The sequence below is a fragment of the Cyrtonyx montezumae genome, unplaced genomic scaffold (assembly GCF_038088225.1).
Source record: "Cyrtonyx montezumae isolate F1298 unplaced genomic scaffold, pur_monq_1.0 scaffold_5, whole genome shotgun sequence".
Lineage (NCBI taxonomy): Eukaryota > Metazoa > Chordata > Aves > Galliformes > Odontophoridae > Cyrtonyx > Cyrtonyx montezumae.
This window is the reverse complement of record NW_027072056.1, coordinates 22,192,826-22,337,004: the sequence shown is the minus strand read 5'-3', so window position 1 is coordinate 22,337,004 and position 144,179 is coordinate 22,192,826. Positions and strand designations below refer to the sequence as shown.

At 44.1% G+C, this 144,179-nt stretch overlaps 3 protein-coding genes across 3 annotated transcripts; 1 reads left to right on the top strand and 2 right to left on the bottom strand.

The window, feature by feature from the left end:
* The first annotated feature begins 29,566 nt into the window (after window positions 1–29,566).
* On the top strand, window positions 29,567–60,766 carry ARHGEF26 (Rho guanine nucleotide exchange factor 26). The gene is made up of 14 exons (XM_065748265.1): window positions 29,567–30,424; window positions 31,329–31,368; window positions 33,118–33,263; window positions 36,797–36,853; window positions 40,236–40,396; window positions 48,864–49,016; window positions 49,500–49,629; window positions 50,083–50,157; window positions 51,646–51,735; window positions 52,611–52,765; window positions 56,255–56,464; window positions 59,383–59,450; window positions 59,919–60,023; window positions 60,389–60,766. The coding sequence occupies exons 1-14, from the start codon at window positions 29,600–29,602 to the stop codon at window positions 60,529–60,531; spliced, it is 2,358 nt and encodes a 785-aa protein (XP_065604337.1). The 5' UTR covers window positions 29,567–29,599; the 3' UTR covers window positions 60,532–60,766.
* A 2,091-nt stretch (window positions 60,767–62,857) lies between these two features.
* Window positions 62,858–79,395, bottom strand: DHX36 (DEAH-box helicase 36). Its single transcript, XM_065748264.1, has 25 exons — window positions 79,123–79,395; window positions 78,882–79,003; window positions 77,413–77,623; window positions 76,702–76,740; window positions 76,196–76,366; window positions 75,295–75,374; window positions 74,227–74,301; window positions 73,935–74,101; window positions 73,292–73,373; window positions 72,636–72,776; window positions 71,414–71,516; window positions 70,461–70,548; window positions 69,835–69,890; window positions 69,661–69,725; window positions 69,072–69,215; window positions 68,306–68,423; window positions 67,626–67,724; window positions 66,632–66,805; window positions 66,237–66,323; window positions 65,512–65,595; window positions 65,309–65,408; window positions 65,135–65,225; window positions 64,643–64,763; window positions 63,959–64,111; window positions 62,858–63,085 (listed from the first exon to the last, which is right to left on the bottom strand). Exons 1-25 carry the CDS (start codon window positions 79,330–79,332, stop codon window positions 62,900–62,902), a joined length of 2,967 nt encoding a protein of 988 aa, XP_065604336.1. The 5' UTR covers window positions 79,333–79,395; the 3' UTR covers window positions 62,858–62,899.
* Window positions 79,396–84,720: 5,325 nt separating this feature from the next.
* Window positions 84,721–103,234, bottom strand: GPR149 (G protein-coupled receptor 149). Its single transcript, XM_065748275.1, has 4 exons — window positions 102,269–103,234; window positions 101,021–101,213; window positions 99,172–99,530; window positions 84,721–85,293 (listed from the first exon to the last, which is right to left on the bottom strand). Exons 1-4 carry the CDS (start codon window positions 103,232–103,234, stop codon window positions 84,721–84,723), a joined length of 2,091 nt encoding a protein of 696 aa, XP_065604347.1.
* Between the last annotated feature and the right edge of the window lie 40,945 nt (window positions 103,235–144,179).

The following is a 144,179-nucleotide window of genomic DNA, read 5'->3' as shown; positions in this document are numbered from 1 at the left end:
GGGAAATGTTTCCATCGCCTCATCACTGACCTGGGAGGATGTTATCCCAAAAGCCTCCACTGCAGATCTGGGAAAGAAACAGGGAAGCATGTTGTGTTTTGTATCATTGCTGTGCTCACAATGTACTGGATTTTTTTGAAGCCTGAATTTAGTATATTGCTCTGTGAATCGTGCTAGCATTAAAGCTGACAACAGCTACTGATGCAGGTAATAATAATAATAATATAATAATAATAATAATAATAATAATCTTAAAGTCTGAGCCATTTGCCTTACCAAATCAGTGTATACCAAACACCTGGAGTGACATGAAGGGCTCTGCTGATTCATGTGAAGTGTGGAGACCAAGTGGAGAAGTGTTCAACTGGTTTTGTTGACTTTTTTGGTTCCCTGTTGGGAATCGATGTCTAAAAGGATTTTCAGGGTTAAACATATGCATGGAACATAGAACAGCTTGGGTTGGAAGGGACCTCGGAGATCATCCACTTCCAATCCTTGTGCCATGAGCAGTGTTGCAACCACTGAATCTGGCCCCAGGTCGGGCTGCCCAGGGCCCCATCCAGCCCAGCCTGCAGGTGAGCTCAGCCAGTACCAGATCCCGTGCTGTGGAGCTGCATCCTGCCTGCGAGCACCAGCGTCAGCTTGTCCAGACATGTGGGGATGGGAGGCAGAGCCGTGCACTGTGTGCTGAGTGCAGAGGTTGCTCCCCGATGTGTGGATGCAGAGCACTGCAGGACCCCTTTCCTGCTGAGGTTATGTTGTGCCCAGAAGCAGTGTGACATTCAGAGCTGATATTTAATGTTGTTGGTTTTTTTCCCTGAAAACAGAGTCTTCTCAAAGAGTTTATAACAGTAAGTTTGTGTGTGTCAGTGCTGCAGAACTTCCACAGTGGGGAGCTTTGGGAAAAGCACAGGACTGTGTGTACACCAGAAAGGAAATAACATCTTCAGTTAAGCTTCTGTCTTGGCTGCGTTAATACTGAATGGCTGCAGGTCTGTGCATTTTGCAATCCTGTTGTTTGAATGCTGTTCAGTGGCACTTTGAAGGTGAAGGCCTTGAGCTCTGCAGCAGTCACTGGAGGAGACGTGCAAGGTTGGGTGCTGTGCACTGAACAGGAGTGGGGGGATGTGTGAGAGAGCAGACTATGTCCCTTTCCAAGATAAATGGAGCAGTTCTATTCGGTTTGAATTCAGCCTGCATCTTTCATTCTTTATAATGACCTTGCATCTGAGATCAGATAAACCAGATCTAAGTACAAGCAGTGCTACGGCCTTCCCATAGCACAGTTGTGCCTAGAGCAACCCAGGTGTGACCAAGGGAGTGCACTCCCACCTGAAACAAACAGATCATGGACCTCAGCAGGAAACTACTGGGGCCTGGCAGCAGAGCTGCTTGATGCAGCTATTATTTCTGTGGTTTTACTTTTTAGCATGTGTACTGTTAATAGATACATTACTATTCCCAAGTGGCACGTGTTCAGTAAGATGTTACTGACTCATTCAGCATTAGATAAAAGCAGTGAATGTGGTTATAAAAGTTTTTCATTCATTGTACATACAAAGTAAGAAGTTCAGGAAACTGGTATCAGTAAGTACTCGGTCCCTTTCCCAGCATGATTTTAGCTGAAGGTGGATGCCTTTTTCTGCAGCTAGGTCTCTTAGGAATTCTCTGGGCATGAGTAAGCACAGGCAGCGTGGCAGAAGTTTGGTCTGGGTGGAAATAGAAGCAGTAGTGCCCGGATCTCTCTGTTGCTTTTGCCTGCACAGAAGCCTGCCTCACCGCTGCTCGTTCCCCTTCTCCTCTCTGTGCTGGTGGCCGTCTCTGGTGTGGTTTGCTTCTTCCATGCAGGCAATGTTTCTTGAAGTTGTGCCTAATTATACGTGATAATGCTGTATTCATGAGAAACGGGAGCCCAAAGCAGTCTTCTTTATTTCAACTGCTCAGAGCAGTATAAGATGCAACCTGAATTTTACAGGCTCGTACTAAAATCAAAGGGCATTTGGCCATTTTTATTCTGTTGACAGCAGAGTTCTCATAGGCTGGGCCCCATCTACTTATACCCCAGTGCAGCTCAGAAGATGCTGATATTGGTCTGGGAGCAGTCTTTAGGCACAGATGTGACCATTTATGATGGGAGGGAGCACTAGGGAGCTTGGAGCCCATGCATGGCAACCCCATGTGCATCCTGGCCTTCCTGCTCAGCATGGCTGTGTACAGCAGAAGGATGAGATCCTGCTTCTGGCATGCTCAACAGCAGTCTCATCATGCAGGCTGCTGCAGCTGCTGTGCCTGCTGTGGCCTGGTATTGGCAGACTGTTTTCATTAGGCCCTGATAATTTCTGTGGAAGCGTGTTAATGTTGTTAGTGCTTGTTTTGCTAATAGAGGGGCTGAAAGGCTCGCTGCTTGCTGTGTGCTCATTGATTACTGGCATTTTTGATTTGTTCAGAGGATTAATTTGTAACCTCTCAGTTATATTAATCTCTGTTATATTACAGCCAAAACGCTGCCAACCAGAGAGGGCTGAACAGGCTCTTCCTGCATGGAGATGCACGTGTCCCACCACTTGGCCTTCAGTTCTCCTTTCAGGCTGTGCTGCAGGCTGCAGGGATCACATTTCTGTACGGCCACCCCACAGGCTGCTCCTGCTCCATACTCAGAGCACAGTCTTCAGCTGCTTCCCAGTGTGTTTGAAGGAGGGGTGGGGTCTTCCCAGACCCCTACCCTCCTTGACCACCACAATGGCTTTGGTTTGGCTGAAATCTGGGTGTGCTCTCATCACAGTAGTGCTCAGGTGGCTGCTGCACGTGTCACAGCACTGAAAGCAGAGTGCTCTTTAGCTCTGCTCACACATCTGCTGCCTTTCCCCTTAGTGTGGCTGCAGAGTCCAGAGCTGTCAGATCACCTGCTGCAGCTTTCCAGGGGTGTCATCCTGGCTGTGCTGGAGTCAGTGGGAGTTTTGCTTCTGAGTCTTTTCTTTGTGACGGCAGAGGTCTGGTTGTTTTAAAAGGGGTAGGAGTTTATTGATGACTCTCTAGTCACTTTCCACATGAACATGAAGTTGAGAAGTCTTTCTTGTCTAATCATCACACCGTTAACAAATCATAGGGATTTGATTTCTTGTGGCTAATGTTCACATTAGTGAAGGGTTGAGATATGACTGAAACACGTGAGAGTGAAGGCAGGTGAGTGATGCAGCCACTGCCCTCGTGGGACCTGATTGCTATGATTGTCCCAGCAAACTGGGGCAGCTCTGCCTGTGGACCTCATCTCTCCCAAACTGAACAAACAGCAGAGAATGACAACCCAGTAAGTTATAATGAGGCTGGAAATAGGAACAGCTGGTTTGACTTGATTTTTTTTTTTTTATGTGTTTCCTCTGGTTAGAGGGAATTCAGCAAAGCGAGGTCATGGAGCTCAATAGTGCGCTTCCTAGCAGAAAGCCACTGGCTGTTTCTCTTTGTCCATTTTTCCACTTCTTTCTTCAATGTGTTGTAGCAACCCCTCCCAGCTTCCTTCTCTTGGAAACAGAGGAACCATCTCTTCCTTTTCTGCAGTCTGGCAGTTAGGGGAGAACACAGTGAGGGTTCTGGCTCAGCTGCTGGGTGCAGCTCTATACAGCATGGCTCAGGCTGTGCCCCACTGCTCTGCAGGGCTCTGTCCACTCTGTCCATCAGTGCTGAGCTCAGGGGCTTGCACACCCCAACCTGCTGCTTTTGGGATGCTTCAGTGCTGCTGCAGGCAGCAACAGTTCTGATCGTGTTAAAAAAAACAAAAAACAAACAAACAAAAGCTTTAAGTGGTACAAATTTTGCTTGGCCCGATGCTTTTGCCTCAGAGCATCGCTGCATGGCACCTCCCTGCTCCCGTGCAGCCCAGATGTGCAGCGAAGCACCGTGCCTGCAGAGCAGGCTGCTCCCATGGGCAGTGTGCTTCCCTCTGTGCTCTGCACGGTCCCTGCTGGGGTGTGGAGAACAGGAGCATGCTGAACTTGAGGAAGGACCTGCCTTCACAGTGACAAACATCATGTACTGAGCATTGTTGTATTTAATGTTCATCCCATGGGCTTACAGGAGAAGCCTGCTGGTTGCTTGTGTCTTTTTGAAGCAGTAGAATTGCATTTTTCTAATGGCTGTAATTGTTATTTTGTTGGGATTGGGTTTTTTTTTGTTTGTTTGTTTCTTGTGGCAAACCAGCATGTATTTAATTGTGGTTCACAGCTCATATGGACCCTCCCCCATCTGAGTTCTGTCTGTGTGCTGCCTCCATAGGATCCCAGCAGTTTGCAAGGACTTGAGCATGCTTTATGAAGTAACAGACAGACACAGCTGGCTGAGTGTTTCCTCTCTGCAGCTTGGGAACCGCTGCTTTAAAAAATGATTTATCCATGAAACAGCAGGTTACTGTCTCCTAAAAGTAAGTTACTGTCAAGAAGGATAACAAGGTGTCAGCAGTCACGGAAACATTGTCTTCGTCTGAAGCATCGTTCAGGACCACCCGTTCTGGCTTCAGTGGGGGTGTGCTGCCGACCTGCTGCAGAGTGCACAGCCACAGCACTTGGGATAGCTCTTTTTCCTGGGGCCCGTCCAGTCAGTGCATCAGTTACTACGTGAGTAAGATGAAACTGCATTTTTCCAGCTTAGCAATAGGCAGAGGAATGAAATAAAGTCACCGGTGCATACATGCAAGGTGAGGCAGCAGAAGTGCAGTGAGCCGGGATCCCAGCGTTCCCTGTGCAGCCCAGCAGGGTGTGCAGCTCTGCCCGGAGATGCTCAGCGTGGAGCAGCCCCGGGGAGATCCACAGCAGGGCAGCACGGGGCTGCTGCCGACCAAACCCACGTTTCCTAGGGAAAGCAGCCGCGGTGTCACCACAGTGTATCTGCGAGAATGCACTGCTGCGTTTCTCTGCTACTGTTGACAATGAAGTCAATTAATATCAGCAGATAATCTGGTTGGGCTGGGCAGGGCTGAGCGAGCAGCTCTGAGCAGAGCAGCTGCAGGGCTGCTGGAGGGTTAGAGGTCCTACCAAAGACCTCGTGGATTTCCTGACCCAGAAATGTGGAGTGTGCAGAACGACAGCTGCTTGTGTTTCTGAAGGGCCATTGTTTCTTCTGTCCTGACAAAGAATCGTGAAGAATGCACGTTGTTTGTGCTTTCTGAACACTACAGCTCAACAATATCGTTTCTTACGGCTCGTTTGAATGGCCAGGAACATCCATTCACACAAATCCCTCTCTGATCACGTGGGAATTCAGAGGAAAATCTGTCCTGTTTCAATATTTACAAAGATATCTGCTGAAAACCAAGAATTGCAGTGACCAGAGGCATTGATGAAAATGGTTGGAAACCAAAGATTGGTTCCTCTGTCTGATTTTCATTTGCTTTTGCTTTTTTGCTCCCAGTACTGGCTGAGAGTGGTGGCACATGCTGCAAGCCTTACAGAGCTTTGGAAGCATTGAAATGTTGGAGTTACATTCATGGGAGCACTCATGAAGAGACTCCAGGGATGTGCATCGCCAGTGCTTTCCTCTGCAGAGTGCTTCAGCCAGCCCCAGGGACAGCAGCTGTGACACGACAGGGAGTTACCTCCTGCTACCAACAAAGCTCTGAACAAGCAGGTGGTCCTTAGTCCTCTCCAACCATTATCGGGACTGGGGGTGTTTTGTAAGATGGGAGATTTTCTTTGGAGAAAATTGAAAAGGGTGGAGGTGTAAGAGAAGCTTTATAGAGCTACTGAGCTGCGTGTGGGCTGTGTCGGTGGAGCAGAATGAGCACGACGACACAAGGAGTCATGAGATGGCATGTGTCCAAGCAGAGCGGAGATGTAAGGAGTTCAGCTTGCTCTGAGCGATGGCAGTTTTAGGTTGTGATGGTGTTCTGGTGCTTTGTGATGCTGCTTCTGAGCTTTCTGGCATTGCCAGGACGAGGTGGAGCCCGGGGCAGTTCCCTTGGAGGCACAGTCTCGTGCCTGCCCTGCTGGGATGGCTGCAGTGTGGCAGAGCTTCAAACTGAGGCCAGGGGAGTGACAACACTGTGTAATCCAGATTAACTGTGTTATTTTAATGTCCTTTTCAAGTGTGTGTAAATGTTATTTCAGTACTGTCCCTGAGTTACACAACAGGATTTTTTGTCACTTCAAATAATTGGTAATTGAAAAATCTTCCCCATCTGCTGATAATGAAAGACATCTGTTCAACATCTGCAAAAAATAAAAGCAGCCTTTGGAGGGGGGTGGTCCGTGTGCCCAGGAGCAGGCACTGCTGGGCCAGGAGCTGCCCAGTGCCCCCACTCTGTGCAGTGGGAAACCACAGGGACAGGGCTGGGAGGGGCTGAACCTCAACCCAACGTAGAAAATCCTTCTCCAGCCACTGTGCAGCTCCTTATGGCAGCTCCTGGTGTGTAACTTGCAGGCAGAGCCTCTGATCGCCCGTGCTCCCAGCAGTGTGCCTGCAGGCACTGCCCCGGGAGCTGAGCTCCGCGCACAGAGCGGGATCCGGGCTTCCTTCCCTAATGGCATTACACACAAATTAACACATGAAGCTTTTCTGAGCAGATTGGGCTTTGTTAGCAGGTAGTGCGGACACAATGAGAACAGCTTGGAGGAAGTAACTGCGGAATAATGATCCTTTGGTTTGGTTTTAGAGCAGCAGCTCTCTGAAGTGCCTCCATTCATGACACCGAAGCATGAAAATTCAGCTTCTGCTGGTGGTGAAGCTGATGCTGCTCTTAAGTGGATACTGCACAAAGCAGTGGCAGCTCCTGCAAGGCTGCATAACACAGGGCTACAGGCATCACGTTCAGGAAATAATGAGTTTGAGTAAAGTTAAATTCTACTTTTTTTTTTTTTTTTTAATCCAGCTCTAAATATGCTGTAAATTCTATTTACATTTGACTTATTCCATTTACACCAGTATAGAATATTGTGTCCCAGCTTGGGGCACACAGAAGTGGGCCCTGGGTGCATTTGCTCACCTGGCTGTTGTGTTTTAAGGAGCTTGTCCCTTTCTGACAGAAACATTTCTATCTACCCCCATGATCAGTGTACTGTAACTTTCTTTCTGCCCTGACAAAAAACAAGTTTTCATTCCTCCTGTTTAGTGACGGCATACAGGTATAAACTGATGAGCAAAGCAAGAAATAAAGTACCCTTTTTTCATTAACAAGAGAGAACAGTAAGTGAAACCTACTTCATTTCCACCCTGTGCTTTTTATCCCAGGGGGACCATCTCAGGTGCCCTTCTTTCTGAAAGTTTCATTTTAAATGCTCATAAAATGTTTACAGCTTTTGAAAATAGCACCCATAAATAGTAAACCACTTGGCTCATTCTCTTCATTTTTTCTGGTTCATATTTGTGTTCTGTGCCTTTGTTCCTGTGGCTTTATCCATGTCTCACCCTGCCCATCTCTGCAGCACGTGCCCCACAGTGCCCACTGCACGCAGGGAGCTCCTCGGCCCTCAGGAAGAGATGAACACCATGGGAGAGGAGGACTGTGGGCACATCGTGTTTCCCTTTCAACGTGCAGGGAGCCAATTACAGGACGTCCGTTTTCTGAGTATACATTATTCTTAACCATAAGTTGTGTCGCTGCCATATGGTGTCTGCGTGGCATTGCTCCAGCACCAGCACGGCCTTCCTGCCCCAGCTGGCTCCGAGCAGCCGCTCCCTCCGTGTCAGTGCTTAAAGGTGTGGGTGTGAACCCTGAGCCTTGGTTCTGTACTCAACAGCACGTGGTTAAGGTACGGCAGCACTCACACGGGCTCATGCTGTTAGGGTTCCCTTTAAGGCTCACTGCAGGCTGTGCGTAACAGCTTCACGCTATCGGGAGTGATATTTGGATGAGAGATCTGTCGTCAGCTGAAATTAACCTGCACATGGCTCAAGTGAAGAAGAGGAGCATTTAAATATGCCAGCTGGAAAGCATTTGATGTTTCCTTTTATTCCCCCTCAAACACAGAAAATCCCATAACACGTATCTGTGTAGGTCTCAGCACTCCGAGGGAGGGCAGGCATCGGGGCACCAAGCCCTGCAGCCAGCCCTGCTGTACTCCTTGGGGTGTCCAACCTCTCTCAAGGTGTTGCTCAGCTTTCAGCACTTTGGCCTCCTCAGTGGGGTTTGCTTGAGGTTCACAGTGGCTCTATGGAAGGCACTGACAGGAAGGGAAATGCTTTTGTGAAGAACACATCTAACCTCAGCTGCAAATCAGAGTAGCACATCCCAGGACCTGCTTTAATCCCTGGGTCTGGAAAGGTGAATGTATGGGAACTGTTGAATCACGGCCTGAACCACTGATGGATCACCTGAGGTGAGCACTGAGTCAGCCACAGGAGCACAGGTGCAGGCAATGTACCTGTGTGAGCAGAAGGGGGTGGAGTCTGACTCCACCTTTCCCAGACCCCATTTAAGGGCTGACCACCACTGGGGAAGGTTCTCTTGTTGGAGATCCCTCCCCTGTGGAGTTTTGGGCAAGCATCAACCATCTGCAAAAGGTGAGCCTTTCTATATTTACTGGTTGTCTTTATCCCACCCAGATAAGCCACACAAAATATACCATCCACCTCGTTATTTTCTGTGGGTACTATTCTTTTGGGTTATTCACCCTACAGTAAGGCGTTCCTGAGACCCCTGAAGGATGGCCTCGTGCAGTTTGGTGTGTTTTGGGGAGTGTGGTGGGCAGTGACAATGACAGTCTGCTGAAGGAGGGCAGTCTGAGTGGCTCCCATTAACGTCCTGGTGCAACCAAAGGCTGAACATGTCTGTGATTGCTGTAAGCTGGCACAGGGCTGCAGCTGAAGCGTTACTAGGAGTCAAGTTAGATGGCAAGTGTCTGTTCTCAGTGGCTGTGCTGCTCTGGCACTTCTGCTCTGACCGTGAGTCAGTGTAAGCACCAGGCTGTGGATAAGATGGGCCTGGGCAGGGGGGTTTAACCAGGTGAGGAGCAGGTTGGCAGGGAAGGTGTCCCTACAAGGCACCTTGGGTGGGTTGATTGCACTGTCATTGCTTTGTCACATGCTGGTAATGCCTTGCTGCAGGGTCAGGTGTGTTCTGACCCAACTGATTCAAGTCGAGGAAAACCTGAGAAGTAAATTGAGTTCACTGTGAAAGAGCTTGTTTGTTAAAGGTAATGAAAATCACTTGTTTTCAGTATTCTTTCGCTGTATCCACTGTGTGTGTGCCAGTAAGATACCAGGTACGAGAGGAGCACAGGAAGAGCTCTGCTTTGGTCACAGAAGAGGTCTGTGTACTGAATGCTGACTGTCTGTGGGCAGAACTGTTCCTTGCAAGTATCTGCAATGTGTGTTTGTCAGTAGGGATCAGCAGGCCTCTGCAGAGCCTGGGTGAAGTCACAAATGCTGCTCGTGCAGTGTGATACCTGCTCCAAGCTTGTTTTGTTGTAATTGTTATGAGTCAGTAAGCTATTTCAGGCCTTGCCTGCACAAGAACAACCCATACAAGACTAGATGGGAAGAACAGCACAAACATTATTGTAGATAAGATTGTACCTCTGCAATGTTCACCAAGAAAAATGTTCCACTCCTTTCCCGTTCATCAGTGGAGTCCCAAACATGGGGGTTATAGAACAAAGTGTTTAAAAGGTGAGGATGCAGCAGCCGTGGATGGGGACTGTGGGGCTCCTCCTGCACAGCCCTACAGCTGCAGGGTCTGCACACAACCATTGGTCCCTAGGGGATGCCAGGGGCCCACTGTGGCAAGCTGGGAGATGGGATGCAGCTCTCCTGTAGGTTGGCTGGCTTTCCCTCATGCCAGTGCCTACAGCAGGACAGTGGCTTTGCCTTGCCCAGGTGCTCCAGGCAGGCAGCTCCAGCTGCAGGATGGGGCAGGGTTGGCGGTGCTGGGAACTAGGGGCAGCAAATCATACAAAAGCAGATCTTAGTTGTGAGGGAGGTACCTGCAGGATGATGCAGGAGGGCATGTGCCAGTAATGCTTCTTTCCTTCCTTCACAGGGAAGGAGCTGGAAGTGCTCCTGCTGCAGGGGAGCATGCTGAAGTTGATGGTGTGCTCAGATGTGGCAATGACAGAACTTAGCAGGGAGGTTTGTATCTTTGGGTAGGTGTGTATGAGCAGAGAGAGAGGGACAGAGGTTTAAAATAGGATTCTTCACCTGCCCTTGGATCTTTTTGTAAGCAGGTAAAACTTTGAATGGGTGAACTGAAGGAGAATGCATGTGTTGTCCTCTCCTTAGTATACACTGGAAGTGCTAAGTAATGTTGGGCAGAAAGCAGCAAGCTTCGGTATAGAAAGCTTGCTAACATCATTGGAAATCTGGAAAGGGTTTCAATGGGCCCAAAGCATTACATCTTCACAGAAGGAAAGTGCATTAGACTTTGGAGGACCCACTGCCCTGGTTTTTCTCCTCTTCCACTGGTCAGGAACTGGTTACTCCTCTGGGTTGAATTCCTGCTGAAGTGAATGTGTCATTTTACTTCTCAGTATTTCAGGTTAGCGTAGTGTTTGAAAAAGAAAGGGGCTGAGCAAAAAGTATGGCAAGGTGTTTTGGTTTGTTGTTGTTTTGGGTTTTTTTTTTCCATATAAAAACTGCATGGAAACTCCTATCTGATGCATTCTTAACAGAGTGAGCCCTCTGCAGGGTTATTACAGCTCGAGCAGAGGGTACTGAGTGGTGACCCAGGGCAGAAAAACCACCGTGCAGCTGTCACAGGACGGCTCCCCTCTGCCTGAAATGAATGCTAATTGTTGTAGTGCCACGTGGTGGTGGAACAAGGTAAACATCAATTTCTTCTGTGCTGTGTTCCCATCAGTGAGCCGTTCTGTCACACGCTGCAGCAGGTGGCAGTGAGGCCACTGAGCCACTTCAGGAGGCTCCTACAGCACTGAAAGGAATTGCTTGCCAGTTGAATTTTACAGGTTTTTTCAGCCCGCTCAGGCTGACAATGCAAGCAGCAGCTAGGGCTGGTGAGGATGATTAAAGTGTGTTAAAGAACGGTGATCAGTACTTGAATTATTCAGGTGTTTAAAAGCAGTTCCCCATCCGTGCCCTGTGCCAGTGGTGTAAGTGGAACAAGCATGAACTAAACTCAGTGGAATCAGTTCTCTCCATTTTTTTCTGAATGAAAGCTGTTTATAACAACACTTCCAGGTGCCCCAGTCTGTTGTTGTGATGAACACTGTGATTTAACCACACCCTTGCCACATGTTTCCCACCTGCCTCATTTAATTCCTTACCCAAAGGGAATTAAAGCTAGCAAACTATTGAATCATAGAATCACCAAGGTTGGAAAAGACCTACAAGATCATCCAGTCCAGCTGTCCATCAAATGTGATGCTCCAATTGCACCAGAACTGCTGCCACGTGCAATGCTTCAAATGAGCAGAGGAGGCATTTTCTTTAGCAAATCCAGGATTGTGTGGGAATGATGGGAAGAGCATTGTGTGAGTTTGTCAGGGTGAAGCAGTGTAGTGAGTCCAGCCATGCTGGTCACCTGGGCACGACAGCCTGTGCAGGGCCTCAGGACATCACCGAGCTCCTGTTTGCTGGCAAAGCAGTGACACTGGAGTGGGAACAATGCAGGGAGGTATCTGTTGGCCAGGAGCGTGGCCGTGATAACTGTTGTGGCTTTTATTTTTGGTCTGAAGCTCCATCCAGTTTATTGTTTAAAAGCTGTTCTGTGGGGTCAGGTTGTTTAAAAATACTTTCAGGATGCAGGATGTTGAGGAAAGTTAAGTAAGACCTGTGTTAGTTTCTTGTGTTCAAATGGTTATAAAGAGCCAGCAAAAACAAGTTAGTTCTTTGCTGACTTGTCATTTACACTCTACAAAAAGGCCAGGAACACATCGAGGTTTTGGGTTTCTTCATTTATTTGCCTGCTGGTATGAGCAACTGAGAGCATTCACCACTAAGATGCAAACCATGAAATACTTGCCCTCCCAGCAGCTAACAAGAAGCTGTGAGCTTGAAGTGTTGAGCTGTTGCTAGGGAAACGTTGACCATCTCACAGCTGATCAAACCATCAGAAAAATCAGTCATATACTTCATAATAGCCTAGGTCTTGGCCAACGTAACTACTGAACTCTGATCCTCTCAGTTAATCAGTGCTGACTTTATCCCACATTAATTACCCATGCACCAAATTCCCAGATGCTTTCTTTATTCCCTTCTCATGGCAAAGCTCTGCCTTCAGTGCTTCATCTCCCATTCAAATGAAATCTGTCTTTGAGAGCAATTATCATGTGGGTGGTTCCTCACTTTATTACGTTGCCTTCTTCTGAAGGCATTTGCATATTGTGTTGGGTGGATTCAAGATGTCAGTAAGAAAAGTTCAACACGTTGCCCTGTTTTCATGCTGATCTATTGCAAGAAATCTGGATCTTTTTATCTTCTCTCCTGCTGAGTGATAGATGACAGGAAGCCAGCAGGTATGGGTACTTGGCAGCTGGATTGCCAAAGAGGAGTGGCATAATTCGAGCCTTCCTTGATTGCTGGTCTGGAACTAAGCACCCAAGGTTAATCATCAAAGGACAGCAATTCCAAACCATAAGGACTGAGGCTGTTCAAAGTGATCATTTAACTTTATTGCTTGCCAGAGGCTATGGAAACATCTAGAGAGGCTGCTTCCCCATACCAGTGTTTCAAGAGTATCAAATCTTGGGCTGGTCTCAGTGCTGGGGGCATCTATCTCATCAGCTTGGTGCTGTGGTGAATAGATGAGCACAGAGATGCCCAGAATGCACTGAAGAATGCAGAGAGGGCAAAAGCACCAGAGGAGAAGCAGGAGGCTGTTAGCTGTAGGCAGTAGTGACTGAATTTCGTGTGGTTACAAATTTGTTTTATCTTCAGAAATACAAGAATTTCCCAACAGTTTTATGGTGTAGATGTGACTGATGGTATCTTGGTGCTGCAGCTAAGCAGAAGAGCACAGAATTTGAGGAGAGCCCACGTGCATACCCTGCACAGAGGGGTGCCCAGTTCTTAACTGGCAAATTTGCACCAGCACATCAGGAACTGAAAAATCCTCAGTCCTGTTTTTTTCTGAGTCCTGGGTCCCAAGGATCTCTTGTGCAATTAATTGTTCCTGACAAACTTCAGTGGGAGATTTAGGTTTTTGTTCACTGTTCTGTGCTACTTCACATGCTGGGCAAACCTTGACCTGGAGTAAACTGCAGTGTTTCACTAAAGACAGTTTCACAGGAGGTATTCGTATTACCAGTGAGATTTTGTTGCTGTGACTGACTTCATCAAATACACGTATCATCTTAATGCAAAATAAACCCTACAAGCCAATGCAGTGCTAAGCCAGGCCACAGACACATGCCTGTGCAGTGCTCAGAGTTTGAGTGATTTAAATAGTTCAGTTTTGCTAGTAATTTAAACTCTTTCTGAGTTTCTGTAGTACATCCCTGTCACTGAAATGCAGGGGCTTGAAGCTCGTGTTCTGCCGTGAGATCTATCAGTACTGCGTTTCAGAGAAGCAGGATTGGGCACACAAGGGAGCAGTGCCTGACACAGCTCTGTTGTGCTGTCTCAGAGTGACCTAGCTAGAACAAGGGGGAACATTGCTTCCCCAGTCAGCATGCAAGGGAATGTTTGTTTATGCTCCACTCTGATCAGACTTTATAAAACAGATCATCCTCTATTTTGAGTTAAGTTGCTGAGGATTGTGCCAGACCGGTTTAGTTCTTACACTTGAGTTATTGTTGTAAGTGATGATCATAAGCAACTTTTCTGTTTTGACTTTTTTGGGGGGGCAGTATTAAAGCCAGAATATCCAAAATCAAGGTTTTCCTTGAAGTTTATGGGATCTGAAGCCTTGAGTGTATGTTAAAGTAAATAAATTAATTCCATTCAGATTGAAAGATCTCACTTTCATTCCAAGGTCATATTTCCAAGTGTATTTTACAGAACATTTTATGTGCAAATGGTTTAGGCTGCTGCAGGCAGAGCATGGCCAAACACAGGGCACTCCGTGCCTGTTCTGTTCAGTGCAGGAGGACCCCCAGCTCAGGCTCTTTACTTCGCTTTGTCTCACCTGAGATTACTGCTGAGCCACGTGTCAGTGTGGTAGGAGGATAAGTAGGGCAGCAGCCTGGGTTTGACTGAAATTTGAAATAGAAACGCCATCACAAACTTGGTCTTTCAAAAGCCCCACACAATTTTACACTGGTTGTTGATAGTAGGAGTGAGCTGATGTTAGCATCAGTATGTTATACTGATCTGATGTATAAAGCTGTGCCTTTGGAAACACACTGCTGTTTCAGAGTCCTAAGGGGTAATGAATTGGAACTTCTGGTAATGCTGACAGCAACCTTCTTTATTCTCCACGTGGCCTCCATGAGAGCTCTGTCCCGCAGGAGCTGGCTGCTCCTTCACAGCTGTCTTAAGTCTCAGTCCCAACACGAAACCAGTGCTTGGAGCTACAGCTGCAGGAATTCCACAGATTCCTGCTCTGGGTTGCCTGCAGTGTAAACCAGGGTAAGCCCTCTGCAGCCAGTGCTGGTGCTGCTCTCTGCTTCATCTCAAAGTGCTCACTCCTCATTAAAGGCGATGTGTTTCACCCTAAATTGATCACAGAAACCACTTAACTGGATCAATTGCATGGTTCCACAGATGCCAACTGGCATTTAATTAAATGGGTTAACTTCTATGTTATGTGATGGGAGGAAGTGCTACATTGGGATGAGTGTTGGAGCACACAGATCCTCAGATCCAGAGATTTGTTCCCTACCTGGAAAGGAAACATCGGAGGAGGGACAGTGTTCAATGGGCATGGTGAGGGTGGGTGGATGGTTGGATTGATGCTCTTAGGGGTGTTTTCTGGCCTCAGTGATTCTCTTGAGTCTGATATTTTGCAGTGTGAGGCAGAGCCCATGTGCTGCTGCCTGCACAGCTCTTGCAGCCCTGTGCTGCTGACTGGAGGGGGCTGCAACAAACCCTGCTCGTGTCTTAGCACACTCATAAATGTTTCTGAGGGTTTAAAAACAAGACAAACAGCTCTGTCTAGTGGCAATTTCAATAACTACATCAGAAGGACATTACTGCAGAATTCAGCTTGTGTGTGTTGAATCGAGGGGTCGGCTTGCTTCTCCACATGGCAGATGAGCCAAGTCCTGCAGTGACCCTGGTTTGATGCACGGGGCCATTCTGCCATTAGTTTTCTCCCACTTCTCAGTGTCTGCCCCCAAACTCAACATGCAGCCTTGATGCCAGGGCACTGAGCCACACCTGGTGCTGGGCAGTGCCTCGCCAGGTGGGGGATGGTTGTGAGGTGGGCAGGGCTGGGCTGGGCTGTGCTGTCAGAAGGGAGGCTGAGGCTGGGAGGAGATGGCCAAAGGTTGCACGGGATCACAGCAGGAGCTGTTATCTGCAGGCAGTGTGATGTGCAGTGAGCAGTATGGGTGTGTGTCCTTTGTGACAGCCTGCCAGACAGCACGCTGTGGTCTGTGGGGGATTATGAAGCAATGGAGAAGTTCCAAATCACTTCCTATCTCCAAAATAGCACTAAAAGGTGTCACTCATATGGCATTATAAAGAATTTCATTTAGCCTCGTGGTTGTGGTGCTGTTTAAACCCTCTGCTGACAGCACTGTGCTCTGCAGGGATGCGTGGTGAGTTTGTGGCAGGGCTGTGGGGCAGCCAAGAGCCCTACCTGCATGAGAGCTGGTGCAGGAGGACCTCCAAGAGAGCTGCAGGGTGCCTGAAAACTGAGAGCAGAGGGCTGTCTGCAGGTAGCCAGGAGATCCCAGGGCTCTGGATGTGAGCACAAATAGCGCTTTGAGGTTCACTTAAAGAAATCTCTGAGCTGATGTGGACCAGGCTGTTTGCCAGCCCCCAGTCTATGCCTAGAGTGGAACACATTGTGCAGATGCTCTGCTCTGTGTCCTTAGCAATTCCCAGGCACTGCCTCTGGTCTGTGGAGTTTTAGCAGCCTGACACTGACACCCACGACTTGGTCTTGCTTTTCTTGTTCTTGCTCTGCCACATTCACTTGTGTGCTCTCCAAGATAAGAGATTCCTGGAACCCATTGACAGAACACAGCCCCTCCTCATACCCAGCCCTCTGTGCTGGTTGCTCTCTGGTTGGTTCTTGGAGAACATTTCAAAGCATACACTTTTTTTTTTTTTACTATGCTGATTCTAATAAACAAACAAACACAAGGAACAGCCTTTTTATCCAAAGGGAAAGTTGTAGTGAAGGGAGAAGTTGGTGAAATTGTTGGAATCATAATTGATTTGTGTACTTGTGTGTATTCATACACATCTGTGTGTAGTACAGCCTAGATCTGAGACTCCAACTGCCTGCAATTGATTGTGGTAAACAAAAATATGCAAGCACAAATAGTAGAGAAAGTTAAAGACTCAGTGTGTTGTCATTGTCTGATGATGCTGGTGTACAAAGGCTCGAGAGTCAGATCCCAGGGCTGGAGGCTGCTCGGGACCTAGGGTGAGGTGCACATCCACAATGCAGAGCAGTGTGCCTGCTGCAGCCCGGGCTTAGCTCTGCAGAGTTGGTACTCTGTAGACTGTGAAGCAAATAGCATGGGGCTTCGATTTGTAAAGCTCACTTGAAGCAAGAACTCTGCTTCCTCTAGGCAGGCAGGCTTTAATTCTTAATCTCATGGCAAGCAGGTAGAGACAGAAGTGAAACTGTGGCTTGCTGTGAGTTGTGAACAGCAAGCTTTAATGTGAAGTTTGATCTTGCATGTTGGAAAACTCCCATGGAGCCAACAGAATTTTATAAACGGAATGCATTCTTGTTAAATCTGTCTCCTCCCTTGCAACACCTCCAGTTGGCAGTAATGTTGCCTGCAGCCCTGGCTCCCTTTTTGCATCAGCAAACGCTAAAGATAAGGAGAGAAAAGCAGTAATAGAAACCTGCATTCTGCAGATTGCCCTGCCCAGGGAGAGTGCAGGACTTTGATTCAGCTGCTGTCTCTGCACTGTTGCTTTATCTGAGTCCTTTGTGAGTGCTTCTCACTGTGTTCCATCACTTTGTGTTGTTTGCCTTTCTCATGGATTGAACCTGGTCAATTAGGTTTCTCAATTATTCTTGTCCAGCATTTTTTAAGCTACAAGTCCTGGGTTGCATCTCCCTTCTCTCATTCTCCTCTTGTGCTGGATTCTCTTTCTTACACACATTTTGTAAGTTCTGACTCATTCTCTCCTGTCATCTCCCATCATGCCAATCCCTTCCAGTCCCCGTGTCATCTCCATGCAGTGTGTTTCTTCGCTGCCTCACCATTTTCAGACTCCACACTCCCAGGTTTCTAGGATCCGCTCTCTTGAGATTGTTTCCCTACTTTATTTCCTCTCCTTTTATAATATTTCAAACCATTTCTCCTTTAGCACTGGGTTGAGCTCTGTAGGCACAGGGAAATCCAGGAAGCTGTGTACGGTGGCTTGGAGCATGCTGAGCTGGGCAGTGTGGCACAGAGCCTTCACAATGTGCTCCCAAAGGCCTCATTCACAGCAGAAGGGTCCCAGCTGCCCCTGGAGGGCAAGGTCTGTGCATGACCCAAAATACAAAGTTTTAATGTGCTCCAAAGAACAACGTATGCCAAAGCTTCTGTTTGTTAGCAGACTCAGGGAAGGCAGGAGGGAATGGGAAGGTTTACTCTGGTAGCATTACGTTGTTCTTCTATTTGCCCTGAAGGGTGTTCCCCACAAACACGCGTGTAACATCAAGTTAGAAGAGCTAGCTAATATTCAGGGCAGAAAAAATAATGCAGTTGTTTTTTCTTTGACAGCATTTTGTGAAGCACTGCAAACTTGAAACAAGAATGCCAGTTAAAATGTTCCCATCTGGCTCTTTTCTCTTTAAACGTAGCTGTACATCAGGCAGCTTCTCTTGCAAACACATTCCTGAGTCTTGCTGGAAGTTGCTTGCTGTTTTGATATTCTATTGCTGTTTTTGCAGCTCCATTTAGGACCAAATGGCTATTTTGCCTGCTTGCTTTATATAGCAGTGCATGTGTCAGTAAGATGCGATAAAAACTTCCATGTCTTAACATGAAATTGATGCAGTCATCCTCTCATGCTCTTCCTTTGTCCCTGTTCTGTGGGAAGCAGGCGCAGAAAGAGACACATGTCACAGAACTTGCCAGCTTGCATGTGACCTGCTCTAGTCCTCGTGACAAGTCTGTATCAGACTTAGCAGGAGGACAGAAATCTGTTCCAGGCTTGTCTTTAACCTAGTATTGAGGCCATAACTCCATAGCTTATGTTGTCCATCAGTGATAGTATGATAATCAGTAATGACTTATACCAGCAGAGAACTGCCTTCTCTCCCTTAGGCGAGGATGTTGTGTAATTCACTACCCCATTTATATGTTTGTATAAATGGGATGTATGGATCTGTTCCTCGTTATCCCTTTGTTTCTGTGTAGTCAGTCAGCCTTGACTTCTGGACACTTTGAATAACCTTATGTGCCAGACTCCAAAACTCGGCTGAACAATTTTAGGATTTTTCTTTATACATACACATGGTATGGATATATCTGTATGCAAATCTCTCTGCTTTTGGTGTTTTTGTTTCTTTTTGCATAGAAATTTTATCATGTCACAGTACATGAATGATCATGTAAATCATATATTACTTTCACTTCTCCTACTCTATCAGATATCTCTCAACCCTTCTGTAGTAACATTACCCTCATCGTAGCTCCTCGGTGGGGATGTCTGTGTACGTGCTTGTATACACATGTGACGTGTGTGTGTTTGTATATGCAAAGACAAACTTCATTCTGCAGACGTGGTCCGTGTGTGTGTGCTGGAGGTGTGGTGGGGCAGGGATGGGCAGCAGGCCCACACTGCATCCGTCCCTCACACGCACACACACACACACACACACACACACACACTGTGTTTTGCAGTTTGTTTATCTTTGCCTTAGGGCTCATATAAACCAGAGCTGCGGTGATAAACTGTGCAGGTTTCTCTGTTACAGACCCTTGAATTCTCCTTTTATTACTTAGTGTACTTATAAATGACATCCTTTTACTTATTTTATGAATTAGAATTGAAAGCACTGGGGCTCCTGTTCAATTGCATCGTGTTTCTTACTACTGCCAGACTAGTTCATCGCAGCTGGAAGCACTGCAATGAGTACCAAAGGAATTAAGGCCTAAGTAGAGTCTGAAACATAAATGGTTTTACCTCTCCGAAGGTTTGTGTGAACTCTGCTGTACATTTGCTCCTTCAGTTCTGGTGTTGAACATGTCCTGATCTGTAAGTGCTGTTAAGTGACAGCACTGCCACCTGAAGCACTCCTAAGGCCCCAAGGCTGGCTGCTCTTCACCACAGTCAGGTGAAAAGAGCATCCAGAATGTCTTGGAAGCACAGGCTGAGTTTGGCTGAAGGATAAACCTGAAGGAGCTGCCAACTTTGTGTTGGGGTCTACGTGTGTGTGTTCCCCAGGAGGGGTTGGCGGTAAGTGGATGATAACAGCTGTGGTGTGCACAGTGAGAATCAGGAAAAAGCTGTTCCTGTGTCTCCTCTGGGGTAGGAATGGTGATAAGGGAATGTGGGGCAGCAGTATGAGATGGAAGGCTGCAGTAGATCAGGGCAGGGTGCAGCAGTGGGAGAAAAAGCAGTGCCTGCCTGGAGCTCAGGGCCACTTGGGGTGTTTGCAGATAACACGTGTGGCTTGTTGAGACTGCTCAGAACAGTGTCTCCTACAAACTGATATTTGCCAGTGATGTAATTGCTGGTTTGCGACTGAATGTGAATCACTGCTTAAACTGTTGCTTGTATTTATCTTCCTCGATTATCCAGCATTAATTCTGGGGTAATAGGATTGTCAAGCTACCATGTAGATTATTCTGATCTGTAAATGAAAGTAACTATTAGTTAATGTCCAATAGAGTTCATCAGCTAGATGTCTTGGCTGCAATTCTGTTTTATGTGGGCAGAATTTAAATGGAATTGGGGTCAGCAGTAATTCAGCCTGATTAAGGATGTGGGGTTTGGTTATTGCTGAGCTGTGTGTAGATTAGAAAAGAACGGTCAGGGAACTTGGATGGCTGTTAATGAAAACAAACATTGATCCGTATCTCCATGCTTTAATCATCACATTGGATGAGGATTGTGCTTCTGGAGCAAGCAGGCAAAGAAAAGTAGCAGATTTCTCTCAAGATTTTTTGTATCTTTGATCGTTTATCTTACCTTATCTTCTACCTTTCCAGTCAGTTGTGGAAAATGGGATGAAGTATTTCCTGTGCCAGGGTGGGTATCCCTGTGCCTGCTGACCTCCTCTGCCTACACTAGGCATGGTGGGCGGCACATGGAACAGCCTCACAAACTTCCTCTCGAATCATGAAAGCAAAACAGAGACCTGATTTCTTAAAATGATTAAGTCATTCCTTCATTGTTGTGATGGTTTTGGCATGCAAATATAGGATCTAGAACTGCCTGCTCTCCACTTGTTTTTCCATGTAGAAGGCATTCTAACTCTGGTGGTGCTTTGTTCCACATGCATCCCAATGCCCATAAAAGCACGGTATCTGCTGAGCAGCTGCTTTATGTGGGAAACCAATCACCAAGACAGGACACTCGTGCATCTTGTCTTAGCTTTATAGCACAGGTATGCATGAAATAAATCCGAAGTCATATAACAATCAGTGACTGACTCCGCTTTACATGTTTTCCTATTGTTTCAAGAGACTTGACTACTACTTTTGTTTTTTATTGAGAGAACACTCAAGTCTGCCCCATGCAGATTCTCAGAACAGTTTTCTCACTTCTTTCTCTGAAGAAAACAAGGCAGGACAAAATGTGAAGCATGTGTGAGTGAACTGATGGTGAACAGCTCAGTGGAAAGAGGAGGTCATTTCAGATAAGGAAAAAAACTCTTGAACAAATCTCTGCCTTAATGGTTTCGGAAGTTGCCTGCTTGCTTGCTTGTTAATGTGGGTCTATTGTAACTGCTAGCTCAGCTGCCAGTTTGCCTCTGTGAAGTGCCTTCTATACTGCACTTTTCCAATACAGAACTAAAACCATGCTGAGCTTTTCTTCTGCCCTGACAAGAGCTTTTATGTATGTGCAGTGGCTGCCTTCCATTTGCTGTCTCATTCTTCAGTTCTGAGCAAGCTGTGGATGTGTTAGGGGCAGGCAGCCCCTCTGCTTATCTGGGAGCAGCACTGCTCTGCCTCTGGGAGGAGTGACCTGTGTTGTGGTTCATTGCTTGCTTGTCCTTCTCTTACTTCAATGGCAGAATATCTTCTTCCTTTGAGAAGCATAGGGAGAATGGAAAATAATACCCTTCTTGATAAAGAGACCTCACACTCTTTGTCCAGGGCAAGTCAGTTGTGAATATGGATTTCCCCAAACAAATGTGCCCTATATGTACGTGCTGACAGTCTGTTAAACATCCTTGGCCTCGACTGCTCTATCCAGCGGGTTTGGAGGTATGTGAGGCACGCAGAGCATCTTCTTGCAGGTACTGGCAATGATGGGTTGAGGATAATAACAGAAGAAGTAATCACAGAGTCTCTAAGTATTTTTTAAGGATACATATGAATGCACATAGGCACAGAACTGATGAAAAGAACTTGCTTCAGCATTAACTTGCTAGGCAACGTGCTTGGCATCGCTCAGTGCCTCTCTTCTCAGTCTCACCCAGGCTGCTGGGTGCAGAGCCAGCACTGCCTTTCATCCCATAGGGCCCCGTCGGCCTTCCCAGAACTGCACCCCTGCTCCCAGGGCCCTGGGGCTGTCATGCACCCTGGGCAGTGTCACAGAGGGCTCAGTGACAGTCATCCTTCAGCCGTCCCTGGCCCTGTGCCTTCCTTGGAGCCCTAGCCTTGCTGCCTGGAGCAGAAGGAACCTTGGCTGAGTGCGTGCCTGGGAAAGGCAGGCAGCTGTTACAGAGCCAGTGCTCACAGAGTAAAAACTGATCTCATGGTTTTAGTGGATCGAGTCCATATTTCTGCTGTGCTCTCCTTCTAGGAATAAAAGAACCAGAGCATTACTCGAAGCAGAAGAGGTGACGGGTGGGAGCTGAGGCTGCTCAGTGACACAGGTTATCTTCTGGAGCAGATGTCATCCAGTACAGGGAGCAGAGCAGCTGCATGCTCTGATTTTCTGAAGCCTTGTGCAGTTAGCTGAAGTGTGGTGGAAAAGAAAATAGTTTGTATTGGGCAATATGGAGCTGAGGTCATGTAGGGTTAAAACACATGAAACTGGAATGAAATATTTTTGTTATCATTACTTTTTCCCTTTCCATATTTATTTCCTATTTATACAGAACTTCACGTAACAAATGCAGCTTTTTTTAACTGAAGGTTTTGTTTCCTTCCTGTGTTTGAACTGTATATACAGTGATGCACAATAGGGAAGAGCTGAGAAACCTTTTCTTGTCTTTCCTCACAAAAGAGTTTGATTCAAAATGTAAACAAAAGTATAATGAGGAATATATTTGTATTTAAATTACTTCCAGGTTCAGAAACGCCAAGAGTTAATTAAAGCAGGTACGGCACGCTGAAAGCTATTTCCTTTCTGAGATCATAACCATGAATTAAACCAAATGGATAATTAGGAATTGGAGTTCAACTATGCAGCCAAAAGGCAAAGAAAGGTTTCTAACTATCCTGTAATTTAAGTACATCTTTCATTCAAAGAAAGGCTGTGAGAAGGGCTGTTTGTAGACTGAAATTTAGCAGAGCAGTGTGCCCCTAATGAATCTGTCCTGTGGTAATGCAGTGCACCCATAATGAATGTGTCCTCCTGTGCTGTGGGGCTTTCAGGTGCAGCTTGCTGTTGCTGTGTTTCTCCCCGTCCTGGAAGCAGCGGTGTCCTGAACTTCAGTTTTGGGTGGCCTGGAAATGGTGCTTTTAGTCCAAGAATATCAGTGTGGTTTTTATCATTGTGACTGGACTCTGCTGTGAGTGGTGTACTTAAAACAGGGACAGAAACTGGCTGTGGTGCTGGCTGGTGGGCTGAGCTATCTGCAGTATTTCAAGTACTTCTAGGCTTTCACTGACAAGGATAAGAACATCTGTAGTTGCCTATCCTTAATGCTGCCTGCTCCTGGCTCAGCTATTCCTCTTGGAATCCCAGGGTACTTGGGAATGCTGGCATTGAGGGCATGCAGTGATGCTGTCATTGGCTATTTCAGTCCTCGTAATAGGAGGTACTGCGGTGAATGTTATCTGTAATAGAAATAAAGTTAAACTTCAACACAAAGAAATGAGAATCAGGGTACGGGAAGACTGCGTTTCATTACAGGATGTGCATATCTTTGTTCTGCAGGAACTTCTCATCCCTTTGTTCAGTGCTTCAGTGTATTCTGAGGACCATTAGTTTTTCTAAGACACTGGTTTTATTCCACTAAGAAAGCTGCAGTTAAGGCTGCCCTATGCTTTGCAGAAGATCTCAGTTGATTCTCACTGTGCTGCCTCTCTGGATGGTTTAAGATCATTGTGGAAGGAGCTGCAGAACTCCTCTCTGAGTCCCAGTCCTACACGTGAGTGTAGTTTTGTTGTATCCCCATTGGATGCACTTAAGTCTGCTGAAACATGGCATATATCAGTTGAGCTCAAGAATGAATTCTAAATCATTAAACTCCTTTATGAGCGTTTAGAAGGGAGTTTGGACAGGCTGAGCTGATCGGGTCATAAAGGATTGCTGCTGGGGAGGTGTGGGCTGTGCCGGGGCTCAGGCTGTAATATAAGACCACATTCCTTTCCTGTGAGCTTTACTGTATGACTGCTGCCAAGTCACAAGAGCCCATAAAGGCACTCACGAGCTGATAGACAGTTAAATCCATGGAGAGCATCTGGAAGGGGGAGCAGGCTGTGTGATGGAAAGGAGCATTCTCTCCTTTCAGCATGGGACAGTCCATCATTTGCAATTGTTCGTGTCCGGTATTGAACATCCCTGAGCTAGGTCTTGAAAATAACTGCTCTTTTCAAAACGCCCATATATAACCCACAGTGAGGTGACAAAGATCGTTTATTTTGGTTGTTTTCCAAACATAATTATTATACGGAGCAAGCAGATATCAAGCTAATCTGGCTTGTAACACTTGTTCTTCTGTTTTCTCACAGAGAAAGAGAGTTCTTCTGTATTTCATTCTATTTTCTGGCTTTTCAGCACGGAAAGCCCCAGAGCAGCCTGCACCAAAGCAGTGCTGGGAGCAGCACCTCTTGTGCTGAGCTCCTGCCTGTGGCAGCCTGCAGGCCCAGCACAGGCAGCCCTGCTCAGCCTCCCCTTCTCCTCTTTGTCCTGGCTGTTGAGGGAGAAGGAGCACACAGAAGTAAGAACAGGAGCAGTTTCTGGAATCACAAATTGTTGCTTGCAATTCTCTTTGTACATTTTCCATCTAATGACAGAAATATTCCATTTTTCTTCTCTTGCTTTCAGACTGCAATTTCAGCTACTCTGTCTTTCCTGGGAAGATTTCAATGAAGATGTAAATGATACATAACCTCATTGACACCACACATGAGTCCAGAAGTGTATATTTAATAGCACTCCCTAAAGCAGCTGAGAAGCAGCTGTGCTCCTGCAGGTTCTGTACAGCTCATCTTTGTCTCCATGGCCATCCAGTGAGTGCTGTGCTGACTCCAGGTTCAGCTGCTTGTAAGGCCTTTGCAAAGTTAGGGCTGCCTCTGGGCAGGGCTGTTCCCTGCTTGGTACAGCACACGAGCTGGGACCGCCCATCCCATTAGTGTTAGATGCTCAGCAGCATGAGATGCTCGACCTGCGGCAGGGACAGCCCCACCACTCTGCAGCACGTTTTTTCCTGAGTAACTTGAAAAGTATTTAAACTCATTACCAACGTCCATAATACAGCTTGATTCCCGCAGCAGAGCTGTGCTGGGCAAAGTTTCTGCTTTGGATCAGGAATCACTTCTCTGGAAGAATGCCTTTCTCAAGGTCACAGTCACCTTTAGTTTGATTTCTATATAAAAGCACTCTGATTTTGAAGCCAGCTGAAAAGCAATAATAATATTTTGTCTAAGGGGACTCGTGTCAAAGATAAAAATAATCTCAGAAGGACAGATCTACTGCTTAGGCTGAGTGCCTTAGCTGTTCTCCTTCAGACAGAGGCCTTTTGCAAAACATCACTACGTGTGTCCGTATCTTTCCCCCCGCCTTCTGAGTACAGATTTTTTCTCTTCTGGGATTTGTTTCCTGGCTTGGGAAGTGTCTCTCTATCCTCTTCTGTTTTCTCATTAGTCAGGTAAAAGCACTGTATGAATTCTCACACGTCTCACTCTGAAGGTCTTCCTTTACTTTCTTGTAATACTGCCTTCTACAATACCCCTTTCTCCTTTTCTCTTCCTCACACCTTCACCTAGTTCTTGAATTCCAGTTTCCAGAACATCCATTTGCAGACTGTGCCATAAATGTGCTTTGAAAGCTTTCTTTGTGCCATGCTTTGCAGTCCTTTGCACACGCACACGTCTGTCTCAGCGTGCTGGGGTTGAGGCATGCTCCTGTACTGCAGGAGGAAGCACTCTGGGGTGTTCCTGTAGGAGACCCTCACACATTGCTTGGAGAACTTCTCGTGCATAGTGCAACACCATGGAGGATTGGTGAAATGAGAGCAGCTTCATGTAGCAGCTCCGAGCATTCAGTCCAACTCAATCAGGTGCAATTAGTCATGGATGGTCAAAATCACGGCCTTCTAAGTCAGTAATACAACTCCCATGGCCTCACATGGAGCCAGGACCTCACGTGTGTTGATGCATAGTTTCCACTGAAGAAACTTCAGCCAGGAGCTCATTGGAGTGTGCAGTTTGAATGTAGAGTACAAATGGCAAACTCGAATTTAAGGAGGAAAGGTGTTCGTTGTCAGCTCGTTAGAGAGAACAGACAGAAGCTCGTACTCCACATCTCCTCCTTTTCTGATTCTGTTGCTATGGTACTCAAAGAATTCCAGCGTTTCTCATGCAGCAGAGAGTGGTGCACCTGGGCTAATAGCTGAGTGCCTGAATCGGCTCCAGCACTTCTGACAATCAGCCCAGTTTAGGGAAGCCAGTAAGTAGGGCTTCGGTGGTGAGCGTGAGATGCAGGTTCAAAACCTCAGCCTCTGTGTAGGGCAGCGTGGGGAGCTGTGCTGCTGCTGGCAGGGACAGCACGAGGGGCTCTGCTCCTGCTTACTGGTGGTTGCTAAGGAACATGGCCAGAAACATAGTGATTCTCCAGACGGTTTTTCAGTATTGTTATTGATAGGAACGGAACGTTCACTCCTCCTTTTTTTGCTTCTTTTTTATTAACAAGGAAATAGTGTTAGCTCTTTGGAAATGTGCCCATAGGGCTGACTGCCTCTTCCCTGTCACTTATTCAGGCGTTTTCTGGGCAACGTGCAAGAAAAGAGGGGAAAAAAGAGGAAAATAGCATCCTGCAGCTTCAGTGGTGTGGCTGTGCAGGCTCCCAAGCTTTCTTCAGTTTCTAATAGCAACCACAAAATGTCTTCAGCTGTGGCAAGCATTGCTTCTGTCTTTTAGTTTGGTAGTGTTTGAAGCACCTTATCTTCCTGCTAGACTCCTGAAATGGCAGCATCTTTCCAACTATTTGTCATCAGTTGGAAGAGCTTGTCTGCATTTTTCAGGGCCTGTTCTCTATGGAAATGTCACTGTTGGTGGTAATTGAGGTGAAATTCACTCTCAGGCATGTAAATGGAACCTTAACACTGGAAAAGTACTGAACAGAAATGAGTTGGAGATGAGAGGACTCAATTTGCAGTTTCACAGTTCTCTTTTAAAAATTCTTTTCTAAATTTCGGATTCCCTGCACCATGTTTGAACAAAACTTACAGGTAGGTGTGAATTTTGTAAGTTTGATAGCCTTCTGTGGATGTAGGCTACTGAGCAGCTGCAGGCCTCATCACCCAGGACCTCACTGTCTCCACTGAGGTCCATGCAAGCTTTACTGGTGAAAATATTATAGCTACAGAACTTGTTGGAAAACTGAAAGTAGCAAGGAAGGAGGCCAGATAATTCCATCAAGGTAAGACATCCAGTTACTGTTGTGTCCCGCTGACTTAAGGTGATGCTGTATCTGAAGGACCCCAAGGCACATTGATGGCATTGCAGCCACTCACAGTCTGTTGCTTTTATACAGTGTGCACAACTGGGTGTTACTGGGAGCTGCTGTGAGGCAGGGAGAGGCAAGGGGACAGAAGACATGTGCAGTGAAACTTCTTTTTCATACGTAGTGACTAAAACACAGGCAAACAGAATGCCAGTGTTAACAGATCCTTTATTCCTACTGTGCAACCTGCTTTTCCTCCTGAAAGCTATTTATTTAATGCTGCAAAGCATCAAATTTTGCTATTTTGTTATTGTAACAACAGCAAAAACAACTGAGAGGAAAGTGGGAGGAAGTGAGGAGCATACTTTCTGCTGATTGATTTGTGGCTACAATTTAGTTGGGCGTTGTTCAGAATAAAACCTCTGTAGTTGTACTGAAAAGAAAGGGCAGTGAGGGGCAGATGGGTAAGGCTGTGTCCCGTCCTGGAGGCAGTGAGCACAGATCCCTGTGCTGCTGGAGCAGCCCCTCCAGCACAGTCCTCCTGCTGGTGGGCACTGCTCCCTTGGTTGGGTTCCTGTCCCTGCCAGACGAGGAAAACAATAGCAGAAGTATCTCAGCAGTGGCCGGGCTGCACGCAGTGCTTTGTGACTGCGCTGTCCTCTGTCCCTGCTGCTGTTGTGTGGCAGTGAGAGCCATATTCACATTCACATGTGCTCACTGCCATAGGGACTAGAACAGCTGTCTCTTTTTCAGCTCGCTGTGAGCAGGCTGCCCGAAGCCACGAGAAGAGCCTGAAAGGAATGTTGTTGGTATTGATGTTTCCTATCTGCCAGTTAAAGCAGCAGTGTACGGCTGAGAGCAGATGACAGAGCAGCCCTGGAGCCGGGCACAGTGATGAGGTGGGGCTGCACACACACCAGGCTGCTCGTGCAGGAGGACGGGACCCCCAGCAGCCCAACTCCTGCTGCTGCAGGCGGTGTCTGTGGGCAAAGCTTCCTCCTTCACATCTCCTCGTACCCAGAAACAACTGGGTGGGAGAACTGATAAAGGTGCAGTGTAACATGCAAAATGTGCTGAGTGAGAAGCAAACCATCCACATGTGGCACCGGAAGAATACGGGGAGTAAGAACAACGTGGCAGCAGCTTTGAGCACTGTGCTGTGGTCGGTAGCACAGAACCAGCCCATAAAGGGTCCAATCGCTCCCAGACATTTGGATGTATGTACCTTTAAGCCTACAGATACGTGTGAGTACCGAGCACAGGGAAGGGCCGGCCCCTCTGCTCTGACCATGTGCACGAGCCATCCCAGCTCGCTCCGTTAGAGGTGCACTGGGATCCGTGGAAGAGATGGTGATGCTCAAAGGCATGCCCTCACTTGGAGTGTGGGGAGGGATGAGTAAGCTTTCATTTTCCTCGATATATTCTCATACATTACTCTCTATATTATGTATAATAACCACATTCACTGCTGAGCGTATGTGTGCATGTCTTGTACCCATCTGTGCAGTGATGCTAAGCAGTATTCTGGAGATTATTGCACCTTGGTGGCAGCCACGTCCAGAAATGCCTCCTGACCTGGTGCAGGTACACTGCAGCAGCTTGGGGATGGACTTAGTTTTCACCAGATGTTCACAGCTGCAGTACCACGGTGACCTTACTTCGTATGAGGTGTTAATAACTGTGTTTCTGTCCCTTCTTTTAAATTATACAGTCGATTCTACTTCTATTACAGCTTCAGCTTTATTGTAAGAGCCTATTTCTTGAACGCTGTGTATGAAATCAAGCATTGAGGTGGCCTTTCAGAAACAAGAATTACCCTTGGAGTTGCATCATGTTTAATAAATGCGCACAGCAGAGTAATCTTGTAAAAGCTGATTACCCCAATTATTAGCAATTAGAACTTATGAATTCAGTAATAAGCTGCAACTACATCCAATTTCTTGCAATTCCACGTGGAAAGCGTAGGGACACTTGGAGAAATCACGGTGTGAATTTTCTTCACAGTCACTGCGTAAAGCTGTGAAATCCGAGGTGAGCGCTTTAGGGTACGCGTCGTGAGCTCAGCAGCGAGACGCACACATCCGGCAGCTTCAACGTGCGTTGTTCTCACGAAGATCCTGCTTAAACGTACTCACAGAGCAGCAGCTCCCGGCGGCTGTGCGGAGGCCCCGGGCGGTGGCGGGGAGGGATGCTCGACGTGACGGGGTCTGAGCCGCCCCGACCCGCCCGCAGATTCCCGAAGCTTGGAGGTGAAAGCCGAGGGCGGTGAAGGCGGCGCGGACGGCCGCAGGTGCGCTCCGCACGTTGTTCGGTGCCGCGTCTACCGGAGCCCCGGGCCCGGCCCCAGCGACCTCACGCGATGGGGCTGCTCCTGCGGGGCAGGTGCTGCAGGGACGGCCCGCGGCTGGCGGGCAGAGCACGGGGAGCTTGCACGGAGCCAGCCGGTACCTGCGGGCGGGGCGGGACGCGCTCGGGCCCCGACGGCGCCGCGCGGAGGTGAGGCCGCGGGCTGCGGGCGAACCGGGGCGGCCCCTCCTCTTACACCTCCTCCTCCCCTTCCCCCTCCCCGTCCCGGCGCGGGGTTGCGGCGCTCGGAGGGCCGATCCGCGGGGCGGGACGCGGCGCTTCCGCCTCGGGGGAAGCGGCGATGGACGCGGGCGGAGGGGCGGCGGGGAGGAGGAGAGGCACGGCGCGGCCGCGCGGCAAGCCCCGGCCGCAGTCCTACCAGAGCCCCGGCGGGCTGCTCGTCACCGACTTCCCGGTGGAGGACAGGTGCGCCTTCACCCTCGCGCAGCCCGCGGCCGTCGTGGGCGCCGCGCCCCGCGGGGGTTCCCCGCGCCTCCCCGCCCGCGTGGGCTCCGCGCCGCGCCCCGAGCCGCCCCCGGGGCCGCCCGCCGGGCTCCTGGCGCTGCTCTCCAGCGCGTCCCTCGGCTTCGTCGCCAACGGCGCCTTCCCCGTGTCCGGCGCTCCTCCGCCCCCGGGGGCGCCCGGAGGGGCCGAGCGGCGGCCGGCGGGGTCCGACGGCGTCTCCCGGGCCATGTCCCCGGAGCGAGGCGTCCCCCCCCCGGGCCCGCTCGCCGAGCAGCCCGCCGTCACGCTGAGCACCCACAGCCCCGCCGCGCGCAAGGTGGGCACGCAGCAGATGATCCCCCGCGGCCTGGCGTCCGACAGCAAGGTGAGCCACAAGGGCGGCGGGCACGGCGCGGACGCCGGCCGCAGGATGCTGAAGGCACGCAGCATGGTGGAGAGCCCCGGCGTGCCGCTGGGCGCTGACGACGAAGCTGAGGGCGAAGCGGACAGCCCGGGCGTGCTGCGGCGCGGCCTGCGCTCCACCTCCTACCGCCGCGCCGTGGTGAGCGGCATCGACCTCGACGGCTCCGCCAACTTCAAGAAGAAAAACAGAATGTCTCAGCCCATCCTGAAGGCCGTGGTTGAAGATAAAGAGAAGTTTTCCAGCCTGGGGAGGACAAAGGTAATTGCGGCGCGCTGCGGTGCGTTGCTTCGGGTGCTGCGGGTTGCGTGCCGGCGCTGTTTATCACTTCCACTTTTTCTGTAAGTGCTCCTTTATATCCAGTTTCCTTTTTGCTACCGAAGCTCCTTTGCAGTCGCTGGGAAGTACCGCAAATGGCTTTAAGTGCTGCTTCCAGGGCGGTGTCGGGGATGCTCCGGGCAGCTCCCGCTGCGTGCTGGGCAGCCCCGGAGCTTCTGTGGCACTGGTGCTTCAGAACCTGCACCCGAAAAGCAATAAACAGGAAAAATGAGGCCTGCTGGTTTTGTTATGTTCTGACCGCTAGAATAAATAAACTGACAGGGAAATAAACTCCCACCCTGCTCGGAGACGCTGCTTTAAAAGCATTTGAGAAATGTGTGCCGGGCCGGGAGCTGCGGGGCGGGATGCTGTGACATCGCGCCGACTTCACTTGTTGCCAGTAGCACTCCTAAAGAAACTGAGTAACCTCACAGCACCGGCACAGCTGCTGTGCTTCACGGCTTTGTTTTGGTTCTCGAAATTTTTGTTTGTGAAACTCTTAATGTGGCTCTGACGGGAACCTCACGTCTCCCAGGGAAGCCCTGAGACAACGAGATGAGTTACGAGCTCACTGAGCTCCTCTGTTAATACACGCAGTGCTTTTGGAAGCATAAGGACAAATATATGTATATACACAGTATGTCAGAGTAGAAAAGTCCACAGCAGACCTTTGCTTTCTCTGATGAAACAGTTATATTCATGAACTGTCATGAACATGACAGAAGAGGTTTGTGGATTAGGTCCTGCAAGTTGGTGCTTAAGTACGAAGTTCTTGTTGCTGTTGGTTATTTTGCTTTCTTCTAACTTGTTTGTTTTTAACTTGTCTCTTTCCTATTCAAATGATTAGAAGAAAACGCTGAAAGGACAAGGGACATTTGATGGGGAAGGTAAGCCTTTTTCTGTTCGTTGTGAAGTGCTTCATCACAAGCCAAATGAACCTGTACATCGTTTTGTGCAGTTCCTTATCACTTGATTACCCACTAAGTACCTTGTTTGTCAGCACTATAACCTGCAGCCCGCTTGCTTTAAGGGATGCTTAAAGGACATGAAACATGATGTTAGAAATGCCTTTTTGTGTGAAGAATTTCTTCTCACCTTACAGTCCTGTTCCTCTTAAAGATGTAGTGCCTGGTGTGTGTGTCCCAGCCCCACAGACCTGCAGGGGTGCAGGTGAGGCTGCCGGGCCCTGAGCGCTGCCAGGTGGCAGACAGCTCCCATGGGTCAGCCGTGGGGTCGGCACTTGCAACCAATGCCTGGAGTACTATTCTGAAGCTTAATGCAGCTTTTCCCCCTTTTTCTTACAAGCAGAATGCTGTTTCTGCTGTGCTGAATCCTTTGGCTTTGTAAATCCTTGACTTTTTTTGCTGCCTGGGCTTCAAATTTCAGTGTCAGAGAAGATCTGCCCTCTCACATCACTCGTTAGTTCAGAGCTTTGTCGACTTTGCTGCTTTTCCCATTATTTAACACAAATAACCCATTGCCCGGCAGCAAGTCTGTGGATGTCACAGTGAAACTGCTCACACAACTGCTGCTGCTTCTCTTGGCCCTGCTTAATGCCCCCGGAGGACATCTCAGCTGCTGCATCACCTTCCCTTTCCTCTTGCTTCTGTCTTCAAAACCTTACTCTGTGTCCTGTTTGCATCTCTCTGTCTGTTTCTTATTTTCATCTTTTCATGCATTGTCTTTTAATTACTTTCCCTAGATCGTGCAGCTTCTCTCCGAGTACAGTCATTGTCAGACGTTTCCTGTCTTTAGAGTATACACATTACATAGACGCCTTCCGAGGATGGAGCACAGGAGGCTGAGCCCGGTGTGGGGCAGAGTGCCTCCCCGGGGTGGGAGGGGTGAGCTGGGGGCTGGGAGCTGGGAGCCCATCCCGGCCTCGGGGCTGCGTGCCCTTCCCGGCCGTCCCCCTGCTCGCCGTCCTGTGGTGCCCTGTCTCTGGACGTTACTCGAGTCCTAAAGGTCTCTGTCCTTTTCTGAGTACTTTTGGAAAAGCAACCAAGGATGCTGGGAAAGGGAAAGGGCGTGCTCCCCATTGCCCTTGTTACTGATGGGCAGTGCTGGGACAGATAAGAAGTGCTGTGCTTTAAAAGTCATAGGCTTTATTCAGGCAACCTTTGAAGTGTCTGTTTGGAGCGGTTCTGACTTGAGATTTCTGAAGCCTGGATCATTTCCTTCTCTTGGTGAAGTGGGAAGGTGGTGTTTAAAGCTGATAGGGTAAAAGTGGAAATGGATATCGGTTTTACAACAGCCTTTCTGACGGAAATAGCTGGACCCTTGGATTCGGGACTGCTCCACTGACAGCTTGTTCCATCCTCAAATTGCTGCCTAATTATGAAATGTCATACAGCAAACCAAGGAAGAAAAAATTGTTTTCTGTTTTTGTCTTGACAAAGGACACATCTGCTGTTTCATTCAGTCAGCGTGGATCCTTTTGGTAGCATTACAGTGATCCATTGTTACTGTACTGCACCATTGTCCATCCTCAGTAAGATGCAATCTTTGTCTTCTGGAGTTTGTGAACAGCACATTGACACTTTCATTCCTTTCATTGTTAAAGCGTTCTTAATTTTTTATGAAAAGAAATAAAATAACTTTATATCAATTAATGGTATGTTGTTATTGTTTCATAGAAAATGCTGTATTGTATCAGAACTATAAAGAAAAAGCTCTGGACATAGATTCTGATGAAGAGTCGGAGCCCCGCGAGCAGAAATCAGATGAGAAGATTGTTTTTCCCTGTAAGCCCCTGAGGTCAACATGGAGTCAGCTATCAGTGGTGAGTATTTAATCACTGCACAGCCACACAAAGGCCGTCTGAGTCGCTCAGAATGCACTGAAGCAAATCTTGTGCTTGCTCCTGGCTTTTCAGCTGAGCTTTAGCATCATCCTTCTTTTCCCCTTCCACAGTATAAAGTTTCTGTGGGTGCCCCTGTCTACAAATCTGTAACTGCTTTAACTGTTACTAATCCAGGTCGTGAGTTTAGATGTTATTTGGCTTCAGAAAGCACCAGTGATGCTCTGTCCGTCGGTTTCAGGAGGCTGAGGCTCACAGTGCTGCCAGAATGGTTTCCCGTGGTGCCCCCTCCCTTTGTCATTCGCTGGCACAAGTGTCTGTAGGCACACACGGGTGGAGGATCTGATTTGAAATGACCAAGAAACAAGTCTCCGTTCAGTTTAAAATGAAATTAAACAGAGCTTAGAAATGCAGAGGACTTTGAGTTTCACAATCTTACACTTTAAGATGCGTTTCTTTTTGAATGTATGCTGGACAAAAGAAATCAAGCATTCCTCTTCTCTTGGTGTATTTAGTGTGAGATCTTTTGCTTTTGCTTACTCCAGAGGTGGCTCAGCCCTGCGTGCCCGTGCTGTTGGCAGTGCAGGTCCTTAGGAAAGCTGTGACTGTGGGTGGGGATGTTCAGAGCTGGGCACTGTCTGGTGGCCTGGGTTGAGATTGGGCTCCTAATGGTGTACCATGGCATGAAGCAAACCTTAAGTTGCTTTTAGTTCCTTCTTTTTCCTTTTTATTTTTTTTTTATTTTTCTAAAATAAACTTTGTTTTTCATTTCATGAGAAGAACTTGGAGGTCCTGATCAGTTATTGGTCTTTGTTTCACGTTGCCAGCATCCCTGTGGGCAAGCTGAGAGGCCAGGGATGCCTATGGCTGTCCCAGCGAGTGTCATTCTGAGGCCAAGCAGTGAACACAGAGCCAATGTTTCTGTTGTTACTTTCACCTTTTGATTTTTCCGTGACTTCAGGGGTTTATCCATAAAATTAAGTGTCGTTTTTGTTTTATTTTTCTAACTTGTAAAATCTCATCTCTGTATTTGCCACAGGGAAGGGTTATTATCATACCACACAGCGACAGAGAGCATTTGACAGTTGGGACGGCTAGCTGTGCTTACCCTAATAGTTATTAATGCTGAGTCAGATCTGCTCAGTCTGCTCAGGAGAACTGCCTTGCAGGTGTGGGCGACCTTGTGGTTCAGGGTGTTGAAAAATGAAACGTCTCTCCAAGTGGTTAGTTATAAAGAAGCCAAGGCAATGTGGTTTTGCAAAGATCTGCTTTGCATTTTCTTTCAACAAATTGAGTGCTTAAAATGTAGTTCATTTTGCTTAATACTGCAGAAACACTGTTCCTAATGAGGACAAATTTGTTTTCTTTTGCCTCCTAGGCAAACTAGCAGTTAAGTAACAGTTAACTAACAGCTGAGGTATGTCAGAAGGGATGATACTCAGTAATAATGATTGCAAAAATGCTGATTTGTCTTGAGACCAAAGTAGAATTGTCTGGGTAAGAACCAGTGGTGTGTTGTGCTTACAGTTACATAAACCCAACTCGTTCTTCACCATTTCCAACACGGCAGACTTGTTTGGTGTCTGGACTTGATTTACATGGCTTGAAGTGGGAAGTACATGGGAAGAGGTGATCTGTGAAAATCATCTGTGGGAACTGTGAATCTCACAACGTCCCCGTTTGCAACTCTGGAAAAAGTTTATGTTGTCATTTTGTGTTAAAAAGAGTAAGTGTGAAGGAAGTCAGCTGGGAAGTGCTGAGGTATTGTGTTTCAGCATGCATTGGGAAGGGCAGAGTGCAGTAGGTGTCCGGTGCTTGTTAGCAGTGAGTGTGCTAGGAGATGGGGAAGGACCACAGAACAAATCTGTTGTCTCTGCAAGACGTGGGGGCCTGACAGCTGATGTAGTCCCGGCTTTCTGCTTTTGGAGGGTGAAATCTTAGTGTATTGAATTGTTAAAGACTTTAGACTGTGATAAAAAAAGTGCTGCTATCCTCTTGCGTCATCTACACGCAGTTGGAAGTAAGAGGGACTTTTCAAAGAGCTTCTGAAGCCCCTGAAGTGGGATGATATTTAAATGCAGCTCCTTCCAAACGTTGCTCCTCTGAGCCACCATCACCATGGCCTTCCCACTGCTGCCTCTTCCCTCTGGCATTGAGCAGCAGCTGCCTGGATCAGGACTGATCTCTGTGTTAGTTCCTTTCAGAATCAGAAGGGTTGTATTCCTTTTGGTCCATGGTGTAGCCACCATTTCTCAAGGAAATATTTGGTGTGAGTTCTTTTTCTCCCTGTGTAGATATTTCTTTAGGGGAGCTTCCTGTAGCTAAGTGCAGAGTTAACCCCTCTCTCTCCTCCATTCCTCCTGCTGCTGTCTGGTGAGGTCAGTCACAGCTGAGCTGTGGGCAGGATGCTGCACAGTACTGGGGGGGCACAGCAAGTGGTGGCAGTAGTGCTGTCCCTCGTAGCTTTCTTGTTATCTTCTTAGCCTCCATTGAGCCTTGTGGATGGCATTGCATCACAAACATGTTTTTTAGAGTCTTCAAGCTAAAATGTTTTGGGCACCACACAAATAGGAATGGTATTTTTTTCACAGAGCACGCCAAAATTGGTCTCTGTCTTTGCAGCTCTTTCTTTTTGGAAGCTTTGCCACTGATTAATTAGGAGCTCGAGTCGTTTGCTTCTACAGCTGATTTGTGTGTGCTCTTTGGTACATGCAGACCCATGCTTGTGTTTTGTGATTGTTGTTTTGGCAGCCTACGTTTTTGGAACGTGAGGTTAGCAGTTGCTGCATTGTCCTCGCTGGAAATTTACAGTTGCTCCATTAACAGGAAGCATTGTAATCTCTTGAATATCTTCACAGGTATTTCCTGTGTCAGCATATTTTTAGAAAAGCCCTCCATAACATCCAAAAAATGCTCATTTTATATCCTGGTGAGCACTTCTAAGCTTTCCTGCAGTTGATAGAGAGGTGCTTCAGTCAGCTATAGCTGGTTCTTACCTGGTGCTCGAAGCGTGTGCTTGTGGTGATGTATTCAGAAGAGCAGTTACTCAGATATGCTGGAGTATTTCTATTTTCTTTGTAACTTTTCTTCTGAATGCGTTTCAGGCCAGCACAGAGAAGGCACCTTGTGGCATTAGGTGTCCCAGCTGACACATGCACTTGAGAGAGAGAGGAATTCTCATGGCTCAGTGTGTGTATGGAACCCAGGGGCAGTGGTTCAGCAGTGGGCACTTCTGCTGGAGTCCTTCTGTGGGAGTGCTGTGGTGGCTTTTAATTACTTCTTTTTATTCTTTGGAGAAATCAGATGTTATACATTGTCTTTTATACACTTGTTTCTGATGGTTCATTGTTGTCTTTCTCAAGTAGAGTTGAATACATATGAGTTGTTAGTGCAGTACTTAACTGTCATTTCTTAGTGCCGTGCTCTAATAGTTCTGCATATTTGAGTTTTGTTTTCTTTTTTACAGAGTGCATTAATGAATTAATTGTTGGGGTTCTTTTTTTTTTTTTTTTAAGGTGAAAAAGAATGGATTATCAGAAACGATCAGCCAGGAAGAAAGAAAGAGACAAGAGGTACTCTTCTAAAGAAACATACTATTTTATGTTGATAACTTAGGGCTGCACTGTGGGTCTGTTTTAAGGCTCTGTGTTGGTCCCTAAGGAGAGGAGCCCAGCACCCTGCTCCCTCCCCAAAAGGATCTGTGATGCATCTGGAGTGCTCCCTGCAGTGGGGCACTGATGTGTAACATTAACCCCGTGTTCAGAGGTGGGAGGTGGCACACGAAGGGACACTTCTTGCAGCGCCCTTCAGTTGTAACTCGCCTCGTGAGCTCTGTGCCCCTGGTGTTCCTAATGGGTTTCCTTTTGCACTGAGATGAGCTGGGAGCATCCATGCTGTCAGCAGTACAGGAAGCAGCAGCAATCACTGATGCAGTTATCTTTTCTCTCTGTCCCTTTCTGTCTCTGTCCCTCCGTTTCTCTCCTTTTTTGCTCCTTTTTTTCTCTTTATCTGCTTTCCCCTCTCTCCTTACTTACAGGGGCTATGTCAGAAAGAATGAGAGGTGTTGAAAAGAATAGCCTGACCTAGCCAGCTATTATATCCCTGCAGTTCTTGAGGTATGTCCTTCCACAGAAAAAAAAAAAAAAAAAAGTGATGTTCTATCTTTTGGTTTGTTTTGGGGTGGGTTTTTTGTTTTGTTTTTGGAGTAGCAGCGCTGCATAATTACCTGCCATGGTAATTTGCTCCTAAATCATCATTTTGCTTCAGGACATACCTCGGTGAGCACAGCTGGGTGAGATCTGAGTGGGGCTCCGTGCTGCTCTCAGGTGTGTGCAGCAAGCCTCAAACCCTGATGCAGCAGCGACCAACATCTGTGGTGTTCACATATGAATACAGAAGTCTTCTATGGCATGTGCACAATGTAGACCATGGAGGTTTGGTTTTTGTTTTCCATAATTCTGCATTTCCTTGGCTATCTTCTTTTGCTTTTTTGGGCTAAGACTGCGAGCAGTTGAGATTGTGTGTTCTGCTCTTCTGTCCCCTTCTGCTCAGAAGCTCTGAGTTATGGGGCCTCTATTTCAGACCTCGTGTCCTTCAGGAGCCTGTGGTCTGTATCTCCTGGAGCCGTGTTTGCTTCCCCTCAAAGACAACGAGATCTTTGGATGTCTTTTAAATAAAAAGTCTAAGACATAAGCAAAATAGTTTCAGCTTGAGGGTTTTTATTGGAATATTGGAGACCTATCTTTTCAGAGCAAAACTAAGGAGTATTCTTATGATGTAGTGGTAATGTCATGTTATTTCTTTAAAATTGCCTTTTATCCATTAGTTTATTATATCTTCAAATCACTTCTTAGAGTCTGGTTACATTATTTTTGCCATCATAGTACACTGTCACTGCAAAAAATGTCATTTATTTTGTTGTTTGGGAGAGTGAAAATTGGAAATGTAATGGTAGGCAAAGGCCCCAGTGCCCTTCTTAGGCTCCTTTCTGCCCATGGTCAGCCCTGGGAGCTGGCAGATCTGCTGCCAGGGTGGGTGTATGTCTGTGTTCTCCCAGCTGCTGAGATGAGTGCTCTTGGTGGGCAACTTCACATGATTGTAAGCATTGCCTTTGCATGTATTCTTGCACAGTAGTGTTTGCTCTCATGAATCACGTAGGGTGCTGCAGCTGTTGCCTCTCTGCTGCTGCATCTCTGCCTGCATCCCAGCAGCCATTGAAGTAGGCAGGAGGACAGCATGATGCTGCTGAGCAGTGTTGGCTGGGCTCCCTTGCTTGTGTGGGCACTGTAGGTTTTCTGTGAAGCTGACAAATCTTAAAGGCTTGAGCCCAACCTGGTAAACCTTCAGGGCTTGAGGTAAAACAGCTGCTTTTTTTTTGAAGAAGACTTTTTTAGAAGGATAGGAAGCATTTTGAAGCTGCAGTGTGGGAACACTGAATCTCAGGTTATCCAAGAGCAATTGAATTTGATCCAAAGCTTACCATAGTGACACCAGCAGAATTCTCTAGACTTAAACTCACACAAACTCTTTAAGAGAATGTCCCCAGTGGGATTTTTTAGTTTTGTTCTTTCCCAGTGCTGTGTGTCTCAGCTGGAGGCTGGGATTGTTCAGCAGGGCTGCCTTCAGCATGCCTGCAGTCTGTTTTGGTTCTATATCTGATTGTGGAAGAGCAGATCCTCTGTAGAGCGCATGCACCAGACCACTTAAGTGAACACCTACTGTGGGCTGTCACTCATAGACTCTTCCTCTTTCTCTCTTTCTCTCTCTCTTTCTGTTCATGGAGCCATGGTCATCATCCTTTCTAAATACTCAGGTCTGCAGTATTGCATTTAAAATTGGGATCTCTCCTGTCATTTAAGGATGCTTGGAGAAGTTAATTGCAAGCAATTAATGAAGTGATACGTGAAAGTATGAGCAGCAGTTATATTGAGAACAGAATTGTGTTAGCTCTGCTGATAGTATTATCCTGTGTTAGCTGTGCATGGGGAGTTGCACTGGTGACCAGTGCAATTTGGTGAAGCTTGTGACAGAAGTGTCCTCGAAAATTTTTCCATTATTTTTCTACACTGCATGTGTTTAAAAACTGTACTTGACAGCCAATAAAGCCTAGAGAGGTAAGAGATGTCTAAAAGCTGGATCAGTTTCCCTATCAGAGATGAACATGTCCTGTGGAACGAGGATTTCAAAGTCCAGGAGTCCACTGGAGGTTTGCTGTGGGTGGCAGCCAGAAGGGGAGGTTCTGTGCCTGTCCCTGGGGCAGTAGGATTGGCAGCACAGAGCTGTGAGAGGCAATGGGCACTGGAGGCCACTGCCTGAGGTCTGGATGCTGATGGCAGAGGAAGCAGGCTGCCATGCTCCTGCCTGCCCAGCCCTGGGCTTGGCCCTGCTGCAGGCATCCCAGCTCCTAACTGGGTGTTTTAAAAGTGGCCAAGGCATCAGTGTTGGTACATGTCTAAACCCTGAATTTTGTGGATGGTTTTGCTTTCTGCAGATTCTTGGTTAATCAGAGTTGTTAGCCAAGAATGCTTCTAATCAAGTAACTTATCAGTTTCTCTTGAAAGAAGGCAGCAGCTGAGTCTGGCTGGTGAACAGCTGTGTTACTGATTTTAAGTTTCCAGTCAGAACACAGAAAGGGGCATGTGTTTTTAAATCAAAAACAAACAAACAGACAGAAAAACCTCTTCTAAGTATGAACAGAGAGTGATCACCGTTGGTGTTAAGTTTCTGCCTTCAAACACCATTTGCAGTTGTATTTAAAAGTCTTAATACAGCTTTTTGTCCCAGTGTGAAATCATTATTTCCAAGGGTAAATGATACAGATCTCATGGAAATGAAAATTTGTGTTGCTGTTCTTAGCTTGCGTCCAATTCCTTCTCTTTGCATCCCTCCACAAAAAAAAAAAGGGACCCAGCCTGATCAGTAGTAACCCTTCTCTTTTGCCCCTCCACTTTGCAGGCCATATTTGAAGTGATATCTTCTGAGCATTCTTACTTGCTGAGCTTGGAGATTCTGATCCGGATGTTTAAGAACTCCCGAGAGCTGAGCCTCACGATGACCAAAACAGAGAGCCACCACCTATTCTCCAATATTACAGATGTTTATGAAGCAAGTAAAAAGTAAGTGTGCAAATGTAACTATTTTTTAATTGTACCTGGGGGTGACTGCCTATAGTCAAAATGTCTTTCAAGCAAGGAATGAAATGTAGTATACGAAATAGTGTCTTCACTGTTACCACAAAATGGAGCAACAGCCAGAAGGGTGAAGCTTGTGCAGGAAGTTTAGGCCTAAGGTGTAAGAATGTGCAGTCAAATGTTGCATTTGTTGTAAAATAGTGATTGAATTGCACGGGCTTTGGTTCTGTCTGCACCAGAGTGTATGTACTCTGCAGTGCTGAAGGTTTGCCTGAGCATAATGCAAAAGCTGAGGTGTTGATTTTACCAACTGCAGGTTCTGTTTTTGTGATACAACCAAAGCTCTGTTTATTTGGATTGTATTTTCCTGCTATGCCTGGCAGGCAGTTCCTTGGGTAGCAGAGCTGTGATCAGTACTGCTCACGACACGTGGCAGTATTCTCAGGCTGTGCCTTACCTCCACCTCTTCTGAGAGGCAGCTTGCTCTTGTTTGGAAAAATCAAATCATTTCTTGCTGAAATTCCTCTATTTTTAAAGTTTTTGCTCCTGTGTTTGAGCTCATGTTTTGTGGAATAGAGGTATTAATTTATCTAAAACACAGAAGAGGCATAAATAATGTGTTGTATTTCAGTAGGAGTAAGCATCATTCTGAGCAGCTCCTGGCTGAATCTTGGTACACTGAGCAGTCATGTTTAGTTTTGCAGTCTATCACATTAAACTTACGTAGCCCCAATTAAACTGTTAAAAGTTGGGCAAGAGTTCAATACTTGTCCTTAGGAGCTGCCTCTTTCCAGTGTTGTCCTAAATGAGTTGAATGTGTGTTTACTTTCTGCTTGGTACTCAATGTGCAGCACGCTGTGCAGCTCTGCAATCCTCTATGTAAACAGCACAGGCACTGCCTGGCTGGGAGCAGCACTGCACATCCAGAGCACCTGGCAGCAGAGGCTCCTCTCAGATCCTTCTCCTTTCTTTTGGTCCCTTTTCTTTTTGTCCCTTTGCTTCCTTCTTGTAGAAGTGGTGTTTTTCTGAATTCTTTTTCACCCAGCCTTTGTTTCCCTTTGTAGAACTTCTCAAGTTTCATGGTCTAAGCCCTGGTGGCATCCTTTCTTGGCTCCCATTTCTCTGAAGCCACACAGAGTGGGGATTTTTAAATCGGTTGTGTAGAAATTTGAATTCATGTCTTCTGAAGTTTGTGCAGTAATAGGATTTTATTCCATGGAGCATATATTGTGGAGGGTCTCAGGTGTTGTGCCAGGTGAATACCTAAGGCAAGAGCTGTGTCATAGGCATACATTTGAACTTAACTGAGTTATGTTCCAGCATCTCCCTGTTGCTTTTTGCTCATCTCCTTTCCCTGCACTCGAGGTCTTTAGATAGAAGCTGGCTGTTCTTGGAATCCACTGCAGGGAGGAGAGTTGTCTGGCAGCACTGTGGTCAGAGGTGCAGGTTATCCAAGCCCTTATTTTCTAGGAATAGTGCTTTTAAAAGGCTTCTGCTTGTCTGAAATGTGACTATAAAAGCAGAATACCACGAGCTGATTTTTTGCTAGACTTTGCAGAAACGACATCTGTTAGTGGGTAACTGCTATCTTTTGTAGGAAGCTTAATAGAAATCAAAGGTGAATGACCCTGGAGGCTTGGCTGCTGCTTGGGCTGGTTCTGTAAGGAGCAGCTGAACACGGCAGTCCAGCTAAGCTTTGATTGTTTTTCCTGTTCTCAGTGTTTGAGTCTTCAAAACCATTACATCAATCCGCTTCTGAATTTCTCAGTTAAAATGTTTGAAGTGAGGTGGGGATAGCAGTATATTTAGGGGAATTTTTTAAAACCCTTCTGGCTAATGGTCCTCGAAGTGGGTGGGGAAAACAAAAAGAATGGAAAACCCCACACTGCCTTAAAATTGTATTTTTATTCTTTTTGGTCTGGAAAGTGTAATGGCTTAAGAACTTGATTTAGTACTACTTGGAGTAAAGTCAGAATTCATAACCTCTCTTTAAACTTAAACGAAAGCATATTTTGTTTCCCGAGTTATGCAATGCTGTTAAACTGTAACACAATGTGCTCGCTTTCTGCAGCCTCATTTGTGTAAATAATGCAAACAAGCATTAAAAAACCTCTCTGTCAGTACACCAACTGCCACTCTCCATTTCCAAGGTCTTCCACGGGCACAAAACCCATTCTTTTGTTATAAAAATGTTTTATGATCAGGCATCTGTGCCACTGGCTGTGCTCTGTTTTAGGCTGTCTTTAGTTTTCTCAAAAAGACAAAGTAAATGTGAGTGTATGGGTGCTGTTATCAGTGCTTTGGCTCACTCAGACAGAAGTTTGGAGAGGTTAAAAGTGATGGAAGTGGTATCTTCAGTCAGAATTGCTTGGCAGTTGGAACGTGCTTCGTGGGAGCTCTCCAGGATGCCTGGATTGGCCCCTGTGTGTGATGGGGCTGTTGTGACTGAACAACACTGCCTTTGTTGGAACATGAATGCAGACAGGAAAGATGGATTCTGCTCTTGGGAGGTCACTGATGTGCTCCTAACAAAAAAGAGTTGGTCTGAGCTATACATGCGGCATACTTGGTGAAATGAACACTTACATCTTGTATGTGGCTTCAGAAGGCCTAACTCCCGAGTGGGGTATTTGCTGTGTATGTAATGTGATTGCTCCGAGCTGGTAGGGCACAAAATCACACGAGTTGCATCCAGGGCCAGTGAGAGCTGTTATGCTGAGATGTAACCTGATGGGCGTGCCATGGCTCAGCTTATTTGGAAATAAAAGCTTCTGTAACTTGAGAATGCTACACAATCAATCTTAGCAGGCAGAAATCCCTCCAGCCTTAATACATGGTGCAGGGAGGTCAGGGTCCCAGGAAGGGGCTCCTGGGAAAGAAGAGCTACTGGGAATGATGAGGGAAACATCTCTAGTAACGGTTGCTCTGAAGGTCAAACCCATACCTCTAGAGCAGGTGGAGAGCTTTGGTGTGTTTCTTCCTCTGCCATTAGGGCAGCAAAAGGCTTACAAGCATCCGAAGGTTCTGCGTGTTGGCTTCAGTAGAGAAGGCTGTGTGGGTTGTGAGATAGCTCAACATCTTATCTGGGTACCTGAATTAAGTTCTAATGGGAGAATATATCCTCGGATCCTGGTAAACTTTTTGTAATCGCTTTTCTATAAATCAGATCGACGCTTCATCTTTTTCCAGGATCATAACACCCTCCCCCAGGATTTGGGTGCTGATGGTGAGTACTGTGCAGGCACTGACCCACAGCAGCTGCTGCTGCTCACCAGGCTCTGGGAGGCTCTGTTCTGAAAGCATGGAGCACTGCTGAGTTTATTGTTTGTGATTTCTGCCTTTTTTTTTCCCTTTTTTGATTTTTATTCTATGGTTTACTGCTGATGGGACCACTTTTGATTGTCAGGAAACTGCAGGGACCCCAGAGAGCACAAATAGCACTTTTTTTTCTCTAAATTTTAGGTGCTGACAGAACACATTCAGGCGTTTGTGTCACACTGATGACTTGGGGCAGTGAGTTTGTGTTGTTGTTTCATCAGCTTTCCTCCTTCGTGGCTTCTTTGCACATCAGCACTAATTGTTGAACTCTTCAGCTCTGATGTTTGAGGGATTATTTGTTTGGAGAGTTCTTTCAGCAGCTGAGAAAACTCAGTGGGCCAACCTGACCGTGTGTCTCTGCAGATGACTTGCAGCACTGGAAGACAGTAATTAGAGAAGTAATACCCAGCTGGTACGCAGATTCCTGAGCTGGTGACTCGTGTTGGAGAAGTTAGCTTCCTCATTTGAGGTGAGATTAGAGGTAGGACTTCACAGTTCAGGAAATGGCATTTCTGACTGGAATCATATTTCCTTTACTTTAGCTGATGATGAACAGAATTTGAGGGAGAACACTTTTTTAGGTGGTTAGAAATGTTTGTGCGCACACAAACGCTCACATACATGTATGTGTATATACATCCTTTTTTTTTCCAGCTGTGGATCTCAGCCTAATAATCATTATTTCTTTACCTCTCTGTTAATGATTGTTTTTAACATAAACACTGCAGCTGCTTTTCATTAAAAAAAAAAAAAAACCAAAATGCCCAAACCCCAAATGTTCCCTCTGCGGCTAAGTTTAGGATCATTTTGGCATCAAACAAAAATACCTTATTGAAATGAAATACTGCTTGGAGCTGGGATTTAAAGCATGCTCCAGGTGATGGCTGTGTGACTGCTCAGCCAGGGGAGTCCTCCAGCCATGGCTGTGCTTCAGGACCCACGTGGTCAGTGGGGGGGTTGGGTTGGGTTTGGTTTGTTGGGGGGGGGGATATGTTTGCCACAGCAGCTGGCATCACCAGAGCTACGCCACAGAGCTCCCATCTGCTGTCATATTCATTTGTGCTGAGACCCATCGCTGCATTGTATGGATGTGCTCTCAGTTTCACTAAGTACTGCCAGCAGCAGCATTCCGAGTTGAATTCCTGCAATCTCTGGCTCTTCTTCTGCAGCCTGAGCTGTGCAGGCAGTTCTGTATGTGAGTGTTTGTGTCTAAGGACAGTTGCTGTGCAGAGCAGTGGTGCTCGCCGTTGAGCGCCCTGCAGCTGGAGCTGCTTGCCAGGAGGGGCTGTGTGGCTGCTCCAGTGGTGTCATTCAGCTGAAGCTCTGAGCTGTAAGGATCCTCTGCCTTGGTGCTGGGCCCTGTAGGGTTTGTTCTGGTTTCTGCACCGCTTTTCAGCTTTACTGTTACTGCAGGAAGCGTAAAAGTGGAAAACTGGATTCGTCTGCATACTTTCGGTACTAAATATGTTCAGCAGTTGTTCAGACTTGTCTCTGTTTCTGATGGTGAGGCTGCACGGAGGGCAGCAGGGCAGTCCCAGTGGGACTGAGCAGAGGCTGCTGGCAAGGGCAGTGAGTGCTGCCAGCTCCCCTGTGTGCCGGGGGAGCACGTGGCTTCGGGATGCTCCGTGGTGTTCGTTGCCTGGAAATGGTTGTGTTTAGCACTCTTGTCAGAGCAGGAGGATGTATGTGTGTTCCCTTGGCTCCTCTCGTGTATCATTGGGTCAGTGTGCTATTTTAAAATAGGATTTTAAAGCTGTACAGTCTTCAGAGGTCTGAATCCCTGAGATGGAAGCTGTCCTAGCAGGTGGGTAACATCACCAATGTGGGACTGTGGCAGCAGGGCAGGCCTTCCCCTGCTGCACTGCTCGCTGGCCCCAGCTCCTCTGTGCTCCCAGCCCTTAGCTCGCTGTGCTCTCTCGTTTGGGCATGTAGTTGGGGTGTTAGATGGGAACAGCTTCACTGCTGTGGGCAGTAAGCTTAGAAATCACAGTCACAGAACTGTAGGGGTTGGATGGGACCTCCAGAGATCATTGAGTCGAACCCCTCTGCAAAGGGTATACTCCCTATAGTACGCTGCACGGGTGCAGAGAAGGAGATTTCACAAACTCCCTGTGCAGCCTGTTCCAGTGCTCTGTCACCCTCACTTCTTGCACATGTTGGTGTGGAATTTCCTATGCTCCAGTTTATGGCCATTTCCCTTGTCCTGTCCCCACAGACCACTGAAAGAAGGTTGGCCGTATCCCTTTGTCTGCCACACTTAAGATATTTATAAACGTTCATAAGATGTATTAATTCTTCTTTTGTGACATCCATGACATCATTGTGTTTGGCAGCATTCAGGCTCAGGGCAGCACAGAGCACACTGCTGCCTCTGAGGGGCACAGATACACGGCCACATCCAGCATGGGAAGGGTTTGTGACATGAAGACTGTTCATTTCCATGTACAGAGTGGGTTTGATGGTGGGGGATGCTTCTTGCTCCAGTATAATGGCTTTGATATGGTTTTCTAACTCTTTTATGGCCTGCCTGGTTTAGAAGCTTGTGGCCAGTGACCATTCTAATCCAGCACAGCCTAATTGTGACATAGCCAGGCAGTAAGATAGTACTTGGATTTTACAAATACTATTCTCTTATTATCTGTATTTAGGGGTTAAGGGAGTGCAAATGCTGAAAAGAAAGACTGAACAAAATAATTGATGTTATCCCCTGTATTTCACTGAGAAAGCTGTGTGTATCAGGTAGAGATGAAAGCTGTGCCAGTTAAGAGGGAAATTTAGCTTAAGAAGACAGCCTGAGTGAGTCCTGGGGTGTTGTTCCATGTGACGATGGACAGGATACTAACAGTCTGCTTAGAAGGAAGAACCTTAACACAAACCTCCAAAACCGTGATGGGGAACTTGCTGCAGGGCAGAGACAGCCCCAGTGCTGCTGTGTACCTCAGTGCTTCTCCGTCCTGAGCTGGAGTAGGGAACAAACAGGAAATTAATGACATCTGTATTGCTAGGTCTGGCACACAGCCCTTAGGAGAGGAAGAGTTTCAGGGTATTTCAGATGGAACATTTCTCTGCAACAGCTCCGGGCACTGCCAAAGAAATCAATTTCTCTCTTAGGATCTGTTTGACTTTCACTTTAACAAAACTAAGTTGAAGCAGGAACGTTCTGGAAACAAATGCTTTATTAGGTCTGCTACTAAGGAAAAAGCAGTCAGAGAGTGCAGCTTATTTGTAGTTGGTTAAATTGGCACTGAATCAGTCAGTTCTGATCCTCATGACACAATATGTCCAAAAATGTGAAGTAAAACTGATTCGGGATGAGTCTGTTTTGTTGACAGCACGCAGTGATCTGCAGTGTGTCTGCCCAGGAAGATAACTTCTGAGTCAAACTTCATTTCCAGATTTCCAGCAGCAATGTTTCTTTTAGTGCACTCTGAGAGTGGGTGTACTTTTTTTGTCCCCTTCTTCCTTTCTTTTTCTTTTCTTTTTTAAAAATATTTCCTATGAAGCAAGATCTTTACCAATCCCTAAAATGACTGTGAGTGTCAATGTCATTGGTGAAGCACGAGATAAGCTGTAGAAGTGTCAGCTCCAGCCCAACACAGTCAGACTCTGGGTCAGCGTGCCGTAACATGGAGCAGGGAGAGGTGCTCTGTTTCCTGAGCAGGGTGCTGAGCAGCTCTCCTGGCCATCCGTGTGTCTGAGCAGAGTGGAAATGAACTCCATCCCTCTGCAGTGGTGGTGGTGCGCAGCCGAGAGCTGTGTGCTGTGCTGCTGTCTGTGCAAGAGCTCATAGGTGACACGGTGACCACCTGGAACACCTCATGCACTGAAATGAGACGGTTGGACAACAGGATTCTGGAGGGCTGTGCCTTCTTAAACTGGCAATGCTATCCATGATACTGCTGCACCACTCTGGGGGAAAAGGGGGAAGAAATGGGTAAGCTGTGGTAGATGGCATTATGTTTCTTTGTAAGCAGTGCCCTGGTTTTGCTCTGTGCCTGAGGATCCTCTGCATCCTGAGCCTGGCCACCATCACGTGGCAGCTTCTTCTGAGCCCACCGTACATATCTCATCTCAGTGACCCTCTGTTGTTAAAACCTGCATAACGAGCAGCTCTTTGTCCTCCTCTCTTGTTCTTACATCTGTAAAACAAGCTGTGCAGAACACGGGGGCACTGAAATGAAATGCCTCGAGGTGACACTTGGAAATGCCAGTGGTTAGTAATGAGAACATGGGACAATGGGCCCAAACAAAACAAAACTAGACTTCACAGTGTTTTAGCTTCATACCAGGCCACATGTTTCAAGTACTTGTGTTATTTTGCTATGCTACCTGTCCACTTTTTAATTAAGCAGTTTACCCTGGCACATTGCCTGTTGTAATGGTTGCAGAGAGCACTAACACTAGAGAGATTTTCAGTAACTTTTAGATGTTTTTTGGATTGCACTGATGTCAGACAGCTCTAATGACCTGCAGGCACTCTCATGCCAATTAATTTGAGCTCTTATACCCCAAAGGGTCGAAATATTTCTAATGAGCGTTGTTGAAATCTTCTGATAAAATTACAAGAAGGAGCTAAAGGCTCTCAGAGGTCAAAGGGGCTCTGATAAAGAACAGAGGATGTGCAGCTGGGAAGGAGAATTTGGTTTTTGTTTCCTTTCTCTGTTTCCATCCTGTGTTTGGTTTTAGTGGCAGATTGAAGCAAATGAGACAAGGTGGTCACGTACAGCTCTGCTCTCTTTTCGTTATTTATTTAACAGTTCACGTTTTATTTACTTGAACTTATTCTAGTATTGTGCTTCCCTTATTACAAAAGGAAATGGTGATTTAATGTTGTGCTTGAAGTTGTTCCATTTCTTTTTCAACCTTGTTTCTGGCAATTCCTGTCCAACCAGACCAGTTGGGCCTTCTTGGTTTTGGCAGCGCAGCTCTTGGGGAGCTCTGCCAGGTGACACCCACCACCTCTGACATGCATCATTTAAAGGCTTCCCACGCTGCATTGCCAAGAGGAGGGATGACCTCACCCTTTCACAAACTGTTCACATTGTCATTAGGTTGTAAAAGCTGCGGCTTGTGTCAGTTGAAGTGTAGAATGTTGCTTTCTTTTTTGTAAGATGAGTGATTTCTTTTTCCTCAGGTTCTTCAAAGAACTTGAAGCGAGACATCAGAACAACATCTTCATAGATGATATTAGTGATATTGTGGAAAAGCATACTTCCTCAACGTTTGATCCTTACGTAAAATACTGCACTAATGAAGTCTATCAGCAGCGAACGCTTCAGAAATTGCTGTAAGAGCTAATTTTAAAATAACAATTGCAAAATCGTCCTCTTTACAGTAGGAGTGCAAGGCTGTGGTGTTTGGTACGAGACCTGTGGCTCACAGCAAGGCATGTGCTTACATGCTTTGGTTTTCCTTCACACATGAGTGCCTTTGAAGTCATTGAGAGTGGGAGCATGCGGGGCTGCATCACCCAGTGCTGCTTGTGGCCCTGAGTCGCGTTCTTTTCGCTGATAAATACAGTTCTGTACGTTCACCAAAGCCATGCTTTGCTCCTGTGTTACCTAAGATCTTGTCTGTTTGCACTCGTGTTCACCTGTGGGAGAAATGAGCTCTCTAAATGTCAGTGCAGGTCTTGCATATTGAAGTAAATAACGCTGAAGGCAGCGACACAGATCTTTCAAATTGAACTTCCCCTGTTTTTGAAATCTACCAACTTTCTCAGTTCTTGGTGAAGCCTTCTGTTCAGTTCCCTTCCCTTTTTTTCCACCAGAGCTACAAATCCAGCATTTAAAGAGGCTTTGTCACGGATTGAGTCCCATGAAGACTGCAGGAATTTACCGATGATCTCCTTCCTCATTCTCCCTATGCAGAGAGTTACTCGTCTTCCATTATTGATGGATGTGAGAATGCTGTTTTTCTATTTTCCCCTTGTGCTTTCTCTTCATGTTAGCACTCCTTTCTGTCTGATTTCTGGTTGATCCCTTGCCTGTACCAGGAACAGGGCTGTAAGAACGGACAGATCTGCTTAGCATGAAGTGCAGTGGTATTTATTCAGTTGTACAGTCGACAATTACGTATTTAGAAGTCCAATCAAGAAGGCTGTACAGTAGAATTGATTCTGAACCTGAAGAGGAACCTGGTGCAGAAGTTTCACAGACTGTTAGGATTGCAGTTAATTAATTAGTGTCACTTCATTTATCTGTAAGTCCACAGTGTTCTCTCATTTTTACCTCATTTATCCATAAGTTCACAGATGGGACTTCAGCTCTTTGGTTAACTTAACGTGTATGTAATTTCTGTTTGTTACAGTTGGTGCTTTTTAATCCTCTGAAGTAATGGATGTTTTATTTCAGACTATTTGTCAGAAAACTCCTAAAGATTCTCCAAAATATGAGAACTGCAAGAGAGCCCTGAAAGAAGTGAGCAAGGTATGTGCTGGTGGTGCAGAGAAAGTCTGAGAACACTTAACCTTCCTTCTGTTTTTGTTGCACATTCAAGGTACCCGTTGCTGTCAGTTGTTCTCATCCCATAACTGTGCTTTTCTTCTTTGACAAGAGTCGAAGGTAGAAGAGCACAGGTCCAATTCCATGCATCTTGATTGCAGATTGCAACAGCACTGACTTGCATAATAAATTACAGTTTGTTTAGTGTGAAACTAAGCAATCTGATTTATTTTTGTTTTATGATTACTGAGAAATTGCCATTCATCTGTTTAAAATCACTATATATGTATTTTAGATGGATAGGGATGTGTATATTCTGGAAATAAAGACTCTCAAGCAGAGCACTGAGGTATGAAAAGAATTGCAGTGCTGTCTGTTCTTTGTCAGTGAGATCTCAGTTTCAGAAACCATGGTGCATCATAGGCTGTCATTAAATGTGATGTACTGGACATTCTTTATTTTAAAATAATAACTAAGAAAATCCTGCTCTGCATGTCAGGGCTGGCATGGCCTTGGGCACTGAGCATTCCTGTGTAAGGGGGAGCAGTGAAGGATATAAAAACTCTGAATTGTCTTAACTGAATTCAATCCACGGTGGCCTTTCTCTTTGCTAAATTCTTGTCTCTCTGTTACTTAGGAAAACATCCTAAACTCGAGAACGCTCTACTGTTGCCAATGCAATTGTTTTTTCCATAGAAACCGTAAATGATTTGTAGAGCGTTTGATTTTAAAAGGAGAAAAGCCTTATTAACTGTGAGAAATCCTGCATGATATTTATGGAGATAAAGGGAGTGTGTTCTGATGCCCTTCTGACTGTGCCATGAGCGTGCACACCTCTTCCCCCATGTGCAGACTGCAGTGTGTGCTTCAAGACTGTGTCATAAGTGTCAGCCACAATGAAACCATCCCTTGGGTATCTTGGTAGAATCACAGAACGGTGTGGTGTGAAAAGGACCTCAGAGATCATCTAGTTTCAACTCCCTGCTGTGGGCAGAGTTGCCATCCACTAGAGCAGTTCGTGTGAGTTTAACAAGGTGGCACTGCACCGTTTGGGTTGGGACTTTCTTCTGTAAGAGCTGTGTGTGTGTGATAGATGTGTCAGTGTGGAGGGCTGGGCACTCATTTGGATCAGTGAGTGGAACCCTTTTCGCTGGGGTCTCCTGGCTGTAACTTTGTACCACGAGGGCTGTGCTGAAGAATAAATAGCTATTACAGTATTGTGGAATAGTGTGGGTTGAGAGGGGCCTCAGGGGTCATCCAGTCCCATCCCAAAGCAGAACCAGCTCTCAGCTCTGACCAGGGCACTCCGTGGTGCATTCAGTCTGACCTTGAAAGCCTTATGTCTGTCACTGGATGTGAAAATGTCAGATCCTTTGTAAATTTTGTGCTTCCAATGAAACGTGTCTTATAAAGGAGCATTGATTACAAATTGTGGGGGCATGAAATGTGCTCAATGAATGTCTTGTTTTTCAGTTGGTGCGTTTATGCAATGAAGGTGCTCGAAAAATGGAAAGGACAGAAATGATGTACACAATTAACTCCCAGCTGGAATTTAAAATCAAGGTATGATTAAATCAAGGAACCAAATTCATTTAGCATAGGGAGAGCTTTGACTGCGTGCTTTGTTTGGACAGTTTCATTGGCAGCATGAAGTAAATATGGGCAGGCTGTAATCCTGATGTGACTTCCCAGTTAATGGGAAGACAAATTGATATTCTAAGGTAGCTGAAGCTCTGGGAACTTGAAGAGTAACTGAGGACTGCTGTACCTTTAGCAAGGTCCATTAAGCTTCAAGATGAGACTTCTTAGGGAAAACAGAGTATAAGAACCTTTTTTAAAGAATGAATTAGCATAATTACTGAAGAATGTATGTCCAGACTTTGTGGATGAAAGTCTGTCCCTGGTGGAGTACCTAATAGTGAGATTTACACTGTTGTATGTAGTTTATAAAGATTGCGTGATGGTTTTGTCACAAGTACTGCACGGTGTCATATGCTGCTCTGCCTCTGCCTGCATCCTTCTCATCATCAGTTTCCTCAAGGACTGTCAGATTTTGACTCTCTTTTCCCTCATATGAAGAAAATCAGAACAATGCCTGCGTTATTTCTGATGTGTATGAGAAGTGTAACAGGTCGAGGTGTAACAGTGTTCCACCCTGAAGTGCAACCAGTCGAGTGTGTTCATTTTTATCTTGGATGAGCAATTAGGTTATGGATGTGAGAATTTTCAAGTATTTTCAGGCTATTACTTGTGGAGTGTGTGAATGATAAAGGTACTTTACAGAAACTTGGTTTCTGTTTTGTCCTTGTACCCCTAATCTCTGAGCTTTGGGTTTATTCAAGTGGTTTCTTTTCTAAATATTTAAGACTGTTACTGACCTTAAAAAAAGGGGGGAAAGTACTTTTAAAAGATTAAAACGTTATTTTCTTGTATTTTAGCCATTTCCTTTGGTTTCTTCCTCACGATGGTTAGTGAAAAGGGGCGAGTTAACAGCGTACGTAGAAGACACGGGACTGTTTTCTAAAAGGACTTCTAAACAGCAGGTGTACTTCTTCCTCTTCAATGATGTCCTCATTATCACCAAGAAGAAGAGGTAAGAGCTTCACCAGTATAAAACTTTGTGTTTGGCTCTTGCATCACAGAGAGCATCCAGCTTGTATCTGCCTAGTAAAGTTATTGTGACTACTGAGTGTACCTTACCCCAAGGGAAATGAAAACCCAAATTCTCCAGCTTGGGAAGGGCAGATCCGATTGCAGCCACAGAATGTCTCCATTGTTTTCAGCCATTTGCTAGATGGAAGGAATGGATGAGGTTCAAAGGGGCCTGGTATGTTTGTAGTGTAAAACAGGAGGAAATGTGGATTAAACGTGTTAATTAGTTAAAACTTGTGAAACTATTTATATGGTTATAGGAATTACTTTGAGAGGAATGTACTGGAAGCTGCTTCTTGTAGTCTGCCTCAATTTTTTTATCGCTGCATTTGAGGGGAGGCTTAGAATAATGCAATTGAATTTGCATCCTCTTATGTTGCTGTTAAATAATACTTGATAGATAAACCTTCTTCCTGAGGCTGAAAAGAACAGTTTTGCATTTGCTTTGACCAACTGAGCCAAATTCCAGCTCTTTGTAAGAGACTTCAAGTCATAATTTGAATGAGAATTTATGAGGAATGAGGTAGAATATAAAATGTGAACATTTAAGCAAAGTAAAACAAAAATGGAGCAATTTAAGCAAAAATACCATAATGTGGATGAGAAGAAAAGGGAATAGAGTTGTCCCCAGCTCTTAGTGCTGTGAAGGTGACTCTGAGATGCAGTGTTGGTCAAAGTCTCTGCTGGAACGTTCCCCTGAAGGTCCCTCGGTGCATCTCGGCTGCACACTGCAGTCCTCTCTCATGTTTGGAGCTGTGTGCCTTTGCCCATGGGCCTGCTGTTATATAGCTGTTGGTAGCTACGTGGATGTCTGAGCTGGGAAAACAGTGACAAGTGTATTGTCTGTGTTGTTAATGTTGTTTAGTGGCTTGTTGCCCAGATTATAATGTTGATTCTTATAACTGTGCACTTTATTAAAGCTTGGGGCTTTTGATGTATAACATCTTCCAGCTGTTGGAATTGAAACGTCCTAAATGGGCCCAGGAACCAAAATTAAAGTCAACTTAATGGGCAGCTTGATCCTGACGCTTGAACAACACCCCCTGAACAAACAGAATTGTGTGAACCTCCCAGATCCTCTGAGCACGAAGAGTGCACTTCACCCACGTGAATGTGTTCATTAATAATGTCTGAGCTTTGGTGATCTGTGCTCCTTCCCCCAGCATTACCATGGACACCACAGCAGTGGACAGAAATATTTGTTGCTAGCCAAGTTCAGTTGTTTGTATTTTTCCTGGAGCAGTTGCTTTCTCAAAAGATTCTTAACATTGCACGAAAGAATCCCTCTACTGCACTAAAAATACAAATTACTCAGTGCTCCCACCGCGCTGCTTCATCCTGCCCCCAGAGTTCAGCTGTCCTGTGTGAGCAGTGTGCTGTGTATGCAGAAGCTCACGGATGCAGGGACAGCCCAGAGCTGCCCTTCCTGGCAGTGCTGTGGTGTCAGGATGCTGTCCACCCAGTGAGATACGGCTGCATTCTGCCCATGTGCATTACAGGAACCGTTTGCAGATGTCAGAATCACCGTGGGAAGGACTGGTACTCCAGAAGCCATGCAAAAGCAATGAAAATGACTGCATTTTAGCTGAGCAAATACGGTGTGTTTTGGTGTACTTATGATGCTCCAGGTTTCTTGTGCTCAAACTTAATGATGCTTTATTAGTCGTAGTCATCCCCAGCTACAGTTTCACCTTTGAAATTAAAGCACTGGGACAGGTGACTGCTTCATCACTTTGACCAAGTCAGTAAGCTTACACTGTAGCAATACTTGGCTAAAAACAGGCACAGCTGACTTAGAACTCTGCCTTCAGGTACCTCCTTTTTTTCAGTATGCCCTCCTGAGACCATGGAAATCTGCTTGCACCCCTTAGTTACCAATACTGAGAACAGCCTGTGAGCTGGCTCTGCATTCTGTAGAGTTCAAGATAACCTCACAATTAATGCAGCTTCGTCATATTCAACTGAAGTAAAGTCACCTTATTGAGCCATTCAGAGAACTTACCTACAACATCCTGAGTGCTTCCACGAGATTGCAGGCTTATATTTTTAGTATGAATGTACATATATTGGAAACTCTGCTTTCTGTAACCCCCTGAGAACACTGCTGGAATCTTGTCTGTTCTCAGAGCCCTATGCTTGTCAGCTTCTGAGCTTTATCTTGACAGTGGAATGCAGCTGGACTTCATATGCTGGAGATCACCCCAGGGTTAAATTCCACTTGGGAATGTTACCTGTTCACAGCTGCTTGAAAAATCATGGGTTTTGTTTTCAAGCTGCCAGGAATGATTTTGTAACTAAAGTAATAATGCTAAAAATGATTAATCGTTGCTGAAGGAGATCTATAAAGGACTCTTACCACTTTATTTTGTAGACACAAAGGAATTAGGAAAGGGATGCCACATGCTGTTATCGAAGGCCTAGAACACATGCTTGGGCTTCATAAAAGTGCCACTAGAATTTGCAGGTGCTCCTTGCAGAGGTGTTAAATATTGCTGTTGTTCTGAGTGTCAATAAATGTCTGATGAACACATTAAGCCTTAAACTGGAAGTGCACATTGGCGTGTTGGTATGAGTTGGTTGCTGTGATTGTAAAGGATGTGTTAAACGTCCCTGTGTTGCTCTGCTGCCTGCCAGGGAAGATGGGTTTTCCATTTACTCCACGTGCTCAGCTGGGCTGTGTCGTTCAGCACAGTGCTGTGGGTGAGCTCCTCTGCCTGCTGGGAAGAGAGCACAGGAGGTACCAAGATGAATGTTCCCTAGTAGTTTAAAATCAGATGTTTTGTTGAATGGGGATAAGAAGGGATTTGTGTAAGTTTATCTCGGTTGATGAATTAGGAATGTGTTCATTATTATTCCTTATTTACTGTGCATGTGTACAGGCTGCATTTCTTTGGACTGTGACTCGGGATTCACGCTGACCCCGGCAGCGTTCCCTGTGTGCTGTGCTGGGCTGCCCTGGGCTGGGCAGGGATTGCCTCCTGCGCCATAGGTTTTAAAATCTGAACTGCATTTATTTTTAAACCAAACCCCAAAAACCACAGTGCTTTAAAGGTTGGTAGTGCTGTATTGGGAAGCTGTATGCTGCCCATATTTCTACGTGCACAAGGAAGAGGGAAGTGTGTTTTTCTTAGGCATCCAGAAAGGAAGGTCTGTCCTTCACTTGGAGTTAAGAAGGAAAAGATGCACATCTGTATGCAATTGCTGTGCCTGATTTCTGGGTTAGTGGAGTAAGTAGAGCTTACAGAGTGTCCACATCTTGGGAAGCTGGTGCTTTCAGAAACAATCAAGCAGGAACGATGATGATACCAAGTGTCAGAACTGTGCCTTTCAGAGCAGTTCCAAGCAGATTCTGTCACTGGATTTGCTTCCAGAGGTACCTTAACATGGAAGACTGACACTGAACTTGTGCCTTTTGTTTCTTGTTCTGCAGTGAAGAGAGCTACAACGTCACAGATTATTCCTTAAGGGATCAGCTCGTGGTGCAGCAGTGTGACAATGAGGACCTGACCTCCTCTCCCGTAAAGAACACTTCAGCCATGCTGTACTCGCGGCAGAGCTCCCCAGCACACCTCTTCAGACTGGCAGTCCTCAGTAACCACGCAGGAGAGAAGGTGGAGCTGCTTCTGGGAACAGACACTCAGTAAGTGAATAGCAGTGTTCAAATCCTGGAGCAGGCTGTACCCCTCTCTGAGCTCCTCGTGGTAGCTTTCCACTTGCTGTCCCATCTGCTGTAGGGAAGGCCTCAGGTTCTTCATCATGGGGTGATGGGCACGGCCACAAGCTGCTGGAGCTCCAGGAGTGCTGGGACACTGCTCTGATTTATGGAGTTCAGAGTTGAGTGGTGCTCTGTGGAGCTGGATCCATGATCTTTGTGCTTCCAGCTTGAGATCCTCTGTGATCCCATTTGAACCGCAAATGTAGTGGAGGAATCTGAGTTACCACTGTTTGTTGCAGCATGAGTGCACTTGGTTAAGCACTTCCCTGACAGATGCTCTTCTGAGAGCTGGAAGTTGTCTGTGCACACAGAACTTTTCTGTGATAACAGCTACGTCCAGAGGGCGAGTGCCTCAAGGAACCCAGAGCAGCAGCTGGTGCCCTGCAGCTGAAAGCACGCTGTGTGCATGCATTGTGCAGCTGCTCAGGTGCACAGCTGTCCTGCAGGGGATGGGAGCAGCACTCAGTGCTGAGGGGCAGTGGGGTGCGTGCCCAGGAGTGCTCTGTGCTCAGCACTGCAGTGCTGGGGCTGAGTTCCCACTGTCACCAGCACTGCTCCCATCTCACCGTGCTGTGCTGTGGGCTGACTGGTGGGGAAATGCTGCCTTCCATGCGCAGGGCAGGGAGATTTCCTTCGGGTGGATCTTGAGAAGACAGCCTTGAAAAATCTCACTGCGGGTTCTGTTGGCTCTGTTTCTTCCAAGTGTCCCATCCTGATGGTTACCTGAGCAACGTGGGGTTTATAACACACAGAGCAGAGGCAGTAAGTGCAGCTGCATCCCGAGGTGCTGGTGGCAAGCAGGTGTCCGGTGTGATTGCTGCGTGCTGCTGTCCTGCAGCTGCAGTTTGTGCATAACTGTGACAGTGGTTGGATGGAGCGGGGGTGGGAGCAGCACAGCAGTGATTGGGAGGAGGAGTTTGGCATCGACTGGGGAAGCAGTGCTGAAATAGAGGTGGTCGTTGTTCTCCTGAAGCAGTTTGGAGGGTGTCCTGCTTTTGAGCAGAACAACAAGCAGCATCTTGTTCTTTTGGGTGCACGTCCCCAAGAGGCTCTCGTTCCTCTGTGGTGCCATTAGCTCTGACAGCCCCTCACAGAAGTGAAAGATGTTATCTGTCTGGTGGGAGCTGGAGGCGGGACAGGAGGCACAGAGCACAGAATGCTCCAGACCGACCCGGCCTGGAAACGTTTGCATTTTAGGTTTGCCTTCGGAGTTCAGAATAGCCCTGAAAGAAGCTACAGATCGTTAATGATGTCTATTAAAGATCTCATTATAAAGTGAGCAGATGATTCAGACTTGTTCGGAAATGCGTTTTTATTGGGGAAAATGAAGCGTGTTTTTAGTTGTCTGGGCTTCTTCTAAGAAGACATTTTGTTCTGCAGATTTGTTACTGCTTTGCTATGGATGGTTTGTGGTATAATTAGCAGTCTGGCAGACCGTCGCTGAGAGGAAAACTGGCAATAACTACTTGATTTGAAGGCTGTCTTTTTATGGATGCTAATTGTGAACCGCTATAGGCAAACTTAGCACTGCATGTGGTGTGAGCATGGGAGGCTGTGCTGCTGCATCCACTCAGACCCTGAGTGCTGTGTGGTCGTGTGCTGCCACTCGCAGTGCCCGCAGGTGCCTGCAGAGCTCTGGGCAGGAGCTGAGCACTGTGCAGCGTGGCCGTGCCAGGGCCACCTCAGACCCCGCACTCCCTACACCTGTCCACTGGTGCTGGCATCTGCTTTCTTATTTTTGCTTTCCAGATTGTTGTTTTATGCACGAAGCACTGATTCTCTTGTAAGGAATATTTGAAAAGCTACAGCAGAACATTGTCAAAGTAGGGGCTTTCCTAGTCAGGCTGGAAGATGGAAGAGGGGTTTTCTTGATGGGGTTTTTCATACGCTTTAATACTGCCCACTAGGAGAGGGGGAAATCATGGGAGCATTTTCACAAATTCCATGCTGCTTGGGTCTGTGAAGAAAGCTTTATTCAGGCTGGAAGGCAGCCTGGAGTTGCCCCATTTTTGTCAGATGTCTGAAAGGAAATGCAATTTTCCTATTAAGCAAACATGAATCTGCAAATAACATGCTTCTAAAGCTAAAAACAGCACTATAATCATATGCAGAATGCTATATACTCTTTCAGTCTCGGTTCAAACAAGTTCAGTATGCGTTCAGATGTTTCAGGCTTGTGAAAAAAATCAGGCTTCTCTGGGAGGGTTCAGTATTTCAGTGGCAGCAACCATAAACCTTTACAGGAGGAAAAGCAGCTCCCTTGTGTTATTGTAACCTGTACTAACAGCAAAGCCCTTCAACAAACATGAGATTAAAAACCAGGTTACTGAGATGGAATTCAGTTCACATCCTCATTTGCCAATTCAAAGCTAGAAGTCTTTGCTTAGCTGTTAGCTGAGGCGAGGATTGGCTTTGTTTTCCTTCCTGGTCTGACATCACTTCTGCATCTTCTATTCCCTTCCAAAATGAGCTGTAGTAATTTGCACTCGTTATATGTGGTGTAATGTTTAGAACCTAAATAATTCTTCCTGCTCTTCTCAGAAATGCTGAGACAGTCTGAAGTCCAGGGGCAGCTTCAGGCCCCATCCAGGCCTCCATTTGTGCTGCTCTCAAATTTCCCACATCAGCACATCTGGAAATGTGAGAGTGCCCTTTTGTGTGCATGCAGAACTTATATATTTTTTTTCTACTCTCGCTTTTCATTCTGAGTACACTCTGCTGCTAAACCTTACTCAGAAGCAATCTGTTGATACTGCATTAAAACTGCTTTATCTATTGGTCTGATGCTTCATACATAAATTACATATATGATATAATCAGAATTTTGCTTTTGCTCTTTGCAGGAGTGAAAGAGCTCGCTGGATTACAGCACTTGGACAAGACAGAGTCGGGCAGAACACAGACAGAACCAGTGAGTCACAGCTGCCAGCAGCACTGGGTGCTGGTGTGGGACTGGAAATGCACTGCCCCTTCGTGGCACCTCGAGTAAATGTAGGCTCTGCAACCCCTGCATTTCTGGGCTCTGTTACTGCAGTACTCATGGAGTTGCTGTGTCTTCTTTTTCCTGTTCTTTGCACTGCTTTGAGGAGTTCTGTTTTGCACTGTGATTGGTTGGCACTCATTAACATTGGTTTGGTGAGCTGTTCCAATCTGTTAACCAAAGATCAAAGCCCCTTCCTGTGTGTTTCATCAGGGCATGGTGGGATGGCACTGTGTGTGATGGGAAGCCACTTGCTGCTGCCTTTGGTTTTTTTCTGGGGGGGAGATTTTCTTTGGGGGGGGTGGGGTGGGGTTGGGAGCATATTCTGAAAGTGAAGGCTGTACGTATATTGGTTGAAGTTTTGTTACAGAGCTGTGTAACAGCTTATTTTCCTTTCAGCTTTGACACAGGTAGAGATCATCAGAACGTACACAGCGAAGCAGTCAGACGAGCTGTCCCTTCAGGTTGCTGATGTTGTTTTGGTTTACCAGAAAGTAAATGACGGTGAGTCCTTTGTGGGTAGGAACCCCCTGGCAGTGCTGTGCAGGAGAGTTTGTTTCCTCGTTGGCTTCCAAGAAAAACTCGAGTGTTTTGGTTCAGGTTTCCAAAGGAAACCTCTGTTTAAGGAGCAGTTGTTACGAGCAGCTCCTCACCTGTCACAGCCTACGTGCACAAACAGTGGGGGACGGTCTGGGTTGGGTGGTTTTGACACGTGAAATATCCACGGACTCAAGATTGAATTCTGTTTGAGAACACAGAGCTTGGGCATTCCTTCAGGCACCAGGTTTGCCTCTACACTGCTCTCAGTTGTGAGCAGGCACCTTTAGAAGTACTGGAGGAGGGTTCTCACTCTTTGCTCTCCCTTGCAGGGTGGTACGAAGGGGAACGGCTGCGGGATGGGGAGCGGGGATGGTTTCCCATGGAGTGTGCCAAGGAAATCACGTGTCGTGCCACCATTGACAAGAACATGGAGCGCATGGGACGTCTGCTCGGGCTTGAGACAAACGTGTAGATGGTTCTTGCATCCTCACACTGTGCTGCGGGATTTGCACTAAACTGCTGTCAGCGGGGGCACAGCTGCATGCACTGCAGCTCCTGCATGGAGGGCGTGAGGCACAGAGGCACTGAATGCAGTAACAGAGCACTGAGACGCCCAACAGCCCTTTTTGTTTCACGTTTTGAGAGCTCCGAACTGATGCCTGGATGGAACAAGAGCAGTTTCTATGAGAATTAGGTTCCTGGGCAGTGGAGATCAGCCATGCTTTATGTCTGCTTTGTTCCAGTTTTCCCTGGGTGCTGCGTTAGAGCTTCAGATGAAGTGAGTGCCTGGATGGGGCTGCAGTAAACGTCAAGTACTTATTCACAATTTAGGGCTTTTTTTTTTTCTTCCTTCTTCTGAGGAAATGGATTTTCCTTCTGCGGAGTGTGCCTGTAAAGCTTGATGAACTACATTTTTGTCCATCAGCTTTAGCTTCACGTTGAATCCACAGGTAAAACCAACGGGGCTGTAATAAGATGGAAAAAACCTCCACATTTTTATGGAGCAGCTGATAACAGAGCAGGCTTCAGCGTGTTAAATAAGACTGAGAAAAAAAATGTGTTTTCCATGAGCTGTAATGTGCTGGTTTGGGAATAACTTTGTTTTTAGATGTGTACCTCTGCAGCAACGGAGGAACTGTTGGGAAGATGTGGGCAGAAGTGCTTCCCCTGACAGCTGGCTGTGGCTTCACCTTAATTTATAAGTGGACTGATGAAATGGCATTGATATACACTGTACATTGAGCAGAGTCTTATTTAACATAGTAGAAATACGGCTAATATTTTAACAAAGGATTTATTGTACACAGGCAGATGTTTTAACACAACTGAATGTATAAATCCAGGCATTAATTTTATGCAGATTTTTAATGCACTGTATATATTTTTCATACCTTGTTTTTCCAGAAGTGCTGTAATGTTTTTTTAAAGCATTTTTCTTATTCTCAGATACAGTTCTTAAAGAATTAAAGACTTCTACAATTTTATAGGACAACAATCAATAAATTCCTTTAAAATCTTTACTAAAACACAGCCTCAGTTTCTCATCAGGGAGCACTGAACTGCACAGCATGAACACTGTTCTGGTTGTGGAAGTTCACGTGTGTGGGAGCTGAATGTTGGCTCTGCAGAGTAACCAGCACTGTCCTGTGTGTAAATGGAGCAGCGAGCAGCACAGCTCTGGGAGAACACCTCAGCTCTGAGCAAGGGAAGAGGCCACAGAGCTCTGCAGGAATGCGGGCACTTGGCTGAAGGAACCACAGCACCCAAGGATGGAGGGAAGCACCCACCCACCACTGCCCTGTGAGGTGAAGCCTGCTCCTCCAGCACTGCCTTTGAGGCTGAAGAGAAGGACTGAAAAGGTTCATAGCACAGAGCAGGCACAGGGAGGTGGGAAGGGCTCCTGTTGTGCTAACAGTGGCTGCAGACAGTTTTCTATCACGTAACAGCTCTTAGTATCCAAAGGACAACGTGTCAACTATAACCACACCTCCAGCCGTGAGCCAGGCAGCAGCAGAGCCCAGGAGCCCGCTCCCTTGGATGAGCTGCAGCAGCTTCTGCAGCACAGCTCCCACCCAGAGCCGTGCCACTGCTGCTGGGAAAGGCACCCAGAGCAATGCCCACCCCAGGGTGGGCTGTGCCGGGGGCTGCAGTGACTGCATCCCCACCTGCCTGCAGCCCTGGGCTCTGCTCGAATGCAGCCCCTACATTCAGAAGCCACTTTTGGGTCTCCAAAAGTCCCGCACAGCTCTGAGAGATGCGGTGGGTGGACACACGACAGCACCACACACCCACCCCCCCACCCCAGCTCCACCCTCCCACCCGGGACCGCCCCACGCACTGTGCCCACCCCCCGGAACGAGCGCAGAGCGGCGGAGCAGCCGACACCGCGTCGGGGGATCTCCTTTAATGTGACACCGTATGCATACACCGATTAAAGAAAAAAAACAGCACAATTAACCGCGTGTTCCACCGACACTGGGAAATAAACCGCCCCCCAGGAGGGAAAGGGCCGCGTTCCCACCCCCCCCTCCCCCAGCAGTGGGCTCGGCACCGCACCCACAGCTGAGCATGGAGCAGAGCAGCAGCCAGAGTCAGAACTGCAGCGCGACAGGACGTGGAGGAGGGACGAAAGCAAACATACATACACCCCCTAACACTGCTAACGGTGCTGCCGTGTTGGTTAAAAAGCGACACAGAAGACATGCAGACACACACACGGCCAAGGCTGCTGCCCCTCAGCCCCAGCAGCCTTCCCTCTAGCTCAATAACTGCTACCAAAACAGAGCAAAACCACAAAACAAAACAGGGGAGGATGGTTTAACCAGTACAGATGAAAGGTGTCAACTGTAGCGCTCGCCCTGGAAGCGTGGGGCATAGTTCCTGGCACCTTCGTTCTCCTGGGTGGTGATTAAGTCTATAATAGCTGTCAGCACTGCTGTGTCCCTGGATTTAGTGTCGTTCCAGTCCACGGGGTGGGGGTTTTCTATTTTCTCCTGGAGAAGATCATCAAGCTCTTGTCTTAAGTTCTGCAGACAGAAAGTTTGTGGGGAGGAGAGAGAGAGGGGCCGTTAGGAAGCAGCCAGTGTTACCACTGTGAGCTCACACCCATTCATTTCCACAGTGTTACCTTTAGGATCAGAAAGCAGCTTTCCAAAAACCAGCAGTTTTGCCTTTCATGACCCGACCAATGCTGGCTCACTGACTCACTAACTGACCCAGGTCGAAAAGTATTCAAGTTAAAAATCAGAGGCAATTCCTAGGATCTAAGATACAGCTCCATGCAGCTCCTCTTCCCCCTGTAAAGCATCAGTGACAGCTGAGGAGCCCCATCCCCTGGTTCCCATTATTCCATGGGCACTCCAGAGCTTCTGCTACAGAAGATTACAGGAACTACACTCTTCAAACCTCTTCTTCTAATACATGCTTATAAACCCCTCCAATCTGCCCTACCCCTCTCTCTGAAACCTCTACAGCTTTTCAGCATCCCCTGAACTCTGCAGCAGAAGCTGCACAGCTGGACACCTTCCTTCCACCACTGCAACTGCAGCACAAACCCCATTCCCATCAGCACCACTGTTACACTCAGAGCTCACAAACACCAATTCTGAGTGTCTGCTCCTCAGGTCAAACAAAACAGAGCTCAGCACTGCTCATCCTGCCCAGTTCACCACGTGAACACTATTTCCACCACCACTTTTAAGTCTGCATTCATACACTTACCTGTGGAAGATAAACTGTTCATATGTGTACCTAAAATATTTCTTGGGAATGCACGAAAAATATGGATTTGTTATACCCCCATAGTGATGTGTAAGTAGATACACAGTACCACCAAAGAAAGACTGTAAGAACAGCTACTGCTATACTGAGACATGCACATGGTTGTGAAGCACAGTCACCTTAACTAAGTGTGCTATTCTTGCTGGAGACTGGAAAACTATCCATTCATCCACAGCAATGGTGTCCTGATCCTTATCCTTCTGAATGGATATATCTCCTCCAAAGAACAGCAGGCAGTATGGGGACACCTCTGTGCAGTCATATAAGTATATCTGCAAGAAGAAAGTTCTCTAGTCACTCTCCAAAGCATCTGAACTGACATCACAAACCATCACAGAACTCAAAGCACAACTCCAGATCATCTTTTTAGTCACCCGTTGCAAAACAAATGTGAAGCATCTCAGACGGAAAAGTTACACAAAGAACACAGCAGCAGTCATTCACACAAAGGAGAGGATCAAACTCCTTGTCCTGCTGGCAATCAAACAGGAAGAACATTCGCAACAAATTTGGGTTCTTAGCATATTTACAAGTGTTGTATTGGTTGGAAATAGAAAATAACTTTTATTTTTAGCCAGAAGTAAGCCTCTAACAGCAGCGAGTGCATTAGTTACTTATGCAGCAAGCCCACCAGTATCACTGAGAACAGACTCTGAGGGCATGTAAAATACATGACCCCAAAGAGGAAGGCTTCCAACAAAGCTGCTGCACACCTGGGCCTCAGTAAGAGGCACTGCTCACACACCCTGCACCGCAACCAAATCTTATTAAAGAATCAAATTACACCACCATAAACCACGTACACTGCTAGTCCTCATCTTCAAGTGGTACACAAGCCAGTTATAATGGAACTCTGTTTCTTCCACATTAACTGATTTAGGATGAATATTAACTGTTCCATCTGTCTTGGTGCAAACTTTCACCCTTAAAAAAAAAAAACAGAGAAAAACCACTTATTTTTGTTTTCCTTTTAATTCCAGGCATAGCAATTGCTCTCAAGTTTTCTGTTTCTACATTACTCACTCAGAAAGTCACACTGACAAACATTCAACCCTTCACTCTGTCTTAAATGACATTCATTAGAATGTAGATATCCCTCTCCCTAAGCACTATTATTAGGAGTAAGGGCATGACAACCCTATGCCCAGATCTGTTGCCCTCAGATGAGGTGACCCACACCCACAGATGATCTGTACAGAGATTCATTCATGCATTTTCGCCCTTGCTCTGCTTTGCCCACCTCCTTGATTTACAAAACACCTCTAACACAAACCAAGACCACACCAAATCCTTACATTTTCCTCTTTTTGCTAAAGCTTGGCCGGATCTTGGCAACTTTTGGATACAAGCCAGCACAGATGACAGCTTTGAGCAACTTCTCATTATCTGCAGAGACAGCAAAGTAAGCAACACAGTTCTGCACACTGAATCTGACTGACCAAAGCTGATCCACTTCCTTCATTATTTACCTGAGTTGGTATTAGACTTGGGATCCTTGGGGTCTCTGCTGTTCACAAACCCAGCTGCAAGCAGATGCTCAGCAAATTGTCCTTTCATGTTATGCAGCATCTAGGAAACAACAACTGTCCCAGAACGATGCTGTGCAAAAAGGCTCTTCCCATTCCCCACCAACACGTCCCTCTTTTTTTCCCCTGAACAGCCAGGATGTTACCTGGAGAGTATTTGAAGACAGGAAATATTCCCAGCAGTAGTCTTTCTCAGTTCGGAATCCACGACGGCGAGTCTCTTCCCAGCCCTAGAAATTCACACCACAGTTCAAAGGGATCTTTGAAGAGAGCACACACTAACAACAATTAAATGAATAAAGACAGAGCGAAAAACTGGAAGTCAACAAAAAATAGTTAGTTCTTTTTTCTCTATCAGAGAGAAAGCAGACCTTTTCAACTCGTATTATATTATCCACACACAGATACACGCAGATTTTTAAATGTGAATTGAAATCTAGTTGTATTTGGCAGACATTTGTTTGTTGATATTAGCAACTGTTTTTCCACACCATTTATTTAGCCATCTTCTCGCCCAGGGCCACATAACCAAAGTCTCTTCACTTCTGAAGTCAGCTCCAGCCTACTTCAGAGGACAAGGAGCACTGACTCAGCAACTCCTGAAGGGCTGCTAGAGACTGCTGAGTTCATCACTGCTAAAACTCATGTTTAGAAAGCAGCAAGATAACGGTAAACTTATTTTTCAAACAGCATTTCCACAAGAAATTTAGTCACTGAGTTGGAAAACAATACTAGAAGGGTGAAAATTCATTTGGATATTTCTGTAGAAATCAAGGAATACTTGGAAGCATACACTGATCAGATTTGTCCTTAGAATAAAGGATAAAACCCAAATAAAAGTCTCTGAAGGAGAAACATGAGAACACCTTACCGTGAAAGCATTCACCACTGTCAGATGATCACTTTTAGTATTCTTCGACAGCTCCTTTCTTCTTGCATCTGCCACTTTTTCTTTGCCCTAAAAGCAATTTGGATTTAGAAAATACTCATGCCTAACAGGCCATTCTTCCTTCCAGTCCTCTTTTCCAACTTCACATATATAAAGCAATTCTTCATATGCAGCATGCACAAAAAGCAACGTTGCTTCCAATATTCTGCAGGCAAAAACATACAGTACACCACAGTATGCGTAGGCAATCAGCACTACTAAAAATGCAACCATCTAAAAGATTAAAGTGCTTTTTAACTTCAGCATCTCAGCAGTATCCGAACATTCTTTTGAGATTCTCACAATCTTATTTGTAACTCTTGTTCTAGAAACATTACCAGAGGAATGACAAAAGGGTCCTTGAAGCTAAGGCTTGCTGCAATCGTAAGTACTGGATCCAAGCAGCAGAACAGAGCTCCAAAGAGGATCATTTTTCCAATATGTGGTTCAACTGGTAATCGTGCCAAATGAACACCTAGCGGAGTCAGTTCCTCTTGTCTGTCCAAAGCATTCTGTCAGAAGAAAAAAAACCAAAACGTTAATGATATTTGAAGCTGAAGGATTTCCTCGAAACAATCCCTGGGAAATGTAGAAAACAAAGGGGAGCCCAATACTTGGAAAAGGCAGCTAGAGTTAATAAGGGGGTAGAGGGAGGAAAACATTCAAGAGATACAATAAAAGAGCAACCACCTTTAACAACCACTTTTTGTGCTTCAGGTGGTTTACTGGGCTCAGTGTCCTGTACAAAAAGTATGAAGATCAATTAACAGCTCAGAGTCTTGCTATTCTTTAGGTCAAGCATTTTTTATAGACCCATATCTTTCCATCAATATCACTTCTGCTTTTATTTTCCTTTACTCTTTGCCACCGCACAGCCTTGACAGGGCCAGAAGTCAGTAGCATGGATGTGTCATTGATCTCTCCATCATCCAAAAGCACACTGACATATGAGACCTTTCTTCTCTTTGCCCACAGAAAATCCATCTCCAGCTCTCCACTGAACAGGCTGGGCCAGGAGCAGACATGAGGAAGGTGTTATAGAACCACTCAGATAAGTATCTGCAGTAAATCCAAACAAAAGTTGCACCATGTGTTCTCAGCAATTCAGAAACCACTTAATTCTGGAAGTTAATGGGCTGCATAAAGTGAACTTGCCCTCTCTGTGCAGTCAAGATGTCAGCCTGAAGATATAAAGGGTCCCCATAATACAGTGTTCAAATGTCTAGACTCGTGCAGTTAAAATGATCTTTCATAGCAAACACCACAAGTAACAACTTGAGTATAAACAGTTTTCCTTGCATGCATGAAACAGCATTTTAATTAATACTTTACCAGCTCCATCAGATGATTAATGGCCAGCATTACAGCATCACGAGATGGAGGATCCATCAGCTTACTCAGAAAATAAGCAATTCCACCAAGCTTTAGAATCTGGAAGAAAGCAAACAAACACCAAGTGTGCAGCAACTGCAGAAAGCTGGCACCGACCTAAAATTAGTAAGCAGTGACCACACTAATCACAAAAGGTGTTGAATAATTCAGTTTGAAATTAGCATTTTGATAATTAATGAGGACAAAAACAGAAATGTATTAATTGAAAATTCCATCATGTCTATACTGCTTCATTCAGAACGTACACACGTGTTATTCCTTATATGTGCACTGGAATTCAGTATAAACTTGTAAAAATGAAACTCTGCTTTAAAAGAACTTTACCCCAAAGTGCTTTTAAGAGATCACGTCTCTACTCGTTGGCATTTTCACAGATGCACCTCTGATTAAGGGTTTGTTTTTAAAAGAACAGTTGAAATCTGCATTTTGCATGTATCCTCAGCAATCACTTCATGGCTTCTGTAGCATTTTGCAAAAGTTGCTCCAGTTATCAGCTAAATACAGTGTACTTCTAGAGCAACTGAGACTCAAGGACCACTCAAAGCTCAGAGCTGCAATAACTGAACCCTTCAACCTCTTACTCCAACAGAAAAGAGAACATCCAACGATGCACAGCCTACCTTGATTTGTAAGCAGAGCTCTTCCAAAGGAGTCCTCAAGATCTCTGGTAACTGATAATCATCCAGCAGGCTGGCACGCAGCCCGTTGTACAGATGGTAACAGTGGCCTGGTTGCACTCTGGAATATATTTAAGGAAATAAATGCATGGGTTTTTCTATGACACTGGAACACTACGACTGTGTTTACTTATAAGCAGTTTTCCAAAACATTTTGAAAAATCAGAATGGAATTGTGTTCAGTTGTAACAGCCACTGCAGCTTTCAGCCACGCAGCCCCATCAAGAGGAAAGCAAAGGCACACAAATATAGATCTCTTAACAACTGCTCAGAAGGAACAACGAGGAGGTCAGAGAAAAACTGTTCATCTGTGAACAAAGATGAACATACTCCACGAGGAATTCTGGGACACAGAGAAGCTTCAAACAGTTTGGTACTCAGCTGAGCAGTATTTATTTGTAGGTAATTTTTTGCTTTAATATATTGTAGCCTCAAAAGTGAAGGCAAATGCTACCAAAGGAAGCAAATAAATAATAAAATACAAAATATATTATTCTATGAGAAGGGAGGAAACTCGTGACTGAAACACAGCAGAAGTTACATCAGCTTGCTAAGAAAACAATGAAATTACTCTTTCCATAACAGTGAGAGTTGTGCTACTGCCTGCTCCTGAAGTCAGGGACAACCAAGCAGGCCTTGGAGCACGTGTGTGCTGGAGGTATGAATGAAACCTAACATCACCTTGTTTCCTAAGTAGCCTCATCCTTACCTTCCTGCTCGGCCTTTCCTCTGCTTGGCATTAGCTTTACTGACCCACTCTGCAGCCATTGTGCTGATGTTGTTCTGTGTATCAAAGTGAGTTTCCTTGATTTTGCCACCATCTATAACGAACACCACGTCATCTATTGTAATGCTGTTTAAAAATAAAGAGAACATATATAACTGTCCATCTTCGCAAGCTTCACCTACAATTTTAAGAGTTTAGCCTTCATTTGTCCCCTCCCAAACCACAAGTAGAAAATAAAAATGCTGGTATTGAGCATGTCATTACTAAGTACATTACTAAGCAGTCCAAATGCAAGCTTGATATATTCTGACACGTCTGGCAGGCGTCACCATGTGCAGTTTTGAAGCCTGCAGAGGACAGCCAGCTCCCATACACAACAACTGCAGGTCATACCATCATCCACACACTGACTTTTCTTAAGAAATTCTCAGAGGAAAATTCCAGTTTAGTCTTTGATTCAATAAATGAATGATACCAATCTTTAAAACATACTTTGTGAAATGTTAAGCAGGGTTACACTTTTATCTATTGTACCAAAATGATGGGTATTTTTGTCTGTGCAACTATTTACCTGGTCTCTGCAATGTTGGTAGCAATCACAATTTTCCTTACTCCTGGGGGGGTCTTCTTAAACACCTGTAATTATCCATGGCCCATTTACATGTTTGCAAAACCAAAGATGCGCACAATTATTTTATTTTTGGTTTGAAATGTTACTTCATTGTGTAGGAGAAGAAAAGCATACCTGAGTCTGGTTCACAGTAGGCATCAACGAATGCAAAGGGATGATAATGAACCTATCTGAAAATGAAAGGAGGAAAAGATGGGGTGCAAATGCAGAAAATTTATTTAATTATACAGGGAAAAAAAATCAAGAATGCAGAATAGAGAAATTATGCTGCAAATGAATGACTGCATCTATTTCTTATTCTGAATAAGCAGATGTATGCATCTGCTTTTTGTCAGCAGCATCCAATACATCAGTGCTAAATGCAGGAGATAAATCCTAACAGAGATGTAAATGCAATAAATTAAGCACCAGCTATAATGAAAAGTGGGGCTGGGAGGGAAGGAGAAATAGAACCTTTCTGCAGGGGTGACAACTGTGTTTTTAACTCCACATACTATTCCTACAATTTATCTTTGTCTTTTACCGTAACTACCACCACAACAACTATTCATCACTGCATATTTAAATTAAGGGGCCACGGCACTCTGAAATGCATTCTCTTTTTAAAACACAAAAAGCCAGGAGCTACCTAAACATTTATCTGTGATAATCAAATCATTCTGTTGTTCTACTGAAGTAGCTTGCGTTAACCTTTAAAAACAAAACACAATTATGTAACATGAACCTCTTTTTCATTTTACCTGACTTAAACATGACTTGTGACATCAAGAGATCATGCAAAGTGCTAATGTTGTCCCATCCTGGAAGAAACACTAGAATTGCACCATCCTATAAGTAAATGAGAAAAGGAATGGGAGAAGGAACACGTTAGAATCCATTATGTGCTGTGCAAAAAAATCAAAGCAGCTACCTGCCCACTGATGAATGCATTTTGGCTAAATGATACCCGAAACTTCCAAATTTAGAGCAATGCTTACAGGTTTATTTTCTACAGAAGAATGCACTACACACTACCTAAGCCTAAGAAATCCAAATTTCATTTTAGACACTTTTTTCCCTGTAGTGTTTTAAATGCTGCCATATAAACATTTGAATTTGAGCTGTAATTAAACACCGAAAAAACTAATGTTTGATTTTTCAAGGAAGAACAAAATAACTCATCCTTATTATCCACAGCTTCAATGTTCTATCATTTGAAATTCCAAATGATTTGACATTTTTCATGACCAAAATTATTTTCAAGAACTCAGCTCTTCCATGGATGTTTTTGAACAGAGAAACAAATACACAACTTCAGGTTTTGACAGAGTGTATGTTACCTAAGATGACAGAAGTTACTCTCACTTCAAGTTTGCCACTGCTTCAAGCACAGAAGCCTTCTGATAGTAACATACCTAGCAGTACTACTGGAAAATCCTTTTTACTGAGAGTCTAGTTAGGATTTGCAGCCTCAGAATCTGATGTCTTTATATTTCAACGCCCGCCTTCTCTAACACAAACAACAGAGAGGAATTGGAATAAATATTGTAATTAGGTACTTAAAGATACCATACTGCTTTAAAAAAAATGAAATCCAAACTACACCTTTATATATATATGCAATAGATGAGAAGAACAAAGCTGGTAGCTATTTATTAGCAGCCACTGGCCACAGTACAGTCATAAAATATGATGCTATGAAACAGAAACGTACCTCCTCTTCCAAAACAATGTGTCTGATAAGTGCTGCTATTAGGTCCAGGTCAACCTTGTCATCATCCATCATTTCCAAGGCATCTATAGTACCTGCTGAATACCTACAGGCAACAAAAGCAAGCATATTGACACAACCTCAGTCAAGCACACGTGCCCATTTTAAGGCTCCAGAATTACTCATCTACACACACTGCAATTGTTCAATTTCTTTTCTCTTTCCTTGGAGGTACAATAATTGAACAGACAACATACTCTTAAAATGCAGTTTAGTACAATTGCTGCCAGTTTAGTATGCTAAGTTACAGAATCCTGTTGTGGCTGAGCTGCCTTTCTCTCCTTCTCATGGATTATCTAGGATCCATGCAGTCTGAGATAACCCTTCGATTTATCCCTCCCACTCAGGACTACAGAAGGCACCTCATCTCTTCCGCCCTTTGTTTTCATGAAATCCAGTACCATTTGCAGTTGTCTCCCAAGACTTGGTTGGGAAAGGGAAGGAGGGAGAACAAACAGGCTAGCAGAGCATGGGATAGAACAGGCAGCACATCAAGCTAGATATATGGAGTGTTACAAACTGCAGAGGTAAAACAAGAAAGGAGGAAAACAGAAATATGCAGATCCCAAAACACATCTGCTTCACTATCTAGTTAACCTGCTTACTTGGATAACCAAAGGGGTCAAATGCTGGCAAGCAAAAAGAATGCCTCATGTGGCAAACCCCTGCCGGGTGCTCGAGAGGCCAAGAACTTTAGCTTGGTTTCAAACCACTTGAGATGAGCACTGAAACATTCTGAGGAAAAGTCTTTTGGACACAAATAAAGAACAGGGCACATTTTGTATTACGTTGATTACAATACTGCAATACTGTGAGATCCATCACAGAAAAAAAGACCGAAAAGTGACAAAGCCAAAAAGAATTAGGGAACCAAGCATGAGAAGCCCAACAGTGTGCTGAAGACTGCAATGGGCAACAACATCAACAGCAAGGGAAGCTGACAGATATAAGTGCTCTTAAAGCTTGCACACACAGAGCAAGATAGATCTCTGTGGCTGACGAGATGACTCCAACAGTCACCAACCAATGGCAATTCCATCATTCCTGCCTTCCACACTATTAAGTATCACATTATTAATGAAAGCACAGGATTAAAATGCAGCACAAATTCAATTCTCAGCTGAGAAAAACCACAAACAGTGCAGAACAGGAATTCAAGAACAACCTGCCCCGCAGCTGCCTTAAATATTCTGGCCATCGCTCCCTGTAGATTTCTTCTTTTTCTTCCTTTTCTGGTCTGCTTATATGTCCTTGCATGAAACCCTTCTTCCACCGTGGCCGTCGGTCTGTGTTTTCTGGAGTATATCTGTAATGTTAAACGACAAATTTAATGACATTGAAACTAAAGTCATTTAATCTAGCTGTGCAATTGTTTCTCCAAACTGTGGCCAATACACAATATTTCAGCTATACCATACAATACAATCCCTGGATATGCTTTTAGTGAAAAAATACATGCACTTTTTAAAATAGGTACCAGGTACCATCCCAGTCAGCATGACAACAGATAAAAATGAACAAACAAAACAAAGACTGGCTTATCAGCCTGAGAATCCCACACCGAAAGAAAAAAGGTTTTTCTTCCTCCTCAAGCCAGTGTTTCCAGATTGCTACACTAAAAGCTACAGAGTGTCTCTAGAAACGTTTTCTGCAACATGACACCTGCTTTCCAGGCAACTTTCCTTAAAACAGCTGGGTTTTTTTGTTTCTTTGTTTTTGATAGGTTATTTATACTGTGATAATATTTGAAAACACACACCAAGCAAAACACCAAAACCAATCAAACCACAAACTATGCTGGTGTCCAGAAAATACACTTACCTCAACTTCTCAATTACATCTTCAAGAAGGTACTCCACCACAGGAAAAGTGAAGCCAGGTATGTGAATCATTGGGCAGTTATCTATGGAGAAGGGTGCAAGTTGTTTTTAAAATGACAATAAAACACTGTACAACTGAAGTCTATAAACACTCCTGACTGTTTTTGCAACACGGTTCCAAGCCATAGGGTTTTTCTGCTGTTTTCCCCCCCTTAGAATTCTCACAGATGCCAAATTCAATTCCAAATAAAGTGACTGAACAGAAAAAGCACAGATAGCAGCACTCTGCTCTCCTGCACGTTCATCTCTTCCCAGCTACAGAACAAACACTGCTGAATGAAGAACCACGGGCTTCATTCTCCTTGCCCACTCATGACTTCTAACATACAGTATACACAAGTTAAATATTTACTATGAGAACACTCTGTGCAGAGTATTCCTGTAATACATCTGAGTAACAAATGAAGAAACATCAGCTCATTCTGATAGAGCTGAGGAAATGAGCATCTCCAGCAGCTGGTGACAGTGTGTGAAAAATGAAATCATTCACTCCTTTGATAAAAAAATGAACCTTATAATTTGAGAACTTGATTACTGACACCTGAATTATTTAAGAGGACATTCAGAGGAAGCATTTCACCTACCAAAATATTCCGAAAACTTCTCCGCATTTAAAGTAGCACTCATCAGTATTACTTTCAGATCCAAACGAATGTTCAGAAGATCTTTTATAATGCTCATTAAAACATCTGATTGAAGATTTCTCTCATGAATTTCATCAAGAACTACATGACTAATGCTGGACAGATGTCTAAAATACAAGAACAACATTCAACATTTGCTTTCTGCACTAACAGAAAACAGAAATTGACAGAAACAGCTCATTAGTCAAATCACTTGATAATTCTATGTTTCTTATTAAATAGGAATACTTACTTATCTGACTGAAGCCACTGAAGGACAATTCCTGTGGTACAGTACAGAATTGAACCCTGTTTCCTTGGTAACCGGCTGGAAGAGATACAGTAAGAGTTCTTCAGTTCTCTTCTTTATTTTACAAAACACTTCAGAAGCTTAAAATCAAAATGCAGACAGTCATTACAGACACTGTGAAGCACACCTCATGCCTGAACTCACAGTCTAGCTGGAGGAACAAGGAACAGGCCAGCACTGCAGCCTTTTTGCTTATGGAGAACAACTACTGTCAGACCTCTGACTTCCCAGTCATCATTGACATCACTGCTACACTGATCTGCTGATCCAAATTCTTGCCGTTATCTGAACTCAACACAGATGACAGCTAGAGGCCAAATACATAGCACTGTGATATTCCTCATTAAACACTGAAGACAAATGTAGGTGAGATTCTATGAACTAGTGCCTCATGCTCAGTCAGGGCAAGGACTGAGCTGCTGTCTCCCACCAGCAGTATTTCCATTGATGTAAGTGAGGTGACATTGATTGCTGGAAATGAATTTTGTTCATATTACTAATGACACTGAATGCAGTAACTTCAGCTCTGTGGCACTAAGGTTCATTAACAAGGGTCTATAGACCAACTCTTATTAACTGTTCACAATAAAACTGCTCATTAGCAAAGTGGAGCAAATATATAACTTACCCCAGAAATGTTACAACATTTCCCTGCTTCAGCATTTCATTTTTGCGTTGAAATTCATAATTATCCATAGCAGGGCCTTTTAGAATAACTTAATAAGGCACAGCTTGGTACTAGCCATTGCTACATGGCTTGACACTCAGAACTGACTTAACAAACCAACCTCAAATCACTCATTTACACGCAATAGAGAATGCAATAACCACACTTGTTCATTTTCAACTCATTACTCCCTATACCAGCTTTTCAGAGGAATTCCTTTGGAAGAAAGTAGGAGAGTATAAACACGCGGTTACAGAAAGAACTACCTCTCTGTCATTTTTTGTTTTAATAACAACAGATACCACTTCACAAGGAATAAAAATTGCCAAGAGAGCCTCTTCTACCTCTGCAGACGAATCTGGTATCCAGTACTCTTGCCATTACCACACGCTTCTGCCCTTTCAGCAGCAACTCTCTCAGCCACCTTAAAACAAACAAACACATAATGCATTAAATATATATATATATATATATATATATATACGCACCACAAAGCCCAAAAGCCTGAGCTACAACAACTACTCATCAGTAGGAAACACCTAGAACCAAGATGTAATGCAAACAATAAAAACCTAAAAACCACAGGTATTGTGAAAGCGACTCAAGTGCTTGTTTTCTGTCAGCAACTCAGAAACTGCTTGCAACCCAAGATACATTTTAGAGAATTTAAAATGTCATATTCTTTCTTATTCATGGACTTCTAAGAGGCCCCAGACAACACTACTGTGTCTTCATTCACATTTGCACTGCCCAGGTCTGTTAAAATCACCAATATAAATAACGATCAAATTCAGCGAAGGAGATGCACAGTGCCTGCACTCTAAGTGCCACCAAAACACACGAAAAGACACATCAGTGTGTATTAACAAAGTTGTCATTTGCAATGGAGTCTAGCAAGACTAATGATGAATACACAGGAAGCAATCCCTACTGCCCACCTCCAGCTGAATGCCCATCCTGAGCTTTAAGTTCAGCACGATGACATCTGAAAGTAGATTTGTTTCTTTGAGAGGTGTGCAGTATATCTATCTGGTCATTTGGAGATCCTTCAGATCTGAACTGTAATTAGTCCAGCAGACTGTATGTTCAGCCGATTAACTTACGCTTGCTCCTTATGCCCAGTACAAAATATATTTTCATTCAAACAGAACGAGACAGTAATTTTACCTCAGAAATACAGTGAGAGGTCAGACACTGAAAAAAACCAAACAAGCCACAACAACAGCCCCACCACATTGCACCTACTGAGATAGCACTGATCCTCCTGGGTTGAGTACAAACAATTCTGCACGTGGAGCCCTTCCCTCGCTCGATGTAATCATCCAAGATGAACTGTGTAACCTGTGTTGTCTTTCCACAGCCTGTTTCACCACTTATCACAGTCACTCGGTTGTTGTTTATAAGGTTTACAAGTTCCTGTTTCCAAAAAAAGAGAAAACATTTTTAAGTACTATGATCCACAGAAGTCAGGAGTATTTCAGTAAGCCTCTATTACTGTAAAGTGACCTTAGAAGAAAATTTACACACATTCATTTATATTAATAATGTCTCAATTACCGACAAAGTTGAATAAATCCGTGCACATCATGAAGCAATGAACCTGAAACACATTCTGGAAAGAGCTAAAACTGAAGTCAAAACTCTGGAGGCCTCAGTACCTTTGTAAAAGGTAACATAGCATTCCCACCAGTCCCAGTTACAGTAAATTTACAAAAGAAATCCATCTCCTTCCACATTAAATACACACTTACCTGTCTCATCCCATACGAAGGGAGTTTCTCTCGAAATCTCTGAGAAAAGAGAAAGTAACAGTACACATTTTAAAATACAATTTCAACACTGAATTAATATGGCAGACTCCAGCTACGATTTAGACTAAACTCAGAAACAACAGGACAAACTCCCCAGCTATGGCTGAACAGGGCCACTAGAAACAAACTTAATCCCATGCACATTTTCAATTTTATTACATTCAGTAAAATGTAAAACAGCTCAGTGCACAACGAGGTGCACATGCAGCTAAAGCACCATGGTCCTGCACCATTCTTCCATCTGAGAGATGCTAAAAGCATTCTTCAGGCAGCTCTACATATGGCCATCAGAATAACCTGAACTACATTTTTAAGGGATTTTTAATTCCCTCATAGCCTATTACCCTACTTCCAATACTATAAATAAATGCATGGAGAAAACCTTCAAAGAAGCTAGAACTCCCACTAAACAACACGTACACTTCAATTGTTGGATTTTAAGTAACCAGAAATCATCACTGACTGTCTGTTTTTTCAGCCCCTGTCCTACCAACACATCATGGAAAAGTTGATGGACTTATTTTTACTTTTTTATGAAGTAACATCTTGACAACTTCCCAATAAATAAATTACAAGAGTTTACTCTTTCTGGAAGTTTAATTCACACAATAATAGAATCACAAGCTTTCTCCTTAACACATGGGGGAGTACCTGCATTTCAATGTATCGAGGATCAGATTTCTTCTTTCTTAAGTCTTCTTTAAGTTGTTCATCTAATTCTGTATCTTGATCATTTTTTTCAAAGAGGTATTCCACATCCTGATCAAGAAATGTTTTCTCCAGGACTGGCCGCTGCTTTACAGGAGCTTTTTCAGCTTTTTCAGCACTTGGTTTTACTTTTGGAGGCTGTTCTGGAGTATCTCTGAAATGAGTGCGGGAAACAGAAACTTCAAACATTATCCAACATATGTTTGGCCCCTGAGAAAAGCCCATGGAACCACACCAGGCAGATCTGCTTCTGAGATACTACGTCTACAATCTACTTGACCCTAACCCCAAGAGAATGTGGGAAATGAAAATATTTATGCCTGAAAACTACCAGTCAACAAAAATTCTGCAACAGTATCTAAGGCGTAATGTGTTCTTTTCCACTGCAGGAAGCTAACAAGGACACAGAACACCTCCAGGGAGCTGCTGCACAATATGCTGTCAGAACCACTGCCCCCTACCTCCATTATGAGGAAAGGCTGAGAGAGCTGGGGCTGCTCAGCCTCGAGGAAAGAAGACCCAGAGGGGATGTGATCCACAATTATCAATATCTGAGGAGCAGGAGGCAAAGGGACGAGGCCGGACTCTTCTCAGCAGAGAGGAAACGGCCACAAACTGAGGCACAGAAGCTCTGCACCAATGTGTGTGGGAACTTTTTCCCAGTGCAGTGATGGAGCACTGGAGCTGCACACAGAGCTGGTGGATCTCCTTCTCTGGAGACATTCAGGACCCACCTGTACGCCGAGCTGTGCAACCTGGGCTGGGAGCTGCTGTGCAGGAGTTGGACTCGATCTCTGGAGGTCCCTTCCAACCCCTACAATTCTGTGATTCTAACTGCATCTTTCAGCCAGACAGGGACCCACCTGCACTGTATCGGTGTGGAGTGTAACATGTAGCCACCTGTTTCACTGCTATTGCTTAAAGCCCTTTAAGATGAAGTGTTAAGAGTAGACCATATTTCACAGGGACAGCCAACTTTCCAATGCTGCAAAATTTCAGAAAAAGGGAGCTGAATGGCAGCCTTACGGAGGGCCCTGAGCTCTGGAGCTCAGAAGCTCCACCCATCCGCTGTCCTAACCCTGGAAGTCAATGGCAGGGCTTCATGATCCCAAGAAGAAACCTAATCCTCCAAACTTAGGATTAATCTGGAGGAGAACTTCACAACAATTGCTGCCAACCCTCTGAGAACGGCTGAGCACGTGGCAAAAATCCCACCGACCTCAACCCCCCCACCCATGACCCTCAGTGACCTCTCCATCCCCCAGGCAGCCCGTGCCAGAGCCCGATTGCTCCTTTCTGACCAGGAAGCTTTCCAAACACCCAGCGTGTTTGAGGACATCGCTGGAAGCCTTCCAGCACACCTCCCGCCGGCCCACGCAACGCTTATTCGAAGTCAGGGCACACACGCTTACCCCTCCTCATCCCCGGACCACCAGGACATGGCCTCCTGCTCCTTCTCGGCCCGGGGCTGCACGGCGCTCAGCAGCTGCACGATCTGCTCCTCCCTCCGCTCGTCCATCCGCACCACGGCCCTCTGCGAGAAACGCGCCCGCGTGAGCGCGCACCGACCCCGCGCGGCCCAGCGCCAACGCCTCAACGCCACCGCCGGGCCCGGGCCCGAGCGGCGCAGAGCGGAACGCGCGGCCCTCCCACCTGCTGCCGGTCCGTCTCCTTGCTCTTCTGGCCCTGTTTCCGCGCGTACCACAGCCCGATCTCGCGGCCCTTAAGGTGGCTGGGGTGGCGGCCTCGCCCTCCGCCGCGACCCCCGTGTCCCCCTCCGCCGGAGGAGGCGGCGGCAGAGGAGCCGCCATCGCTGCCGCGGCCCCGACCCCGACCCCAGTCGCGGCGCTGCTCGTAGCTCATGGCCGCCGGCGCGCAGCGGTTCACAACGGCAGCCGGCGCCGTCCGCCTCCTCCTCCGCCTCACTTCCGGCCGCCGCCGCCTCACTTCCGGCCGCCGCCGCTTCACTTCCGGCCGCCGCAGGCCCCGCTCCCCCCTTCTTCCCCCCCTCCCCCATAAAGGTACGCGGGTTCGAGTCCCGGGCCGTGCAGGACGGCGCTCATAGCGGTCCGTGGGACGCGCACCCACGGTGAGTGACGTGGCAGCCTGCCCTCCCTCCTACGGCAGATGGAGCTCCAGGCAGGACGCTAGGGAAGCGCGGCACGCCGCTCTGCCACGCGCGCTCTCCGGGGTGTTCAAAGTTTTCATCTAAATAAAAGTATTCCCAGCAGTTACTCCTTTACCGGTGATCCCCGTTCCTTTTGCTGCCTTCAGTGCCGCTGCAATGCTCCCCCGCCCTCACCTCCCGCCGGCTCTTTGTAACGTCGCTGCTGTCTTCAAAGCTCTGACAGCAGCGAAAATGTGTAGGGTGAAGAGCCAAGCGAAATCACACAGAAGCCGCTGGAAGTCCAAGAAACGCTCCAAGATCCCTCCATGAAAGATGAGCAGCGTACCGACGCAAACGAAACGTGAAGAACAAGTCCTTCCTAAAAGTTCTATGTCCTATGTCATCTCTCCTGAAAGTTATTAAAGAAAAACGGCTTGTGCTAGCAAAATGGTTTTAAAAAAATCTCAGGTTACCTTTAATATGGGAATCAGAGAACTCCGACGGGAAAGCCCTCAAGAATGAAAATACATTATCAGAAAAAAAAAAAAAAAAAAAAAAAAACAAACCCAACCCTGCACCTGTGGTCACAGGAGGTAAATAAAATAAGCTCTCAGATATTCAGCTCTTCCCCTGCTTTATAAGCATAGGCAGGCAGGATGTGCTCGGGCACTGCAGAAAAAACCTCCTGCTGGAATAGGCAGTGATGTTCTTGTATCTCGGGAGTGACTGACAACCTTCAAAGAAGACCCGGGTGACCCAATAACTTCTATGCAGTCTTATTCTACCGCTCACAATGTAAGACGTGGTCTAATGAATATACTTTCATGAAGAGCAAGAACAGAACCACAGGAAGGCTCCTGAGCCTAAATCTGGCACCGGGACATAGCAGCACACAGCTTCCAGTTGTTCCTCCTCTAACTCTTGGGACGGCGTATTCTCCTTCGCTGCTTGCTAATAGCAGTGTGGGATTAGAATGAGACCACAAGGATTGACTTTGGTTCAAAACAGATAATGGTGCCAGGAGATCTGGGCACCCCACTAATGGAACTGAACAGCAGGGTATCGAAACACAAAATATATAAAGCACAAGGCCACTGCATTTAACTGATAAGCATAACAACAAAATTAAACAGTGAGAATAGTATTTAACTGATTTCCTCATCACTTTGCAGGAACATCACTTAGGGGATGTTAACAGATTTACTCTTAAAGCAGTGCAAATGCTTGAAATAAATGGGATTACAATGCCAGGAGAAATTCCCTTCTGTACACACGCAACTACTGCATTTCAGCCATGTCTTCTGAACAGAGATTCTAAAAGAAACATTACAAATCCAAGTATCTGCAATAGATTTGTAGGATTTGATGCTGGAACGAGCATCTATTTGTTTAAGGACCACTTTCTAATACGTGTGACAAATATATCTCTTGAAATACTCCCAGTGTTTTGCCAATTACTGGGCCTTTCCAAATCCCTTTATCCACTACTGGCATTCATTTTTCATCCGTTTCAGCAGCACACTATCAAGATGCAAAGTACATAGCAGTTTCTTTATGCAGCAGCATGCTCTCGAAGAGGGCAGAACACAGTGCTCTCCTTTCAGAAATCCGAACGGAGGTTCCTCCAAGTCCAATTCCTAATGATTCCCTAAATCCAATTCCTAATGAGAGCACAAAACTCGTCAGGTGGACATGGAGGTGAGACACAGCCGGAGCCGTGCCACGTTATAGCCCTGACCCAGCAGTGACCCTGCTACTGCACACCAGCACTGCTGCACTCAGGAGGGCTCTTTATGAGAAAAGAATTTCTGGAAGGACTGAAGGTCTTTTACCTTACCTTGTTTATAAAACAAACAAAAGCGTTCAGCATAAAGGAGTGTATGGATAATGCAACTGTTGCTTGAATGAAGAAAAGCAGAATTTATTCTGCTCTAAGACACCAAGATCTGCAAAATTCATGAGACAGAAACATAGCAGTCAGAACTTCACCTTGGAAATCATGATAGCAATATATACTAGAAGTGGAATCATGTTCCAGAATACATGCAGCCACCTGAAATCTACAAAGGTTAAACAATGCATAAGTAAGATTTAATTACTATTTTTTAGGAAGTTACTATATTTTGAAATAGCAGGATGTTGCATATTCCATCATGATTAGAATGAGAAATGTGCATTTCAGTACTGGGCTGTATCTTCTATTTCTAGAAGCCCGATCCTTTGAGGCATTTGGGATTAGAGCCTGGCTCTGCTTATTACATATTTACCTTTCTTGTAACTCTGTTAGCTTAATGCTATTCTCAGTGCACTGAGTACCACTGAAAGAAAACCTTAACACACTGGACACACTGCTTACCTAAGATTATCTCAAAAATTATTTTCAAGTTTCTTGCTTTTTACCCTTTGTTTCATTCAACAGCCCAAGTGCTAAGAGCAGGGGGAGCACAGAGGCTGAGCGAGGTCACATTTTCCAAGGGACTTTCTCAGTCAGTTGCTCTGGTGTCTGAGCAGAGATGAGGTCTCGTTCAAGTCACCTTCAGGCAGTCCTTGACAAACACTTTGCCCCCAAATATCAGGCTGTCACTGAAATACATTAAAAAGTCAGGCAGGATAAACGACAGAGGATGACAGCTTTTCCTTAAAAATCATTACACTGCAAGTACCTTAAAATGTAATTCCAAAGACATTTCATAAAATAACAAATGAAAACACTTTGACAACTACCAAATACATTTACCAGGAGTTCCTCTTAGAGCAAGTATCCTGGTGCTTTGTGTGAGGAGCTGTTATCTACTGAGTAATTACAACTTGGGTTTCCAGACACTTTAAAATGTTTAATGATGTGAGTCACTAAAATAAAATATAAAACAGTCAGACATTTGTCCATGATTGAATTTACAGATTCATTAAAGAAAATGTATTTTCATTACAACATCAAGACAACATTCTATAATTAGGTCAAGCTCAGGGTCACAGCTATGTAGAATTTTAATGCCTCCAAACCTGAACATATTGTAAATGCATCCCTCAGACAACATGAACAAACTGAGGCTGTGATGCACTGCATCCTCCCTCACAACCTTCTTCTGTCTGCTGCTGTAAAGCAACTTTCTGTGCTCCTCCTACGAGCACAAAGCAAAGCAATACATTCAGAGACAGCAGAACGTGTTTCTCTGCTGTATGCACATGGATATAATCTATTCAGTAGACTTACCACTGATTGCTCCTTCTACTGTAGTTTCTTGTTAAATCTGAAGTGTAACATAGCATCTCAGGGGTACTAAAAGCCTTGGGGTAATCTTATGAGAACCTTTCTTTTCACCTTGGAAGAGCAAGACATGAAAAGCACATCTTGCACAGAGCAATCCATCTCTATCACAGCGGCCTGCAGTCTTTGACCCTGATTCTCTTTAGCTCTACATCACTGTCACACCGGCACAGCCCCTCTGATTGTGGTGGCAGGCCTGATTTATGTTGGTGAAGAGAGAAGGCAAGTCACCTGTTCTTTCCATGCCTCCATACTGAACACAGGCTGAGCTAGTTGGCCCTTTTGCTCTGCCTCTTCACAGTCCATAAAGGAATCCTGAATAGGACTGTGCTCATTTTGCTGTGCATGTTTCCACTGAATGGATAACAGGGTGACTGCAGACGCCTAAATGATTATGTTGTCACTCACTGGAAATTATATCTATTAATTAATGAAGTGGTGTAACTTTTAGTCAAACCTCTGGAAATCCTGCTGAAGTCTACCTCTGTCTAGCTGAAATGAATGACAAAATCTCAGAAAAAGGAGCTCTTAGTGAGAAAGCATTAGACTTCAGGACTTCATGCACTGTTTTTGCCTTGTTTTGTATGGATTTGACACAAAACAGACTATTCACAGGTTTTAGTTTGATTTGAGACTTGGCTCTAGGTTTCCTGTAAGGCAGCAGAAGGATAGGCTCCTCCAGATGGTGCTCCAGGGCAGGAAGCTGACATGGGCAATCAGCCTCAGGCTGAAGTCAGCAGCTAAGCTGGGTCTCTAAGTCTGACCTCCTCAAGCAGCCCCATCCCTGCTCCTAAACAGTCACAAATCAGTGGTAACCCCCAGCTCTGCCTCAGCTCTAAAGCACGAACAGCCACTCACAAACATTTGATGACTGGTTTGTTGACCAAATGCTTAGGGGCAGAAAAAGAGCTGGTGCTCCTCGTGAGCCACTGGGAGTCCTCAGCAAGCTGCCAGCACTGAGGGCTGTGATAAAAGCACCACCTTGGTGTGGGCCTTCGGGAGGAAGGCAATACAGCAAAGCCACTTCTTGCTTAGGGATGCCTCTAATCCTTAAACATGAAAACTTACCCAAATTAATGTTGATGTAGCTCTTACATGCTGCTTGTTGATGCTGCCTTACCTACATTGAATTCAACTATTTGCAAGGTTGGAAAACTTCTTAACTTGTTAAGAGATCACGGAGGCAGAAAATGGCACGCTTTAGACTAACCAGCATAAAATCAACCAACATTTGACACACTCGATGAAAAAAATGTCAGCCCATGAGAACACATTTTCACAATGTTGGACTTACAAAATATGCATACTTATATCTCAGCCACCCACATTCAAAGGTCTATACAATGGCCACTTACAGAGACATTACAGATCAGTCACGTAGAAAATTAAACCGTGTGGGCAATTTATAACCCCAAACCAAATGGCTTAGCCTTAAGCTTGTGCTACATATTTTCAGGTAAATGTTTCAAGTCTGGCACGTCAGTAAGAGAAGAACTGCAACAGTCATTGAAACCTGTTACATCTCCATCGGTGTAGAGCTGCTCTCTCATTTTCTGTCTTCCCACAGACCACCCAGTGCAACAAATGAACAAGGGTGGATCTATATAGGATTCCTTTCAGATGCAAGCCTTCCTCAAATAGATACACGAATAACTTGAATTTCATTATGCAAAGCCACAAAGCACTTCAGCATTTGCTTTCCCATTTGTAAATGTTAACTATTTAACAGTGTGCCCAAATAAAAATAATTTATATGCTAGGAAAAACAAAAACAAACAAACAAAAAAAACCAGATGGCATTGTATTTGCTAGGGTAACTTCAGTCAAGAGGAGCAACGTCCACTGAATCACTTTAAACCTTTAGATTAAAAGTCTTCTAATTGCTGTTGCCATCTTCTTCCCGTTTTCTGTATGCTTTATTCAACATTTGTATTTCTTCCTGATAACCACCTCTTTCCATGTGTTGCTTTTTACTATTTTGCCGGTGAGCTTCCACAGTGTCTGGAATTGTTATGTTAATATCACTGTCGGGATTGTTTGATGGTATGAAGAGTGAGTAGGAAGCAGTTTCCCCTAAGTCACAGGAGACAAATCTGTTTTCTTTCCGTGAATAGCGTAAGGACGGAGACCTTACCTGCGTGGAGGACTGGCTGATATTACTGATGATTGAAACGGTATCCAGAGCCTCTTCATTGTCACAGATTTCGAGAACCTCTAAATGAATTTTAACACTTGTGTCAGCAAATGTATTAGGACACTCCTCTGGGTTCGGGTCGTGACCAACACTTTTAGACCGATAAACTTCGATTTTCTTTGACGTGGGTGTTATTTTTTGTCCTTCAGTGCTTACCTCGTACGTAGATAAAGAGAGAGTTTTTCCCGTGGGTGCCTGAAGAGACACAGTTCCTTGAAATGCACACAGAGGAATAGCTAAGGCTCCACCTGATCTCTGAAAAGAAAAAGGATGACTGTCTGTCTCAAGCTAACTCCTCAAGTTACAATCTATTACAAATAATCAGTCATGCTTCGTTTGTTAATTTATTTTACTGTTGTAGGCTTTTCCTTGCATTATTTTAGGAACTTGGTAGTTAACTTAACCGTATGGTTTATTTAAGAGTAGAAAAAAGTGTTCAGAATCATACACTTTGGTACAAAAAGTGAAGTCTGAAGCGACTGTGACTCAGCTACAGCTCACTGACATGGGCTCTTGATGGTAGCAGTCTACCATTGACATCTCATTGCAGCCAGTCCGTAATGAGACAACTAGCATTAGCAGCCACCTCTCTAGCCAGTAATAGCAGTGACCCCTACAACTGTTTTCATTTAATTTCTGCTTCATTCCTTCTGAGATACTGATCTCCTGAGGATCCATTCAGCTAGCAAAGGAGAGAAATGACAGCAGCAGATAATCTATAGTAGAGTTTTCAGTGCCACTATAGTGGTGGTCAGAGGGCCCATCCAGGGTCTCACTCCCTCCCACATTTCACAGAAGCCCTAGGCATCGATATGGATTTCTCTCTAGTACAAAGCTGAATTTATCAGCACAGAAATGTTCACATATTGAAGGCAGAGAGATAAAATTCAGTTACAGCTCTGCAGTCCTAAAGGTCATCCTCAAACAAAGAATTTTTAGCAGTTTCAATGAAAAACGTGTTTCAAGAGGCTGTAAATAAATAAAGGCATTACACAAAGAAATCACTGTGTGTGCCAGCAGGGACAACCTGCAATGGCTCACTCAGAGGCAAGCCACAGGCTGTGTGCTCCCTTTCATAGTGCTGCAGAACAGATCCTGCCTCTCTTCCTCACCTTACAGACTGGCATCTTTAACTGTGGAGGTCGCATCCAGTGACTCATGTCGGAGAGAACAAAACCAATGGAAGATGCAGACATGCAGGCTCATCCTCACCTGCCTTGCTTTATTTGGACTTCGACTGCTTACTGAAAGGTGCAGGGATTTGCATCCAAAAACAACTTCTTATGGACACACACACACAAAAATACTATTAAAATGAACCTTGGCTTTGCCAAAGGCTTGCTCTGTGGCAGGCAGGGGAAGCGCTGGCCTGGGATGGAAAGGCACTGGTCAGACAGAAACATACAACAGAGAGACTGCTGGAACTGGGAGAAGTGGCAGAACCCAGCTCCACTCCCAGCCAGGAGAAACGTGCACTGAGGACACTGAAAAGCTGCCAGCCAGCAAGGTGATTCACCCTGATCACACCTCTGCGCTGCTGTTGCTATGCTGCTTTCAGGGCTCCTTGATGATCTGTTATATCTACCTCAGGTATCCCCAGATCACACTGATAAGTGCAAGAGAACTCCTCTGGTGCTGCAGTTCCCTCTCCAGCTGCAGTGCTTCCCTGCTGCCTAGAGGGGCAGAACATCGGCCAAACCTCCTCCTCCCCTCCTTCCCCTCTACGCAGACATGCATAGATCAGCTGCACAGACCTTTCTGGAAGATGTGGGAATACGAAGTAATAGTACAGCAATCAGAGGATAGGTGAAAAAATGGCAAAATGTGACATGGGTGGAACAACCAGAGGAAGACAGATGGTTGATTTATCACGATGTGGAAGTCTGAGGCACTGAAGGAGTTTGGATGGCACTCACATTTCTTCCTGTACAGCGCAAGGAAGGGCTGAAATAAGAGAGGAAGCAGGGATGCCTGTGTATGTGTGCTGGGACTGATCTACCTGCAAACAGAAGGCAGCCCACAGAAACTCTGCCAACAGGAGCAGTCCTTCCCTGTTAAATTACAGGGAAACACTGAGCTCAGCCTTGAAGCAGAAGCTCCAGTATTGTTCTCTTGGGCTACTGACTTACCCATGCAAACAGTGTGAATACAAAGAAGGAAAAGGAGGAGGAATAAAAAAAAACAGATCTAATACAGGCAGCAGGGAGGTATGTGAGCACTGCTTAGGCACTGAACAGAGCCCTTCCCTTGGACCAGTCCTGTTTAATGTTTCCCTTCCAGTAACATTGAGAAAGTGAGTAGGAAGAGAGACATTTCAGGTACTGGAAAGGTGAAATTCTTCTAAGGGAGCTGGGAAAGGCAATTACTTGCTCACTATTAAAGGCAATGGTGTGATGAGACTTCACCAGAACAAGGCAGAGCTTACAACCACACAGCTCAGTCAAGTGATGCATTACCTCACCTTCACTAAAGAGCATGAGAAGGAAAATAGGTTTCACTGCGTGGAAAAATCTTGCCAGACTGTGACTTAACACGGTCCTTCGACAAAGGAATCTGGCTGACAAAATGCTAGCAGCTGGGTCGCCCTGCTGGAAGGAAATCAAAGTTGTATTAGTCTCCTCAACACATCTGTCAGTGAGAAATGATCCTCAAGCATTCTTCCAATGTGCAGTTATGGAGGCAACAGTTGCACTGTTCACAGAGGCAGCAAAAGTCCCACACATATGAACATCAGATCCTGCCCCTCACTCCTAGCTCTCAGTCACTGGTGGGGTTCTGGGGCTCCTGGACAGCAGCTCCCTTAGTGGCAAGCCCTTGTTTTAAAGTGAGGAAAAGGGCACTTCTTTAAAAGCACAGTTAGGTACTGGCACTTAGATTTTCTGTAGTAGTCAGGATCACTCCTCCAGGAATCAAGTGAGCAAAACTATTTTCTGTTTTCTCTCTATTAAGCTCTAGTCCATTCATCTTCCAACCCAGATACTTTACTAATGCCACCAGAGGACAGAGCAACAAATTTAGATCTGGATAAGATGAAGTGGGCAAAGCCCACTGAGTGTTCTGAGCAATGAGCACAGAGGTGCAAGTGCAGTTTCTTTGATATTGCAGCACACTGAGCCTGGATACAATAATTCTGGTTACACACATTTAGAATGGTGCTTCCCTTAGATACTGAGGTATCTGGGTACAAGCCCTGCAGCTCTGCTTCCAGCCTGTCTAGCTTCAGCAATCAGCACTGGAAGCCCTTGCAGGGTCAGCTAAGCGTGTCCGCATTTCTGGTAGTTAATCAAGCTCAGAGTCTGAAGAACTGTCTAAAAAAGCACTTACATTATGCAGAAAGACATCAAAAGAATATAAAAAATAGGTTAAATAAGAACGGCCTTCAGTGCAAGGTTACATTCTGCTTAATAAAACACTACAGATTTGTCAGAGTGAATGTCAAGAAGATGGAGGATGTGTCTGAGGGACCTGGAGGAGAATGAGCAGCCCTCACTTGCTGGAGTGAGTACTCCGGTTCTGGAGAATAAGACAATTTCAAATGGCAGTAGATTTAATGGCTCCTTCTCTGTCTTCTGTTGAGAAATCAATGTCTGCTTTTTGAGGTGAAGCAGACACTCCACATCTTCTGTGCCATCTCCTGATCACCAACCAGGAATCCCTGAACCTACATCATCTTCAACTAGGAAAATTCCAGTAGAAATATGAGCCGATTACAGACACCTTTAAGTAGTTCTACAATTAAAAAAATGAAGGAAATTAACCCTATTCTGTCTCTTACATCTACTTAAAAATACTTGTTCTTTACATGCACACAGGCATAGATATATAGAAGTATTTATTTATTCACTGCCCATACATATATGTATTAACTTTTTACAGTCCATGTCTTAATTTCTGGCAGTTCTGAAGGGTTTGAGATGGAAATGCTCAAATGTTTCAATTTAAAAAATGATGGCATTCCCCAACCAAAACATTCTCTAAGCCAAAACTGCCATCTCTATGCTGAAGCTGGCTTTAATTGAACCTCATAGGATTAGCCCAGTCTCATGAAAGTTACAAACTAGCACTAAACCACTCTCCCTCTGCAGGATTGTTTTCTGCAGGTTTACACCACAGAAACTTCCAGTTGGTAATCTGTGAGATTGTTTACTCCATTTCCCGTGCATTTCAGCGCTCAGAAATGCTGCAGGATCTCTGAGGCTGTGATGCTCGAGCTCCCTGCCAACCGGAGGTGCTCTGCCTGGTGCTGCTCCTTGTGCAGAGTTCATTGCCATTCTGTCTCATCGCAGGGCACTCCCCCTGCTCTGCTCCTGCCTGAGGTGGCCCTGGGCTGTGCTGTCTGCTGGAATCTGGGACAGAGCTCTCGCTGGAGGACTACGTGTACCAGCACATGCATTTTTTAACAAGCCAAGACAAAAAATTACAATGAAGTAAATCACAAATGTACTTGTTCCTTAAGGAGTGCTGATGCATTCTGAACAGAGAAATCTCTACATAATTGATAAAGCAAACGCTTTCATTATTAAATTTAATCCATCCACCTCCCAGATTTCGCAGAAGGGAGAAAACAGTTGTTGCTATGAGGCAAACCTTCAGCAGCATCACTGTAGTTTTTCCCTCTCCCAATTTGTCTGGATTCCAGGTGGGCATGCTGTGACAGAGGGGAGCTTTCAGCCTGCACAGGGGACAGAAGCACACTGTGCAGCTGCTGGTCCAGGCAGGGCAGTGAGAAAGAGCCACAAGAGTCATCCAAATTACAGCTTTTGCATGGCCCTGCTGGGGCAAAATAATTTGTTTAAAACTGTAGTTTACAAATGACAGAGAACTTACTCTGCTAGAGGAAGCCAAGGAAATTCCTTAAGGCTAACACTAATATTATCTAATAACTAATACAAATATACACTAATAACTAATATAAATCAGGTACCAAACACTTCTATACATATTTTGCATTTCCTATTAAATGTGGCTCAAACTCAGTAGTCTCAGTTCTCCAGTGCCTGGATTAAATGTATACCCCTCAGGATTTCTTGGCAATATATGTTTCATGGAGCAAATGCCTGCAGAGCAGGTAAAGGAAAGTGTGACAGGTCCATTCTCCAGACAGTTATTGGATGGGATTTAATTTCCCATGACCAAAGCTGACTGTTCCAGAAGTAGGTTCTCAGCTAGGAAACACGTGCTAGCAACTGAAATAAAAAACAAAAAACTGCTCAGGAACTTACATGACCTGAGTGCTGGCTAAAGTCATTCACAGATTAGTTTGATTTTAATGACAATAAATTGTCATTGCAGTACTGTAAAGGCCAGTAAAGAAAAAAAGATTAACTAGGGGAAGAAAGGAAGCGTGTTAACAGCCTGAAATTCCAACATGACCCAAGGGAAGCAGCACATGTGGAGGATATCCCAGTGCATCTAAGATAGGAGCTCTCCTCTGACTATGTGAAAAGGATGCATCCTCAAAACAGACACCTCAGATTTGCTGTGGCTGCCCAGACCTGGTTGCCTAGCACTACCTGAGGCACCTCAGAGGATCTGAGATGTCCTCAGAAAACTGTCAAGTGTAACACAGGGCTGGAGGGAGAGCTGCAGCCTCCTGAGGCAGCCACTGGAGCACAGGGCAGTTGGTACACTCCTGCAGCCTCTCAGCTGCTTCAGTTGACTCCAACACAAGGTAGCTGGTAGACTTCCTCATCATTCCGTGAGTCACAGGTACCGGAATACTAAGAAAGGTGCAACATAAGCATTAGAGGGAGGCAGAGCTCTTGTCAGTGCACATTTGCTTCTGGGAAAGTCAGGAGAGTTTGGAGTGAGCTCACAGAGCAGGGAATGTCCCCCAGCCCTGCTAAGCAGCACAGTGCAGGGCCATGAGCAGGAGGCATGTTTTAGTCCAACACCACTTCCATGGGACCACTCTGCCTTCCAAACAGAAATATCAGTACTCTAAATAAAGCTCTAATGAATTTGCCTTCCTAATAACTTTGATGGAATATGAGCTCTAGCTAAAAAAGTTTAATTTCAGAGCATTTCCAGTAAAGATTCCATCATTTCCTTTCAAAGACAATGTGTTTTCTGTTTATTTCAAAACAGAGGCTTAGTCTTCCTCTTTCCAAAATTAATTACAACAGTGATTTGCCCTTTGAGAGGCTGTCTGCTGTAAATTTAGACCCAACACAGGGTATGACAAGAATAGACAAGGTCACCTCAGACGACCTGAAATTTGTTATTGGTCTGCCCCATCTGGACAGCCCTTCAACCCCAACACAACGGAGGCACCCAAGGTAAGAATACCAGCACTGAGGTGTTGGAACTTCTGTGCTCACTTGCCTGTGCCTGAAGCAAATTAGCTCCAATTAGCCCTTCTTGGAGCAAAGTTAGAAGAAGGAGAAATACTACACTGACTCCAACTACCACTTGAAGAGACAGGATGAGAACAACACCGTAAATTAGCATAGATACAGCTGCATGGCTGCTGGGAAACAAATATAATCCATGTAGTCCATTCATACTGTGCTTACTGGAATGTTTACAGCTTGCTTGGGGCAAGACAGATCCTGTATATTTATCACTGCTAAAAAAACTTAAAACTTCAGACATACAGACATACAGCACTAGCTTCTCCTAAGCAAAATTATGCACACAGACTTCCCTGTTCTCTTTGCAGGCAACATCAAATACATGCTATACATAGAGGCTTCTGAAAGAGTTTGCTTGAGGCAACCCACAGATGAGGCAATCAAGTCAAAGGAAGAAAAAGACTGCAAGCCTGGCAGATTCCTATTGCCTCAAGGCTCATAACTAGAGGCAAAAAAACATACATGGCATATTTATAGACAGTCTCTTTAGGAAAGGGGGATACACTGCTATTTTATGAGATATTAAAGGTATCCTACAAAAATGCAGCTGAGATGGAATTAGAAATGACTGGTACGGTTTTTTGCCTCCCTCTCAATTACAGATGGCCTATACAGGTATTGAATAAAAAACACTGCCATATTCTCCTTTTATGCCACTTTTCTTCCAAAGAAATCACTGATGGAGCTAAACTTCACTCCCAGAACTGAAGGTGAGTGGACTTCCAGCAACAGCATTTCCTGTGAGAGTACCATCTTCCAAGCAGCACACAGCTTCAACAGGAAATCAAAGGCATCACAACTATTTTCTGGAACTCTCCAAAAAGCCAAATCAAAGTCATTAATACCTTTCTCACCACTTCTTTAAGGTCTGAAAACAACAAAAATTCTGCTCTCAAACTATGAATTAAAATGGGCAGCCTTCTGCAAGGCACCTGCCCTCAGAGGCTGAAAGAAATGTCATCTAGTGCAAGCATTCTTGGCCCTCGTTTCTCTTAATCACTTCAGGCAAGAGAGCAGTGCTGACCAGCTGCTGTGCCTTTACCTGCAGCCAGTACTAAAAAATATTCAGCCCCATGAAGAGTTACTTTCCCATAAAGTACTGCAGTGGCTGTTGGCATTGGATGTCTGAAATAGCAGCAGCTCTTGTAATCACAGCTTTGTGAAGACTGTGACAAAGTCCTGCTAGTTACAGTGGAGTATTTACCTAACTAAAAGCCACAACGCTTGCTCTTGGGGTGCTTTGGATTAGCCCCCTTAGGACCTATCCATTAGGACCTATCCATACCTACTTCTGACTTCCTCATGTCCAAAGCTAAGCAGGTTTGCCCCTGGGTTAATATCTGCTGGTCCTGCAGCCCTCACCATCAGCCTGCTCATCTCACCCTGTGTCCAGTTGGGCTGGAGATGAGCACCACTTCCCATATGCCACTGCAGAGCTGGCCATAACCAGGAGATCTTTGTGCTTTTATCTCCCTGAGGGAATCAGGTAACTACTTGACATCTGCAAAGACAAAGCCACACTCACAAAGCACTGCTAGTGCTATTTTAGTGGCCTTTAAATTTTGAACCGCAGAGTCCTCAATACTGGCTAATTCCCACTTGGCTGAAACTAATTATCCCTTGTTAGAGTAGCTGATTAAGTTTTAGGCAAGCACACAGGCTTGCACATGTTAATGCTTGAACACAGCACAACTGAATGGTTCAGTCCTGCAACACCACAAGCCACTCTGCAGCTGTACCTGCACCTAGCTGATGGAGCAGTACCTCGAGCTCTGTGCTCAGCTCACTCTTCAGTAGAGATGCACTCCTCCTCTGGGTCACTACAGTCATCAGCTCACGCTGCCTTCAAATATGATGGAAATCACACCAGAATTCAATAAGATTTCAGCAAGTCCATCACTGCACAGTTTTTTGGAGTTTTGAGCAGTGGGCTGTACACTGGGCTGATCTGCCCAATATGTAATGCCTACTCTGGGGGACAGAGGAATAGAAAATTTAAGGATTAACATTTCTCCTGTAACTGAGAGAACACCACACATCACCATCATATGATGATTACAGCCATCTGACACCTCTGAAAATCTCCTGCTATAGAAGCAGAGCTGGGAGGAAACAAACAAGCTTTGTAGTGCAGAAATGTAAGGGGATGTATCTCCAGAGCACTGTGTGTGGTTCAGCCTCTTGACTTCCATTAGTGATAATGGGGAAAACCCAGCTATGTCCCTACCCTGAGGATGCAGCCCAGGAGGATTTTTTTTGCCTGTAAACACTGTGATTTAGTGCACAGCATTGCACACAGTATTCCCAACTCTGCCTTCATTTTGTCAGCACACTCACTGCCATGTACTAGCTTTGCAGCAAGACAGGATTTATGGAGGCTTTCCTTTTGCACTCACTTTTCACACATTGTTACAAAGGCAAAATGACAGCTTTTAGGTGAAAGGGCTGAGTAAATTTACAGGGAAGTATTAAAGAAAGAAAGAAAGTGGACACGATACAGCAGGAATGAGCTTGAGGGGACGGGTGAGAACAGGAAATAGGTGACATTCAGCTCTTCAAATATCAACATGCAAGAAGATGACCATCCAAAGTCACCTCAAATTTTAGTCAGCGTTACAGAAATTTGTTCTCATTGCAGTTGGACATTATGACCTTCATAGATCCCTTCCAACTCAAGGAATGTGTTTTGCTCTGCTCTATTATTTTACAAAATCACAGAACTGTAGGGGTTGGAAGGGACTTCCAGAGATCATTGTGTCCAACCTGCCAAAGCAGCTCCCAGCCCAGGTTGAACAGCTCAGCGTCCAGGCAGGTCATGAATGTCTCCTGTAAAGGAGACTCCACCACCTCTGTGTGCAGCTCCAGAGCTCTGTCACCCGAACTGTGAAGGACTTTCCACACCCATTTGTGCAGAACTTCCTATGCTTCCGTTTGTTTACACACATTATGCCATGCTGCTCCTTCCACATGCTTCTCAGTAACAGGGATCCATGCTCTGATGTTCCTTCCAGCTGGCCCCGGGTTTTGTTCTGTTGAAATGAAGGCCCTGCTGCATGCTCAAGGAGCAGTACTTCTACAGCAGAGCAACCTATAAAATAAATCTGCAAGAAAGGCCAAACAGAAACCAAGGAAACTGTTGCATTTCTTTAGAACTGTGATAAACTATGGATAAAAACCTTTACAGAAATAATTGAATGATGGATTTTTTGTAGTAGCAGAGGCAAACTGCTGCTTCCTCACCTTCCCTTCTAGACACCTGTCTTTTGTTCTCAAGTATTTGTGTTAGGTGTTTGGCAGCTCCTAACACAAATACTTCACTAAAGAACTAAAATAAAAGGGAGTTTATAAGCTAAAAGCACATCAGTGAACGCTATTAGGACTGTATTTTTCCCTGTAACTACACTAGTTTCTGTTAAATTTGCTGGTATTTACTGTTATCTATTTTTAAAGGCTTTCAGACCAGGTAGTAGAATACAAATGATACAGAATTTCTGTGCATTCTATTTTCCCATGAGGCTAATCACTGTCCTTTTTCAACAGGTATGTGCAAAGGGACTGAGGTTATGCATGGGCTGTATCACAAGAAGTATGACCAGCAGGGTGATGGAGGTGATCCTCCCCCTCTGTTCTGTGCTGTGAGACCTCACCTGGACTACTGCATCCAGATGTGGAGTCCGCAGCAAAGGAGAAAGGTTGATCTGATGGAGCACATCCAGAGGAGGGGCACAGAAACAATGCCAGGGATGGGACACCTCTCCTAAAAGGACAGGCTGAGAGGTGGGGCTGTGCAGCACAGAGAGGAGAAGGCTGCAGGGAGACCTGAGAGCATCCTGTCAGCATCAAAACAGGCTGTATGAAAAAGGGGACTGACTCTTCAGCAGGGCCTGCTGTGTCAGGACAAGAGGGAATGGTTTCAAATGAAAGGAGAGATTTAGACTGGATATAAAGAAGTCTTTTTACAATAATTGGGGTGAGGCACTGGCACAAGTTGCCCAGAGAGGTGGTGAATACCCTGTCCTTGGTGACACAGTCAGGATGTACAGGGCTCTGAGCACCTGACTGAGTTGTTGGTGTCTTTGTTCATTGCAGGGAAGTTGAACTAGATGAACTTTAATGTTCTTTTCCAATTTCAGTGATTCTATAATTTTATGATTGTATGTTTTTCTTACTGAGTTCTCAAGTTGAGTATCTGTACCCTCTCTGCTATGTGGAAATTCAGCACATAAGAACAGTTAGCACACCACTTGCAACTATACAGAAAATTCATCTGTAATTGCTATTGTTCCTCCTACTCTAAGTTATTACAAGTTCTGCTTATTGAACAGAAAGCTGCAAGTACTCTAATAAGAACATCTATACTTATTTCTGTCATCAAGCATTTATAGTGTGAAATTCCTGAAGATGAGGGACTTTCATCCTATTAGGATAATCATCCATTTCCTGGTGAGGTATGCTATCTTCTCCCAGCTGGCAAGCTTATTTGGCTAAGTAAGCAGAAATACATGACCAATAAGTGCCAGAGAAAGACTCCCTTCTTTAACATGGTGAGTAATGGTGATGCAAAGAGAAAGGGACTTTTCTTGGATACATAGGGACTTCCAGGCAGACTGAACAAAAGGGAAGGCTTCCATCTAATTTAATGTTTGGCTCAAATTGATCTTTCACCTAACATACATCTGAGAAGTGCATTAAAGTACTTTTTAGAAGGCTTGCAGGAATTTCATACACTGCCTTTTTTCACCAGCAAAGCAAATGTCAGCACTGTGACACTCTGGAAGCTCATGCTGAATGTCAGGAAGAAAGATCTGTAATGTAGAAGCCTTGAACTTTTAGACCATGGGAGCATTAATGTCTGGAAATTCTACACTGGTTTGTAACTTGGAAAATGTCAGAAAAGGATGAATTAGGACTCCTTGTAATTCAAGTACCCAAGAAGTCTGTCCAAAAGTGACATATAAAGCCCCGGGGCAAATACAGCCAGCCACACGCAGTCATTGCCAACTGCTTCCCAACAGGATGCTTGTACCTGTTCTAAGCAAAGTCGCAGGTCTAACAACTTGAAATGGAGCCACGGGAGATGGGAAAAGGAAACCTGTCTGGAAACTACAGCAAGGAGAGCCAAAGGGAGTTAATGGCACACAGCAGGGTAGCAAGAACCAGTAGATTAAAAACAGGTTCAGTCATCACTTACTTTGCCCACAAACAGTAGTTCATCACTGCACACTGCAAGGGAGTGAACATTTGATTTTTCATGAAAGGGATGATCAATCAAATCTGAAATACCAAACAAATTCCTACTTTGGCTCATTTTATAAAGTTGTGTTTATCAGAAAGAGAAGGGATTCTGCTATTCAGATATAAAATATATCTTATACATCTTACCTATGGATGTACCCAAGGGTGCGAGCAAGCTGGTCTAGTTTTCAGGTCTGCCCTGCTTGGAGCAGGAGATGGATTAGTTGACTTGCAGAGGTCCCTTCCAGCTTAAAGCCTTCTGCAGTCCCTGTCCTGCGTGCTTCATGCAGGATCCAATCTGTTTCACACTGAATTGTAAGCAGAATCCTCAGAGCTTAGCTACACCTGGCCTGGCAGCCTGGCTGTAGTTTGGCTTCTGGCTTTGGCTTCTCATTTCTCGCCTCCTGCTCTGCCTTAGTGTGGAGGGTTTGAGGTAGCAGCAGGTATCACGAGTCAAATAAGCAGGGAGATGCTGCACCTACCGTGGAGTGGAGTTCACCAAACTGACATGCTGGAACGGTTATCAGAAGCTCCAGTTTTGCAAGAAAGGCAACAAAAACATGAGTTTCACCTAGCTCATCAGCATTGCCTCCAGAAGATGTGGTTCTTCTATACCATAGCAGTGATAAAGTGTTTTAAAAGTATTTTAACATCCTCCAGTTTCATCCTTGGACATTTGTTTCCTGGCTGCTCAGGCATTACAAACTGAAAGCTCATCCTGACTCCTTCTAGATTCCACCAAGAGAAACTTCCAAAGAGTAGGCAGACCTGTCTCTTCAGGTTGTCTTGGACAGCTTACAGCAGTAGTACAAAACTGTGACTATGTCGCATATAAAGCATTAGAGCATACAAAACCACACTGGTTTATTGAGAGAATGAGCATATATCTATGCTGCCAGAAGATGTTTATGTACATTTATAATGCAGACCAAAATTTTGAACTGGAGCATAAACACCACTGCCTATGGAAGGTGCTCACAGCTGGTGCAGATAAAATGATGCACCATTACCCTTTTACAGTCCTTAGACTACCCCGAGATCCTTTCTAGAGCCCAGCATGTGAAGAAAGCAGCATGTGAGCTCCACAGGGACAAGCTGCTGCTGCACATTTCTACTTCCACTACAGAAATCAGACTGCAGGCTCGCCTGGCACCTCATGCCCATGTTTGGCCTTTGGTTGGTAACATCAGACATTTAGGAGACAGAAAATCTCACGCTCACTGGCAGCCTTAACAGACAGTTGACAAGCAAACCGCAAACAATCTCTATCTTCTTAAATGAAGAGCTGAAATATTTTTCAGCATTCAGCCTGCAATAACTGTTGTGACATTTTTGCTGTTAAATGAATATTGACTATAGAAAACAAAACCTGGCAGTTCTCCTCTAAGTCTATGTTCCTAAATGAGATAATAGCTGTCCTTTTGCTGGATCCAGTTTCAGCACGTCATTCCACAAATGGCAGTTCTGGGTAAATCTCTCTCACATCTCTTTACTGCTGAACCCAACTCAGAAGTTGAAGCAAAGACTCTCAGAGTGGGCACTAACAACAAGGACAGTCATGGCAGAACAGAAGTGCCTCCAACCTAAGGAAATCCCTGATCTTGCTGTTGCTGATAGGGAACATCAGCCTGATAAGGATAGGCTTACTTGAATGAGGACTCTGCACTTGGAATGAACAGTGGCTATGCAAAATGACCACTTAGAGCAAACCCCAACTTCTCTGTTACTAGGGGTACATTTAACAAGTTACATCTGTAAGTGAAAGAGTTACATAGCAAGGAGCAATGCGTAATAGTTGTAGATGATGTCCTTAAAATCTGCGGGGTTTGATACTTCTCTCAAGCTGTGAAAAGCTCTTTCAGATTCTAGAAGCAGACAGCAAATACAAGGAAGCAGAATCCCCTGTGCAAATAACTACAGCTGTCTTCACAGACATCTTTAAGAATCCATTAAATTGAAGTACTGACATGTTAGGACTCCACCTTCAATCCCTTCTCTCACAGAGCTAACAGACTACTCAGAATTTCTTCTTCCTGGTAATTGTTCACATTCTTAAGGAAATGGATGAAAAATTACTAGGAATTGTCATGAAAACTGAATTTGACTGTAGTTCCATCACTCGGGCTTGTTTTTTCAGGTCTCTTTTTTTCCCTACACAAAACGTAAGCATGACTGAAATGTCACTAGGTACTTGAAAATACTCTAAAAAAGACAAGCTTTTGGAATCATTTGGAGAGAAAATTCCAATTCATTAAGATGAATTAATGTAAGTCATACTGAATTCTTGCCATATACAGATTATGCAGATATATGCAAGGTAATAATTCAAAATCTATGACTAAGGAGACCAAGCGAGGAGCACTGCAGGACCAGAATCTTCAAGAGGTGTGAAGTTACTAAAATATACAACTCTGAGTAAGTTCTTTACTAAAAATAGATATGCTATCAACAGAAACAAACAGAAACTGCAGTGTAAGCAAAAGTTACGTCTTATAGTACAGTAACTCTTGTTACCAGAAGAAAACAGAGCAAATACTCATTTTACCTGTCGAGGGGTCCTCTCCGACTTACTCCTGCACCACTCCCAGTCTGTGAGCTCCGGCTTGTGGCCCTCTTCGTGAGACAGCCTCCTCTCGGGCCCCTCCACGGTCCTGCCGGGGCCCGAGTCCGCCTCCCCACGCAGCCCCGCGGGGCCGGCCCGGGCGCTGTCCGTGGTGCTGAGCTCCACCCGCGTCGCGCCGCCGCCGCATCCCCCCGGCGGCTCGCTGGGCTTTTCGCAAACCAGCAGGTTGTGGCACGATGAGGATTTAACATCGCCATCGTGGTGGTGGCTCTCAGGAGATATTCGGTAGATTCCGTAACCGTGCTGGAAGGAAAGGTTGAATTCGAAACCCCTGTGTTTGGCTGAACAAAAAGGAATGAGATGCTGTATTAAGAAGAGTAAAAGCCAAGAAGAAAGATGAGATTACATACTCAATGAAAACTACATTCTAAAATATGGAATACCAATTCAGTTACTGCCATGCATAAAAAAAAAGAAAAAAAATAATTGCTAGGAAGCAATGTCTCAGATAGTGCTGCCTCACAGAAATGCTTCATTTCAAAGCTCATGGACCCCAAGAAACTGCTAGTTTGCCTGCCATTTTCATTACGTGTCATGTTTTATGTTCTGCACACAACGAGTATTTCAATATCATAATAGCTTTTTTGTTCCCTCAGAGCCTGTTTCAGCCACAGTCCTAAAGGTGAAAAATTGTACAAAATGATGAAATATTTCTGAGTACTGAAAATCAACCTTCAATGCAAATACTTCTCTCAGATTACTCCAAGAGTTGTATTTTCATTTGTAATTCAAAATAGAACACCTCTGCAGAGCCACGTGAACACTGGAGATTTATTTCACAAATAACTGAGCAGAAAATTTATGGGAAAGCATCATGCAAAATTGGAACCATAAATATCAAGATGTTTTCCACATCTACAGAAAACTATGTGTGTTTTTCACTAGAGGTAAGTTCACAGAGTGACATCTGCATTTCTCTGTCTTCTGCTTCTCTGAGTGTTACCACATGATCAAAAGGACAAAAGTCATGTAGCATGTAAGGAGACAGGCTGTGGCACTTAGAGCATATTCCCCTGCAGGTGATTTTACTTGGAGGCATAGGAAAAAACAGGCCTTCTAAAAATTCTGAAAAGATTGTCAAGTAAAGTTCTGGTGTTCTCTGTTACCTTCAGGTCACCTTTATAAACATGCAATAAATATGAAATTTTAGAGGCCAAAGTTGTGTATTATGTGCTCTGCTTTGAACAAGTTCCATGAAAGTAGTGGGATAATGGCTCTCCTTGTTTTTTGCAGTTTGCTTTCTTGTGTCACTATGACTTCTATCTGATAGCTAAAGGGTTGGTGTAGAAACAATAGCTATTCTCCTTTTTATAATCTGCTCGCAATTAACATGTTGCTTTTTCCCTATGTCATGTTTAGCATGGTCCATGTATTTCACTAGAAGAAGTCAGATTCTGGCAGACACATTTTGGAGAGGAGAGGGAAACTAGCATTCAGAGTCCACTAGTTCTCTTGGAAGCATCTGTCAGTGACTTGGGAAACTCACCAAGCTTCTGTGCCTCATGTTTAAGGAGTTTTAAGGCAGAGATGAGTGAGGAGCTGCCCTTGATGGGATGTTGCAGAGCCCACGTGATCTGGCTATCCATTAGTACCAGCCAACTTACTTTTCTCCAGCTATCTTGCAAGAACACTGTGAATCACTTATATTGCTCCAAATAACGTTGATGTAATTCAGGTACTGCAGGTAAATGATTTCAAGGAATACCAAGAACTGTTACTGACACTAACTTCCCAACCACATTCCAGCTGTACATGAGCCTCCCATTCTTACTTTTGAGTTCCTCTGAAGACACAGCATATGAATTCCTCCTGCAGTTTATGATGCAGCCACAGGGCAGGTGGATCCAGTGCTCTGACAGGACAAACAACGGGGTGACGGAGGCAGCCAGCAACGTCAGCAGGAAGCTAAGTGTCTCAAACGAAAGGCTTTGGTAGCCAGTAATGTGCTGGACAACCATTTGTATCTGAAGGGCAGAACATTTTGGAATTTAAATTGATTTAGGCACGTGATAGACTTCCAGGAATAAACAGAACATGAACGTGACACAAATAAAGCTACAAGTTTTCACATGTTTGTATGTTCAGACTAACAATTTGCATCTAAAAGACAGCTGAGAAAACATACTGTCAAAGACTCTTCTCGTTCAGTATTTCTCACAAACCCCTTACTTAAGCTAAACATTACAGGCGCCCAAGTGCTATTAAAACAGACAACTGACAAACTAAGCATCTTAGAAGAGATTGCTAGCTCAGTTTCCCCTGCCTGGTACTGAGGAACTCCACCTCCTGATGGGAAACAGAACTTTGTACCACTCAGGACTGTGCAGCAGACACTCTGTGATGCTCTCTTTCAGTTGAGGGAAGCTTAGATGCTGTGCCTAACAAACTCACATCACAGAGGTAGCACTGATCCAGACCCACATCCCATAACCTCAACCTCCTCCTTCCTAACTACTAATGAATATATCTGTTCCCAAATACATCAGTGCATGCACATGAACAAAAGTCTTCACTACCTTATATACTCTTTGCACAGAGATTAAAAATGTGCATACAAATATCATTTTTCTCAAAAAAACAAAAACAAAAAACAAACAAAAAAAAAACCCTCCTATTTTTCAGCCAGTTTGGCGAAGGACATGACTCACTACTATGGGGGGGGGGGGGGGGGGGGCGGTGCATAAAAGCTAGCTTACTAATATTCACAGACCCCATAATGCTGAAAAAATGCATGTCAGGCAACTGGAAACACTAAAAGGTGGACGTTATTCATCTCTGCCCTCAGGTGACACAAATGATGAGATGACAGAGTAACATTCTGACAAATTAGTCTCTGTCAGACCTGCTAAAAAACAGTTATTCATGTAGAGGTAGTTCAGAAGGACTTTTGCTGACACGGTGCATACACTATAACAACTACAACAGCTACTGTTCCATCTATTTCAATTCATGGCACATCAACTCCTGACCCATTTAAACATAAGTAAACATTACAAAGGAAATCAGTCTGACAATTTACCATCATAGGAAGCCAGAGAATGACTTTTGTCAATGCAAGAATCAGTGAGAATCGTTTCTGGGCAAAGCCCACTGTGAAGCTCCTGCTCTTTGCACTGTTCATACAACAGGGCTCGAGTACACTGCTCTCAGCCACACCTTTCCTAAAAACTGTCTTGTTTAGACATGCATTTTGGAAATGCTTCAGGGTTTTATCCACAGGGTCCACTGGTGACAGACATGGGGTGGCAGTGCTGCAGTCTGCAGATGTCCCAGGGGTGATGTAGCCTCGAGAGACTTCCTGGTAATCGACGTGTAATAGCTGTTGCTCATCTGAGCACAACAGCTGGTAAGTTAGAGGGACAGACAACACTGTGAGGAGGCAAAAGCACAATGAGTAGACAATAAATAAGAACAAGATGTAGGAACTTGCATGGTCAGTAAAGCAACCCCAGGAGGTGGGGATGTACTTGCCCCAACCACAGAGAGGCAAAATGCAGATCAGCAAACTGACGATCCAAATGCTAAGAATTGCCCATACCATGCTCACTCGTTGTTTGGAAGCACTGCAGTTCATCGTCTCAGTTTTGTTGATGCTATAGAAGTTGTAGGAAACTATAAGAGACCCTTTCAGATTGCTAGAAATGCCCTGGAACAAATATATAAGTGCTGAGGTGGTGCACAGTGGCTGAGGAAGGGCATCACTTGACCACTGGGTGAGCATGAATATAATCACTGGCACAGTGCTGATCAAATCATCTATTGACAAAGAGGTCACAATCATTGAAATTGTGGATTTATTTTGCATTTTCAGCAGGGAAACTAGTGAATAAATGCTGCCCAGAAGCACTGTGAATGCAATGATCAAAGTCAAGCAGAACAGAAAGACATTCAAAGTTCTCTGCCCATTAGGTTTATCCATAATGCTATGATTTTCAGCGAAGAAGCTTGTCCCGTTGAGTGACAAATTACTAGGCATTACAGACATTGTCCTTGGCAAATTTTGTTCCTTGCCTTCTCACTGACTCTGCAAGTTTCCACAAGCTGAAACCATAACTGTTAGCTCCACATTATAACTTCTGTTTCTTTTCTTTTTTTTGTAGCATCCGGTGAAGAGATATTTAGGTTTAAGCTCCACTGATAACCAGAATAATGGTTTACATGCTCTTGTAAAATCAGGCAACAAAGAAGTACCAAAGGCGCTGGAAAAAATACAGTTCTTCATAACCCTTTCAATAGTGGAAGATAGTTAATTTAGTCTCTTCAGGAAATAACAAGCCATTCACTTCTGACAGATATCAGGCAATGTGCCTTACTCACGAGTTCAGCTGAAACGAAGGCAGAGTATCAGGTATGTTCAAGCTCAGGGAGAAACATAGTAGAAATGGGAGGCTGCTGGATTCACCCTGCGCTGATCTGAGCTGCAGGAGGGAGGAGTCAGAAGCAAGCAGGATAGCAGAGAAATGGGGAGTGAGTATCTTCCCAGGCAGAGCTGCCTCTTAGCTGGATCAGTGTCCCTGCTAAGCCCCACCTCCGATGCTGACACTGAAATCCAATGCAAATACTCAGATCTGATGTCAGCCGTAAATGTCATTCCCGTAAAGCCCATGGCTGTGCATCACCAGCTGGAGGACTGCTTTTATTCTTTTGCACTTCCACGCTCCAAGCTCAGCATAGTAAGGGCTGTGGGAGCCCTTTATGGAGACGAAACAGAAGGGTGTGCCTGCCTTGCCTTTTTGTATTCCTACTCCCACTGCAAGCATGTGTATGCATGCACACTGTATAAATGCTAATAGTACAGTTACTTAGTGACAGCCCTTTATTAATGACAGGCAACAGCCATGCACATCAGCAAGGTGCTGCCTGGCTATGTGGTATATGCGGTATCTCAACTCAGTTTGGGGCTTATAAAACTTTCATTCCCCATGTGATTAAGAGCTGAATGTCTGCTGCCTGCTCTAACCACACTCATGGGTAGAACCACAGCCACGTGCATTTTGGCATGTTACAAACATTTTCTCCTGAGAAAATGCAATACTGGTGAAGCTTATAAGCTGACAAAATTTTTAACATGTGGACACTGAGTGAGCAGGGAAGTTCAGTGCTATCTTCTTGGAGAACTCTGCCTCTCTTCTTTTGGGCGTCTCTCTGCATTCAAATGCATCACAGAGATGCAGGAAAAATATTTTCTCAGTATGGATTACATGGTAAGGCTGCTCCAGCTACACTGTAATCTGCGTAACACTGCAAGTCCATTTGCTTGTTAGTAAGGACCTGATCCCATTCAGTTCTACTCATTAGCAAGGCAGAACAGAGCCAGCCCTGGTTGCCTGGTGTCCTTCCTCATGTCAGGGTGGCACAGAACTCCCAGAGGTGCCAGAGTCCCCAGAACAGGCAGAGAACACCAGAGCACAGCTGTGGCTCTGCCATGGTTAGCCCACAATGCATGGAGCAGAGCCAAGGAAATCCATAATCTGTCCTTCACTCCCGGTTGCCAAGCTGCTCCGCCACAGTACTGGGAGGGCTTGCACCCAGAGCAGGCCAGATCTTCAACCATCATGTCAGAAATTTTCAGTGGCATCCATCCTGCCTTCCATGTGAGGCACAGTCCTGGATCTGGACCATCCATCTGGCCATTAACTTTACAGGATTTTACTTGGCTTTTGTGATTTATCCATCCTGACGGACGACTGACTGTTAATCTGTGCTGTGCCAGCTAAAGGCCAGGGCTCATTTCCTTCTATTTACAAATCTCCGTCACCTTTGCTCCCACAAGTCAGCTTTAAATTAAGGACAGTGTTCTAAATCTTTAGGTTAACAGTGTGAGCCTGGTCAGAAGTACAGACAAGAGATAAGAGAAAGAAGCATCATTCACCCCTGTTTGGACACCTATTAGAATCTGGTTTCCCCAGGAAACATGTGACCACCCACAAAATATGCAGGCGCACGTCTCTCTCCCACCTTTCATTCCTCAATTTCTTTTGACAAAATGATCATTTTAGTAGCTTGACACCATCAGATTGTGACTAAGTTCTCACAATTTTAATGAAAATGAGCAGCTGTTGAGAGGAGCTCTGGTTGGCTCCTCAGCCAAGAGGCAGGCTGCAGTCCAGTCTTCCCTGGACAGTAGTGAAAACAGAACAGAGCCTTTCTAAATATTCTAACAATAGAAGAAAGCATCAGCTGGGATCTATGCCTTCCTAGCTGTCAATTAAGCAGATGCTAAACTGTGGAAAATCAGCTTAATTCACTGTAGCATATCTTAGTGCTTCCTGACACATGATCAATTACTTTCATTCTTAAACTCTATGCTTCCACTGCCTGCGTTGTCTTCATTTGCTCATCACATCACTGTGAGGTATTCAGGATAATGTTAATAATGCTTGGGAAACATATTTTACCTACTATGGAAATTTTTGCTCCTCTATCCCAAGCCATTATACCTGCACTGGATGTCTAATAGCTCTGACTGTAGACATCAGCCACAAATTTTCCAAAAATCCCCCTCCTACGATCTTCTTTGCACACTTCCTTACTGACTATGCTTTATCAGCTGTGTATATACAACCTCTCTGCCCCTCCACACGTTTTCAGACATTTTGCTAAAAGCAGTCCACTCCATGCATTCCCTCTGTATTTTGGATGAAATGATCCTCAATGTTTTTGAGAATTGCTTTTGTTTATCACCGTATCCATTCAAGGTAGGTGATACAATACTCACTTCAGCTTCTCTTCCCTCAGAATGTATTTAATGATCAGAACAGCACCTTGCCATTTCCTGTGGCAGCTTTTACTGTAAGTTACAATATGGGGAAGTGTTCTTTCCTCTCTGGTCATTTCATAGTTATAATCTGAACATCTTCAGAGCAATGAATTCAAGCAGCTTCCCCTCTATTCACCTTTCTTCAGTGTGACTGATAAATTCCAAAAAACATAAAATAAGTACAGAAAGAGTGATTTCAATCTTAAAACTAAAGAGAGACATCGGTTATAGTAGAAGCAAACAGTTCTGTGAATGCCTGATTTTGCACGGAGCTGTGCCGCGTGGTAACTGACTTGCATGTCCAGTACAGTCTGAGTCTGACACCTCTCTTACAGATGGAGCAAAAGAATCTGCACTAGATCCACTGTTCTCTTCTAAAGGGCGAGTTCATATTGCAACGTTTCAGAACTTAAAGGCACACTATCTTTCTAATTTCTATTTCACTCTCTAATTTCAGATTCAATTAGATTGAAGGTGGCAAGACAGGCAGAGAAGCAGAGAGGTAGGCAGTGTCATCATCCCCCCCTTCTACTCCCACATTTTGTAAACAAACAGTGTCAGAGTGGAGGAACACAGCAGTGCCAAAACCACAATGGATAATGACCTCGCAGAAATCAAGAGAAAGAAAAAGACACATTTATCTGCTGCTGTGTCCTTGGTTGAGACTGTGTCAAAGAAAGAATGAATGTGTAGATCCTTACTACCTATTCTCCTTACTCTCTGCATGTGTACTTCCAGACGACAGGAGGATCCCAGTACAACACTACCTTGTGCAATATGTATTCTTTTTCCTGGTGTGAATTTTCTGTGCTAAAGGGTGATCACAAAGAGAAAACATGTAAAGCATAAAAATCTCCTCTCTGGCCTCATTTCAATCAACACTGCACAACATCTCCTTAAAGTGTCAGCAGTATTTGACAGCCTATGAAAGGATTTCTAGGAGACTCTGCATGCAGCAATTCAGGAATGTGTGCGAAGTTAATCAAATATTATCACAGAATCATATCACAGGATGGCTTAGGCTGGAGGGGACCTCAAAGATAATGTTGGGCAGGCTGCCAACCGCAAGATCAGTGCCCAGGGCCAAATCCAACCTGGCCCTGAATGCCTCCGGGGATGGGGCAGCACAGCTCTCGGGGCAGCTGTGCAGTACCTCAGCCCTCTGAGTACAACACTTCTTCCCAACACCTCACCTAACCGCCCCTCTTGTGGTGTAAAGCCATCCCTGTGTCCTGTCACTACCAGGCTGTGTGCAAAGCCGTCCCCTGCTGCTTGCCTGCTGCCTCCCAGTACTGGAAGGACACAACACGGTCTCCCTGGAAAATATTTACCATTCATAAAGCACAGCCAACAAATATGTTTTTGGGAAGTTATCCTATTTAGTGTATGAGGAATTTTTTTTCACATCCTGCATTAGTCTAAGCTTTGACTTACAGTTTTGCTTCCTTTCATCACTCGAGAGACAAGGTTGTTACAGCAGCCACACAAATATTTCAGAAGGTAATATAACTTCTATGCCAGGTGTAAACACATACAATCCCACAAATGTCTTTGTCATTTATTCTTCAATAGCACTTGAAAGAAATGTTTTTACATATTTAACAGACTTTCAAAAATACTTTAAGCTAAATGACTGGATTTGGTCTACTGCGTTCAACCATGGTTTCTGGACATAAGATGTTTAGACTGCAGGTTCTTACTGCCTCTGCTTGTTTGCTCCAGATGAACTCCAGCAATGGTAGCTTCTAATAAGCTGCAGATACTCCTATACTTCACCCATTTCCACTGCAGCTGTATCGCTGTGCTGTAGGAAAAGGGTTCCTACTGAATCTGATAGAGCAGTGTAAATCAGAAATAATTCCATTACACCTAAAATTATGATTTAACTTACATACTCATTACAGGTTGGACTGCATGTCTCTAACTGCAGAGTGTGTGCTGCAAACACAGGCAGTATATTGAGACTGCAGTGAACCAAACATTGCTGGTGAGCTGTAGCATCAGTAAGAGACAAATGGAGCTACAAGTGAGTAAACCCCAATGTTTCCAGCTGGGTGAGGTATAAACGTGAGGTGCATGTCTCTCCCTGTACACAGCACGCTAGCGAAAAATAGGAACAGTGACAAAACTTCAGCAGCAGACATGATGGCTGAGATGAGAATGACCCCATCTGGGTTACACCACGCGCACACTAACAGAGATGGTCACATGCTGTCCTTCAGCAAATGTGCAAAGTGGGGAGAAACAAGCAATTCTAAGATAATAACAATTCCAAGAAGGCAACGGTGAAAAGGAAGAGCTATTACAGAAGAGGCAAACTGCAGTGTACGCAACGATGGGAAGGGGGCAGCTGCATTCAGGAAGGTGTTATTTTTCTAGTGGACAGCAAGACAGAGATAGTGGCAAAATCTGCAGCTATTAGGATGGAGAGAAGCTCAGGCCTGGATAGTGTGGAGAATAAGATGTTCTCCTAGCTGTGATGTAATGGCTCTCCAGAGACAAGACACTGCACCATGTCATTTTCTTTGAGCAGCAACTGGCTCAATGAATTGAGAGGAGACAGACAGCTAGCAGGGATGCTATTCTTCAGTTCATCTCCCCACAGTAACTGTTTGCTTTCGAATAGAGAGCACAGCAGGCTATGAATATAATTCATGGAACAGCATGATATGAATGCTTTTAATTTTGCTGCACAGCTCTCCTAGCAGTAGAACACCCATATCACAGTGGCATTAGTGTGAGCCTACCTCACCACTGAGCAAACCCAGTAACGTAACCATGTGCTCTATAACCACTCCTACCTTACACTGCTAAACATATTCACCATGTTGGAGAAAAAGAAATGCTGCTTTTCTAGCAGGAGCTGGGCAGCAACACCACACTACTGTGGAAAACTCCGAACAGCTGGAAGGAAACAATTATCCCTTTCTGACAGGATGAAAAAAAAAAACTAGAAGAAAGCATGGAGTGACCCAGCTATGAACCCACCCGGAAGCAGCAAGAAAATCAGCTGTATGCACAGAACTTTTTCCAATAGTAATAGAGTTAATGAGCACAGGAGCCATTTGTAATCCTGTATGCACATTTCACTGCCCGCTCGTAGTCACAACAGCTTCGCAGTGGGTTATTTTCCCTTTTCATTTCTCTTTTCATAGTTACTTCCTCACTGTTTTCTCTGCCATTAACCTTCAAGGAAGGCTGAATGAGCAGACCAGGAAATTCACCCTCAGGAGTCAGGATCAAACCCAATTCTCACGAATGAAGACTGAGTGCTCTGGAACCCAATTCTGCCTCTAGAGAGCTAAGAAAATGCATTTTCTGGTTATGACTACTTTTTACTTACAGCAGCAAAATGATGACCACTCTAACACTGGGGTGATGTAATTTTTGCACAGAAGGCAGTGTTGCTTTAACTTGAAACCACAAATACAAATGCTATCATAAATGATATCCAAGGAACATGGACAAAGCAGAGGACACAGCTTACTGCATGTCATGACAAAGATAAAATCTATTTTTAAAAAAAGAGAATCCCATTTATTCTGCACCTACATTATGAAGACTGAGGGTCTTTATGTTAAGGAAGGAGACAGCTTGCATGGACCAGAGGAGGATGCCTCCAAGTAAGGAGAGGCTGAAACATACCAGGCTTTCCCAGAGGAGGAGTCCCAAGGAGAGGAGCAGCACCACAGGAAGATGGCAGCCTTCCACCAGCCTGAATGAAAGGCTACAGGGAAATGTCTCAAACTCTCCCAGCAGAGAAGACCGCTATTCCTTAGAGACATCTTTCTGGGGTTTCATTAGGAGGACCTCTGTTCTGACATGAAGCTTTGGAACAGGTCAGAAAAACAGGAAAAAAGGAGTCTGGAGTAATGCTGAAAAAAAGAACAAGTGATACTGTAAAAAAAAATACACAAGATAAAGCAAGTCTGGCATATTTCAGATATTCTCTAGGACTGCTAAAAAAAAAATGTTTATTTTCCAAGGCTGTAATAAATTTGAAAAGATAACAAAGGTTATATGGACTGAGAATTGATGTGCCAGCTCCAGCCACTGCTTTTGTGATAGCTGTGCTCCAGAGTCCCTAAAAATCACACTCAGAATCATAGAACCACCCAGGTTGAAAAAGGCCTCCAAGATCACCTGGTCCAACCACCTGTTCAAACATCTTCCCTGATGGTAACCAAATGTGCATGTGTTTTTGGAGTGTTTTTCACATTTACTTATCTGTAATTGGGGTTTTGTTTTTAAAGCTCTTATGCAGCACCAAAAGGTCTCCAGGCTGGCAGCGATGCTGAGGCATTCTCCCTCCAGCTCCTGCAGGTACACAGACCATGCACCGCTAAGGCTGCTATCAAAGTTACCACTGCTACTTGAGAAGCTGATGAGAATGCAAGAAAGATTGTAGAGGGGATTGAGACCTATTCATTCTTAAGTTATTAGTGAACAAGTCAGCTCACCTTACACCCAATTATACCATGCCCTCTCAGTGTACTTATTCAGCCACACCTGTTTCTTGATCAGAGAATGACTCAGATTGAGGTTTGGTTGATATAAGCTAATCACAAATTCCGCTTCACTGGAAAAAAACAAGGGTTATATGCATGTACAGGGCATGCTTCTTGACTCTTTTGGATGTCATTAGGTACAAAAAATATTAACGGTAGCTTAAAGCTCCAAACAGTATTTATGTATCCCTTTAAGTCCATAATTTTTAACTATCAGACTACTACATGTGGTGTAGAAGGAATCATAGTGCTTATCACAATTTTCTGCTGATAGACTGAAATAATCTAATTCTTAACAATGCCAAAAGGCACTTGTTTGGTAGCACTTAAGGCCTAATATCATTTTAAAAGTTCTAAGCAGTTACACTCTAATGGCTGCTTCATCCATGGCTTCATGGCACATAGCCTACCTCATAACTGTACTCGAGTTTGGTAGGTGAAAGAAATCAGAGCATCTTTCCACTGCCTATTTGAAATGTATGGCAACTACTGTAATATCACAAATCAGTATAACATTACCGTAGCACTCCACCACTTAATGAGTACCAAGATATTTGCAAGAGACTTCATGTAAACCATACCCAGTGAAATCATTTACCAAATGTGAAGCAAATACATACCAATATTTATGAACAGTAATAAAAGGGAAAAAAAAAGTCTGTCATTACAAAATCATCATCATTTTATGCAATTATTTATTCAAAATACATTACATTAATGTTTTCTTAATTTATTTAAGTAAGAGAACACTCATGAGAAAGTAATAATATTGACAGGAAAGTAATAATACTGACAGGAAGGTGATAGTAACCTGGGGAAACTCTCATCTGAATACACAGAGTTTAAAAGCTATATATCCATCCTGAAGTCCCTTGGGCCATGTCGGTTTGCTCAGACTGATTTTCAGTCAATTATGCCTTATATGTTGAGGTTTGGTTGATTTAGTACAATCATCACAGCCTGAGGGTTAGTGCTACGCAAGAAAGCACTTAAAATCTCCTCACATATATTCACAGCAGCTTGCTTTTCTCATATGTATTTTACTGTTAATTTTGGGTCACTAAAACAGTTCTGAAGGAATACTGAAAAATCTCTCCAATTCAATTGTCTAATGTGCAAAGACTCATTCATATCTTATAAGGGAAAACAATGACTTTCACTGCCTACTCAAAACATGCCTCCAATAAGTACAACAGAGCTTTTACGTTGAAGAGAATCAAAATACACCATAATTAAGAACTGATTCAAGGTTAGGCTCATCATCTGCTTCTTAATTATGTTTTAATTTGAATTATCAGTAAAACACGCAATGCCTTCTCCTTAAAGCCTCAGCAGATGACACATTCATTCCCAGCATGGCTGGGGTGGGGGCACCCCGTGTCCCTGCAGCCCACCCCTGCTCTCCCAGCCCCCTGGGCAGAGCCAGTTCCAGGTCCTGGCAGCTCCTGCAGGACTTCTGAGTTTTGAAACTCTTTCAAGTTTCAAAACAACAGTGGTGTTACAATTTCCTTGGTCTTTCCCTCAGTCAGATAGCTCCTTACATACATCCACATGATTCCTTACTCCAGAAGGCACTGGAGCAGGTCTCTCTGCTGAAGTATCATTCATAACTTCATACAGGCAGTCAGAGTAATTAAGAGCTTTTAGTACAGCGATAGCATTTATCACAGAAACAAACTGGGCAGTATCAGTTCCTGAAACAATGGTTTTCAATGAAAACATTTTCTGTTTTAGATCTAAGTTGGAAACATAAAGATTAAGATACACATCAAAATTTCTTTCCAGAGAGAAGAGTGGGGATTCTACTTATTCATGACTTAATTGGCAGGCAATGTTATGAATATATGCAGTCTTCAAACTGGAATAAAGTGGGTTTAAAATCAGCTGCTTTCCAGCTCAACTGTGCTGTGAAAAAGCTGCTGTCAGCTGTATGTCATGATTAAACACATCTCTGATGTTCTTAGAAGACAATATGTAAGAGTGATAAATGAAAAGGAACATAGACATCACATTACAGTAAGAGGAATATGTAGAATGAAACAGAAAAGGAAATGTAGAGAAGGAATAAATCCTGTTAACCCTACCTCCCAACAGACCTTCATTCTTCTGTTCTCTTACTTCCATTTTGTTAAAGGTTTTCTCATAGATTTTTCCGCTGCTCACTTCAGAATGACTTTCGATCTCACTCCTCTGTTTCACTCTCCCACACACCTAATTGCCTATTTTTCTTTTTCGGAAATCTTCGTGTCCTATTACCTTCTTGCCTTTTCTTTCTCTTATGTCACATTTTTCCTCTGCCTCTCTGTATGATTTCCTTTTTCTTCTCTATTCCTGCTTCACATGTTCCACTTCACCACAACCTGTACTTCACGACCCTGAACAACCTTGCTGTAATTTGAACACACTCATCTGCACAAAGACACCCTGCAGTCACCTTCTGCCAGCACCTAGTAAGAGTACACTCCAGCTAGATCATCCACAACAGGATGTCACAAAACTACAATCCAACGCCGTGCACCATGTACAATTCTACAGAAAGAATTTGGGATAGCCATACTCTGCAAGCTTGGATTCAGGAACCATTCTGCTATCCCCCCTAATGAACAAAGACTTCACAAAAAGTGAACAAGGTTACTGATTTCAGCGTAGACTGAAAAGCTGTGTCCATCTTTTGCATATATGCAACAGGAAGGAGGAAAACCATTCTCTTTTAGCAGTAAAATTAAACCATACAACCATATTAACACTTCCACAAAATGGAAATAGCTTTTCCTAATCCTTACACCTGTTGAAATGAAGCATAAGAAAAGGCACATGACTGACATTAGCAAATGTGAGTTCCTAGCGTGGGTAAAAAAGAAAAACACTCAAGATATTCAGGCTTTGTAACTTAATGAGGATAAGACCAGAAAAAATCAACCTTATTGAGAACCTCAGGACTGCAAATTTTAAGCTCATTCAGATATCTCACTGATTTTGCACATTATTACAATGCCACACTGGCAAAGGAACATGAACACCTCACTAGTTAAACTCAACACATCGCTGTAGATTGTCTTACATAATCGCAGTGCTTAAATATGGAACTTGAAACAAAATCATCACAGGAGTTGCCAACAAAAGCCCAGAAGGAAGTACAGAGTCCTGCTGTGCAACACAGGGAGCCACAAGATCTAAGTGCTGTTTCTGAACTGATGTTCCATAGTGGGCAAAGGCTGGAGCCATAACAGCTCCTGGCCTCAGAAACAGCACTGTGCTTCACACCAGGTGTACTCCTCTACATCAGTCAGAAACTTTTTTGGTGAGAAAGGCAAATCAATGAGGGGGAAACCCTCCTTAATCACAGTAAATAGGATATCATTAAAAAATCAAATGAACGCAAAGCAACAATGAAATTACTACCTGCAATTTAGAGCTTTCCAATTGTCGTCAAATGGAAAATATTTTTCACCCATGAGGCATCCAAAAATGAAAGGTAACTGTCAGCAGTGTGGGTGACAGCCAGAAGAATACATCCAAGGAAAACTACCTGACTGCAGATGAGAGAAAAACAACTGCAATAACCCATCCACTGCTGAAGCAAGAACCAAGGCTGAGGACTCTGAACAGGCAGCGCAGGATGAAAAAATCCCCAGTGAGTGTCCGCTTTCAAAGATGAACATTTCATACTTCAGATTCCTGACATGTGGTTCTGTGAGCAGGTACCCTTCAGCAATCCATCACTGCCTACAACAAGTTCCTTCTCCATGCAGCAGTGCCATAATGTCTCTGTATAAGAAGACAGGGCTTTGCCCACAGGTGAATAAAGTCTGTACAAAGTAGCAGGCTCTAAAGAAAGTTTCCAACAAATCCATTCCTAGAACAGAGACAACAAGAACCCAGGGAGAAGAGCAACAGAGAGGAGAGCAGAGGCCAATAACTAACTAGCGAGCACCAGCCCTCGAGCAAGTACATGCTGTTTCTTCCGTAGGTCTCACGTGGGCTTCTTGAAAGGTTTTAGCAGACCCTTACCTGATGATTAGAAATACACAGAAGAAAAGGTTCATTTATCTTGTTTTCAACACTAAATAAGCATGGACTCTTAGCAAATTTCTAACGATTTCAGGCAGAAACAAATACTGATGGCTGAGTTTCTGTTGCAAAGAGCAGACAAACAGCAGAGATGTTACTGGGCTTGCAAGGACAGCTGCTGCTTAGCACTGCTCAGGTGTCTGTCTTCTACCTGCAGGAGCTTACCTGGAAGAGAAATCCCCCAAGCCATGTTTGTCTCAAACCTGTCTATGAGGATCCGGGAGGTTTTGTCAGACACCTTCACACAAGCACTACTACCTGTTCCCATCTCTTTTTAGGTTACAGGGAAAATTAAAAGATCAGAAGCTGTACAGTGCTGCTGTTGTGGTCTTACTGCACCCACTCATGCACACACTGCGAGGCAGGACGTAATTTGAATTAATTTGCTGTCTGGGCCCTTCCAGAGTTTTTATAACAACTGTCCCTTTTTCTGCCTTTTCCAAGATTCTCCTTGCTCTGTTTCAAATGTTAGCATTAGGTCAGTGTCCAACACACACAGCCACTGTGCAGCACAAGGGAGAGAGCACACATCTTCATTACACAACTACCCTGTGTAACATGGGGCTTCAAAGCCTTATTGCCTCTTATTCTTCCATGTATCTGTCACAAAGTGCTGTCTCACTGAATCCTCACAAATCGGCGTTTTTTAGCAACAGTGCAAAGTCAAATGCACAGAATGAAACTGAAGAGAATTAGTCTAGTTGCTGAAAAATGGCAAGAGACAAAAATGCCAAAGATATACAATGCTTTGTATTACCAGACTGCATCCCACATAAATTAGAAAATATGGATCACATTATCATTAGTTTATGCAGTGGCAGTCTAATTTGGGATGAAAAAGCTTAAGAGATGAGAAAATGTGTAACAGCAATCTCTACTGTATTTGCTTTGCAAAAAACGTACTTATGAAATATACATGTTCAGAAATGTGATTAGGATGGTGTTCTTCATTTTGATTAAAATGCTGCTTCCTTTATGTTTACTGAGCTTCAAAAAACAACCAGATTTTTATGCACACAGTCTTGCTTAAAAAAAAAAACAACAACATAAGATCTATATATTTAACTTCAGATCTACGTGTGTGAATACAGATGTAAACAAGGAAGTTTATTTGGCTTGAGATTATTAACTGGAGAGATAAACCAGAGAACTGTTGCCTCAAATACCCATATGACGACTGCTCCTGGCAGCAGCAGCTCCAGAAGCCCAGATGAGGCCTGGGGGCCACGCAGGAGCACAGAGAACACAAAGCCAACCAGGACAGATGAAGAAAGAGCAAAATGGAGACATGGAGCAGTGCTAAGATCATGCCTGAAGAGCTCCACGTGTTTGTCAGCAATAAAGCACTTTTTTCCTCCCATTTACCTTTATGGGAGATTTGTTAGTGCCTTTTGCTCATAGCCTAGAAAAAAATAAAGTTTATTTGGCGCACTGTGTTCTCAAACTCAGCTGCTTTCTGAAGCAGTTCTGGTATGATTTTAAGGCAGCATATACCAGTGCCACAAGCCTTTCAGGGGTTAAGCTATCTCTTGCCCAAGAGCTGTCCATCCTCTGTGTATTTTGTGGAGACAGCATTTGAGTCTGCATTTCTGTGACATTCTGTCCAGTTTCCCTTCATTCCTCCATTTCAAACAAAGATCTTAAAGCAGTTTGGTACTGCTCACTGAGCACCTCCACACTTCTGCACCGGGCATCCAGGAACACGGGCAGCTGCTCAAATGTTACACCACCTTGTTCAATGAAAATGAGTCCTTTCAAAACAGTCTGTCCACACAAATGAGCACCTCACTCTTTTTCACTAGTAAATGTCTGCCAGTCTCAGGCTGACACCCCAAGTCAGCATGGAACAGGGCACACTGACAAGGCCACACCATGCTCCTGTGCCCACTGCCCTCGTCCTGGCCCAGGGCACAGCAGATACCACTAGGGTCCTGCTGCTTCGCTCCCCCTGTGAGCATTTCTACACATGGTAAGATCCCCTTGGGCCTTTCTCACATGCATACGGTGCTTCCTCAAAATCCTTTTATAGTTTTTCCTAAGCTGTCTGCTATTACTGTTAACAGTACAAAGTTGTCCCAGAGGAGCAGCAATAAGCTGACTGCATGCATGTGCCTACAGCCTGGAGGCAGTGCTGTCTGCTTGTGCTTGCTGATGAGGTCAATGGCTTTTTCTGCCACCTCGTAGCATAAAAGACTCTTCACAGCTTTCTTAATGGACTCCAATGCCAGTTATTGCACTCAGTCAAAATACTGCAAGAAATTTGCTTTCCTGACTGTTCCATCATGCAGACTCAGTAGAAAACCTCAGCTGATGATAACTTGAAGGTTGGCTTCCACTGGGATCCAGCTTTTTACACATGTCTCCAGCTGTGCATATAAAGTAAAATGACTGCTGCCTCTACATGATTAAAACGGAGCAGTGCAATAATCTTTATGGCACAAGCAATGAAAGCATGAACACGTGCCTTCAAGGATCCAGTGGTGCTGGTACTTCCATTCCACATACTGAAAATTCATGAGAGTAAACTCTGTTTTTATCTCACTACTTTTCTGTGAAATAATTATGAGCCTTTTTTGTTCTCCCAGACTCTTCAGAGTTGCCACAGCCTTTATGTACCACTAGATTTAAATTAAGAAGTCAGTGAAGGTCACTGTGACAGTGACAACTGTGAACTGTTTAATGGCAGTATTTTATCATCATCAAATGCAATTACGGATGCAGTACAAATCCTGAATGTCTGTTGGTCTTCCATTTAAGAAACTGTAATGCTAAATATCAATCCTTTTTAATGACAATTCACAGTTTAGAAAGTCCCAGGGACCTCACCGTTACCTCAATCAGATTTGATTTTGCATAAACTACTCTAAAATATTTGTACACGACCATGAAATGGATCTGTGCATCACGCAAACCATGCATACACAGACACACCATGAGGCAGACAGCTATGTGTTCTCATGTCTGCATGCTTCTGCTCTGCAGGCTCCACGGATAATAGTGAAGAACTGTAAGGGTATGAATGCTTTTGCTTAAACATGGCATCTTAGCTCATCACACGAGTGTTCAACAATCAGCTTCTTAACCAAAGTTGTAGGTTAGCAGCATGATCTGTTGCAGCTAAGGGACAGTGAATAAGTCACCCTCTGCTCCAACACAGAGAACAGTCTCAAGTTTTACCAGCTGTATTGATCAAATTCCTTTCATTAGTAATTAGCCTGCATCATAACAACCGTAAAACTGCTAGATAAGAGAAAGAAGCAAGAATCTGAATTAAACAATGAGTGCTTCGTGGTCTAAGAAGGCTTCTGTCAGAAACAACCTGCACTTGGAAAGCTTGCTGTTTGCCATCTAGCATGTTAAAAATACATTCGTGTACCCCCAAATGAAAATGGGCTGCAAGAATAACAGCCAAACTGCCCGTGGTCTCTCAGCATGTGATGCCCAGCACAGCTGTGAGGCAGCACCCGGCCCTGCCGAGCTCAGGGCTCTCTGAGAGCCACCATCTGCTGAGTGTGTGCAGCCATTCCTTTCCACCTGGCAGGATTCCATGTGCGGACACCGAGTTCTCAGCATAATTAGCTCTTCCAAGTCCCAAAGCTCCTCTGTTAGTCATACATCTACAAGGATAACGTGGTCTGAGCGCCTGTCACAGTACACAGCAGCTCATCTCCAGCAAAACACAGACTCAGTCCTTGTTTTCTCTTCTAAACTTGTGGTGCTTGGCATTCACTATGGATGGTGCTGCTTCCCCAAAGCCAGAGCAAAGACATTACCCACAATCTCAGAGGTTATTTACAAACAGCACTCGTGCAGAACCTCATTCCTCATTTCAATAATCATGATTAAATACCACAGGCAGTAGGCTAGCATGCAAATGGAGGAGATAACAGGTGTGATGAGGAGGGAAAAGCAAAACATGACTGACAGCCAAGATCAGCCTGCTCTAGGATGTCATTCTTCATGCCAGCTAAGTACGCAGTGAGAAGCAATGGGTAAGGATACATATCAAGATCACCGTGGTATATAAAGAAAATTTCCATTGGCAATTTATTCCTTATTTCTAGCACAACATACATCACCAGCAGGGAATCTGTCCATTATGTATTTATCAAATACACTGCTTTCTGAAAGACAGTAATTTGGACATTTGCTCAGGAAGCAATTCACTGTATTCATGTTCCTGATAAAGTACTCTTTCATTCAAACCTGTTCAACAGAGATGTGAGACCAGAAGAAGTCCTTTGACACTCAGATCTTCACAAAAACTTTTCATAAAGATCTTTCACAAAAAAAAAACCCACAAAAATTATAATCGATTCATTTCCAGTACCAGCTCCCTGCATTTGTTGTGCTAGGAAAGCCAAATTGACATAAATATTCCTATAAAATTACCAAGTAATCATAGATTTAATCTCACTTAGGTATGAACAGACTAATAAAGCAGTAGTAGGAACATGTAACCAAACAATGTTTTGTAAATTGAATTGAGCCAATTTGTAATGCTAATTTCTCCAAATTCTGAGCTACATGAAAACGTGGCATTAAAGAAAAATGTTAAAAACTGGACGTAGAGTTACATCTATGATACCTCATGGCTTTGCATTACAAGTGTCAGTACACTGTCCATATTTACTAGGAGGAACTATAATTTGGTATGCAGTACTGTGATCTGCAATACTGACTTCAGCAAAAATGTAAATAATGTAGAAAGTTAACTGCAAATCAGACATTTTTATGTTGTAAAATTTCCTGTTTTCATGACTAAGGACTTTCAGAGCAATTCTTTAATTTCCTTTGCCAGATCCAACTCCGACTTCTGCAGTGATCTTGTATCCCTAAACTCGCAAACTCTAAGACTTTCTTTTAATGAATTCATTTTTCTGCTCATTATAAACTCTTTGTTTATTCCTAGCAACCTCTGATCTTGAAATTGCCCTGCCTGATGAAAGTCTCTGTCCATGAGTGATTGGTAGTGCATGCCACATTTGAGAACATGAGGTGATGCAGTGTAATCACTGTAAGGGAACCTCAGATCCTTTCTTACACTGAAAGTATCAGCACTCACACAGGGGAAAAGCACTCAGGAAAATGTGGCTTTAAGCACAGAAAGATAATGGATGATAATAGCCTTCTTATTCCCTTGGATCAAGTACTGCACTGTCCAGAATTTCTGCCAGAAGTAAATGCATTTACTTCTTATGTACTCCCATTTTCAATGATCCAATTATTTTTCCTGGAACATGTTGGCTGCACCTGAATACAAAATATACAGCAAGTTTAAAATGAAGTGGCAAGAGCTGCTGTGTTAAGATAAGAATTACTTCATGTCTGATTATACATGCTAATTATACAGCAACTAGGATGAGACCTGGGCTCCAAAGAACAAAAAGGTGTCCCACATATTAATCTACAACAATCTTTCTTGAGGCCTCAGGCTCTGGGCTCCTCACGCACCCAGCATCATTTCCACAAGTCTCTGAAGTCATCTGCAGAAAACTGTTCACCATCACCAAGAGATACACGGAATCCCTTGTCAACATCCACATCTCTTACCTGTGTCCATGGCAAGACATAGGGAGTACTCAGTGAAATGGACATCTTAACTTCTCTTGGAGTATCAGTGCTAGGAATAAAGGGATTCTGTAAACACCTTGAAACCACCACGTCCCCGAACGCACCTCGACCTGCACAGTCACCCCCTGCAGGCTGTGCCACATGCTCTTTGGGCACTCATTCACAGGACCAAGACGTTGTGGTTGCAATTCTTTGATGATGTCCAGATGACAGGCTATGCTGGCTGTCCTCCAATCTAATTATCTATTAAAAAAAATATCATTCCCAGCATTCGTGGCTGCAAAGGAAAAAAAGCTCGTTTATGTAACCAGGAGTCAGACATCACAGGAAAACCATTTACCATCCTGAGAGTGCCTGAGACAGCAGCCTTTGTCAGACATGATGTTTAGCAGTATCTTGTCCTGAAAGACTGGCTTGCTGCACGTTTATACCAGATCTTCACTTACACCTGTAGTGCTCTTTATCTCCCAGCTATCTTTATCTCCCAGCTATCATTTGTACGTGAAGTACATACACTGCTTGGTTGGAGTCACTGAACTTGAATTTCTTTTCTTAGTAGAACTTAACTACAATCTCCACGCTGAAAATTAAAACTGTCTGGCAAACTTAATAATTGCATACAACCTTGGCAAGTAACTGACAGTTTCTCATATTCTCACTCATGTGATGGACAATTCATGATCTTCAGCAGGATAACTAAACAAAACCAAAATCCAAGCAAAGTCTCAGGTTTAGAAAAACAACAAAGAACCAAGAGCAGAGACCGAACGACAAACAGAAGGAAGAGGATCAAAAAAGTATTTCAACAGCAGCTGTGTTGTCTGCCTAGCAGCCAAGCACAAATGGACCGTATGCTGTGTGCATCAGTGATGAGTTCATCTCACTTCTCCCAAATGTGCACCTAAAGAAAGAACAAAGAAAGAAAACCAGTTGCTCAGATATAGGACTAGTTACTACATTTTACATAAAATGTTGTGGAATCTGTGAAGTCTAGTGGCAGCACAGAAGCAATAGAAAATTCCATAAAAGTTAAAAAGCTGTTTTGTCTCACTTTGTTAAGTATTATTTTTATGTAAAGGAAAGTTGTCAGGAAAAAAGAACTGTGGATGTTACCAAGGACAGCCACTGCATGGTGAGTTTTATGTGCATTCTCTTCTTACAGTGTTCTTGAAAAGTTTTTGTTTTTTTTCAACCTCCTGTCTGATTTTACATGATGTTATCAAGAGCTCCTGGAAATAGAACAGTCAATATGTTCCAAAGCTACATGCAGAATTACCACCTGCTCTTCTCTGAGACCCATCAGGGTGAGAAACCTTAGGAGGGATGAAAGCTGCATCAGAGGCATCAGCCTACACACATTACATCCTCAGAGATCAACTGGGGATGACCGCCACTGAGCTCAAAGATGGAAGCTGTAACCTTTTTAAAATCTTGAAAGGATAAAATCATTCAGTATTATCACTAGATGAACATACTGTATTTTCCCAAAATCCTAATCCTAACCCATCACAGGCAGAGCATGGTGCCACAAAACCAGAATGCTCAGCTGATAAATCTGACAACGCTGCCAAAACAGAGCTCATACACTGCAGCAGCCAGCTGTGCTCCGAAGTCCAACAGCAAGTGTGCTCTTCAGTTGGGACAGAGCTCATTTTCTTTAATTGGTATGGTGCCATGTTTTGGATCTGTAATGAAAACAGTGCTGATAGCACAGGGATCTTTTAGTTGCTGCTGAGCAGTGCTCACCCAGTTGAAGGTCCCTTCTATTTCTCCAGCTGCCTAGCAGCAGGAGGAGCTGGGAGGAGGCACAGCCAGTACTGCTGACCAAAGGGATATCACACACTGTGGCATCATGCTCAGAAGTCAAACTGAGGGGGTTGGCCAGGGTGGGGTCTGCTGACTGGGGACTGGCTGGGCCTCAGCCAGTGGTGGTGAGCCACTGAGCTGGGAATTCTTTGTCATTTTTGTCTAAAAATATATAAACATAATTATATGTTATTATATGATAACTACCATTATCTCAGCCTCAGAATTTTCTAATTTTTGCCCTTCTGATCCTCTTCCCCCATTGAGTCAGTGGAGTGGAAGTTGGCAAGTGCTCAGTGCATAGTATTTATCTGCTTTCCAGTGTTAACCCACAACCACAGCAGCGGGATGCAAGCAGGGACCTTCCTCTTGAATAAACAGGATCCTCAGAGACCAGGACAAGATGACCTGTTTCATCATGACTTACGCTCACAAACCTCTTGGTTCCCATACTTAGAACAGTTTCATCCAGGTAATGGTTATAGTCTGAAAGATTTCAAATTTCCCAATTCTTGCCATGTTCATCCTAATGCATGAACACAGATTAGAAACTTGCTCTTATGTGAGCAGCATGCAAACAGAGCCATATTTGACAGAGTGAATATAGTCAACAGGAAAGAGAAACAACCCTTCTGGAGAGCACTGCCACAGCACCAAGCACGTCCTTCCCTGAGACACCACGTTAACATGGGATGCTGGAGGACAGAAGCTAATACAGTGAAAGTCCACAGCATCTGAAGTCATAAAAGCAGCATGGTAACAGTGACATTAAGAGTGTATTTAGGCTCAAGATGCCTCTCACATGAGTTTATCAGAGCATCAGAAATAATTAAGAGAAGACTGAAGAATCAGCACTGCACTTTCACAAGGAATAGTTCACATTTTGTACAGAGTTGGGAGGAAGGCAAGGAACATACTGATCAGTCGTAATAAAATCTGAATAGGAATAATTATTTTTACAAATAAACTGTACAAATATTCCAGTTAAAAAGACAGGTTAGCATTTCTTTTTTCCCCAGACAAAACATTTTTAGAAACTCATTGTTTCTAAAGGTAGACAGCATAGAAATTCTTTTCGAGTTTGATGGAATTTAATCTGAAAAGCACTGCCCCAGATTCAAAGCCAGCATTAAAGGGCTTCTTACAGACCAATTTCAGAGCAGTCAGCATTTGGAAGTAATTTACCCATCTACTCAAACAAGCTTGCTACTGGCCCTTCTCATCCAGCCTAGCTTAGATGGAACTTCGTTTGGAAATGACAGCTTCCATGTGAAAAATGATGCCATAAACTTTTAATTTAAAGATTAAATCAGTGAAGTGAAAAGCAAAATCACTTCATTATTTGGGCACATAAATCAGAGCTAAAAAGATGAGAAAGTAAATCCAATCCTGAAACTTTCCTGGCTGAATCCAGTGTTTCTGTTTCTTCAGCAACAACTCATGAGAGAAAGAGAATGGGTCAGATCTGGAAGTTACAACGTGCTCAGCACGCTGAAAGTCCACTTACACATGCTGTGCCCGACTGCTCCTCCAGGCATAGAATCGTACAGAGAACGAGCTGGTGGAAAAGCTGGTGCTGGGGTCAAAGAAATTAATGTCAAGAGAAGAGAATAGTTTCATTAATTCCCAAATCTTCTCCACTGTAGAGTAAAATCAGGGAAGGTAGGGTAGTGCTGAGAGTTGAAGAGATTTGTTCTCTGGCACCAGCAATGGGACTCAGTGTGCTCAGGGAGAAAACGCCCATCAGCTGTGGTGACATTTTCAGTGAAACCAGCATAGCTCTGACAGCTGCAGGACACAGTAAGAATTTAACATCGCACAGTGCACACAGGTATGTGCTTTGTTTCAGCTACTGCCTTTGTTCTTCACAAAAAGCATTCTTTATTAAAAGAACACAACGAGAGCGCAGCTCATGCACAGCGCTGCAGCTCTGCAAGTCGGGACTAATTCTGAGCTCTTTAGTCAGACTGAAGACCTCAAAAGAATTCAGGATTAAATTAAATTTTCAGCAAGGGCTCAGTAACTTCTACAGCCTTCTGAGAAGAGCCTCTGAGAAGCCTTCCCAGAACAAAGCAGCAACACAGGGCTAGTTTCTACACCAGGCACGTACCCAGAATAGCTATGGAAAATCTGTTAAGGTTTACACCACTGCAAAACGCATCTACACTTCAGCCTATGTGCACTGCACTGCAGTACAGTCAGCATCCAGTAGTACATGTGTCAGGACTGGTCCCTTCTTCCCATTCTTATAGAACAATCTAATGAAGTACAAAATTAACGGATGACAGCAGCTCAAGTTCTACCACTGGAGTTCATGCTGCCCACTGGTTACTCAAAATAATTACATCTCTACGAATCGTGGTTGACTTTCTGACGTAAAAATCTGTGGTAAACTTATGAAGATGATGATTAAAGCATCCTACAGGGTGATGTGCAGCCTTCCCCGAGCTCCTTTCGATCTTAGAGCTGAGATGTGCGCTACTGGAGCCTGAGCGAGGTGCAGCTCACTGCCCATGTACACCTTATTCACTCAAACACCACTGAAATCATCACAAGTCATCAAATACACCGCAGATATCAAAACAATACACTGTAACAGGTACTCCTCTTCTATAATTTAATACTTCTACTTACATAGCAATTCAAGGCCACAGAGGTCAAAATCAAGCTGCGCTGTCCTGTATGGATACTAAGGTGTTGGGCTGCAGTATGGGCTTCAAGGTCCATTGCTAGAAAAGACTTAATTCTTTGCAATCAGTAAATGTAGCAGTATCCCTGTGGATCAGCCATTTGCATATCAGCCTTGCAGAACAGAATGCACCAATGGATACAGGTGTTAGCATCATACTGATGGGGTCTGAGCTCTCTTAATGAATGGAAAACTCAGCAAAACATGAGCACGTAGAAAGTGAGCATGCAAAAAATGAAGATGTGGTAGTAGTACCCCATACACAGCACCCAGACAATTGTGCAGAAACCCTTTATGCAAAAACCTCCCCAGCCAACACTCCTCTCTTCAACCACAGGCCTCAGAAGTCTGCCAGCACTTCTCCATAAGAATACAGATCTGTGTGTTGAAGGGCAAAAAGTTCACTTGTTCATGGACTGAGCAAAACAAAATCCAGTGTGGGGTCTCTCTGGACCGTACTCCTTGTCATGCTCTGGATATTTGCTGTTCTTTGGATAGAAAAAGGAACATCTGTGACAGTCCATGAGTTTCTATGCCTCCATTTTAGGAGATAATTCCTTTAACAGGAAAACTCACATAGAGAATTGAAAGCATTGATCATCCTTGCCCTGTAAATCCTCAGCATCTCCAGGTTCCTGAGGTCATCAGTATGAAAGGGAAATCACTTCTATCTGTTCTGAATAATCCTCCTGGATTTTGTATTTTACATGTGCAGCTGGAAGGGAAAGACCTACAGGTTTGAAACTCAACAGAGAATTGTGGGAGGGGACCAGCTGAGCAGAATAAAAACAGAGACAGAAGACACAGAACACTGAACAGTGAAAAAATGCAGAGAAATTGCACTGCATGAAAGAAAAAAATATCAGCTATAACCAGAGAAGCGTATGTGAGGCGTGATTTGGCAGCTAAGTGGGAAAGTATTAACAACTCCTTTGGATAGAGTTCTTCAGAAACACAGCTTCTCCCCAGCCCAGAATGCTTAGCACCCTGCACATAATGAAGATTATATCTGTAGGGCTGGGTGAGAGGTGAGGAATTTGGACACCGGAATGAAGCCTTCAAAAACATTGGCTGGCAGAAGCAAGGCGATACCTCAACATACTGAAAACGTTAATTAGCAGGTCAAAGATATTAGAGGATGGCGATGTACCTATAACAAAAGGAAAAGCAAGAAATAATCAGGGCTAGGGTTGTGGCACCTCTCTGTCAATAACACAGCTCTTCTGCACTTTTGATTGGAATATTCTGGGCTGTAAAGTATCCTGCTTGGGAAATTACATTTTAAGAGATACCATTCCAGTTCATCTTTTGTTTCTGTATTTGCAAAATTAACCTTTCAAAGATCAGAGGCACATTTGAATCTCTGGTATAAATACCAAAATCAATAGCTTTGAAAACACTAACCACCTCAAAGCTCGCAGTAGCACGTGTGTGTATGCACACACAGCCCTTGGAAAGCCGTCTCACTGTGGCAACAACAGCTGTAAAGATCATCATTACCGCCCCTGCTGTCCTGTGTTCTGGAAAGAAGAGGCAGGAAATTAGAGGAGAGTCATCTCATGGGGAGAGGTGAGCTACGGATGACACGCAGCCAATCCCATGGTAACAGTGTATTTATATCACTCTTAATGGCCTTACATCTACAAATCGTTTGAACGGAATTACTACGCAGTTTTAAGCAGAAGGAGCCGCATTTCTTTGAACATAATTCTTGGAAAGATCTGAATTAGTAATTATCCTTCCAGAAGAAAATAACTACAATGGGGAAGGCTATTGTTTTCATTTGTATGAAATAAATGCTTTACAGGCAGACAAAAAAAGCCTGAAGTAACAGGAGGATTTAACAGGCACTTCCAGTGAATAGGATGTCAGGGTAGCAAAGATGAAGGACACATTTTCAAACAATCTGAATATACAGAGATTCTGCCCAAAGACACGTGGAAATGCTCCATTTTGCATGCAATGGAAATGTTTCATCGAGAAAGTGTGCAAAATACTTGAACTTTCATCTCTCTGCAGATGTATCAAGAATGGTTGACTCAACTGAATAATTTCAGTGGCAATAAATAAACTCTGAAACCAGAAACTTTCCATGAAAGTAATTGTCACAGTTTTGCTAAGGAAACAGTAGAGTGTGAAGGTCATAAATACTGCACTGCCCAATCTCTCCAAGTCTTTCCCAGCCAGGACTTTAAGGGGTAACATTGCACCACACCTTTCCTTTTCTTGTCTGTGCCTCTCACGGGAAGAAATAGAATTCAGTGTGTAGCCTAAAAAATTTACTTATCATCATTTGAGATACTTTCTGAGCTCACTGATCATGAGCTATAAACCAGTTTGCCAATATAAAAAAAAGCCAGACAACTTTTACTACAGTATCGGTGCAGTTTCTTTCCCGACATTCAGCTTCACTTTATGATCAGAGCAATGATGCTCTGTGGTGTATGCCAGCTATTTAACACAAGTGCTGTAATGCAGTCACAAGCAGATAATAAATACTGGTCCACATCAATACTGTGAAAACATTTAAGGGGAGCAAGACATGCAAGTGGGAAAACAAGAAACAGAAAATTCAGATAAATTCTAGCACCAATTATCAAATAAACTGAAAGGATAAACGTTTGCTTCTCTTTCAAATCAGAGAAAATGGCACATTTACTCTGAACAGTTGGAATTTACTCAAGTTACAACTGAAATTACAGAAGGAATTGCACATACACATCCACAGTAAAAATGAATGAATGCTTGTCTTCAACTTAAGGGCTAAAAGAAGACTGTGCCTGCTGGAAGAGTAACGACCCATCTTGCCTATTTAATCAAAGCCGTCTGCGTCAGCATTATGTGCATGCGTAAAGGATTGACATCAATGGGAAATGCACAGTTCCCCTGACAGCAGCTGCCTTAAGATCTGCACGTTGTGAGGATACTGCTGCGCAGTCACTCCTCCCATGCTTCCAGCTTGTACCCCTCAGCTCAGTACTCAGGAAAAAAGTAAACCAGAAACACCAAATTTTCCTTGACACACTAATAGGAATTAAAAAAAGTAGTAATAATAATTGTTGCAAGCACTATGGGAAGATTTGGTCATTCACTCCCAAAAGCCAGCTTCTGAAAGCAAGCAATTGTTACTCTCACTTAGGAAATCATGGCTGCAAAGACTTAAGCCAGACTTAAGGCTGCAGGAGTATGAGCTCCAACCTGAAGACACACAGCACACCGGTCTGTGTCAGCAGGACAGCACCCTGCTTTTGCAGGTTGAGCCAAACAGTTGTGGAATTGACATCACCTTTGTGACAATAAGACAAAAAGAAGAAATTCATTAGCTGAGTGTTAACAGCTGTGTCCCAATAGGATTCCCATTGGTCATATTTACACCACTGTCCCCTCATTCTGGAATGAAACAATAAAATCAGCATTAACAGACACTGCACGAAAAGGCACAGCAGTTCCAAAATCAATACAAGCCAATGAGTAATGCAGCCATGGATCATCTGGGAGGCACTGAGATTAATATCTCATCCATACTAATTGAATTTCCACTAATAAATTCAAAGAGAAATAAAGCAACAGCAATATATCAGAACACAATATAATTAACTAAGAGCATTAAATTCTGTTTGATCAGGTTTTGGCCTTTTTGCTTCTGGTTAGACCTTACAAGGAAGAGAGTGGACACTTCTTGCAGGGCAAAATTCCTGCTTTCCTGACAGTTACACATCACCTTTACACAGACTACGTAGGGGTATGTAAGTGTACTTTCTTTTTCTTATAAAATCAAGGCATAACCTGCTGCCTTGATTTTATAAGCAAAAGAAAGGACAAAGAATTCAGTAACAGTAAAAAACCAGTGGCATCACAAATGGTTTGAATGAGCTGAGAGGAAAAACCAAACCTACACATGAAAGACATGAGAATTTGGACACAAGTGTTTACAAAGCATCTGGTAACTAGTTAAACACTATCAACACAGCAGAAGATATTCGAGACAGAAGATATTCTCTTTTCTTCTGCTTTGCACTTCATATCCACCTGCACTTTAAGATATGTTCTGAAGGTCCTCTGGGAGAAAGGACTGACACCCCCAGCTTGACAGAATTGGTCGGGTTTGAAAATCGAAAACCCTAATGACTGAACACACAAGCTCTCCGGCTCTGTTATGTCAAAAACTGCACACAGGACACAAGGTGTGCAGTGCAGGTGGCGAGCTGCATACACACAAGTGACAAGTACAAGACATTGCCTCATATCCCTGTATCTGACCTAGGTATACACTATATATACATCTATTAATCTAGTAGGGTTTCTTGTAGGAAACTAAGAGCAAGCTTCTCACCAGCATCTCTGCACCGTTACTTAGTTCAGACTTCAACCCTTTAATTCAATTAGCAAAAATTAACTAGAAAACCTCACTATGCAGGATTTTCTATCCTCTGAATACAGGATTAGAAGTTGTGGAGCGTCTGAAGGGATGAGACATGAATTCGAGCCCTCGAGTTTAACTGAAACAACACGCATCCTGTGTTCAGCTACAAAGAGGCAAGCGAGCAGTGTCCCCCAGCGTTCAGAGTGCAAAACCAGGAGCCACAGCAGCACAAGCAGCAGTCTCAGACCGAGGACATACCACTCATTGTATTGTAATGGACTGCACCGACTTCAGAGGGAAAACAAGGCTCAGGATGACAAGGACAGCAAATGGCATTTCTAGTGCCACCCAGAATGAAGGCAACTGCCACGTGCACATACCAGCACTGCTCCCAGTAAAAACACAGCCATGGCCAAATAGATCATGGGTGACTACAGCCAGAGTCTCTGTAAAGAGCCCCTTATAAAAGGAAATCATGATGAAAAGTAAATTTATTTCAGGCTCATGTCACTGAATCATAAGCACTAAATACATTTTCCTATCTCTGACAACTCACAACTTTCTGTTGAGTTTCAAACACACACACAGGAAGAAGCATGAGGCTGTCCACTTATTGATGACAAGGATGTGGCAGATGAAAGGGATATTTGTGGTCTTGCCCTATAACGTAACTCACTTAGAAAGGCTCAGAGCTGATTAAAGCTCAAAGCTAGTACCGGTATACGCTGGGATGTGAACAACTTTCATTACTCATTCTGACATCTGTTTAAACATCTGTACTTTGTTTGGATCTCAAATGTGATTGTTCTGACAGAATTAGAGAAGAATTCTGTGCAAGTGACAGAGGGTTCTGATACGACAAAAGGAAGAAAAACAAAGCTTTACTGTGTCTCATGAGGTCAGATAAGCATTCTACCTATTACTGTCCTCTCACACATGATTTGTGGCTTTTTTTTTAACTGGCTGAGAGGTGCAGAGTCAATAGCTTTTGTTTCATTTTCACTTGTGTAAAATTCCACTGATTCAAGGCATCAAGGTTCATTTTAGGTTCTGAAAAGAAAGTTTGGTAATCTTTCTAAGGAAAGACTAAAACAAAGTGATTAAAGAAACGTTAATCTTCATGGCACACAGATACCTCTCTTCCAGAGAGCTAAAGATCATGTGATGGCCAGCAAGACACAGGTGAACTTCACTTTTGCTTTGTTCAGTCGTGATAATTCAAGTTTAGTTTTCCTGGACAACCTGAGCAGTTTTGCTCTATTCCTATCTCCTTAAATATACAATACCATCCCTAAAAGCAGAGGGAGAACATCAAAACAGCTTTTGCAGTCAAAGTTCAGCCATTGGAACCAAGGAAACCAATCTGCACAGAGAGCTTCTCAGAACACACACACGCCAGAAAATGGCTTTCAGACTTGCTAACTTGCAATACTGATGCATGAAGCAATCACTTAGAATCCTGCATCCTGTAAAGAGAAAAAATGCTGCTATAAGACTTCAGAGAAGGGGAGCCAAGACATCTGAAGCCAAACAAAGGGTTCCTCTCAGGAACTGTGAGTTTCTGGAACTGTAACAGAACCTGGGAGAGGTAATGAGATTTAAACTTTAAATTAACTCAATGACGAAATACAAAAGAGGCAAAAATAAGGATGAAAGGAAGCATTCGACAATTTGTCCTTGGGAATACCGAAATGTTTTGCCTTAAGAAGGGAAACCCTGAAGTGCTCTGGCTTTGCTGGTATGCTGTCACTCATCTCCACATTGTGGCACTCCACAGTTCTCTCTTTTGCAGGCCTGCTGCTCTTGTACATTCACAATGGTGGATGAGGTGGGAGAAGAACATCAGGCCTTTTGTTTTGATGTCTTTCCTAGTTTGGTAGCTGGTCAGCATTCAGGTTATGCAAAGTTTATCCTTTTCTTTATTCACTGCCAGAAGTACCAACACAGAATATAGACTCATTTTCCAATTTGCTTTTCTGTTTTTTTAATCTCTCTTAGTTACCTGTATATTTATACTGCCAAAATAAACTTTCAGTTCTGACTTCACTGATTTCAGCAGAAAGTTGGGCAGCAGAAAATACATTGGGTAACTGCAGAAACATAACAAAATAAACAGATGTGACTCAGAAAACAAAAAGGTACTGCTCAGTCACCCTGTGATAAAAGCACCAGGTTCTGCTCTGTCACCCTTTGGCAGCAGTGACACAAAGCTCACCTATGCCCTCATACAATCACTGAGGACATTGGAGTTCTGATCAATTTTCATGACTAAACAGTAGAATTGGATAGAACAGCCCTGGCACAGGAAGGCAAGAGAGTTCAGAACACTTCTTTGCTATAGACAACCTGTTCCTAAATGAAACCCTCCAGGTGCACCTGGGGGTTGAAGGCAGTAACCACCCTGGAGAACAAGCACTGTTAATAATCACATTAACAACACGCTCCTAATGGGGACATTAGTTTTCCAAGTGCAGATTTCCAACTGACCATTCACCTGACATTCTGAGCACAGACTCATCTCTCCGGTTAAAAACATCCCTTCACGTGACACAGCTTGGAAAAATGGAACAACTGTCTGAAGTCATGTGAATGAGAGAAAGAGCATACAGGTATTTATCACGAAATCACATCATCATTTAAGTAGCTTTGCGTTTGAAAGTGTAGAAGTTGAATCTTTAATGAATATAATTTAATGAATTTAGTGAATAAAATTTCTATTAAAAAACAATAACTTGCTGTGACTTAGAGCAGAAAAAAAAAGCAAATAGAAAAAAGCTATGACAAAAACTAGAGGAGTCATGCATGAACTTATGTATTCCTTCCAAGAGGTACTGACTTGAGCTTGAAACACTCAGCATTAAGACTTGCTGTGCAGATGACTTTTTAAACCTCAAAGCTGTTTTTAAAAATGCACCTTAGATGTCCCCCAGAATTAAGGACATTTTAAGAATAATCACATTTTCTGTTTAAGGTGAAAAACATCTTGGAAAAAAGACCCTCGTACTGTCCCATGACTATTACTGTCAATCACAACCACGTTCTCCATGTGCTTGAAGTTAAGCACAACACAAAATCACATTGCTTTCTTGGAACCAAGCATGATACCCAGCACTTCTCAGCACAAAGTCCTCAAAGGTTTTGCAGTCCTTCTTAGAGTACAGACTGGGCTCTGTGCTCCATAGAAAAGGAGAAATGGGAGTTATAGGCAGTTTTCACTTCATCAGCAAGCAAGCTAACCAGTAAAACGTTACAGGGGATGTCTGCATTCTGAAGGACTCAAACTAGGAGTTCACAAAAATAATAGAGAAGAAAGTACAAAAAGCACTGAAGACTTTTATCCTAATACACTTTAAGTTCCATTCTGAGTTATCCTTAAAACTCCATTAGCATTGTAGTACTGTAATAATCACTGACTAAGAGTGTGAGCTCCTGGGTTCCCATTCAGCGAGCTGTGTAAGGTCATGAAAGCCACCTACATTAGTAACTGTACCTCTGAATGAGCTGCATGTCTATCCATGGTGTAACGCGCAAGGTTTTGTCACTCAATTGCATTTGCACTATAGATGGGCATTATGACAGTTTCTCATCACTAGAGGGAGCTGCTTTCACATATTAATACACAGCTACCCGAATGCAAACCCCGAAACAAAAATCTGGATGATCTTTGCATAAATTGCAGTCATACTGCCTGGTTCATATGGTCCATCACAGCTGGGGTTAACTTGCAGGTCCAATACGAAGTTAACTTTCACTGGGTTAGGAAGAAAACAGAGTTCTTTTTTGTCTCCAGATGTCTCTCCTGCTAGTTGTGAGCAACACAGCATGGTTGTCTGCCCTTATGTTATTCAGGGATTCTTCTAACACTGTGCCCAGATACCACAGTTAACTACATAAAGCTTCATTTTCCTAATTATTCTCCTTTTCTGAACCTTATACTTCTGTGTCACATTTTCCCTTCTCTTACACAAAAAGCACGCTTAAATCCACATCTCCATCTCTATTACAGCAGAAAGTCCAAGGAGCTGAGGGCAAAACAGTTTGCTCCACAGGCACCAAGAAAACGTCTCCATTGCAGAATGGACCACAACAAACAAGTAAACAATTTAGCTGCAGCAAGACTGTCAGACGCTGCTTTGCTAATATTTTAAAAGAGTGTAGCTATCCTGCCTAGCAAGATGCTACTGTGACTTCCAAACATAATTGAGATGCATTGCAAAGGCCAGAACGACTACACTCATTTTCCCACCTGCAGCCCAGGGCCTGGCTCCAGCTCTTCCCCAAGGGGCTGTCCCTGAGGTCAGTTTGTCAACATCATGTGGGCTCACTGCACACGGTGTGCATGCAGTATCGACAGTGACATGCTGAGGACATGCAGAAAATCACCAAACTCTCACTCCTGTACTTCCATCTCCAAAGCAACAAAACGAAAGCTTAAACAAGGTTGGGATGTGGTGAGTAACTGACCTAGTTCCTCTGAGCACCCTTAGACAAAGTTGGGTTGCAGCAAAATCATTCAGCATGGAACAGGAAGACTACGAACCACTGATAAGGCTTTTTTATGTGCAGAGGAACCTTAACAGCAGCCATGGTTTCAGCTCATTGTAAGGACAAGCAACCAAAAGATGCAATTCCTATGTTCCTCTCTGGAAGCATAGCGTGCTTGGACTCTCTGCTTTTGGATCAGTGAACCACTCTGTGTCTCCCTAATTTTACTAATGGTACATAAACTTCAAGGATCTGAGGAATTAAAATAATCTTCTTTACTACTGACACTGCTATCCTATCAAGTTGGCTTGGGTGGGTTTGCAGGGCTGTGAGAGGAGAACTCGGCTGACGGCGTTTTCTTTTGTTTCAGCGTGGCATTCATACTGCTCACCCCACAGGAAGACCAGAACAAAAACAGTATGTGAAGTCAATTCTTCAAAAATCATCTCTGCCAAATCAGAGATGTCTGTATTGTGCAAGTTCTGAAGGCATTTGGAATTTAGCAATACAAGAAGCTGTTTGTTTTGATGCACTTCCCTTCACTTCACAAGAACGTCAAAGATCTCCCCAAAGGCTCTAGCAAGGGAAAACAGCTTCTCATTCCCGTTGGAGCTCTGCTGGAAATTAGAAATGCCTCAAATCAGGTCGCAGAGTCATCTCCAGGACATTTGTGTCTTCTGTTCCAAAGTACAGCTGACAATTTCTATGTGGACTGCCTCCTCCTGGGAGCTCAGATGAGACACTGTTCCGTGACAAAATCAAGCATACACAAGGGCTGAACAAAGGCTGCAAAGTGTTGGAAATTTGTTCAGAAACAACATTTTCTGTGTATGTTTCGTTTCCACGTGCTTTCACTCTTCTGAATGAAAAGAGGGGAAAAGTAATTTTCTGGGACTTTTCTCAGCAGTATACTGATCCTTGACTGATGAAGTCTCTTCTATCCGTGGTACGACACCTACTTCTCACTAGTATTTAGTTTTTCCTCTTTTTTTTTTCTTTTTGAGAAGCTTTCCATGCTACAGACGTAGCCCTTAAGCCTGAGCAGAACTCATGAGCATGGAAAGTATGGGGAATGAGAGCTTTTACACCTTTTTCTGCATCTTTTGTTTCAAATGACATGCTAAGCTATATTACTAATTAAGACTAATTTAAATATCTAGTGCATGAATTGCACCAAGAGAATCAAGGTTGTTATAAAAAAAATATCTGATATATTTTGTAAACTATGTGCTCTATCAGAGCTACATGAAATCCCCACAGATTCTAAGTTAATACTTCCTCCATCATCCACAGTGATTAATGCATGCTCCATAATGCCATCCAAATTGAAGACCATCAGTAGTCCACAGGCATTTCTGGGAGGTCCGCAAAGTGTTTCTTTTGAAGAACTAGTCAGGTTTTCTGTAAAAAAAGGCAATCTGTAAGAGCTTTCAAAATGTCTTGTAATTTAAGCTCTCCCTGCTTGCTTGCCTTCTCCCTTGTGTGTCTCTCAGTTGGGATTTTATTATATTAAACTTTGCAGTTGCAGGAAGGGTAGCACCACACAGAATAGCATCACTACGTACAGATGGGAGCAGCTGGAGCTGAAAGCAGCAACTCAGTGTTAACAAGCATAAATCCTGAAAGAAGAAATAAATAGCACAGATTGAATGTGTGGGAGACAACGCTGCACATCCAGAATTTCATGCAGGAGCCAGATTAGTTCACTCCTTCTCTTAAATACATTGCAACTGTACTGCCACCAAATGAGGGGAAGAGATAAAAAAGCAGGGAAGTGATACTCATGGAAAGAAATATGTATACAAAATCCACTCCCATTCTAGTCAGAATAAGAGGGATTGTATTGTAAAGGCTGCAGACAGCTCATGATGGGCATGGTCACACTCTTCCTAGAGCATCTACCTTAGAGAGGTGCTCCTGCAAAAAAAAAAAAACAGCTCTGATGAATTTCCACATAGAAATCAATTCAAACATGAGGTGGACAAGTCCTGAACAATGTCTGCTCCCTCCCTTCCCCTTCATCTCCCAGTGTATCATAAATAACTCCCTGTTCTTTTCTCACTGTGTCCTTGGGGTCTCCTTAGGTACAAATACTTTCACCTCTGCCAAATGCAGCAAGAGGCAAAAATGGAGGAAATTTTAAAAGCTGCTGAACTGAATAAAGTTATTGTGAAAGTTTAACAAAGAAATTAATCTTACAAGGTAAATTTTGTAAGAATTACTTTTATCTGTAACACCAATTCAAATAGTGACATTCCTTGTGCATTTTCCAGCATTTCATCTACACAAACGTCCGCACTGCAGCCAACTGCCTCAAAAAAAGAAGAAAAAACCTTGTCAGAATGGTAGTGAAAAACCTCTCATTATTCCCTTGAGTAGCCCCAGATACTTCTGGGCTGCACAAACACATCCTTAAATTGTCTACAATCTTTCAAAGATGAATGAAGGTAAAACTAGCAGAGGGAAAGAGCAAGCAGGGTTACAAATACTGACAGAGATTTCCTTATACATATTAGAGAGTTAAAATGGCATTTAATGTCAAAAAATAAGTGAGAGGATAGGAAGTAAGGAGTAAGCACATGGGAGCAAGGAAATGGAAAAAAGGTGAACACTGACAAGGAGAACTGGTGAAGAGACTGCCATGGGAACAGAGGAGAGGAAAGATGAGAGGTGACTGCAACAGATAACAAATAAAGAAACAAAAGTGCACTGTGTCACCAACAGTCCCAAGTTGGACACCTTATGTCATGATCTGACTGCACAGACCATAATACTCTCACTCGGATTCAGCTAGGTCTCTGCTTCCTAACTGCTGCAACCTCCCTAGAGGGTCTTCCAGAACTAAATCCTAAAACTGCTACGTGACAAGAGAAGAAGCAGAGCTGGTTGTTGCATGAGGATGGTAAGATGCCCAGATGGACCTATTCCACCACTGCTAATGGGGGCTTCTTGATGTTCTAGCTGGATTGTTTCCTTCTCTTCCTTGCACTAATTTCCACTGTCCTTATGGGTACTCTAGGAGAGATTCTAAAAACCACCTTGAAAAATTATAGTCTCTCTTTTCCATAGAGATTTTTTGTCCTTAACCACAAAGGAAGGTTCAATTCTCTTTTTTACATTTTCCATGCCAGATTTTTTACATGTCTTTTCTCTGAGTTTCAACCCACAACATGTGAGACAGAAAGCACCGTAAACTCAGTGGTCAGGATTCCCTGAAATGCCATCACTCCGTTTCCCAGTGTCACAAGAGTGACATGGGCTTGTACAATTTGGTTTGAACAGAACAAATCTGTAACTACAGAGCATGGACATGTTGTATGTTGAGTAATTTTTATGACAGAGTATCACTCATTTATTTCTCACCAAATTCTGTGGGAGTTTGACTGAATCAGAAATGAGTAAGGACTGAATAGAAACTTCAGACCCATGGTTCATTGATAATGAAATCTCTGGGGACTTGGAATGCAGAAGTGTGTCTCTGAGTTCATTTCCTGAGTTCACAACATCAGTGTGTTCAGTGGAAGTTAATAGGACTGTCTCAATCAAGTTAGGTCTTCTCATCTTGCAGTAACCAGCTACAAAAATTGCACTGCCTGCAGCTTACACGAGCGCTGTTCCCCTGGCTATGATCAGTAATATCAGCTCTATACAAACAGCATCTTCAAATTCAGTGTGAACTGCAAAACCACCTGAGAACTCAGACACTCTGCCTAGCTCATAGCTGCCCTCCTCTGTGCTTGCCATACCAAGCTCTAAACTGAATCCACTTTCGCTCAAATGAGTTGGAATTGCATGAATACACTCCATTACATTTCTCTTCATCTCCTATTTGATAGTTCTGGAAGACATGTTTGAAAACAACACCTCTCCTAGCATGTTACAGAGAATAGGTACACTTCCAGAACTCCATCTTTCAAGACTGTATGTAACACCAGCTCATCTGATGAAAATGTCTTCAGGTTTCAGTCGGCTTTCTTAGCCAGGAATTTACTCTGACTGCCACTGCTCTGTAATTCTACAGGTATACAAGCTACTGGGTTGTAACTTCTAAGACACAACTTCCATTTGCAACATTGATAATTATCTGCAATTCCACATTATAACTCTCCCATTACTGGCTAGCAAAAGTTCCAGGAATAATTAATTCCCATCTGTGAGGAAGAGACAGGTTTAAAATCTTCATCAACAGATGGGGAAACTATCTCAAAATGATGCTGAGGTCAACACAGCAGTGTGCAAACTGTGTGCAATACTTCTAAAGCACTGTAGCTACCCTTTATCAATACCCACTGCCATTATCATCTAAAGGGAAAATTTCTAAGGGGGAGTAATTTGGGACAATCGGATATGCATTTCTGTACAGGTGACAAGGATAACAAGAAAGAACTGTTAGAAACCTCTTTGGCTTTCATCCACTTGTGAACAGTTTGGCTATGTAAGGTTATTTTCCAATAGTGAATAGGAGCAGTGCTTGTCAACATCACTACATTTTGAACTGACAGTTTACAAAGGAAGGAAAAACACCAATGATAATTGTTGCCTGCTCTCTCAGCTTCAAACAGGGACAGACATGAGTCTGGGTAACCTGAGCCACAGTCGAGGCTACGCCATCAGGTGATCACATCTTGCAGGGTTTATTGGTGGAATTTCAGCTAAGTACACCAATGTCTACCCCACCTACAAATACATGCATACTTACACACTCACATGCCCTTCAGAGTCCCTTTCAGACAGTGACTTAAAAGGAAATCCTCTGGCTTACTGTTACACAGACAAGGTCAGAGTTACACCATGTACTTCTTTCTGCACCTGGCAGCTTTGCACGGATGAGAGCCAAGAAATGAGTGCAGACAGCTCTAGCAGCAGCTATCCACACTGTGAATGTCTCTGCACAGGGGTCCAAGTTGGAAGGCATCTCAAGCTGCAATCTGACCCATTTCTGTGTGGTCCCAGCGAGGACTGTCTTTGATTAAATATTCTACACTGCTGCAAACTACTTCTACTGCAAATAGACATTTCTTCCAGGATGTGTGCATATGTAGGAGCTGGAATGTAGGAGAACATGCATGGATTTGAAAACAGGAGGACTTGACTTTGTTTTAAATTCCAGGTCATCACTACTTGCCTGAAATCACTACCCCTTTAACAGCTGTTTCAAGACCCAGATGAAAGATGGCTGGTGACTTCAAGGCAGCCAGTGTTGACAATGCTAACTGCCAGTGTTACAGGCATGATCCTAGCTGACAGAGTCAGTGGATGCTCAAGAGTCTTGCTACTCAATTTTTTCCACTCAAATACTAAAGAAATTCAGCTGATTTTGATGTTAGCCTGTTTGAGCATCGTGTGACTAGCAGCTAAAAAAGTACCTAAGTTGAACACAGATTGCACAGTATCACAGTTCAAATGGAGGCATGTTAACTGAATTATGAGAGAAATACTCACCAAAGGTGTTCACTTTGTAAGAAGAATTCTAGTTTCCCATGGTGCAAAATTTGTCTTTCATTAGCATTGAATTCACTCCACTCCTTTCTAGAAATAATTAAAAAAAAATCAAGTATAACTTTGGGAGTAATATATTTTGCAGGGAGCTCTGCTAATGTGAGTTCTTCTCCATCAACTCTTCTTTTGAACGTTTCTAATAATGGGATACATATTCACACCTGCTAAGTTACAGAGGTAATTTGCACCCACTTAGAACTCCTTTTGGAGAGGTATAAAAATAGCATGGGAACAGGAAATCTGCCCCCTTCCTTAAAATGGCATTTGGAAACGTAAGCAGAATAACTGTTCCAGTTTCATGAATAACATGAACATCAGGCAGAAATGTGCCTTTGGACATTCTATGACAATCTCTTTATAAGAAACATGAACAAAGTTCCTGCAAAAGTTCTTTCGCTCTTTCCTGCTGCACCTTCCCTTTTCTGGGAAGAAGGACAGGAATGAAATGATTCTGGAAGAAAGCAGAATCTTCTGTGATTGTTCCAAGAAATCTCGTGACTCAATTTCATCAAGCTGTTGCAACCTGCATGCTCTATGACAGAATCTGCATCTCCACTACCATTATTTCACTGGGATGTCAGTACTGATTCTGTTATTTTTCTTCTGTGGTTAATCTTGCAGTATTCTGGCATATAAACATGGAATATAATGAATAAAATAATACAGTGTTCAAAAGAAAGGGAATTGAATTATAGTCCTCGGCACAAATGGGTCATTTGTATATGTCAATCCTAACTGTGTTACTAGATTAAAGATACAGTACAGACGCCTTTCATTTCTGTATTGCTTCATAATGATCCAGCACTTTGATTTCTGGAACCATCTAGGTTCTATTTAGGGAAAAATGACTTTATCTCTAATATAGTTACCTTGTCCAGTTTTGCTAGCCACATTGATTTTCATTACAAACTGGTTGGTATCTTGCTTCTAATTGTACACGTTCAGAATTCGGAGATACAGACTCTCCATGTAAAAGAGGAGGCACAGGTCTGCTCTGCAGCTTGTAGTATCTTCTGTGGGAAACTCTGTTGGTTAACTTTCAGAATTTCTGCTCTGTGAACTTTCAGATGAACTGATTTTTTCATGCCATGCCCAACTTCATAGCAACACGTCAGCCCACTACATTTCTGTCTTAAGGATTTCTTCCCTACTTAATACTTTTTCTAAATAAGGCACAACCACAGACAACCACAACAAGAGCTGTATGTCTCTCCAGAGCTGCATGGTAACTATTCAACATTTTCATCTATTTACGTAAAGATTTTCCTATGGAAAATTAGAAAGAATTTGTATTGTATTAAAACCCAAATGAGGGATTTATTTTTCAATCCTTCTGCAAAGATTTAGCAGAACGTTATGCAGAGGAACATCTCTGCAAAAACTGAACCAGCAATGTCTGCTTAAGGCTATCAGTGAAAGCATCGTAACGTTTGGTATGTAAGTGCTTTTTTTTATTTATGATACAGATACTACAAAAATATTCGTTTTCATTAAAATGTTGGAAATAAACAAAATCTAACTTCCCAGAAAGCAACAATGGAAGGACAATAGAGCTGTTCCCCAGGGGTTCCTCCACATCCCACTGCAGTGCTGTAGAACAATGCAAGAACAGTCAGGCAGTGGGAGCATTGCTCCCCATGTAAACTTCTCTCCAAAAGTTTGGTGGCTGCCAAGCTTAAGACACAACCACATGAAAGATACTTTTCAGCAGTGAAAAAATCTTTGCACTACTCAAACTTATCTTATATTCATGACTTTCCTCTACAGAGCAACAAACAGCCTGGTTGTTCCCCTCCTCTAAAGAAGGCTTTTCCTAGTAAAAGGAGCAAGAATAGGAGGATATTGTTTGGCTGAAGAAGCTTTCTTTAGCTTCATGTCACTCTTGCCCTCATCATTCTTAGATGTACTTTCCAAACTGCCTGTCTTTTCCCTTCTCACTGTCATCCTCCTATGTGCAATCACAAGAGTCCAGGCACAGAAAGACCTTCCAAGCAGCAGTGCTGAGGGAGGGACTGGGGATAGCTCAGCCCCGTGGCAACGATGGAAGATGTGGTACCAAAGTGGGCAGGATTCTAAGCACATTGTGGTGCTTGTATTCAAAAGGCAGCTTCTACACTTCAGCCATGAGCAAGGGCTACAGCTGGAGTCACCAGAGGAAAAGGCAGCTAATATGGTCAGTAAGCAGATAAGATTGCTGCAGGTTGAATGAACAGGAACAATTCTGTGAGAAAACTAGAGAGGTTGAAACCAAATCATCTGAACCTCCCCACTCTGCAGCTGTCACAGCCCATGTGGCTGGTACAACACAAATTTCTTCGAGCTCAGTTTCACCTCTGAATGACAGTCCATCAAACCCAGCAGTTAGTACTACAATCCTACTGTAACCTCCCATAAAATGAGCAGACATCAGAGACATCAGACAGCCTCACGTTCTTTTAAGGAAGTGCACAAAGCTAGAACTTTCCACTACCTTTGATGAAAGAAAGAATGCAATACTACCCTAAGCAAGTGTGCACATGGGAAACAACACTCATATAAGCTGCTATAACATTGGTGCCTTACTTACATCTTTTACCATGCTTTGACATTTTCTTTTTTGCTCTCCTCAACAGTCACTTCTGTCAGGCATGCAGTATTCCACCATGCCTGTCTGTAAGACTTCTTTCCAGGATGGGTCTATAAAACAGTTCACAAATAATTGCAAAAAATATTAAGTACAGTACTTCAGAATCATTTTCCTCTCTGTGCCATCCACACCATCTATACTTCAAGACTACCTCAGTGCATCCCCCAGCAGCTGGATACCTACAAAGAAAACCCAGCATGAGAAATGAATGCCAGAATTAAATGTTTGGATGTAGGTTGATCTTTGACTAGAAAGCAAAAACACAAACTGCCTTCTACATAAAGAAGTACTTAAAAACTTGATATGCAAGTGGATGGCCACATGGGAGTTGAACACTAAATAAATTAAGACCTCAAATAAATGATTTAAACAACATCTGTGCTGCAGAAGAATGTAGATGCTTTTTAGAGTGTTAACCACAATTCTGAGCTAACTGGCACGGCAGCTACGTTAGAGCCAAGCCCCCTGAGCCCACCATGCTGGTGCTGACCCCATTGTGCCTCATAGGGCCAGGAGCACAATGGGGGAGCATTCACGAGAGCACCACTTCTCTCACAAGGACATGCTCACGTTTACAGAACACCCCTCTAATTTAGAAATGTACTTTTGTGCAGCAGGATTGGTGTAGAGATTCGATCAACATCTCACTACAGAAAAGGAAGTGGAAGTGGACCCTCAGAAGAACGTGTTCACAGACAGGCCATGCAACTTCTAATCCACTTGCTGTCACCAATAACTAAGGCACAAATCCTGAAGTCCCAGGAGAGCTGCCCCTAGATCATATGCAGACAAACAGGACAAGAATAAAGAAAACCTCTCCCCTGCAAATAGCTCATGCTCCTGACATGCTCATGGGCTCAATGTGGGGCAGATCCAGCTCCCACCAAAGAGCAACCTTCCTCATGCTCAGCTGGGCCCCACAGAAAGTCCTCGCACATCCCTACACCTAACTATTCAAGGCATCTTAAGTAATTTCCCTTGTCTGCAACAAACGGATCTAAGCAAAAAGATGTATTTAGTCAGAAACAGCATTTGAGGAAAATCCAAACTGCTATCAAAATAAGTGATCTAGTTTCTCATGGCCATGCATGACCTACTAGGCTTTGGTCAAGGTTTGAGGCTTTTTGGATAATTCCCATTTACCAAATATGCACAGTGCCTTAAAAACAAATGTTTCTAGCTAGGTTGCTGCACTTGCAAGAACAATAAGTGTTCTGTGACAGGCCTGCATTTTCAGAGGCTTTCTTATGGAGGAACACAGAGACACATTTCATTCACTCTGAGCTTTAGATCCACATTCAGCTAAAAGCTTACAGCAATATTCACTCTATTAATCAATTAAATAATTGCATCAACTAAAAAAAAAAATTATTTGATTGCATGCTAGTAGAAATGCAAAACTACCTCAATTGGGGCCCACTTATGGCTTCAGCTAAAAAAGAATTCGAGAATCTTCCCCAAACATCTCTGAAGCATGGGTGAAAAGCTGAGCTTCTGATGGTCTCCAGGTGAGCTGGTGCCAGCCTTACAGGGAGCACTGCAGGCAGTGTGAGCCACCAGCTCACTGGGTTCAGGAAGCTGAACATTGCTCTGATCTCCAGGACTCACATGCATGAGCAGAATTTCATGAGCAGCATGTTGCAGAGATTATAATATTGCAATTAGCTACCTCCATCTCTATAGGAAAAATGTATATCCAGCTAAAGGGAAAAGAACAAACAGGAAAGGGAAAAGCATTGTTAAATTATCCTTATTTTCGGTAACAGTGTAATAAAAATCCTTCACTATTCAATTCTTACAGGATTTATGGAGGGAATTCAATGTAATATGGACATATTTTTCCTCTGATATTTTGCTTCTTTGATATTTCACTTTTTCCAGTACAAAACAGCTGCCGATTTCAGTGAAGAGGACAAAGGACAGCCCCAAACCCCAAAGTTAGTGTGAAAAATACATAAAGAAAAATGCATCAGCTTTTACTTAAAACATGACATGCTGACAGCCACACAGACAAGTTCAGTGCCTTTGATGGACATGGGGCAGAGGGGAGCTGCAAACTGGTTTCACGGCAGTGAGGGGGAAAGTTTCACTGCAAAGGGCTTGAGGTCTCTATTTATAGTTGAAATAAAGTAGAAGCAAGCATAATGTGATGCCTCTGCAGCTGCCTGCCAGTGACACACACAGCCCAGCAGAAGCTGCCTTCCGGGTGCATCACAAGGCAGCCTACCCCTGGCATTTCCCCCTCAGCACCCCAGCAGGGACAGGCTCAGTGGGGTGGTTTTACACCTGAAAGGAAGACCTACAGCAGAGGGGTGCCAACTGGTGCTCAAAATAAGAGCCTACTGTGCTCTCCAAGTAAAGCTGTTGGAGGTTAGTCCTTGACAGAAACTGGCCACAGGGCCAGAACTGCTGTTTATTGCTGAGAAAACCTCCACTCCATCAGCCCACACTCCTCCTATCTTTCTCCCACACAGGGTGAGCAGAAAAACACGCGTATGGAAACATTTCCAAATGGAGAGACTGAGGAAAATACTGCTCCAGGATAATAG

Excerpts from the sequence above, each read along its gene's own strand:
- ARHGEF26 (XM_065748265.1), top strand. The coding sequence starts at position 29,600 with ATGGACGCGGGCGGAGGGGCGGCGGGGAGGAGGAGAGGCACGGCGCGG. Across the intron at positions 30,425-31,328 it reads CCAGCCTGGGGAGGACAAAG|AAGAAAACGCTGAAAGGACA; the intron begins GTAATTGCGGCG and ends TCAAATGATTAG. Across the intron at positions 49,630-50,082 it reads GTCTTCCATTATTGATGGAT|ACTATTTGTCAGAAAACTCC; the intron begins GTGAGAATGCTG and ends GTTTTATTTCAG.
- DHX36 (XM_065748264.1), bottom strand. The coding sequence starts at position 79,332 with ATGAGCTACGAGCAGCGCCGCGACTGGGGTCGGGGTCGGGGCCGCGGC. Across the intron at positions 77,624-78,881 it reads TGGTCCGGGGATGAGGAGGG|AGATACTCCAGAACAGCCTC; the intron begins GTAAGCGTGTGT and ends CACTCATTTCAG. Across the intron at positions 63,086-63,958 it reads GAATAGCACACTTAGTTAAG|AACTTAAGACAAGAGCTTGA; the intron begins GTGACTGTGCTT and ends TTCTGTCTGCAG.
- GPR149 (XM_065748275.1), bottom strand. The coding sequence starts at position 103,234 with ATGTCTGTAATGCCTAGTAATTTGTCACTCAACGGGACAAGCTTCTTC. Across the intron at positions 101,214-102,268 it reads TTCTCTGGCTTCCTATGATG|ATACAAATGGTTGTCCAGCA; the intron begins GTAAATTGTCAG and ends TCTGCCCTTCAG. Across the intron at positions 99,531-101,020 it reads GTCTTCAGAGGAACTCAAAA|CCAAACACAGGGGTTTCGAA; the intron begins GTAAGAATGGGA and ends CTTTTTGTTCAG.